The following is a 108,333-nucleotide window of genomic DNA, read 5'->3' as shown; positions in this document are numbered from 1 at the left end:
ACAACCTGAACCCAAGAGAGCATTCTGTTATCTCAACGGAGTACAAAGCATAATTGAAAAATTTGATTCCTTTGCAAAAATCTCTAGGAATCTGCCAACAGTTCTAGATTTCCTAACTGTATTAACATTAATTGAAGATATTTACGTTGCAATAAACATCCGACACGTAGCAAGTTCCGGAGACCTATTTCAAAATTGCTTTAAGTTTATGTCTCAAGCACGAAGTAAATTTAATCAAATAGGACCCAAAAAGGAAATAAAAAATTGACTGAGTTATGGCTAATATTAAAACGAACAACTTTTAAGAACACACTCTTTTATAAAAAACTTTCTGATCACGCGAAAAATTAGTTTGCAATATTTTAAAATATGTAGAGAGACCTTTCAACAAATAGATTTTACTATCTGGAGGTTTTAAGGAACTGATTCCTTGCTGTGACCTATGTAGAGGACAAAAAACATCTAGGAGACCGCAGGATAACTTACACAAAATGATTAACAGAAAAAAGAGAATGCTAAGGGCTTAAAAACTTAAACCTCTCAAAGTAACAGAACCTCCCATTTAAGAGTAGGTTCACAATAATTGATTTTTACATATTTAAAATTCAATTGGTGAACCAGAAGACATTTTCAAAGAGTCAAGCTGAAAAATTATCTAGCAATTTCTCAAAAACGAATGCTGATGAGCATATAATACCGCCTGCATCTTAATTCATCAGCTGTAGAAAGAAAAGTTCAAAAGCTCTTAAGAAAACTTGAATATCCCGCATGATTTGGAAAGTTAATTGAATTCCAAATAAAGTCAACGTCACTGTCATAAAAACGTATCTCAGGATCCCGAGATTTCTTGAACAAAACTGCAAAATTCATCAACTCAATTTCAAGAAAAACTAATTGTTTTAACAGCTTTATCATATCACTTTAGTTTAAAAAAAACTATGATAACTTTAGTTATCAATAAGATTTACTCAATTGTCAGAGACAATATCAGCCTTGATGTCTATCATTAACAAGCCATCTTCCCAATATGGAACCAAACGAATAAGCAATATTTCACACACGCGCGATAATATTGTCATTTTGCAAAGAATTAAGTGCTTAGTGAAAACCGAAAAGATCAATGTATCGAAGACGATAAAATCAACAGAAAGGCTCTATGCGAAAACGACTTCTATTCGCCAAAAAAGTCACCAAAGTTTTTCAAAACTAATAAGAAAAACCGGAAAAGTGCAGTTATAAATTCTCAGAAGTTTATATCTGAAAAGCTAAAAAAATAGGTTGATAGATTTTTTAAAGCAATAACTTGAATAGCTGATATTCAAATATATTTCAATATTTCGTTGCCTTCTCTCGAAAAACAGCTTTAAAAATTAAAGATGTTCTTAAGCGCAGGACCTCTCGTTTCGAGTTCACTTCAAAATATAGCGGGTAGCTTGCCAGAAAATAGCTTCGATAGCTTCATAGGTATGTTGTCTTACAAGATTATGAAAACAGACCAGACAATTTGCTGCGATGTTAAATTTTTATTACTTATTGCTGTTTCTATTAGCTGCCCTCAAATGACCTTAAGTTAGTACGAAGCGAAACCTTCGTATTGAAAAATGCTTTGGAACGACAAGCCGTTGCTTGATTTAATTCAGCACGGGTGGGTGGGTATTAATATGGATACTTTCACTACGGAGCCTGAAAATAAAACCAAGTGTAACGCACTTCTCGCTAATTTTAGATAGTAACAATGTGCGTTCACACAAAGTTCCGACCCTGCTCATCTATATTTTTCACTTAATTGTCAATCAAATGAGGAAGAGATTAAAAAATTAACATATCAACATATCGTTCAACAAACCACTAAATGAATAAAACAATCTACCTTAGAGGGCCTATGAGACCTGTGACTACCATAATATGACTACCAGAAAAGACGGCCATAAAAATCAAATAATTAAAATATCGCTAATTACGACCAAAACTCGTTGTCAAGTTTTGATACCCATTATTAACCAAATCAAAAGGGCATCAGATCAAACTTATGCTAAAAAAGATTAACCTGTACTTTATTAGAAAATATGGGACTTTTCCTCAATGCCATTTGGTAACAAGTCACAAGAAATGAGCAAAAGGGGCAAAGTTTAATAAAACCTTGCTTTTTTAAAAATGATTTCGAACTGATTAGAAACATTATGCATAAAAAATCATGGAGAGATTCTTTTATAACTCCAAAGAGAGCGATTGAGACCGTCCACTATCAAGGATATGTCATACTACAAAAAGAACGACAAATACAGGCAAGGAAAAATTTGCAGGAAAATATTTGCACGATGTCACAGCCAAATAATAAAGCTGTTTACTAAAACATTGAAAATCATTGATTGCTTTTCTTCAAATCACCAGAGGACCGCTCATTATGGTGATACTGTGAAAAGAAAAAAAACCTACAAAAATGTGCGAATATGCAAAAATCACGAATACTTTACGAAAACTGATTGTACCAAGAACAAAGACCATTTGAGAAAAATAAAACCGTTACAAAGAGCGAATTCTAGTTCAATATATTAGGGAAGCAACTTGTCTATAGAGATGCTAAGCTACAAGTTACAGAAATAAGATTTGAAAATCTCAAAAATCCATTGTTTTTTAAAACAAATATTTTCAAATTTGTAGCCAACAAAAGCGTTCGACTGAAAGAGTAGACAGTTTATCTTGCAACTTCATGGAAAACTAACTGCCACTGCTATTAGTGAGATTAAGTCATAAGACTATAAAATAAAAATTAACATAAACTTCAAACAATTTTACGAATCCAGAGTGTTGAAGCCATTAAATTTATAATATAGTAACCGCGAGAACATAAAATCTGCCTTTGCGTCTCATTTGATCATCATAAAGTCTTTTCGTAAATTGACTAATACAAAATGACAGCAAAAAGAACCACAAAAATTATCAAAAATGTATCTAAATTCTGAAACAAATTGTCTAAGCCCTGAAGACATCAATCAAAACGTTTAAACAACAAGATGTTTATTGTTTGGTTCGACAAAACAATAAAGAGACCTCTGAATAATGACGGTATATTACGAAAATGGGTTTAACATGGTAAAATACGAAAAAAAAACGCAAACCAGAACGAAAAGGGATTAGTTGACTACTTTTTCTCTTTTAGAAATTTAATTTGAAAGTCAATAAAGCTGTTAGCTACATACCGATATAAGTTATTAAGTTCATTTATGTATCTATAGCTGGCCATTCAGATCTTTAAATACCCAATATTTGGCATAAGAAAAATTAACAACAAATGAGGGCAAGAATAAAAACCTCTACCAAATTCTTCGAGAGCGGAGTCGTAGCCCTTAAAACCATATGTTATGAAAATAAAAACTATGTTGAGTTAAAAATGTTTTGAAATTTTTTCAGTTAGATTGTTGCATAATATGACAATTTACCAAAGAAACAAAAACAACAGCAAAAATGATCAATTATGCACAAAAATAAAAACAAAAATTGTTGGAAAACTCGGTACCAAAAGCAAGAAAATGTTCTGTTAAAACATTTCGCCACAAAATTAGTTTGTGTTTTATAAGGAAGGAAATTTGACCTGTATTTAACGAAAATATGAAAAAGTGGACTGAAATAATTTTAAAAATAATTTCAAAAACTCACTGAAATTTCCTTAGAAATACATTCAATGACCTAAGAGACATTAGGTAACGACTGAATGCATGACAAAGGTAAAATTACACCTCTTGACATCACACCTCAATTACACCTCAAGCCATCTGGATTTTAAGTGGTTAGAATTAGTAATCAGACTGCAAAAAGAATAACAATTGAAGGCAAAAGACAAGAATTCAGTTAAAGTTTGCTAAAATTCTGCCTCAAAGCCATAAAAACCCTTAGGTTCTCTGAAAACAATCTATATCTACATTCTGCATCATTTTTATGACAATCGGTGCGGTCATTACTGGAGCCGTAAATCAAAAAAAAAATTCGTCAGTTACTATCATTGAATAAACCAAAGCGCAAAATTTTGAAAAAAGGCAGCACCAAAATAAATTAGAAAATTTCTGACTGTAAGAATACATAATAATATCAAACATAACCCTCATCACCATGCCGCGCACCAAACAAACCACCCACGTTTTCCAAGTGTTTGCGAATTAAACCAATTCGTGAGTGAATTTTTTTCAAATAATAAAAAAAAAACAATGCATTTTCGAGTTCAATCTGCAAAAAACGGCAAAATTTCAATTCCAGAAGACTTCCATAGGGCGACTAATTTAAACTAGCGCTCTTTTGGAGATTATGAAGTCTGTGTCAAGGTTTCTAGGTCACTACGTCAGGCAAAGTTTAACAAAGTAGACCAAAAAAGCACATTTTGTGCCATTTTTGATGAAAAAAAGTTTTGATGAAAAATTTTGAAAATTTTAACAAAAATTTTGCCAAAAAACTTCAATCAAACAATTCAGCAACGCTCTTTCATCTCTAAGGGTAACAATAACACTCTACCGTTAAATATTGTAACTTTCGAATATTCACAAAACTTTAAACCTCGATAACTCCCTGTAAAAAAAAAACAAAATTCGCAAAAATCTTTTTAATTCCATATTCTACGATGTTTGGTCTTTTTAATGATAACATTCACAACTCTCGGCCAAAATTGTCTGAACAAAAAAAACAGCTGAGTACATAGTTTCTCCCTCCCCACTAAAGTGGGGGTCGGAACAAAAATTCAGAAATAGAAATTCATATCACGCGGAAATCAAGAAATCTATTGTAAGTTAATCGAAAAATCAAATCAGTAAACAACTTTTATGCATTAAAGACACACCTACAATACTACAATGATTGCTCCAAACAACATTCGACAGATGTTAAAATATTTCCCTTGAAAACCAGGATATATTAATAACTCCACTGTAGTTGGCATCACAGCTAAAGAGAGCCTCAATAGACTGTAAAAACAAAACATCGTTTTCTGACCCTTTCTAAAAAACCGAGATAAAACTATTCAAAATCTTAGCTGTTAACAGCACAAATGAAATCAGTAGATTGAAACAGTAATAACTAATAGTAGTATATTTTTAAGAACTAGAAAATCACTATCATAGATTCCCATATTCCTCGAGCCGTTTTTGTCAAACTTACAATTTTTATAGTGGATAAAGCTCGTAACTGACTAATACAACTTAGCAATACCGTCCTTTTTCCTTGTTAACGTGAACTGTCTCTGAGCCCTTTTGTTCCGACCCCACTTGTGGAGGGGAGGTGGAACTATACACTCAATGCTTTTTTTGGTCAGGCAGTTTTGGCCGATCGATATATTCATAGTAGAGAAATGTGAGTGGTATCATTAAAAAGCTCGTTCAGAGTAGAATTCGAAATTAAAGATTTTTTTGAATTTCAGTTTTTTCCAGGAGTTATCGAGGTTTAAAGTTCTGTATGAATTTCTTTAGGGGAATTTTTGTTCAAATTCAAACTTTCTGTAAAAATATTAATTAAAAATTACATTTTGCGCAACAAAATCAAACAATTTTGTGTTTCTTGAAGACGAAAGGCAATAAAAAGGCTAGTTATGGTAATTACTAAAAAAGGAATTTTACTTAAAAAAATTTGAATTATATTTGAGAGCTATCTTTTGAAAACCTTTGTATTTGTTCTTTTTTTTCAAGTCACTTAGAGACTAGTGAATTTTCATATCAATGTTCCGTTAAAAACAAGCCTCATTTAAACTCAAATGATGCCCAATGAACAAATAAATCATTTTGAAGGAATCGCTCATGTTTTTATATGGCTCCAACTCGTAAATTCGTAATTTTTATTGCAAATTTGGTTTTTTTTTTGAGATTTACAGTTTATTTAGTCTTATGGCAGTCTTGATGAATGAAATTGCAATAGGCTCCCTTATGAGAATCAACTGAACCTATCTAAGGCTTTGAGTGGACAGCTAATGCTGTTAAGACTTCAAAAACGACTTTCTAATCATTAATCGATCTTAAACTTATTTCAGTGTACTCAGTAAGTCTCAATAAGGAGGGGATCACTTTCTTTTCTACTGCAACCAAAAATAATTGGGCATCGGTTTTAGCTTCTAACTATTGGTTTTATGACTATGATGCCACGAGTTCTTGTTTTTGGATAGTTTTATATTTTTGGTTCCCTCTGAAATCTTATAATAATATCCTAATTTTGTCGGTTCCCTTTGGCTTAGAGAAGAAATTCAATTGATCAAAGATGAAAATTTCAAAGAAAAACTTATGTATTTAATGGCTTCGACACTTTCTTCTCGAATTTTTCTAATGACTTTTTTGTTTTTGCCTGCATTTGTTGTCGTTTTCCTAGTCATAAGACTTACTATTGTGATGACTTATTGATAACCTATGAACAACAGATATCATTTCCTTCCCATCGAAGAAGAACTTAGCGTATCTATCGAATTCCGGGGTTTTCCCAAACATTTGTTGGTATTAACATATTTGTCACATTTATTGTTTTTTAAATTATTTTTTAATAAAAAACAATCCTATTGCTGTTACAATCACATTATTTGAAAATAAAAAAGTTACCGAACAGTTCATTTTTAATGCCTTCGCCACTTCTTTCTATTTTTTTTCAAATTTGCTGTTTTTGCCTGTTTTCATTTTTCATGTAGTCGTAATTTTTTCTTAATTGAGTCTAAATTCTGAGCGTACTCAATCTTTCAAAGCAAAACTTATTCAATGCAGTCACTGTATTGCAAAAGGTCTTAAAGATTCTCATAATTGTCTTCAATTCTTTATAAACTTTTCAGTTTTTGTTGTTCTTTTTCTCAACTTGCAATAAACTTTTAACGCATGTTTATTGATATTTTGTCGTAACTGTTGTTTTGTTTGTTGGACAACAAGCGTTTTTATAAATATTTTGTGAGTGGTCAACATTTGTGTTTCTATTTGTCTTCTTTTTGAAAATCGCGTAATAACACATTCCGATGATTTTCAAATAAGGCCCAGGTGAACATATTTAACTTTTCAGTATAAATTTAACTGAACTAGTATAAATAACAATTGAAATAAAAAACAATATTCAGATAATAGCTAATGATTTTAATTACCTAAACAATTTGAGTTATTCTGCTCCTTTATTCCGTTTTTATGGCTTAGTCTAACCAAATTTAGGTGAATTTATCAAGAATTTTTTCGTTTAAAGCTTCTGGTTTTTAAGACATTTGATATTAGTTGGTTTAAAAAATGTTGATTTATTTTTGTGTTTCGCCACATTATGTCTTTTTTTGTCGACTTGTTAGCTATTCTCCTTTGGTTGACAATTAAGTCAAAAATGTCAATGAGCTCCGGTCGGAATAACGTGTGCGAACGCACAATAACGAGCCTCCTTGTTTTATTTTAAATCCGATCTAATAAAATCAGCTGTGGAATCCTATGCTGGGCTTTTCTGTTCTGCTAATTTCGATCACCCAAATATGACGGTAACAGCTCAGAGTTGGATGAATAACCAAAATCTCTGACCCAAAACAGATTTTACTCAACCAACCAGATTAAAACTACAAGCAAAGCGTTTATTCTTGAGTTTTTTCACTAAATAAAAAAACTATTCAATTTGAATTTTAAAATTCGCTATCACGTTATAAAATATCCGGATCGATTACTTTCGAGAACATCTCTAACTATGCAGTTAGATCGCTACGGAAGTAACAAGTCCGCCATGCACGACGGACATTAAACGGCAGGCGCTAGCTAATATAGAAATGTAGCTATCATAAATTGAAAATTTTCTTTTTGAACTGATGTTCCAAATTTTCCCACGCTCCAAACGTTTAAAAAATTGATACTCCTAAAATTTGCTACTTGTATATTTTAGGAAACAGAAAATACGCATCCCTTATTCAAAGAACAGCATTCGTTTTCATCACAATTACAATTGTTAGAACCTCTGTTTTCACTGGAAACTATAGTTAGACGATAATCGCTGGAATCACACTTTGATGGAAGTTTACATGATGTTCCCACATGAACGAAGTGATCCCAAATACGTTCCCAAATTTCTTGCTTTGAGCTGCCATCACATTTACCTTGCTTATTACCCGATCATATCGTATGATTAAAACCTTCTGTAGAACTCGGGAGTCAGTATATGGTTTACACATTTACGAAGCAGTCACTCTCAGATATAAAGAATAGTCTGTAAACACATAACATTCAAAAATAACCGACTAGCCTCGGGCGAATTCTTCTCAAAAGACTGTTGGCTTCAGTAGTAGCTAGCTTTTTCTTAGTGAGGGTAGCTGAAGCTTGAGAGAGAGAAAAGGGATGCATTAGTTTTGGGGTAGGGTGGAAGGAGGTGTTGAATTGGAGGGTGAGAGTGGGGGGAGGGGGGTTGGTTTCTGAATCGGGAAAAGACTGTCCTTCGCAACAATAATTTATGTCCACTAGGCAGCTTTGCTAGGCGTTAGAACTTGCATTATCTTTTCATCCCCGTTTTGTATACAGATATTACTAGATGAATACCGTCAACTGATGCTTCAGAAAATTGATCCAATTAATAGTGGCTCAAGCTTCTCATTCTTTCTAGTGATAGTACCAAAAAAGCAAACGTAGTGGAAATGCACTCGTAGTCCATTATAAGCGCCAGAGTTTCAACTGGTAGGCCCTTAAGACTAAAACGGCAAAAACAACATAAATTGGAGAGCACCGTTACAGTTTTAAAATAGTTCATTTATTGAGTTTAGATTTTTACATTAACTTTATTCAACAAAAATTGCTCAATTATCATACTGAATCCACATTAGAGCATCCTTGGTAAACTTCTAGCAGGGAACATTCTTCAATTGCCGATCGAATTCTTTGTACGTGTATCGTGACCCCAACGATCAATTGCTGGAGAAATGGAGCGAGGAATCTGTACTAGAGACCGACAACGAACTATCATCCGAACTGCTATCATCATTGGAGGTGTAGCTATTCAGTTCATACTCAACATCAACGTTGATTCGCGTCTCGTAATTCGAATCTGAGACTTCGTTGTCCTCATCGACAGTATCCGCAGTACTTTGGCCCCTTGCTGCGTAATTGTGTTGGTCACCGGCTGCACGACTTTCGCGACTGAACTAGTATAAATAACAATTGAAATAAAAAACAATATTCAGATAATAGCTAATGATTTTAATTACCTAAACAATTTGAGTTATTCTGCTCCTTTATTCCGTTTTTATGGCTTAGTCTAACCAAATTTAGGTGAATTTATCAAGAATTTTTTCGTTTAAAGCTTCTGGTTTTTAAGACATTTGATATTAGTTGGTTTAAAAAATGTTGATTTATTTTTGTGTTTCGCCACATTATGTCTTTTTTTGTCGACTTGTTAGCTATTCTCCTTTGGTTGACAATTAAGTCAAAAATGTCAATGAGCTCCGGTCGGAATAACGTGTGCGAACGCACAATAACGAGCCTCCTTGTTTTATTTTAAATCCGATCTAATAAAATCAGCTGTGGAATCCTATGCTGGGCTTTTCTGTTCTGCTAATTTCGATCACCCAAATATGACGGTAACAGCTCAGAGTTGGATGAATAACCAAAATCTCTGACCCAAAACAGATTTTACTCAACCAACCACATTAAAACTACAAGCAAAGCGTTTATTCTTGAGTTTTTTCACTAAATAAAAAAACTATTCAATTTGAATTTTAAAATTCGCTATCACGTTATAAAATATCCGGATCGATTACTTTCGAGAACATCTTTAACTATGCAGTTAGATCGCTACGGAAGTAACAAGTCCGCCATGCACGACGGACATTAAACGGCAGGCGCTAGCTAATATAGAAATGTAGCTATCATAAATTGAAAATTTTCTTTTTGAATTGATGTTCCAAATTTTCCCACGCTCCGAACATTTAAAAAATTGATACTCCTAAAATTTGCTACTTGTATATTTTAGGAAACAGAAAATACGCATCCCTTATTCAAAGAACAGCATTCGTTTTCATCACAATTACAATTGTTAGAACCTCTGTTTTCACTGGAAACTATAGTTAGACGATAATCGCTGGAATCACACTTTGATGGAAGTTTACATGATGTTCCCACATGAACGAAGTGATCCCAAATACGTTCCCAAATTTCTTGCTTTGAGCTGCCATCACATTTACCTTGCTTATTACCCCGATCATATCGTATGATTAAAACCTTCTGTAGAACTCGGGAGTCAGTATAAGGTTTACACATTTACGAAGCAGTCACTCTCAGATATAAAGAATAGTCTGTAAACACATAACATTCAAAAATAACCGACTAGCCTCGGGCGAATTCTTCTCAAAAGACTGTTGGCTTCAGTAGTAGCTAGCTTTTTCTTAGTGAGGGTAGCTGAAGCTTGAGAGAGAGAAAAGGGATGCATTAGTTTTGGGGTAGGGTGGAAGGAGGTGTTGAATTGGAGGGTGAGAGTGGGGGGAGGGGGGTTGGTTTCTGAATCGGGAAAAGACTGTCCTTCGCAACAATAATTTATGTCCACTAGGCAGCTTTGCTAGGCGTTAGAACTTGCATTATCTTTTCATCCCCGTTTTGTATACAGATATTACTAGATGAATACCGTCAACTGATGCTTCAGAAAATTGATCCAATTAATAGTGGCTCAAGCTTCTCATTCTTTCTAGTGATAGTACCAAAAAAGCAAAATCGCGATACTATTACAAGGAACAACAACTGCATTTTATCGAAGGGGAAGCATGTAAGTTTCTTGGATGACTTGTAGTGCACGCTACACATTGAACGCTACCGAATTTGCGAGGATTTCTAAATGTGTTCTTTAGTTTAAAATAAGAAAATTTTAAAATGTCAGACACCGAATATTACGGAATTCTTGTAAACCCGATAAGAAACACTCGAGGATTTGCCAAAAACTATCAAACAAAATTTTCCATGACTTTTAAGCAAACATATAATCCACATTATTTTTCTGTCGACGCTGGTCAATAGGTACTAAGCTTAATACATGCGCATAACAACAGCTTCTACATTTATCATTTTCCTTTCGGAACGCAGATTGGAAATGCACTCGTAGTCCATTATAAGCGCCAGAGTTTCAACTGGTAGGCCCTTAAGACTAAAACGGCAAAAACAACATAAATTGGAGAGCACCGTTACAGTTTTAAAATAGTTCATTTATTGAGTTTAGATTTTTACATTAACTTTATTCAACAAAAATTGCTCAATTATCATACTGAATCCACATTAGAGCATCCTTGGTAAACTTCTAGCAGGGAACATTCTTCAATTGCCGATCGAATTCTTTGTACGTGTATCGTGACCCCAACGATCAATTGCTGGAGAAATGGAGCGACGAATCTGTACTAGAGACCGACAACGAACTATCATTCGAATTGCTATCATCATTGGAGGTGTAGCTATTCAGTTCATACTCAACATCAACGTTGATTCGCGTCTCGTAATTCGAATCTGAGACTTCGTTGTCCTCATCGACAGTATCCGCAGTACTTTGGCCCCTTGCTGCGTAATTGTGTTGGTCACCGGCTGCACGACTTTCGCGACTGAACTAGTATAAATAACAATTGAAATAAAAAACAATATTCAGATAATAGCTAATGATTTTAATTACCTAAACAATTTGAGTTATTCTGCTCCTTTATTCCGTTTTTATAGCTTAGTCTAACCAAATTTAGGTGAATTTATCAAGAATTTTTTCGTTTAAAGCTTCTGGTTTTTAAGACATTTGATATTAGTTGGTTTAAAAAATGTTGATTTATTTTTGTGTTTCGCCACATTATGTCTTTTTTTGTCGACTTGTTAGCTAGTCTCCTTTGGTTGACAATTAAGTCAAAAATGTCAATGAGCTCCGGTCGGAACAACGTGTGCGAACGCACAATAACGAGCCTCCTTGTTTTATTTTAAATCCGATCTAATAAAATCAGCTCTGGAATCCTATGCTGGGCTTTTCTGTTCTGCTAATTTCGATCACCCAAATATGACGGTAACAGCTCAGAGTTGGATGAATAACCAAAATCTCTGACCCAAAACAGATTTTACTCAACCAACCAGATTAAAACTACAAGCAAAGCGTTTATTCTTGAGTTTTTTCACTAAATAAAAAAACTATTCAATTTGAATTTTAAAATTCGCTATCACGTTATAAAATATCCGGATCGATTACTTTCGAGAACATCTTTAACTATGCAGTTAGATCGCTACGGCAGTAACAAGTCCGCCATGCACGACGGACATTAAACGGCAGGCGCTAGCTAATATAGAAATGTAGCTATCATAAATTGAAAATTTTCTTTTTGAATTGATGTTCCAAATTTTCCCACGCTCCGAACATTTAAAAAATTGATACTCCTAAAATTTGCTACTTGTATATTTTAGGAAACAGAAAATACGCATCCCTTATTCAAAGAACAGCATTCGTTTTCATCACAATTACAATTGTTAGAACCTCTGTTTTCACTGGAAACTATAGTTAGACGATAATCGCTGGAATCACACTTTGATGGAAGTTTACATGATGTTCCCACATGAACGAAGTGATCCCAAATACGTTCCCAAATTTCTTGCTTTGAGCTGCCATCACATTTACCTTGCTTATTACCCCGATCATATCGTATGATTAAAACCTTCTGTAGAACTCGGGAGTCAGTATATGGTTTACACATTTACGAAGCAGTCACTCTCAGATATAAAGAATAGTCTGTAAACACATAACATTCAAAAATAACCGACTAGCCTCGGGCGAATTCTTCTCAAAAGACTGTTGGCTTCAGTAGTAGCTAGCTTTTTCTTAGTGAGGGTAGCTGAAGCTTGAGAGAGAGAAAAGGGATGCATTAGTTTTGGGGTAGGGTGGAAGGAGGTGTTGAATTGGAGGGTGAGAGTGGGGGGAGGGGGTTGGTTTCTGAATCGGGAAAAGACTGTCCTTCGCAACAATAATTTATGTCCACTAGGCAGCTTTGCTAGGCGTTAGAACTTGCATTATCTTTTCATCCCCGTTTTGTATACAGATATTACTAGATGAATACCGTCAACTGATGCTTCAGAAAATTGATCCAATTAATAGTGGCTCAAGCTTCTCATTCTTTCTAGTGATAGTACCAAAAAAGCAAAATCGCGATACTATTACAAGGAACAACAACTGCATTTTATCGAAGGGGAAGCATGTAAGTTTCTTGGATGACTTGTAGTGCACGCTACACATTGAACGCTACCGAATTTGCGAGGATTTGTAAATGTGTTCTTTAGTTTAAAATAAGAAAATTTTAAAATGTCAGACACCGAATATTACGGAATTCTTGTAAACCCGATAAGAAACACTCGAGGATTTGCCAAAATCTACCAAACAAAATTTTCCATGACTTGTAAGCAACCATATAATCCACATTATTTTTCTGTCGACGCTGGTCAATAGGTACTAAGTTTAATACATGCGCATAGCAACAGCTTCTGCATTTATCATTTTCCTTTGGGAACGCAGATTGGAAATGCACTCGTAGCCCATTATAAGCGCCAGAGTTTCAACTGGTAGGCCCTTAAGACTAAAACGGCAAAAACAACATAAATTGGAGAGCACCGTTACAGTTTTAAAATAGTTCATTTATTGAGTTTAGATTTTTACATTAACTTTATTCAACAAAAATTGCTCAATTATCATACTGAATCCACATTAGAGCATCCTTGGTAAACTTCTAGCAGGGAACATTCTTCAATTGCCGATCGAATTCTTTGTACGTGTATCGTGACCCCAACGATCAATTGCTGGAGAAATGGAGCGACGAATCTGTACTAGAGACCGACAACGAACTATCATCCGAATTGCTATCATCATTGGAGGTGTAGCTATTCAGTTCATACTCAACATCAACGTTGATTCGCGTCTCGTAATTCGAATCTGAGACTTCGTTGTCCTCATCGACAGTATCCGCAGTACTTTGGCCCCTTGCTGCGTAATTGTGTTGGTCACCGGCTGCACGACTTTCCCGAGAGCTAGTCGCTTCTGGTACTCGACTCCGTCTGCCTTGCCGAAGTGTTCCACGATGTCGGTTAGAGCTCACACGTACTCGAGCCCTTCGACGTGTCTGCCTAGCAAAAGGTGGATGTTCTACGCTCCGAGGTGTTGTCGGCTCAATACGAGTAACTACTCGCGGACTGGGCCGCCTGGTTACATCTTCAGAAGCGGTCGCCGTCGAAGACACAGTCGATGTTGCAGTTCCTTGAAGAGCTGTTTCATCGGCACTTTCGGAATCCGAGGAGGAATTGTTATTATTTTCGCTCCCATCAAGAAACGAAGACACAATCTCTGCTGAAGCTTCAGATAGCGTCAACCTCTCATCTGGCTCACCTGCATACACCATTCTGGGACCACTGCTTGGAATGTCAATCATCGATCGACGATACATACGCATCGGCAGAGTTTCCAGAGGTATCTCTATTGGAGCGTCACCGGAATTCACAAAAGTGCCTTGCATGCGTGCACTTTGACTAGTTGTCGGGCGTGGGTAGGTATCATTTCGTTGCGGACGTCGATCAAGAGTAGAGCGCCTCTCCACTGTCAACGGTCGAGGCGGCCAGTATGTCTCACTGGGAGCTGTCTGATTGAGACCACCACCTCCTCCTCCTTCAGTACTGTCTGTTTCATCTTGTACTCCATAGATCCGACCAGGATTAGTGTCGATTCCTAGCTCCCTCAAGTCATTCACAGACATCCACTCCCTGTCCGCGTCCGATGGCCCAAGAGGAGCTCTATCATCTGAGATGTCACTTAAGTCAAGATTATCACTAAAACAAAATTCCAGTTTGCTAGAGCTGGTAGGTCCTAATAAACACAAATAAACCAAGATTACAGGACATAATTGCTACTAACTTCGTTTGAGAGCAATTAATCAAATCTTCAATTGAATACTTTGATCGGAACTCTGTAAAAAAGAAAAACAAGAATTTGTTTAATATGTATTTTTGGTCAAGTTTCACCGATTTACTGTTGTCAACTCGTTTCATAATTTTGTAGAACAGAAAACATCCCTTTTTCTAATTAGTTGAAGTCTATCTAATTAGTTAGCATTATCCATTTGAAAATTTTTAATTAACTTAAGTTAACTTTACCCATTAACCGTTCTTCAAGCTCTGAATAACTTAACAGCACCTTAACCTTAAAAACCAATAGAAAAATTTAGTACTGTTCCTTTATTTAAAATTGCAAATACACATATTGCAAAAAACTTTTTAAAGAAATTCTAAATTGAACGTGACATTAATGATCTGTTACCGCCGTCAAGTGTAGGCCAATTTGTCAAAATCTCAAAACGGAAAGTCAAATCCGCGCAACCTTGAGCAGTAAAAATTCAAAGACTCACTTTTTTATCTTAAGTGAATGCCCTCCCAGCAACTTCAGCACAATCAACGCCCATTGGACACTAAAGCTGTCTTAGGGACTTGTAATAATTAGAGAAACAATTAATTCAGGCACTACACGTTGTTGTCATTGGCCTCTCTAATTGCGTTGGGAAATGAAAACAGTTTCTTCTGAGTTCTGCAATTTTCTACATTGAGTTTTACCAAATTTGATCTTAGATCATTCACAAAAATAAATGGAACAAAAATGATACGTATGGGCAAAGCCGAACAAAAACCATCTCACAATTTCACAAACATCTATTTATTAAGCAAAATCCAGTAAACATTCTGTTCGTTACCCGTTCTGTTTTCCTGTGTAGGTATACAACAACTTCAAAACTAATAATTGATGCGTAGCTTATTGAGAAGCAGTTTACTTATGGCACTAAATGAAAAGCGCAGTTGGACACAAGATCAGCTACAATCAATAAAATGGTAGATATCTTCCGAGTTCGCAAGCCTAGATGGGGTGGTGTGTGGGGGTGGGAAGTCAACTGTTGACTGACTGAACTATCTACTAACACATTAGTACTTTCTCCTCTAAGGCGACGTCTTCTGTTGCCTCTTGGGTCATACAGGAGAACTACATTGGAGCAGTACAGCCTGTCTTTAGTCTGCAACTCGTCTAACTCCGACTGCAGTCTTTTTTCTGCTGGGAAAGTTGCCAAGTAAGATTTGACTAATTGATCGGCATGAATGTTCTTTGACACTGAAAATATAACTTCTCTGCAAGTTGGGCAAGTTTTCTTATTAGCACATCTTTCGAACCAAGTACTCAAACATCCTCCACAGAATGTGTGAAAACATGGACACGTGCTTACACACTGATGACAAAATTCTTGACAAATTGTGCATTTCAGCGATGATTTCAAATCCTCAGTCCACTCTATTGCTGATTCATTCACAAAGTTAACAGGCAATGTCATTGATGTGTTAATGCCAGTAGTGGTTGTGGCCTTCTGAACAGTTATTTCATCACCGCGGAGATTCGGAACAGATTCTCGATCAACGAGATCTGCTCCGGGCAAATTGTTAATCAGGAAAGCTTTGAACTCCTGGAAAAGTTGCTCATTCTCAGACATTATAGATTTCATTCCCTGGGTAGCTGTCCTAGCTTGAACAAATAATTCGACTGCACGTCCAACCGGGTTTTCACTGCTTACCGTACTATCAGCATGCTGCGACGTTTTAATTAATTCTACAGTACGGCGCGAAGTGTTGTTGTTGGGAAAATTTGGACTCACGGTAGATGTAGGCAAATTGCACTCACTTCGAGATAATGTTAGCGGATCTACTTGCATGTTTGATGATGTCGGTCGCGATTGTCTCGCATCTCGAGCAGAATTGACTCCCATTTCTGCACTAGTGTTCCTTCTGTCATTGTAATTGTGCATATCTGAAGCGTTGCGAGGTCTTTTACGTCGATCGTTGTCGCTGCTATAATCCCGACGACTACGCGAGTTCTGATTAGGCGATTCAGTTTGGTTCGCTGCCACTGTTCGCACCCTTCGACCTGGGGAATCAGTGCTATTTCCACTGGCTCCGTTGGCCGTTGTAACGTTGGAACTGCGGAGTCGACTGGAATAGCTACGTGCAGAGGTGCTGTGAACAATGTCCTCGGAGATCGTTACATGAGACGATCGGGTCACTGAGGGATCGTTACGTGCACGTTTTACCATAATTTTGATCTAGAAAATAGGCAGGTATTTATTCCTTTTACATTGATCTACGCAACCATACGAAGTGTAATTTAGTTTAAGTAGTTAACAATAGAAGGCTCAAGTGGGGTTTGCTCATTTCGTCAATTAATCAATTATAAACTGCTCAACGAAATTCATTGTTGGTGCCGTAAACAGTTCAGATCCGATCAGTCATATCAAGTTTAATTCAGTTCAAACACTGTCTTCAAAATTTTTGCACGGCAGACACACAAAATTATTTCTCAACCAATTGTGTATCTCACATGTGATTAACCGGACCCATATTGAATCTACACCAATCAGCTTTTCATTCTGTCTTTCAAATTGATATCAAACCTAGAAATTTCTCTACATCAATGCTTTATGAGCAAATACGATCTTCCCAAATAGAGCTGAGTCAAGATCTTGGACAAATTTGAAGATCAATAGCGAACCGATCGTCTGCCTTCCACTAAACTACATGAACTCATAACTCGTTGAGGATGGAACCAATAATCTGTTTTGTGTGTTTGAAAATGTGTAATAATGAAAATCTGTAATAATGTGTTTGAAAATTGGATACCTTCGTATATGGTTTTATTTTATCAAAAACTGTATCACCCATCCACAATGTTATTCAACCGAACCCAAATGTGTTAAATACATATCATTGTGTTAAAATAGCTCATGCACCCACTAACAAAGAAAAGATTCCAATAAAACAAAAGGAGCTAATTTTGACCCGTTATTTTTAAGTCACAAGTACGAAAAACTTAGCTATTTAATAAGAAACTTTCTCTCCAAAATTTTAGAAACCGCCGCCAAAGCGTTAAACTCTCTCTCTCTCTCTCTCTCGCTCTCTCTTGCAATTTCAAAGAAACCGACCAATGTCGTACGAATTATAAACTGCTCAACGAAATTCATGGTTGGTGCCGTAGACAGTTAAGATCCGATCAGTCATATCAAGTTTAATTCAGTTCAAATACTGTCTTCAAAATTTTTGCACGGCAGAAAAAATTCAAAATCAATTCTCAACCAATTGTGTATTTCACATGTGATTAAATGGACCGATATTGAATCTACACCGATTAGCTTTTCATTCTGTCCTTCAAATTGATATCAAACATAGAAATTTCTCTACATCAATGCTTTATGAGCAAATACGAGCTTCCCAAATAGAGCTGAGTCAAGATCTTGGAAAAATCTGAAGACCAATAGAGAACTGATCGTCTCCCTTCCATCGAACTACATGAACTCATAACTCGTTGAGGATGGAACCAATAATCTCCAACAGTGTTTGAAAATTGGATCCCCTCGTATATGGTTTTATTTTATCAAAAAATTGTATCACCCATCCACATGGTTATTCAAGCAATAAAATTGGACCCAAATGTGTTACATACATATCATTGTGTTATAATAGCTCATGCACCAACTAACATAAGAAAAGATCCAATAAAACAAAAGGAGCTAATTTTGACCCGTTATTTTTAAGTCACAAGAACGAAAAACTTAGCTATTTATTATGAAATTTTCTCTCCAACATTTTAGAAACCGCCACCAAAGCGTTAAACTCTCTCTCCGTCTCTCTTGAAACTTTGACGAAACCGACTAACGTCGGACGAATTAAAAACTGCTCAACGAAAATCATTGTTGGTGCCGTAGACATTTAAGATTGATCAGTCATATCAAGTTTAATTCAGTTAAAATGCTGCCTTCAGTATTTTAGCACGGCGGAAAAAATTCAAAATTATTTCTCAATCAATTGTGTATTTGACATGTGATTAATTGGACCGATACTGGATCTACACCGATCAGCTTTTCATTCTGTCCTTTAAATTGATATCAAACCAAAAAATTTCTCTACATCAATGCTTTATGAGCAAATACGATCTTCCCAAATAGAGCTGAGTCAAGATCTTGGACAAATCTGAAGATCAATAGCGAACCGATCGTCTGCCTTCCACTAAACTACATGAACTCATAACTCGTTGAGGATGGAACCAATAATCTCCAACAGTGTTTGAAAATTGGATCCCTTCGTATATGGTTTTATTTTATCAAAAACTGTATCACCCATCCACAATGTTATTCAACCGAACCCAAATGTGTTAAATACATATCATTGTGTTAAAATAGCTCATGCACCCACTAACATAAGAAAAGATTTCAATAAAACAAAAGGAGCTAATTTTGACCCGTTATTTTTAAGTCACAAGTACGAAAAACTTAGCTATTTATTAAGAAACTTTCTCTCCAAAATTTTAGAAACCGCCGCCAAAGCGTTAAACTCTCTCTCTCTCTCTCTCGCTCTCTCTTGCAATTTCAAAGAAACCGACTAATGTCGTACGAATTATAAACTGCTCAACGAAATTCATGGTTGTTGCCGTAGACAGTTAAGATCCGATCGTCATATCAAGTTTAATTCAGTTCAAATACTGTCTTCAAAATTTTTGCACGGCAGAAAAAATTCAAAATCAATTCTCAACCAATTGTGTATTTCACATGTGATTAAATGGACCGATATTGAATCTACACCGATTAGCTTTTCATTCTGTCCTTCAAATTGATATCAAACCTAGAAATTTCTCTACAATGCTTTATGAGCAAATACGAGCTTCCCAAATAGAGCTGAGTCAAGATCTTGGAAAAATCTGAAGACCAATAGAGAACTGATCGTCTCCCTTCCACCGAACTACATGAACTCATAACTCGTTGAGGATGGAACCAATAATCTCCAACAGTGTTTGAAAATTGGATCTCCTCGTATATGGTTTTATTTTATCAAAAAATTGTATCACCCATCCACATGGTTATTCAAGCAATTAAATTGGACCCAAATGTGTTACATACATATCATTGTGTTATAATAGCTCATGCACCAACTAACATAAGAAAAGATCCAATAAAACAAAATGAGCTAATTTTGACCCGTTATTTTTAAGTCACAAGAACGAAAAACTTAGCTATTTATTATGAAATTTTCTCTCCAACATTTTAGAAACCGCCACCAAAGCGTTAAACTCTCTCTCCGTCTCTCTTGAAACTTTGACGAAACCGACTAACGTCGGACGAATTAAAAACTGCTCAACGAAAATCATTGTTGGTGCCGTAGACATTTAAGATTGATCAGTCATATCAAGTTTAATTCAGTTAAAATGCTGCCTTCAGTATTTTAGCACGGCGGAAAAAATTCAAAATTATTTCTCAATCAATTGTGTATTTGACATGTGATTAATTGGACCGATACTGGATCTACACCGATCAGCTTTTCATTCTGTCCTTTAAATTGATATCAAACCAAAAAATTTCTCTACATCAATGCTTTATGAGCAAATACGATCTTCCCAAATAGAGCTGAGTCAAAATCTTGGACAAATCTGAAGATCAATAGCGAACCGATCGTCTGCCTTCCACTAAACTACATGAACTCATAACTCGTTGAGGATGGAACCAATAATCTCCAACAGTGTTTGAAAATTGGATCCCTTCGTATATGGTTTTATTTTATCAAAAACTGTATCACCCATCAACAATGTTATTCAACCGAACCCAAATGTGTTAAATACATATCATTGTGTTAAAATAGCTCATGCACCCACTAACATAAGAAAAGATTTCAATAAAACAAAAGGAGCTAATTTTGACCCGTTATTTTTAAGTCACAAGTACGAAAAACTTAGCTATTTATTAAGAAACTTTCTCTCCAAAATTTTAGAAACCGCCGCCAAAGCGTTAAACTCTCTCTCTCTCTCTCTCTCTCTCTCTCTCGCTCTCTCTTGCAATTTCAAAGAAACCGACTAATGTCTTACGAATTATAAACTGCTCAACGAAATTCATGGTTGTTGCCGTAGACAGTTAAGATCCGATCAGTCATATCAAGTTTAATTCAGTTCAAATACTGTCTTCAAAATTTTTGCACGGCAGAAAAAATTCAAAATCAATTCTCAACCAATTGTATTTCACATGTGATTAAATGGACCGATATTGAATCTACACCGATTAGCTTTTCATTCTGTCCTTCAAATTGATATCAAACCTAGAAATTTCTCTACAATGCTTTATGAGCAAATACGAGCTTCCCAAATAGAGCTGAGTCAAGATCTTGGAAAAATCTGAAGACCAATAGAGAACTGATCGTCTCCCTTCCACCGAACTACATCAACTCATAACTCGTTGAGGATGGAACCAATAATCTCCAACAGTGTTTGAAAATTGGATCTCCTCGTATATGGTTTTATTTTATCAAAAAATTGTATCACCCATCCACATGGTTATTCAAGCAATTAAATTGGACCCAAATGTGTTACATACATATCATTGTGTTATAATAGCTCATGCACCAACTAACATAAGAAAAGATCCAATAAAACAAAATGAGCTAATTTTGACCCGTTATTTTTAAGTCACAAGAACGAAAAACTTAGCTATTTATTATGAAATTTTCTCTCCAACATTTTAGAAACCGCCACCAAAGCGTTAAACTCTCTCTCCGTCTCTCTTGAAACTTTGACGAAACCGACTAACGTCGGACGAATTAAAAACTGCTCAACGAAAATCATTGTTGGTGCCGTAGACATTTAAGATTGATCAGTCATATCAAGTTTAATTCAGTTAAAATGCTGCCTTCAGTATTTTAGCACGGCGGAAAAAATTCAAAATTATTTCTCAATCAATTGTGTATTTGACATGTGATTAATTGGACCGATACTGGATCTACACCGATCAGCTTTTCATTCTGTCCTTTAAATTGATATCAAACCAAAAAATTTCTCTACATCAATGCTTTATGAGCAAATACGATCTTCCCAAATAGAGCTGAGTCAAAATCTTGGACAAATCTGAAGATCAATAGCGAACCGATCGTCTGCCTTCCACTAAACTACATGAACTCATAACTCGTTGAGGATGGAACCAATAATCTCCAACAGTGTTTGAAAATTGGATCCCTTCGTATATGGTTTTATTTTATCAAAAACTGTATCACCCATCAACAATGTTATTCAACCGAACCCAAATGTGTTAAATACATATCATTGTGTTAAAATAGCTCATGCACCTACTAACATAAGAAAAGATTTCAATAAAACAAAAGGAGCTAATTTTGACCCGTTATTTTTAAGTCACAAGTACGAAAAACTTAGCTATTTATTAAGAAACTTTCTCTCCAAAATTTTAGAAACCGCCGCCAAAGCGTTAAACTCTCTCTCTCTCTCTCTCTCTCTCTCTCTCTCGCTCTCTCTTGCAATTTCAAAGAAACCGACTAATGTCTTACGAATTATAAACTGCTCAACGAAATTCATGGTTGTTGCCGTAGACAGTTAAGATCCGATCAGTCATATCAAGTTTAATTCAGTTCAAATACTGTCTTCAAAATTTTTGCACGGCAGAAAAAATTCAAAATCAATTCTCAACCAATTGTATTTCACATGTGATTAAATGGACCGATATTGAATCTACACCGATTAGCTTTTCATTCTGTCCTTCAAATTGATATCAAACCTAGAAATTTCTCTACATCAATGCTTTATGAGCAAATACGAGCTTCCCAAATAGAGCTGAGTCAAGATCTTGGAAAAATCTGAAGACCAATAGAGAACTGATCGTCTCCCTTCCACCGAACTACATGAACTCATAACTCGTTGAGGATGGAACCAATAATCTCCAACAGTGTTTGAAAATTGGATCTCCTCGTATATGGTTTTATTTTATCAAAAAATTGTATCACCCATCCACATGGTTATTCAAGCAATTAAATTGGACCCAAATGTGTTACATACATATCATTGTGTTATAATAGCTCATGCACCAACTAACATAAGAAAAGATCCAATAAAACAAAATGAGCTAATTTTGACCCGTTATTTTTAAGTCACAAGAACGAAAAACTTAGCTATTTATTATGAAATTTTCTCTCCAACATTTTAGAAACCGCCACCAAAGCGTTAAACTCTCTCTCCGTCTCTCTTGAAACTTTGACAAAACCGACTAACGTCGGACGAATTAAAAACTGCTCAACGAAAATCATTGTTGGTGCCGTAGACATTTAAGATTGATCAGTCATATCAAGTTTAATTCAGTTAAAATGCTGCCTTCAGTATTTTAGCACGGCGGAAAAAATTCAAAATTATTTCTCAATCAATTGTGTATTTGACATGTGATTAATTGGACCGATACTGGATCTACACCGATCAGCTTTTCATTCTGTCCTTTAAATTGATATCAAACCAAAAAACTTCTCTACATCAATGTTTTATGAAAAAATACGAGCTTCCCAAATAGAGCTGAGTCAAGATCTTGGAAAAATCTGAAGATCAATAGAGAACCGAACATCTCCCTACCATTAAACTACATGAGCTCATAACTCGTTGAGGATGGAACCAATAATCTCCAACAGTGTTTGAAAATTGGATCCCTTCGTATATGGTTTTATTTTATCAAAAACTGTATCACCCATCCACAATGTTATTCAACCGAACCCAAATGTGTTAAAAACATATCATTGTGTTAAAATAGCTCATGCACCCACTAACATAAGAAAAGATCCAATAAAACAAAAGGAGCTAATTTTGACCCGTTATTTTTAAGTCACAAGAACGAAAAACTTAGCTATTTATTATGAAATTTTCTCTCCAACATTTTAGAAACCGCCACCAAAGCGTTAAACTCTCTCTCCGTCTCTCTTGAAACTTTGACGAAACCGACTAACGTCGGACGAATTAAAAACTGCTCAACGAAAATCATTGTTGGTGCCGTAGACATTTAAGATTGATCAGTCATATCAAGTTTAATTCAGTTAAAATGCTGCCTTCAGTATTTTAGCACGGCGGAAAAAATTCAAAATTATTTCTCAATCAATTGTGTATTTGACATGTGATTAATTGGACCGATACTGGATCTACACCGATCAGCTTTTCATTCTGTCCTTTAAATTGATATCAAACCAAAAAATTTCTCTACATCAATGTTTTATGAAAAAATACGAGCTTCCGAAATAGAGCTGAGTCAAGATCTTGGAAAAATCTGAAGATCAATAGAGAACCGAACATCTCCCTTCCATTAAACTACATGAGCTCATAACTCGTTGAGGATGGAACCAATAATCTCCAACAGTGTTTGAAAATTGGATCCCCTCGTATATGGTTTTATTTTATCAAAAAATTGTATCACCCATCCACATGGTTATTGAACCAAATAAATTGACCCCAAATGTGTTACATACATATCATTGTGTTAAAATAGCTCATGCACCCACTAACATAAAAAAGATCCGATAAAACAAAAGGAGCTAATTTTGAACCGTTATTTTTGATTCACAAGAAACGAAAAACTTAGCTATTTATGGAATTTTCTCTCCAACATTTTAGAAGCCGCCGCCAAAGCATTACACACACACTCTCTTTCTCCCTCCACGTAAAATTAAAACACTCTAAATGCATAAAGTCCGCAGCACTCCTTTGCGATGCAAGAAGTTTCTATGTAGTATCAGCAGTTTAAAGTGTAAAAGCCGAAATACCAAGAACCAATGACCATTCATTTTTGAACTGAAAGATATAATATGGAAAATAGATTTCGCTCAGTATAACTTGTAGTGATTGAGCCTAATGTATGCAGGGCCTCTTGAAATTTTAAAGAAACCGATTAACGTCTGACGAATTTCCCTCGAACGACAGGCTGGGCTATTTAATTCGGAGTAGCTCAGAAGTTGTTAATGGTTGCAAAAATCCTGACCTCAGAGGAGTCCGAATACACAACCTGGAGAATAAACATAGCCGGCAGATTGCCGGAAAATAGCCGCGATAGACGCTTGGTGCTTTCCATGAATTGAAACAACTAAAGAGATTAGATAGACAGATCGACCACCAGTCCTTTAATAGACCACCAGACTTTTAGGGTTAGCTGTGGACTGTCAATTTTATGAGACACATACGCTCTATAAGGAGAAAGCCCTAATAGGGATTTTCAAAATTAGGATCTCCTCCGTTTGTGCCCCCTCAGCTTAGTGGGCGCATATTATTTGCACCCCTCAGATGCACGTGCAATATTTTTTACATAATGACTTACTATGTAATGGCACGTGCTCTGTAACTGGGGGCGCATAACGTACTGGGGGCAGGACTGTCAATTTTATGAGACACATTAGCTCTATAAGGAGAAAGCCCTAATAGGGATTTTCAAAATTAGGATCTCCTCCGTTTGTGCCCCCTCAGCTTAGTGGGCGCATATTATTTGCACCCCTCAGATGCACGTGCAATATTTTTTACATAATGACTTACTATGTAATGGCACGTGCTCTGTAACTGGGGGCGCATAACGTACTGGGGGCACAAACAGAGAATATCCCAAAATTAATATTCAAAATCAAAAACTCAAGACTCTAATAATCAAGAATTAGGGCATATATGTTTGGCACTATTTAGATGCACACTATTGACTTTTAACTAAATGACTTTTGACTTTTAGGTAAACGTTCATAAAATTTAAATTTCCATAAGTGAGTTCAGAAGTCAATTTTTTGAGTGAGGTAAGTCATCGAAAAAGTCAATTCCAAGAAGTCAGGGTAAGACGAAACAAAAATCTGTTAGACGAAGTAGTATAACATAGCTAGAACGGATCATGAATGGATTGGGAAAAATTCTATCCAAAAAATTGAAAAAACAGTAAAAATCAAAGTGAAATTGCCGCATGTGAACAAAAAACCACTAGCGAGAAAGCGAATTTTTGTTCAAACACCGTTTTCTCAATCCAATTTAACTTTAGAACGAAAAAAATTCCCGTCGCAAAACCACTCGCTTTTTAGCTCCACTTCCTGCTTCGGCGCGACCAAAATCACTACTACAATTTGACTTCAAAAATCATGAAAATGTGTGAACAGATCTTAAAAAAAAAGACAGCGCCCCAATACAATTCAAATTCTTTGAATTGTAAAAAAAATTCAGGAGCGCTATAATAGCCGCCTTGAATTGAGGACGCGGCTATTAACAAAGTGATATATTAACCACTAAACTCTAGAGGTTTTGATTCTCCTCAGCTCACAATCGCTTTTATATTATCAAGAAACTTAAATTTTAGAATAGGAGACGCTCAGATCACTAAAAAAGAAGAACTCACGCGCGAAAAGTCACTCAAGAAGTCGAAGAACGCTCTAGAACAAAATCACAAAAACGGCCAAGCAAAAATTTTGCATTAAAATAAGACACACACACACACACACGGGGGGGGGGGTTACAAAAAGTGCCTCAAATTCGTTCGAGAGCAAATAAAAACATAACCGACTAAACGTCGGAAGAATTGCTCTTGAACGACTAGTGGGAGCTCTAATCAATTGAAGCCTGCTTCAGTCGGGGGGGGGGAGGGGTAGCCTAAATGGGACTAATAAGTTCTATAGTGGGCTTCAAATAACCATATTAGAGGTTAACATATACCACTATTAAGATTTAAAGTAAAAAAATGACACCAGTTTCGGCGCACTTTTTATTTGACTTTTAGTATTAAATTGCCGCCAATTGAGTTCAGCTGCTTGAAATTGTGATTGAGAGAGAATTTTAGATCACGCGAAATGCAAAAAGTCAAGGGCGTAAAAGTCACTCGAAAAGTCAAAACCGTCAAGCGAAAATTTTGCATAAAAAAAAGACACACGTTTACAATAATTGCTATGAACTGCGTTCAAGAGCAATTAAACAATTATTCTGGCGCGCTCCGCTTACAAAAAAATCAACTTCGTTCGTTAACTCTTCGTCGAGTACGAAATGTCAAATACGGCCTATAACAAATACCACGCATCTTAAAATCAAGATAAATGGGCGTGGTGCGGTTTGCGGATAGATAATGGGCGAGCGAAAGAATTTCTGAAACAAGCCATGCGGATCAAAGAAAAAATTTTGCATTAAGACACGACAACAACGATTGTTCATTCGAGAGCAATTAATCTTACATTCCCGTAGTACTCCCGAAATAATCCTAATATTCGTCTTACCACAAAAACGAACTGACTGCCTTAAAAAACTCAGCTAACTCGAGAGTACGCGAGGGGTAGGCTTGGAGTTAGATTGTTGGTTAAGTGGAGGTGAGGGGAGGGGGCAACTGAATGCAATTAGAAAAAAGGGGCCAATTGTCAACCTCATCTTTTGACCTTGAATAGTTCTGACCTGTCAATTAAACTTGTTATTGTGTGTAAAATCAGTTATCGGAGTGAGGTAAGTCATAAGTTGGTTGGGGCGGGGGTTGATGATGGCTGGTTGGGAGGCAAGTCAGTGGTGGCATGGGAAGCTGGGGCGTAGATAGGTGGGGAATAGATGATTGTTCTGGCCCCAGATCATTTTCAATATGATGCTCATATTCGTATAAATTGACAAAGCAGTTTTGACTAAAAAACGGAGTTGCGTACAGGAATGGTCAGCATATACCTCTGAATGACAGAGCCAGCATATATACCCCTGGAATGGTCCAAATCTGAACCCAACTGAAAACTGTGTTTGCAATTCGGAACTTTTTTCGAACCCCCCCCCCCTCACACAAGAGTTTTTATGACTCAACTTACACGTCTTTGCCCCCCACGAAACTTTAAAACTATAGCCCCCTATTATGGTATGTTTACAGTGATTGGGGAGGGGATATACGTCACGACCACTAAGCGGGGGAGGGGAGCTATAATGGGCAAAGATCCACCAATAGTTTGTTGTTATTTAGCACTTTCCTATTTAAAAAGATAGCACGTCTGCCTTGGGGCGTTAAATTTTTATGCCCACTAAGATAGGAGAGGGGGTGTTGAATTTGATTGTCCTCTAGGCTGGGAGGGGGTAAAACAGAAGAATAGTTTACTAGATGTTAGGAAGCCAAAAACATCTTTCCCCGGAAATAGATAGCGACTTAGAAGCTTGACGTTATTTACAAAACCTTAACATGTATACCAATCGTTATGGCACCATGGTGAAATTAAAAATATGCAAGTTAAAAAATCAATAAAGCAAACAAGAAAAGAAGCAACAAAAAACAATTATTTCATGGGGTCTATAATGGGAGTGACAAAAACAAAACTGACTAACGTCGGATGAATTTCTCTCCAAATACCAGCAAGGGGATCGATTTGGTATTCACTAGCTTCTGCTCAGAGAGCTTATCTTCACTGGTGAGGTAGGGTGGGCCAATTTGGAGTGGGTGCAAAAACAGGTGGCAAAAATGGGCCAGAGTTTCTCTCCCAGCTATCAGTTTACACTTGCTCACTCTGGCCTGGAAGGCGTGCTGGGTGGAGGGATGTGGGTGGAGAAAGTCTATTGTGGCGGGATCAAAATTTCAGAAATTAAAATCAAAAGTGTATTGTCCACAACGAAGTTTTGGGCAAAACAAAAGAATAATCTAGTGATCTTGAAGATCTTTTCCGTTTGTACCCCCTCCGCCAGTACGTTAATCCCTCCCCTCCCCCAGTTACAGAGCGCGTGTCATCACATGGTAAATCATTATGTAAAAATATGGCAGATGCGTCTGGGGGTGCAAATAATATGCACCCACTAATCTGGGGGGCGGGGCACAAACGGAAAAGATCCAAAATACGCAACTTGAAAAATCAACGTGAGTACAATGAATGCAACTAATAACTGGTCTTTCCCATTATAGATCCCCCCCCCCCGTTTAGTGCTCAGATAATCAGTTGAGATCAAATTTCAAGAACTGCTCTCTTCATTGTGAATTTATGTCTCCTCAACAGTTTCCCAGCAACGATTACTTGGAGACTGTTAAGGCTCTAGAACTCTACGGTGACACAAAGCCCTCGCACTGCCCTCGCACTCCATTTTATGCAATTCGTTTTAGAGCAATTAATACAAACTTCGTGTAAGTAATACAAATTTTGTTAAATAGCAATTAATACAAACTTTGTTCGAGAGCAAATAATCATGAGAAGTGGCAAAATAGATCTTTTCCCTTTGTGCCCACAACTTAGTCGGTGCACATTGGTTTCACCCTAGCTTAGTGGGATTATAACTTTGACGCCCCAAGCTCACGCGTTATTTTTAAAATAGTATCCAGATGTATAAAACAAATTGTAGTTAGGGGCACAAAAACACTGGGGGAGGGGGCGAAACAGAATGAATCATTATACACAATGATTCTTCATGTAATGGCACGCGCTCTGTAACTGTGGGGCGCATAACGTACTTGGGGCACAAACAAATTAATAAGTTTCATGAGGTGAACCAAATTTGCCCACCCTACCTCACTAGTGCCGATAAGCTCTGAGCATAAGCTAGTGAATACCAACAGTTTCACAGCAAAGATTACTTGGAGACTGTTAAGGCTCTAGAACTCCACGGTGACAGAAAGCCCTCGCACTGCGCCATTTTATGCAATTCGTTTTAGAGCAATTAATACAAACTTCGTGTAAGTATTACAAATTTTGTTAAATAGCAATTAATACAAACTTTGTTCGAGAGCAACTAATCATGAGAAGTGGCAAAATAGATCTTTTCCCTTTGTGCCCACAGCTTAGACGGTGCACATTGGTTTCACCCTAGCTTAGTGGGATTATAACTTTGACGCCCCAAACTCACGCGTTATTTTTTAAATAGTATCCAGATGTATAACACAAATTGTAGTTAGGGGCACAAAAACACTGGGGGAGGGGGCGAAACAGAATCAATCATTATACACAATGATTTTTCATGTAATGGCACGCGCTCTGTAACTGTGGGGTGCATAACGTACTTGGGGCACAAACAAATTAAAAAGTTTCATGAGGTGAACCAAATTTGCTCACCCTACCTCACCAGTGCAGATAAGCTCTGAGCATAGGCTAGTGAATACCAAAGCCACCCCTTTGCTGGTATTTGGAGAGAAATTCTGATCTATTCTGTTTCGCCCTCCTCCCCCCCCCCGCTTAGTGAGCACGAAATTTTTATGACCCCCAGGCGCACGTGATAATTTCTTACATAGTAACGTGCTACATAACAGCATAAAATTTGTAACTGGGGGTCATAAAAAACAATGGGGGGGGGGGGGGGACAGAATAGATCCAGAAATTCATTCGACGTTAGTCAGTTTTGTTTTTGTCACTGCCATTATAGACCCCATGAAATAATTGTTTTTATTGCTGCTTTCCTTGTTCTTGCATTGATTTTTTAACTTGCATAGTTTTAATTACACCATAGTGCCACAACGCTTGGTACATGTAAAGGTTTTGTAAATAATGTCAATCTTTTAAGTCGATATCAAATTCCGGGGCAAGATGCTTTTGGCTTCCTAACATCTAGTAAACTATTCTTCTGTTTTACCCCCTCCCAGCCTAGAGGACAATAAACTTTTACGCCCCCTCTCCTATCCAAGTGGGCATAATGGTTCACCTCATGAGCAATTATGCCCAAAATGTAGTAAGGGGCACAAAAAACACTGGGGGAGGGGGCGAAACAGATTTTTCATGTAATGGCACGTGCTCTGTAACTTTGGTGTGCATAACGTACTTGGGGGCGGGCACAAACAGAGGAGATCCGATAAAAAAAGTTTCATGAGGTGAACCATGAGCAGTCAGAGCTTTGTTTTTGATGAGCCAGTATGCTTAAATTTCGGGTATTTCCTATAATAGCCCCCCCCCCCACCATCCGTTATCATATTTTTATGGCGTGGTGGGGGGGAGCACATATACATTACCAACTGTGGATCTATTCTAACCCCCCCCCACTTTGTGTACATGACTATATAGTAACGTGCGTTAAGATCACATTTTGCATGTGGAGGTTATAAAAAAACACGCAACACCGATCTTTACCGTTTGGGCCCCCAAGTACGTTGTACGCTCCTTATTTACAGAGCACGTACCACTTTATAGTAAATCATTTTTATTAAAAAATGGCACATGCGCCCAGCAGGGGGTGCCAATTAATATGCACCCACTAAGCTGGAGGGGCGGGGTGGGGGCACAAACGGAAAAATTAATTACTAACCGTGACCCATTGTTGTTCAGCGATTGTCCAATAGGAATGTACTAAATAGCTTTCTTGGAAATGCTCAGCCTACTCAAAACATGCTTCTATCATTTTCACACGTGTTACTCTAACCAACTCTCCACAGATTTTCAAATCTTAAAGGTCTATCTTAAACAATGACCAGATTTACCTTACTTCGTGAGAGCAACATGAGTATTTGGAAATGTTTGAGAACTGACACGTTTGAAAAACTGGTGGATTAAAAGTTCAGAAAACTTTTGTCTTTCCCATTATAGCGCATTATGGGATAACTGCAGTAGTAAGCGTGGGATGCCACACATTATATGACCACTAAGCTTGGGGGGTTATAATGGGAAAGACCCAAACTAAAATTTTTTAATGAATATTAGAGCATTCAAAACAAAGAATACTGAGGAGGCTCCGCTATATTATGATGAGACTGGCTTGCGTTTCAATTTCAAAACTCTTGGCAGTTTTCATCATTGGGAAATATGTCACCGAATGACTTGTTTCAGTGCACTCATTGTTCCGTCAACGAAAATTTTTTTTACCATTTCTAACGAAACAACCTCTTTTTGAGGATGCGCTGTTTAATTAAAGGCTCTTCTAACAAGACTTTCAACCAGTTCTCGGGGGAAAAGTCTCAACTTTCAACCAGCTGACGCAAAACAGTTGTCGACATGAGTGAGTTGGAATTCAAAAACTTAGATAAAAGACACCTAGTTTGTGACAGTAGCAAAATCTGTTTTACTTGCAAAAATTCTCGTGCGCTTCGTATTCAAAAATGCATTATTGACTGATGCTTCATCATTCAGCAAAGCAAGAGGTAACGGCGTACTATTTTCTACAGTTTTTTTTTTCAATTTGCTCTATCGGTTAATGCTCAGCATACTGAGTAAACAACAATGGAAACACTCAATCCAGAGTCAGATGAGCCAAGCTGGCAAAAGAAGACAAAGCGTCGATCAAAATAATTATAGAGAGGGACAAAATAGCCGTTCGAAAAACCGAAACAGCTATCATAAGCAGAACCTCTCAGCGTCAAATTTTAGTTCATAAAATGAAATAATTCATAGAAGTGCCTGAAAATACCATAGAATACCTAGAATCTTCTCTATACTAATCAGCTGCTTTAATATTCGGAAAACTATTCAAATTTAAGAAGCGGCGGCAGCCAAAAATGAAGCATCTCAGATGGAAAGTTTTCATATGAACGAAAAACGTAAAATAAGTAAGTTGATTATTCCAACTTCTTGACACTTTTTGGGTAGATGATAACTTGTGTTCAGTCATAAGGACGGGCAGGCCATTTAGATTACAGAAGTATTAATTTTGAGGAAAATATGTAAACTTAGTTTTCAACAAAACGGCTCTTTGCATCATTTTGAGTTGAAGCTTAAAAATTACGCATGCAGTCATGCCAGAATTTGCTCAATATCAGATTTATGAAGAACACCTCAAAAACTCAACCCGTAAAAGCCGGTCTCTGTCATCAAAATTGGACTTCTGTATGATTGCCTTTGTATGTCAGGCATCTAATCATTGATAGCGGGTACTAAATATTAAAAATACTTGAAAACTGGGATCTATTCTGTTCCCCCCCCCCCCGAGTGTTTTTTACGCCCCCAGTTACAAATTATATGTTGTTATATAGCACGTTACTATGTAAAAAAAAACGCACGTGCGCCTGGGGGCGTACAAAAGATGAGCCCACTAAGCTGGGGGGGGGGGGCAAACAGAATAGATCCAAAACTCATTTCAAGCAGAAATAAAAACCGACTAAACTCGGATGATTTGCTCTCGAACGACAGGAGGGCGCAATATAATTTAGAGGGAGCGTAGCTTAGATTATTTTTAAGGGTGCAAAAAACGCCGAAAGCATAAGGGTTCGAACCCCAGACCTCCAGGACGCCAGTCCAACATCAACCACTAAGCTACAATGGACAATTCGGATTTTTTCCGTTTGTGCCCTGAGCTTAGTGGGTGAATATTATTTGCACCTCCCCGACGCACGTGCCATGTTTTTACATAGTTTTTTACTATGTAACGGCACGTGCTCTGTGACGTGCCCACTATCATCCGCTAATTAAAAAGGACTTTGCTATCACAATTTATTCGTTTCGCGTATCAAAATAATTTATTTCAATTGTTATACTTCGCTATATCCAAAATTATTAAATATCCTGAACAATTAAGCGCAATTGCGTACATCACAGCTGCCTTTTATAGAATCCAGCTCTATTCGGCATTTCAAATTTAATTACCAGATATCCCAAAATGTAAATATTCCAATGTAAGAAAAACTCTTGAAAGAGGCTTTCAACCTACATTGGTGCTAGGACAGTGGAGATGGGATGGTACATCCAAAAATGACCACTCATAAAAATAGCTAGATTGGTTGTTTTAATTTTTCCAACCCCAATTTTGGGGGTAACTTTATATCTGTAGTCCCATCCACGGGGCAGCGCATGGTCAATTGAGCTCATGCGATACTTCAGAATTATATGGCTCAAACTAGCACTCAATTCCAGCTGATTACAGTTGTGTATTATTTTCGAATGCTGTCTCAATTTTAAATGCTTTTCATCTAACGTCCAATGACCATTACTATCAATTTGGTAATTAACTATATAGGACAGCTATCTACTGTTTCCTCTCCCTTTATATCGACTATCAGTGATAGCCCCACCTTTTGTCAGGTAATGCAAACCATTATCAAAGTAAAAACGAGCCTTAGTTTGCTCACACGCGGCAATGAAAACAAATATTTTGTTCACTGGGAAAAGGAAACAGTTCAAATCTTTTACAGACGCTTTGTCAGACCCTGTCAAATTGAGCTTAATCAAGAGAGGAGCAAAGAGCACATGAAAGGAATCGAAGAGCGTTTCGATGAGGGGGATTGGTAAGGTCTTTGAACTGCATTGATATGGGCAACTAAGCAGCAAACTGAAACAACAAACAGGTCAACAAAATTAAGGTCGGATTGATGACAACAAATAGACTCTCGTAAACATCTATAAACACAAAACTTGTAAGCAACACTGCAATTGCAGCTTGGTGGATAATCTGGTATTGAAACTAAATTTGCACTCAAAATATTCAACTTCAGAGCTCAGAGAATGAATTTAACAAGATAGAAATAGTTTTTCATCCAAATGGTTGCTTTCGGTAGCTCTGGTTACCAGCAGTAACTCAAAAGAGCAGTTACCAGGTAATTACAAATAAAAACCGACGTTAAAATATTCGTAAGTTTGGGCTGAGAAATGTTAATTAAAGTGACAGGTGGCTATTTCTTTACACAAACTCAAGAAATTGTGGTCAAAGAAAATTTGGATCTGCCCATCCCCCCACTCACCCCATAACAGAGTGTACATATAATTATTATACGTGCACATATCAAATAGACCCGCGCGCCATATTCTGAACACATAATAGCGTTTACTGAATACATAATTTTGATGGGGGGGATCGAAGAGATGCCACAAAATGACAGAACAGATCCAAAAATGGAAGTCAAGTTATCAAAATGAGACATTTAGGTAAGCTAATTCATCCATTTAATTATTCATTCATTCAGCAAAGAGCACAAAAGGGAGAATTGATTAAGTGGAGTGAAGCTTCAGAGGTTGTCACCATTCGGGGGGTGGTCTGATTAGAATAAGCAGTCAATCAATTATTATCATTCAGATAATGATTTAGCTGATGAGTTCAAAATGAGGTGGCATGATCTAGCCATTAAAAAATGAATCAGTCCCATCATAGCCTATCCCTTCTAAAATATCAAAGCAAGTCGTCCTAATTCCTGTGTAGTTACCACAGCAAACGACACAGTTAATGTAAGCTGTTAACTGACTAAACCTACAAAATAAGGGTGGGATTATATTGAGCCAAGCACTTAATGACGAACTCTTACATCGCAGATATTTAAGCCCAGTTCCTCATGAAGCATTAAACATACCGCATTTTGTACTGCTAGCAAAGAGGCACAATGGAAAGTACCGTTTGCAAAAAATTCAATAGTATTAGTCTTCAATTTTATTTCCAGAGAAAAATTCAGGAGATCATGTTATTTGATAACTGTTCCCCCTTAATACACGAAGCGCATCTTTCTTGAGAAGCGTCAGCTGAAGAATTCAAGGAACTTGCATTTGAAACAGCGACTTATAGAAGGCATAATATACAATATCGAAAGTTTTCATACAAACATAGAAGGCAGATTGGCAGAACATTTGGAGCACTGAGATTGAAAAAAGGACAGCAAAAATCGAAAGAAAAAACCGACAGCCCTTTTCCAACGCATTAAGAAGTGTGCGAAGTTTTGGTGCGCTGGCCCAATTATACAGAATACCAAACATTTCAAAATTGACGAGTATTAAACTAAATATTAATATCATTTAGCAATAGCAGTTTATTACACAAGGCTCACAAGCATTGCGCCAATGTATAAAAGGAAATAAAAAACTGTTAGAAAGAGAAAAATTATAAAATTTCTCAATTTTTGTTAAATTTGATGAAAACTTCTTTGTGCCGAAAAAACTAGTCAACTTGCAATAGAAAACAATTCAGTTACTCATAATAAACGCAATAAAAACACAGACAAAAATAGCTAAAAAAATAGCCCTAAAATACGCAAATAAGAAAACCTTCAAATTAGCGTTAAAACTAACTAACGAAAAGCTTCGCAACGCTATCAAAGTAAGCAGAATATTATTAGTTTAGACAATAAGAACCTACTATAACATAAAAATTTTCAAACCAAAAAAATACCGCACGTGAAAAAAATTGTCACGCCTACTTTTCTCGTTTTGTTTCAAAAAGGTATGAAGAAAATAACCTCTCTTCTCTGCTCTCCGAATTTGCTCACCAAATCTTTCTCAAACTTAATTCACCCCTGAACTTTCGGTTTTCTGCTCGCTCACTTATCACAAACATAGCCGGAAGAATTCTCGAAACGACTCTCACAAACGACATCAAAAATTTTGCCAGAAAAAACTAACATGAAAAATTAGGAAAAATCAATTTATTTTTCATATGGTACAAGTACACATACAAACGAAAAACGTTGTTTCAATCAACAAAAACTAGTAATCTAACCACAAAACATCAGCCAAGCTTTAATGAGCTCACAAACATCTATTTTCGAAAAGGAGCAAAAATGAAAACATAGCTGGCAGATTGTCAGAAATTAGCCGCAATAGCTTCATAGATCTGCAGTCTCAAAAAGAGAGTAAAGAATCAGACAAAAGAAACTTTTTTAAAATGCTAAGCTGTTGTATTTTAAGAATAATAACTTATTGCTGATTCCATTAGCTTCATTTGAATAACCTTCAGCTAGAGTGAAACACACTCAATTGACCTCATCTCCATGAATTACATATCGCTTTGCGCTATTAAAAATTGTGTAAATTTTCTTTGTCAAATTTCAGAGAAAGAACTTTGTAGCAAATGAAAATTAAATCCTTTGTAGCAAATAGAGCCTCGCACCAGACTTTAGCTCAATTACCAAAATTTTCAATAAACCAATACAATGAGCGAAAAATTGCAAAAAGACTAAAAATCAGCAAAATAGTAGAAAAACAAGCGTTAAATTCCCGTTAGTTACAAAAAACGTCTAAAAGGTATCAAAACAAGCTGAATATTATTACTTTTGTCACCAGTAACCTGTTAGACGACAAAAAAACCTAAAACCAAAAAAAAACAGCTTCAAAAATATTTACTCGATTAGCGAAAATTTTTTCTACGTCTATATTTCCCGCTTTCTTTCCAAAAGAAGGTATGAACAAATTGACCACTCTCTCTTTTCTCCACTCTTTTTCGAATTTGATCACTTAAGTAACGTTTTCAAACTTCATTAACTCCCAGAACTTCCGGTTTCTTTCCTCGCTCACTTTCCTCGCTCACTTAAAAAAGACAGAAAACCATAACGCCTCTTCGAGTCGTAAAAACAGAACACCATAACGCCTCTTCGAGTCGTAAAAACAGAACACCATAACGCCTCTTCGAGTCGTAAAAAGAATCATTATTCTTTTTCGAGTCGTAGAAATAGGCCATCTATAATAGCCGGCTGAGAAGATGAGGGCGGCTATCAAAATATCAATACATTGAGTTTAAACACACATGTGTCTAATTTATTTCTTATGTGTCTAATTGTGTCTGATTTTGATTTATTTCCTCTACGGTCGAAGTTTGAATTGCGCAACGGGTTAATAAACAGTGGCTTGTAAATTAGGCTCAAGCGCATAAACTGAAAGATAAACACGACTAATTTGAAGCAAATAGTTTGTGTGATCAAGCTTTTTTTTCAAAGCTGGCTACGATGAGATAGGCATTAAGCAATAGTGCTGTTTTCAACCAAAAAGGGGTTACAATTCTTAAAAATTCTTGATAAACAACTATGCAAATTCCATTTACATGGCGAAAAATACCATTGGCATGAAAATTGGAGTGGTTGAAACAAAGACTAGACCATCTAAACAATCCGGCATCAAAAATTACACAAACAAAATTCAACAATTTATCCATTTGAATTTATGCCCATGAAACTGCACACTTTCCAGGACTCGCAATTGAGCATGGGCAGCTGCCTGACTCTCGAGGAGAGTAAGAGACGAGAGGCGATCAAGAGGAGGGCAGGTCTTTATCAATTCCATTCTTCGTAATCCACGAGATGAAGTCTTCGAGAGGGATCACCTGGTCTGACGTCACGAAGGCATGGTTCTAAACAACCGATCAATCAAGTCTATTAAAAAATAAACAGTTACATCGTCGGGCGACTTGATCTCAAACGACTGGCGAGCGGTATGCTTCATAGTAGCTAGCTGTTGCTTCAGGAGGCCATCTAAAGGTTAACTGAGAGAGAGGCAGACAGCGACGAAAAAGGAGGTGCAGTAATGGGGGAGGAGGGGCAACAGTAAATTTTTTTGTTCAGTCAACTTTTGCCGATGGATAAATTTGTCGTAGAGAACTGTGAAGGGCATCAACAGAAAATCAGCTAAGTGTAGAGTTTATCATTAAATCGCTTTCAAAATTTCGTCTTTTTCGAGTAGTTACCGAGGTTTAAAGCCTTTTTGAGACTTTGTTCACATTTTTCAACATTATTTAAAAAAATTGTTATTTTTGCCCAATTATGCTATCATTTGCGACATCTATGCGTTAGTAACCCTGAAGCGATATCAAGTTTTTCTTTGTCTCGTGGTTTTTTAGAATAAAACAGATTTGCATTTGGATTGAGATTTTTCGGTTTTTAGAGCCATTTTCTTTTTTTTGCAGCAATTTGATGACTTTTTTGGTTTTTTTAGTGACTCTCTGGCGAAGTATGCTAATAGCGATGCCTTTGTTTTAATGTTGAATATATGCTTCTGTCTGAATTGGCCTGTGGGCAACTAATGCTTTTGTTTACATTGAAACAAAATTTTCACTGGGAACTGTAAATTTTGTCCATTTAATGTTATTTATGTTGTATTGCTACTGGGTCCCAACAATATCACGTCACATTGAACTTTCATCGAGTCCTAAATGATCCTAAATATTTTTCCCAGTTTATAGCTCATGTCATTAATTACGTTGAAACCATTTGTTTGTAAAGTTTTGAGCTTTGATAAATGTTTTTTCCGTAGTCTTCTCAAAGTCCGCGAGTACTTAAAGCCTCATTGATTTCAGTAGCGCAATAAAGGAAGCCTATCAATGGCTTCATTTTATTGCAAATGGATTTTGACTGAACACTAAATGTTTTTTTTTTTTTTTTAAAAAAAACAAAATTGACCGCCTTTGTTATTTGTTCTCTTGCTCTTCAATCTGATTTATTAAAAACTTCACTAGTAACAGATATAAACAGTCACCATTTCATTTCGTAAAAAATTAGAGTCTTTTTAGTTTTGTTTATTTGGTTTTCACTCAATTGGATTTTTCGGTTAAATCTGAATGTTTACAATTGGACTTATCAATCAATCTGGTTGGTAACAAGTTCCAGTGACTTTCTGGAAGGCATACTTGAAACTTCGGAATGAGTCCATTTGACAACTAACGGCTTTTAAAATTGGCTTCAAAAATAACAGATAATGGAAAATTTGACAATAAATATTGTTGTCTTCTTGTTAAATATTCTCATTGACAAGAAGTTCTAGTTGCTCCACACTCAAACGTCTCTGTAATTTGTCGTGTTTTTAGTAATTACACTATCAGAAATTCTCAGGGGGGTTATTTTCTTTTTCAAATTTTAGCACCACGTTTAAAAAGGAGTTTTTTAAGATTTTAATCCGTTTTTTAATCCATTTCGAATAAGCGAGTTCTTATCATTTGTCAACTAAGAAGAAGCATTGGCTAAATTCCAAAGCCAATCATCATGACATACCTGACTCATAGAGTTCAAATTTTGTTTTACCTCCACGCGCTCTAAAAAATCTGAGTTGGGTTATTAGAATCCAATAGAAACTAATTAAAGGTCAAGGCTGGAAAATAATGAAGTTAATACCCCAGAGTCTTCAAAGTTCGAAATTCAGTTTGAAAAGGGGATAAATGTAGACTTATGGACCTCATTTTTTGTTATTTGAAAAAAAATTGTAGTTGACTTGATAAACTTTTCGGTTTGTATTATGACAAATTGCCTTACGGTTGATTTAATGTCTGTCGTTCCATATGTTCTACTATTGATTCCGTCGATATTCATCCTCTTTTGTATATGTATGTCCCTTTCTAAGAATATATGAAAGATTAAATAACAAAATATAAATTACTTCATTAAAGGCAATCTATCTCGGCTTTCAATTGGTAGACAAATAGAAACAGAGCTGGCAGATTGCCAGAAAATAGCCGCAATAGCTTTGTAGATCTGCAGTCTCAAAAAGATAGTAAGGGGAACAGACTTTTTTATATTAAAAGCTGAGATGCTGGACGAATTAGTGCTGCTTTTGTATAAATCTATAAATTATTGCAGATTTTATTGAAGGCTCTCAAATAATCTTCAATTAGAGTGACACAAATTCTTTTGACATTATCTCTTTGAATTGAAGTTATGAAAAGCCATATTCAAAGCGAGGAAGTCATTTTTGAGAGTGAGGTAAGTCATGCTTGAACCAAAACATCATCATAAGAATGAAAAAGAACTCGCTCCACCAAGAGTGAAAAATGACGTTACGCACGCAATTCAGTTGACAATGCATGAACGAATGAACAAAAAGCAGATTTGAAGTGGATGTGACGTCATATGGTCTTAACAAAAATCTTGACGAAACAAAAAAAAACCATTACTCCAATTTGATTTCAAAAATCATCAAAATGTGTGAACAGATCTTTAAAAAACATACCAGGACAATTCCTGATGTAAAATTCGAAGAATTTTTATTCTCTAAACAAAAACCTAGAACTATAAAAGACTATATTTGAAGTGGGAAAACCATTTCTAAAAGGAATCAGATTGAAAAAACAGAAAATCGATGTCAAAATGCCGCATTTGAAAAAATCAGTAGCAAGAAATGGAAATTTGTTTTAAAAAAATTAGGCCAACAATGAACAATGAACGGATTGGGAAAACCACTAAAAAATGCGATCCAAAAAATTGAAAAAGAGTAAAAATCGAAGTCAAATTTGCGCATGTGAACAAAAAAAACTACTAGCGAGAAAGCGAATTTTTGTACAAACACCATTCTCTCTCTATTTAAAAATTAGGGTGAAAAAATTTCACGCTGCAAAATCACTCTCCTCTACTTCCTGTTTCGGCGTGACCAAAATCGCTACTCCAATTTGATTTAATATCATGAAAATGTGTGAACAGATCTTAAAAATAGACAGCGCCCCAATACAATTCAAATTGTTTGAATTGTAAAAAAATACAGCGCCCAAATACATTTCAAATTTGTTGACCTTTAAAAAACCAAGAGAAGGTCAATAATAGAAACAGCTATCCAATGACAGGCGGGGCAATTCAATTCAGTTGCAGGGCCTAGATAAATTTTTGTTTATGGGCGCAAAACTACAGACTGAGGTCGAGTTCGAACACCGACCTCCTGAGTTCGATTCTGTCACCTCGAAAGAGGCATTAAGCAGGGGCTGTCAGAGCCTTGTCGTCGTCACTCTATAAATCGGTTTTGCTCGAACATCAAACTCTATTTCGGAGTGAGAACAATTGAAACCACTGCGTAAAAAAGTCAAGCAAAAAAAATTTGCATAGAAAAAGACACACACGTTTACAATAATTGCCTCTCAGTCGAGTGCATTTAACAAGATTGTGAATCAGCGGGCTCAGAACATTGTGCCATCGCACATTAGGGAGCCTCATTGTCTGTCTATCCTGACAAATATCTTTCTCGTAAATCAAGCCAAAATGAAATATTGATTAATTATAATCGGGTGCACCCGGCGGAAAAAGTTTCAAGCTCCTAATTAATCTACAACAACTATGCCTAACTTTTTCAGAAAGTAAAATGCATCGTATCAAAGATCAATGACTTTAGATGACCATTTATTCTTGAAAAAAATCACATAACTCAGAAATTCCTCTGAGGAAGTTGGCTGTTGAAAACGACGTACCATTAAATAGGTTAAAGTAGCTCTCTCTTTCGGGTTTTTGACTAGACACTTGTTGACGAATTCGATGAAGTTGTGTGAGAAGTACTTGGGAGGTAGAGAGGGAGGAGGCTCGTTCACTATGTAGTCCAGCAGCTCAAAAATGGCCAGGTTTTTAGGACTGTTGTCGTCCACGCTATCGCCCCTGCAAACCAACACATCGAAACAATTCAACGCTTGATTACAAGGCAAATTACCAATTTTTAGAGTTAAGAATTGAGGTGTGACAACGCCAACAATTTTTTTTAAAATAGTGATCTGACAGACCTTAAGTTTTCATAGAAAAAATATACCAAATTACAACGATGCAGGCAATCGCATAGATTATCTTAAAACCCTAATATCAACATAAACTTGGGCTTTAATTACGGGTTTTTCCCGTTTCTGTTTTTGGTTCCCTGTTATGATACTGACTCTTCATTTTAGATTGCTTTACTGAGCAACTGCTGTTTAAAAGCACTTAGAGCAGAATGAGCGAACAGAGAAACTAGCCTAGAAAAGTCTGATATGTTGGAAAAGCGGCAAAATGAGGTAAAGCGAAACAAATTTTATTCGACAAAAAACATAACCGGAAGACTCCGGAACACACTCGAAGTAGATATCAACTTAGATCGAAGCCAACTACTCACTAAGTTCTGCTTATTTATCACCATTATTTAGGAACACTAACAGTAAAATAAACATGAGAGATATGTTACAATATGATACAAAAGATTCAGAAAATACAGTCACACTTGCGACTCCGAAACAATGAATGGCAAAAAACTTGCAATAAAACTTTTTGTAAATCACAAAAGACCACCAATTGACAAAAAAAAACGGTGCAAACGGAGAAGACTGAGAAAAACAGAAAACAAAATAGTTTACAAAACCCCTACAAAATGATAAACGCTGCTGCCCAACAACTATTTTGAGACCATTTTTTTCCTGCTCAGTTGGTGACCCAACAATTCCTGTCAGAGGCCCGCTAACCAACAAAAAGGCCAACAAAAACATAAAATTATAAAAACGTATCTACTATTCTGTATTAAAACTACACTTTGTAACCTTGACCTGTCATCTCCTGGTAACAGCAATTACTAAACATAACCGACTAAACGTCGGAAGAATTGCTCTTGAACGACTAGTGGGAGCTCTAATCAATTGCAGCCTGCTTCAGTCGGGGGGGGGGGGGGAGGGGTAGCCTGAATGGGACTAAGAAGTTCTATAGTGGGCTTCAAATAACCACATTAGAGGTTAACATATACCACTATTAAGATTTAAAGTAAAAAAATGACACCAGTTTCGTAGCACTTTTTATTTGACTTTTAGTATTAAATTGCCGCCAATTGAGTTCAGCTGCTTGAAATTGTGATGAGAGAATTTTAGATCACGCGAAATGCAAAAAGTCAAGGGCGTAAAAGTCACTCGAAAAGTCAAAACCGTCAAGCGAAAATTTTGCATAAAAAAGACACACACGTTTACAATAATTGCTATGAACTGCGTTCAAGAGCAATTAAACAGCTCTAAATCCACTAGCAAACAAAAAAACTAATGAAAGAATCTCAAAACTAGAAAAGCAAAATTTCTCAAAACGGATGATAAGTCGTAAAAAGGAGCGCAAAAGTAGCCTGATGAGAGGATGAGGGCGGCTCTTAAAAAAGACACATTTTCTGTAAAGATCAGTTCTCTTAATATCTGTAAAGATCAAGCATTGCAAATACACGTAGGCAGTGTAAAAAACTATATTATTAAAAAAAACAAGCGTACTACTCAATGTATTAATTATATTAACCAACAGAGAAGTTACTGATAATGTGATGAACTGAACTCAGTATTTTACATTGAAAACAAAAAATGAACGTCAATTGAAACTATAATCTTTCCAAGTGATTGCTCCGCATTGAGTTTTGTTTGGGCCTTGTATGCAATATGAAAAAAACTGCTTCTTTGCACCATTATACATTACATAATTTCCCGGCATAGTAATACGCTTGAGAATGCCTCTCTGAAAAATATTTTTTTCATGCATACTGAATTTTGAAAATATTTGGGTAAAAAGTTTTTGTTCCCTCGTGTATGTAAGAAAATACTCGCTGTTGGAAAGCTCAAATCTGAGCTTGCGAAATCACGCTCAATTATGTTCAGCGTATGATAGTAAAATGCAGCCCTGCATAAAAAAGTAGCGAACGTGGTAGTATTCCCATAGCGAAAGTTTATGAGATTCCGTTTAAAAATTACAAGTAGAACGAGAATATTCAGCATGACTAATCAGAGCGACCAAATGATTATTACGTTGGAATTACGTTTCTAAGGGCAGATGTGCATATAATGCCTGGGCCTGTTGTCACATTTGATATCTATATTGATTTCTGATATATATCAAAACAAACCACCGAGATCTTTTATTACTACCTTTGAAATCATTAATTAGTCTTCAAATTTTAATGTCTCTTCTTAATAATGTCGGATTAAACTAACAAAAAATAACTTTCGTTTCCTCCAAATGATTTTCAGTTGATGTAACTTAAAAAAACTAAATGCATCTTTCTGTGGCTTTCTCTAGCTTGTCTCGGCACTTGGAAATTTTGTAGGAACTGAGTAATACTGCATCAAGTAAGTTGAATTGTTTCCCATAAAGAAAAATCGCTGAGATCATTAACATTAGCAAAGAGAACCAAACAACGAAAATTGTTCCCTGCGGAACTCCTGAGCCATTTCTTTCCCCATTGAATTTACATATGATCATCACTATTTGTTTCCTACTTGAAAGAAAACTTAGAACGTATTTGAGCACATGAATATCCAAGAACAGTTTTTTGCTCAGGGCGTTTATAATTATAAAAGTGAAGTTACCGGAGATATTTTCAGAAACAAGAAAAACGCCTTTCAATGTTTCAACTTGCTCACCATTACTTGCAAAATATCAGAGTCTCAAAAAAGCCAGAATATGTTCATGTACAAAAAAATTTAGTAAAAAAACCTATACTACAAAAATTTGCAAATTACTGCAAACTTTAAAAGAGAAGTTTCCAGATTTCACAGTGAAAACGTTCAAAACCAATTTTTGTCTCTGGAGTTCTCTCAAGTAACCCATCAGCAAGACGTAAAAAGTTTCGTCGCCAGTAACGATCGTTAAACTCAGAAAAGGACTAAATATTAACAAATATTAACAAAATCTTGCTAAAATTCATGATATTAAAATCTTCAAAACCATTTCATTGTCTCAAGAGAATATCCATTTTACATATGATCATCACTCTTTCTTTCCTATTTGAAAGAAAGCTTAGAACGTTTTTGAGCACATATTGAATATCCAAGAACAGTTTTTGCTCCGGGCGTTTATAATTAGAGAAGTGAAGTTACCCGAGTAATTTTCAGAATAAAAAAAGCCTTTCAAAAATTTAATTGGCCCACCATTACCTGCAAAATATCAGAGTCTCAAAAATAGCCAGAATATGTTCATGTACAACCAAATAAACAAGTTATTTGTAACATAGATAAATCCAACTGACACTCAAGCTTGCTTCTTTCTGTTGGACTTTAAGTAAGAATAATTGTACAATCAACTGACGTAGGAAAAGCGGGAGTCAGTTGAAAAAAAAATTATTTCTAAAGTTATCAAGCATAACTTCTTATAAATATAGGTAAACTTATCGAACAGTTGACACCACAACCAATCAATGCAACAGAAAATCACAAATGCTTCTACAAACAATAAACTGATCATTGCTAATATCCTAGGTAACGACAGATTATTCAAACTAAAGTCTGCACTGGCACTTGTATTAGGCCAGTGCTGCTCTTCAATTTCAACGTTTTATAGCTCGGGCTGCTGAACTTATTGTTATCACAAATAAGTATATTTTGGGTGAAAACATTCGAAGATGATTTCTGAAGAAAACAACGCCATGATTGAAGTTCAAAACATAACTTACTAAAGTCGGGCGAATTGCTCTCAAACAAACGGCGAGCGGTTGCCGAACGTTGGGAGGAGAGTTTTTGGCTGCACGGGATCGTACAGCCTGAACGATGTGCAGGGATGGGGATTGGGGGGGGGGTGAAGTTGAGAGGGGGCTGATGTGGGGGAGGGGGCGGGGGGGGGGGGGGTGATTGTTATGGGGGGTGGTGGTCAACTTTTGAGAACTGCCTTTCAAACTATAAGAAAAAATTTACAAAATAGTTTCTGTGAATCTATTAAAATCTTCAAAACCATTTCATTTTCTCAAGAGACTATCCATTTTACATATGATCATCACTCTTTGTTTCCTATTTGAAAGAAAGCTTAGAACGTTTTTGAGCAAATATTGAATATCCAAGAACAGTTTTTGCTCCGGGCATTTATAATTAGAGAAATGAAGTTACCCCAGTAATTTTCAGAATCAAGAAAAAGGCCTTCAAAAATTTAACTGGCCCACCATTACTTGCAAAATATCAGAGTCTCAAAAATAGCCAGAATAAGTTCATGTACAAATAAATAAATAAGTTAATTGTAACATAGATAAATCCAACTGACACTCAAGCATGCTTCTTTCTGTTGGCCTTTAAATAGTAATAACTATACAATCAACTGACGTAGGAAAAGCGGGAGTCAGTTGAAAAAAATCATTTACTAAAGTTATTAAGCATATCTTCTTAGAAACATAGGTCAACTTATCAAACAGTTGAGAACACATTCAATCAATGCAACAGAAAATCACAAATGCTTCTACAACTAAAAAACTGACTATTGCTAATATCCTAGGTAACGACAGATTATTCAAGCTAAAGTCTTACACTTGTATTAGGCCAGTGCTGCTCTTGAATTTTAACGTTTTATAGCTCGGGTTGGTGAACTTATTGTTATCACAAATAACAGTATATTTTGGGTAAAAACATTCGAAGATGATTTCTGAGGAAAACAACGCCATGATTGAAGTTCAAAACATAACTTACTAACGTCGGGCTAATTGCTCTATAACAAACGGCGAGCGGTTGGCGAACCTTGTGAGGAGAGCTTTTGGCTGCACGGGACCGTACAGCCTGAACAATGTTCAGGGATGCGGATTGGGGGGGGGGGTGATTGTTATGGGGGGTGGTGGTCAACTTTTGAGAACTGCCTTTCAAACTATAAGAATAAATTTACAAAATAGTTTCTGTGAATCTATTAAAATCTTCAAAACCATTTCATTTTCTCAAGAGACTATCCATTTTACATATGATCATCACTCTTTGTTTCCTATTTGAAAGAAAGCTTAGAACGTTTTTGAGCAAATATTGAATATCCAAGAACAGTTTTTGCTCCGGGCATTTATAATTAGAGAAATGAAGTTACCCCAGTAATTTTCAGAACCAAGAAAAAGGCCTTCAAAAATTTAACTGGCCCACCATTACTTGCAAAATATCAGAGTCTCAAAAATAGCCAGAATAAGTTCATGTACAAATAAATAAATAAGTTAAATGTAACATAGATAAATCCAACTGACACTCAAGCATGCTTCTTTCTGTTGGCCTTTAAATAGTAATAACTATACAATCAACTGACGTAGGAAAAGCGGGAGTCAGTTGAAAAAAATCATTTACTAAAGTTATTAAGCATATCTTCTTAGAAACATAGGTCAACTTATCAAACAGTTGAGAACACATTCAATCAATGCAACAGAAAATCACAAATGCTTCTACAACTAAAAAACTGACTATTGCTAATATCCTAGGTAACGACAGATTATTCAAGCTAAAGTCTTACACTTGTATTAGGCCAGTGCTGCTCTTGAATTTTAACGTTTTATAGCTCGGGTTGGTGAACTTATTGTTATCACAAATAACAGTATATTTTGGGTAAAAACATTCGAAGATGATTTCTGAGGAAAACAACGCCATGATTGAAGTTCAAAACATAACTTACTAACGTCGGGCTAATTGCTCTATAACAAACGGCGAGCGGTTGGCGAACCTTGTGAGGAGAGCTTTTGGCTGCACGGGACCGTACAGCCTGAACAATGTTCAGGGATGCGGATTGGGGGGGGGAGTTGAGAGGAGCCTGATGTGGGGGGGGGGGGGGTGGGTGTCAAATTTTGAACTTGGAGACTAGTGACCGAAGGGCTCTAAAAGCACTTGATAACCACAACCACAGGGCGCTCTTTATCTCTTTTTTCAAAACGAAAAGTCAAATGGGTCAGACGAATAATCAATCAAGCGAAAACATGCATAAAAAAGACCGACATGACTAAAATATTCGCTACAAACTTCGTTTGCAATTAAAAAGCATTATGATAGAGGCACAATTAATGGTTGCTTTGTCGATTATACCAAGGAAGTAACTAATTAATTCCTTCATCTTGAGCAGCAAAAAACTTTCACGGAGAGATTTCAATCTCTATTTAAGTGCAACATTACTCCACTCGACTGATTTGATCTATTGTCAATTTCTTTAAACGGTATTATGTTCATGACCACAATCACATCAGAATTGAACTTCCCTTTACAGGTATTAATAAGGCTTAACATACCCTAATAGCAAATCTTTGCTTGTAATCGCGAAACAGTATTTGTTCCCTCTTGCAAAATTGAAGCTCAACGTTTTATTGATTTAGTAACTTCTTTCTCTTTGTGGGTCGAACCACGGCTGGCGTGAATAGCTGCGTCCAGTTTCTAGCTTAACAATGATGCTGCTAATGAGATTTAAAATTGATTACCGTCTGAGGGGATCAAATCAGTATCTCTGACCCCATTAGAAAATCTTTTTTTCAAGATTTGATTGAATGTTATTGTGCACCCAAATTCGGTGGATAACTTTTCCAATGTTTTTTCCTGTAGTTGTCGCTGATCGGTAAAAAGGATACTTTCGTTTTGTAGTCTTTGATGTAAAACAAGATACAATCTGTAGGTTCCTTTTTAGTTGAACCCATTTCGTCTGAGTATAGCAACGATGAATCGTGTTGTTCATTTATGTTGATAATCTCTTGGCTTTCTAGTTGAATAGGAAACATAAGCGACAAACGTCGAGCGAATGGCTCTGAAACGACTGGCTGGCGAGCGGTTGGCTTCTTCAGTAGATAGCCACGATTCAGTGAGGCTAGGTTTGGCTTGATTCAACTGTGCAACTTTAAGTTTTCTAGCCTTGTTAGTAGATAAATCAATTAGAGAAAAAACGATAATTTACAAATACAAAATATTGCAAACTTTGAAAGAGAAGTTTCCACATTTCGCAATGAAAAAGTTCAAAAACAATTTTTCTCTCTGGTGTTCTCTCAAGTAACCCATCTGAGAGACTTAAAAAGTTTCGTTGGCCAGTAATGATCGTTAAACTCAGAAAAGGACAAAAATATTCAAAAATTTTGAAAACAACCGCAAATTTTAAAAAAAATCTTGCTCATATTCATGATATCAAAAGCTTCAAAACCATTTCAGTGTCTCAAGAGACTATCCAATATCTCTATTAAGGCTTTAAATAGTTTCAATGGCTCATAAAGATCTATAAACTTAGAATATGATAATAATTTTCCGAAAATTTGAAAAAAAAACTCAATTTTATCAAAAAAAAATGCTGAAGCTGGAGTCATTACAATAATGATAAGCATTCCATTAGCTCTAGAAATTATGCAGCAGCTTATTATCAAACCTTGGAGAAGGTCCCTAGGACCCTGGTGTCGGAAGAAATGAAAAAAAAAATCAAAAGATTCAAAAAACTTAAAACGGCAGATATTTTCTAAAAAATTGCTCAAATTCGTGATATTCGCATCTTGAGAATACTCCATTTCATCAAGAAAAAATGCAGTATCCTATTGTTAAAACCCTACATGAGATTTTGTGGCTGTTGAGGCTTGAGAAATGACCTAAAAAAATGACGAAAAACTTCAAAATAATTTTGCAAGTTTAAAAAAAATTTGTAGTAATAAACAGTTAAAAACCAATCGGTGGCCAACACAAATTTCCAGTAGCTTAATATCGATTCCCAGAGTAGGTTTTCTGAACCCTGAGGCTGGAAAAAAACCTGAATAATGACAATAAGAGTCAAAAATACCAGAATATGTCCATGTACAACCAAATAAATAAGTTAATTTAACATAGATAAATCCAGCTGACACTCAAGCTTGCTTCTTTCTGTTGGACATTAAATAGTAACAACTATACGTTCAACTGACGTGGGAAAAGCAGGAGTCAGTTGAAAAAAAAACATTATTTCTAAAGTTGTTAAGCATATCTTCTTAGAAACAGGTCAACTTATCAAACAGTTGAGAACACATTCAATCAATGCAACAGAAAATCACAAATGCTTCTACAACTAAAAAACTGACTTTTGCTAATATCCTAGGTAACGACAGATTATTCAAGCTAAAGTCTGCACTGGCACTTGTATTAGGCCAGTGCTGCTCTTGAATTTTAACGTTTTATAGCTCGGGTTGGTGAACTTATTTTTAAACTTACTTAAGTTTAAAAAAATGCTAAAATTTGTGATAATAAACAGTTACAAACCAATTGATGGTCAAACAAAAATTTCCAGTAGCTTATTATCGACTCCCAAAGTAGGTTTTCTGAACCCTGAGGCTGGAAAAAATCCTATATAATGACAATAAATGACAAAATGAAAAAATTGCTAGTTTGTTTTTTTTAAAAAGAAGCTAAAATTCGTGATGTTAAAATCTTAAAAAAACATTCCACTACTTCTAGAAAGTATACAAAAACCCATTTGCAAACACTAGAGGCGGTTTCTTGGCTCTATAGGCTGGAAAAACCTAAAAAAGCGACAAAAATTGTCAAATGCAAGTTTTATCAAAAAATTGCTAAAATTTGTGATAATAAAAAGTTGAAAATTATTCCATGGCAAATGAAAATTTTTCAGTAGTTTTTATAAAACCCTTAAGGAGGTTTTCTGGCCCCTGCGTCTGTAAAGACTTGAATAATGAAAAATAAATGTCAAAAAAATGAAAAATTACATTTTTTGTCAAAAAAGGCTATAACTCGTGATGTTAAAACGTTGAAACCATTGCACTATTACTAGATACTATGCAGTCTAACCTAATATCAAACCCTAGAGGAGGTTCCTTGACACCTAAGGCTGAAAAAAACGACAAGAATTTTCAATGAGATTGAAAAAAATTTTTTTGAAAATTAGTATAAATTTGCTTGTTTTTAGCGAGCGGTTGTTCGTTATTAGCTAGCCAGGGGGGGGGGGGGGGGGTGCTCCGGGGGATGATGGGGCAACAGTGGGGTCAAATGAGTCAGACAAAAAATCGGTCAAGCGAAAAATCGCTAAAAGAAGACCGACAGGAGTAATATAATTGCTACAAAACTTCGTTTGAGAGCAATTAATAAAATTTGTGCTAGACATAGAAATTTCTGTATATTGAATGACAACGTTCAAAGTTAGTTTTGTTTGCAAAAGTGCAAACATCGACCATATTTTGAAAAGGACTCTGTAAAAAAGGTCAAATGTACTCTGTAAAAAAGTCAAACATAAATACCTGAGGAACAAAGCATGAACATATTTCTCAAACTTGCTTACGGAGTAAAACTTAAATTAGAAACCTTTATTTGAGATGGGAAAAAACAATCTCATTGTTCTGGCAACAACAGAAATTGAGTGGTTCCATTTAGCAAAAGTCAAGTAAACGTTAGTAAAGGATCTTTAAGGAGCCTGGATCTTCAAAAGGAACATGCTATTTGGATAAAACAGCAGTAGTAATAGAATACAATTGCCGTGCGTGATTTATCTTAAAGCTGTCATCATAATAAATAATTTATATAATAATAATTTTTCTTACAAAAGTACTTATGAATAGTAACTTCTAAAAGTTCGAGAGAACTGTATCGAGTACAGCAGTATTAGTACTGAATGTTTTAAAAAGAAGCAATCTTAATCAGATATTTTGGAAATTGCAGGTACCTGCTATTGGTGGATGGTCTGGTTGATGGGTGGGTGAGTGGACCGGCAGACTGCATGAGTTCCTCTATCTCTTCCTCTGAAGGGGGTGGAATGGGGTACTTTCCCAGAGCCATCTCAATCAGCGACAACCCATAGCTCCAAATGTCACTCAAAATTGTATATTTAGTGCCCTAAAACCCAAAATGAAATAAAATAGCAGAACCGGAAACGTAGCAAGTCCTGAAAAACAATTCCAAGAAATGAATGAAAAAATGGATCCTTTCCGTTTGTGCCCCATCTTAGTGGGTCAATATTATTTGCACCCCCAGACGGACATGCCATATTTTTACATAGTGATTTACTATGTAATGGCACGTGCTCTATAACTCGGGGGAGCACAGCGTACTGGGGGGTGGGGACTATCACACCTCTTAATTATATACTCTTACAATCTCTTTGGTTTTAGCAACAGACTTAATTTCTTAATAAGAGCAATTTAGGTCCAGCAAAAATCAATCGTGTGTCAAAAAGTCATGCGTGTCAAAAAGTTAAGCGTGTCAAAAAGTCATGCAAAAAGTGAAATTGAAAGAAACGGCCAAATAAAAATTTTGCAAGAGAGACACACCTTTACTGACTCAAAGTTCGTTCGAGGCCATTAAAATACACAATTAATTGCCTCAAACTTTGTTCGAGAGCAACTAAAATAATGGTATAGAAAGTTGCAACAGGTAATGTCAAAGTTAAAAAAGCCAAACGATATATTATTCATTAAATGAGAGTCACTTATGCCTCATTAGAATACCGATGAGACCTGTCATTAATGATAAAAGTGACGAAACAACAAAAAGAACAACATACTGTCAAAACTAAAAAAAATAGATTTTTTGGAAGCAGGTAGTTATTATTACTATTAATACTAAATCCAAATAATGAACCGAATATATCTGAAATTCAGTTATGACTCGCTAATAGTGCTATCATTGAAAACATATAGATGCATGATTGAAAAACAAATTAATCCCTACTGACCTATAAAATGAGGAAAAAGGTGTGCAAACCAAAAACAAAATAAATTTGACAGCACAAGACAAGGTTTTAAAAAAGCAAAAATTCATACAAAACTACTTTTTCAGTGAATACTAACCATTCAAACTTTCACATGTCCTCTATAGTCCCCAATCCCAAAAAACAGTTCTAAATAAGCTGAACACCGATACCTGAAGAAAAGAAAGTATTACAAAAAGCATAAAAACGAAAGAAACAAAGAAAAATTTCAAAAACAGACCAAAATTTGTCAAAATTTAATCAATTTTCTTTCTCAAAAGAACTCAGAACTAATAGCAACCACATGAAAAATCACAAAAAAACAAAACAACCTAAATTCGACCAAAACAATGCTGAAGGACACAAAAACTGAAAAAAGCTCCTAAAACGGCAAAATTACAAAAATAGAATCTGTAAGGTGTAAAATTTAATTCCGATGGAAAAAACGGTTTCAGACGTACAATTATGAATTAGAATACTGAACAAAACCACATTGGCTGGAAAAGTTAGAAAGAAAACAGTCAAAAAGCTTTGAAAAAGCCGCAAGTTATCAAAAAAAATCGTTCACTTCAAGCAAAATTTTTCATACCCACTTTTCTCGCAAATCTTTTGCAAACTGATATGAACAAAACCACCAATGTCTTTTATCCGCTCTTCAATTCTGTTCAACAAGCAAAAATCTTTTTATCCTCTTTCAGAGCAACTCGACCGATTAAAAAAACATTACCGGCAGATTGCCGAAAAATAGCCTTCGTTGATTCCCATAATGACGATTGGGACTGAAAGGCAAAAAAAGATTTTTGTAGCAAAACAATTGTAAAGTGTGAACTTTGTGATGTCATTTTGTAGTTGAACATACTACTGTTTCATAGTGAGACAATACATGAGCTAGAATCAATACCAAAAAGCATTAGAGATGGTAACTAAGACAAAAGGTGGTAACTAAGACATAAGCTTGTTTCATAGTGAGAGAATACATGAGCTAGTATCAATACGAATAAGCATTAGAGATGGTAGCTAAGATATAGGAACAAAGTTCGAGTAACGGGTACCTAAAAGTGGGCTTTATGGGTTTATCCCGTTTCTATTTCTCATTTCGTTTTTTTGATACTGACTCTGTTCATTTTGAATTGCTTTCCTGCGCAACTGCTGTTTAAAAGCAATTTCAGCCTAGAGAAGTCAAAAAGATTTCACGCAAAATATTGAACAAGCAGTGAACTAAGATAAAGCAAAAAAATTTTGTTCGACGAATTAAAACAAAACATAGCCGGAACCATTCTGGAAGCGACTCGAATCGTCAAAGCTTCACAAAAAACCGTAATTCCAGCTGATGCCATAACTTAAAATTTAAGCATCAACTCTTTACCTCACCTGGTTCGATTTAAGTGCTAAATTTATACAAGTCCAATATTCTCAGGATGGTCAAAATACTGATTTGCTCAAAAAAAACTGAAAGCGCTCTAAATTTTCTTGAAATTACCCAGGATTCGGGTCTTGAAAATATAGAACTCCGCAATCAACTGTAATACCCAAGAACATTGCGAACGCAGAAGAACATCTTAGAGACTAAATTCAATCGTTAAAAAAAGTAAAGATAAACCCTCAAAACAGCACATTTAGTTTTCAAATCACTGCAGTTAAGACAAAAATCAGTTATACCTCTTCCTTGTTGGAGATATGATAAACATAACGAATTCAAATTAATTCAAAATTAAATTGATTAAAGAAAAGCAAAAATTTTAGCTAAAAATTGTTTAAAAACAATACTGAGGCCATCAAAAAAGCAGCAGAGATAACTAATCAGTCAAAATTTTTTGAAAAAAGATTTCCAGCAATTCTTAGTGCTGGATTCTGTTATATGAAATCAATTGCAAAGCAAAGAAATGACAAAAATCTAAGAAAAAGCTAAAATCCTTAAACTTTTAAACGACTGAAAAAATCGAGCCAAAAACATATGGGAGCTAGGGGGACGCTCGAAGGATAGATGCTAGAATGTACAGAATACAGACACAATAAAGGAAACACAGAAACAAGAAACTCCTGAAAGTTTAAATTCAAAATTAAAAAAAAAAGAAAACATTTCATTAATTAGCGTTCTAGATTTAGAAAAACCAAGAGCCATCCTCCTGTACAGATAAAACATGGCCGGCAATTAAAATCTGCCGTTGACGCGCTACACGCACAACAGGATTGAAACAGAAAAAAGAATAGATTGAAATTGACAAAAAAATTTTCATAAAATTCAAAGATGGTTCTAATTCAGTGTGCAGTTTTAGTTAGATTCTAGACCCATAATTACCTCAGCTCCTAAACTTAAGGATATTAAGCGCAATACTAATATCAGTAAGCAATCGCTCCCAGCTTCGATAACCTAATGCACTATGACCTAATGACCGGGCTTTATCGATTGCCCCGTTTCTTTTGACTTTGCTCTTTTGACATTGACCCTATTCACTATTTTGAGTAATTCAATGCGTGAAAGAATTTGAAATCCAATCAGTATAAACAGTGAATGAAATAAGTCAGAAGTCAAGCGTGAAAATCGTGTAAAACGAAACACGTGATCAAAAGGTAAAGCGAATTTGTTAAAAAAACGAGAGCGCCTAAATAATAGCCGTTTGAGAGGCTGACGGCGGCTTATAATAAGTAAAAACAATTTAAAGATTGGAAACATTAAAAAATTTTGCAACAAAGTTCAAACTGCATTTTTCCTTAATCTTTCAAAAACTTAACGCCTAGACAAATTTTGCAAATTAGTTATAACTTGCAATTTTTTTGCTTTATTTCAAAAACTTAACGCCAAGAAAACAATTGATTAATGAAACGAAATTCAAATCCCTGCGGTTGCAAAAAAACTTAATCTAGGAATTTAAACAAAGAAAAAAATTAGAAAAAAATTGGAAAAAAACTAGCAAAATCGAATTAGCATGTGAGCAATTTTATAAAAATGAAATTACCTCACGTTATTAAGAGGCATTCAGTATATGGTAAGTATTTTAAGTATACATTATCTATGGCCCAAGACTTTTTGAGTTAGATTCTCGTTTCTTCCTGAACGAACTTTTTCAAAATTGATATTCGATATCAAAAACTCAAGATAAATACTCAGGAATTAGGCATATAAGTTTGGCACTACTTAGATGCACACTATTGACCTTTAACTAGTAAATGTTCAAAAAATTTGAAGTTCCATAGTCATTTTTTGAGTGAAGTAACTCGTGCAATTGACCTAAAAACACAAATGACTTCATGAACACAAACTTTATCTGCGAAACAGTACACGTCACTGAAGTTGTCGAAAAATACAATTCCAAGAAGTCAGATAGTAAGAATCATCGATGGAGACGAATTAAAAAACATAGCAGGACAAGTCCTGAAATACATTTCAAAAAATGGTGTAAACTTATGACATGACAATCTTTTAGTCCGCTTTAGAAGGTAAATGAGAGATGTTAATAATGAGACTAAGCAATAGAACACCAAAACAGCAAAAACAAGACTAAAAATTCAACATTTATTTTTGGAAAAGAGAGGATCAATATCGAAAAAAAACTGCTATGAGCTCAAACTGCCAACACTACTCCTCTATTTCTCAATAGCAACCTGTCATTAAAGGTTGACGGGTCCTCTCATTAATAATATTAAATTATAAGACAAAACAAACCGCAATGAAACCTGCCGAAATTTTTTGAAAACACTTAGTATAAAAGTCACAGAACGCAAGAGCTACTGAAGGATACAACTCCATCAATTATTTGAATTCTCAGTGACCACTGTTGAGAACTGTTATCAATGAGATTAAGCGATAACACAGCTATAAGTTCAACAAACACAAGCAAAACCAAAAAAAATGCTAATATTAAAAAAAAACGAACAAGCGTATAAATCACAAAAATCAATACCTATGATTTGAAAACTTGACTTACTTTAATTGAAGCCCTTTTAGATACCAATGAGACCCGTCAAGGTGAGACTGATAGTTAAGACGACAAAGTTGGAAAGAAAAACTCCCAAACCTCAAAAAAAAATCGATAATTATTATTGAAAACAATTGCTGTCAAAGTCATAGAAAGCATTAGCTTTGAACAAAAATGAAAAATTAAAAATGAAAAAAATTAAATTGACAATTAAATCCAAAAAAAAATTCACCCCTATTAGCAGCATCAGAGACCTGTCCTCAATGACACTATTAAAACGTACAATAAATACTTGCAGAACTCAAAAATTCTCTCAAAATATTTGAGAAAAATTTATGTCAAAATAATGAAAACAACTAGCTATTAACTCAAGCCATCAATAAGGTTCTTTTATGCCTTATTAGCAACCAATCAGATCTGTAATTCATGAAACTAAGTGATAAGGCAGCAAATAATTATAAGAAAAGTGGGCCAAATCTAAAATTCATTAATATTTTTGACAAAAATTAGTGACAAACGAAAGTCATAACGAGTTCCAGCTGCCCCTTAGTGAAATCAAGCAAATGTAAATAAAAACAATTTGAACACATATGTACCGTCTTAAAAGAAAATGAAGGAGAGGATACTCTGTGGAAACAGAAGTAAAATTGCTGCACAAAAATCCATCTCAAAAACAGCAAAATTGTTAAAACACTAATTTCAATCCACTTTAAAGGTATCTTGAAAAACGTCAAGCCTCAAACCTATTCGATTTTCCACACCTTTTACTATTTCAGTGTCACCAGAATCACCACTCTAATTTGCCTTCTCATTGACGTGAAAAAGCCGAAAAAAGCGTGAACAGATAAAAAAAGGAAGCGCACCAATACAATTCAAATTCTTTGATAAGTAAAAAAAAATACAGCGCCCCAATGCAATTCAAACTCCTCAATTTGTAAACAACGAAGAGAAGGTTAATAATAGAAATAGCTATCCAATGACAGGCGGGCAATTTAATTCAGGTGCAGGGCCTAGCTAAATTTTTCTTTCTGGGCGCAAAACAACAGACTGAGGTCGAGTTCGAACACCGACCACCTGAGTCCGATTCCGTCCCCTCGGAAGAGGCATTAAACAGGGGCTATCAGAGTCTTGTCATCGTCAGTCTAAAAACCGACTTTGCTCGAACAACAAGCTTTATTTTGGAGTGAGAGCAATTGAAACCACTGCGTAAAAAAAAGTCACTTGAGAAGTCAAAGAAAAGCGCAAACACGGTCAAGCAAAAAAAAATGCATAGAAAAAGACACACACGTTTACAAAAATTGCCTCTCAGTCGAGTGCATTTAACAAGATAGTGCATCAACGGGGTCAACATTGTGCCATCGCACATTAGGGAGCCTATTTGTCTGTCTTTCCTGACAAACATCTTTCTCGTTAAATCAAGCCAAGACGGAAATATTGATAAACTATAATCGGGCATGATAAAAAATCCATCTCAAAAACAGCCAAATTGTTCAAACCAATTTCTCACTACACTTTAAAGGTATCTTCTAAAAGTCACGCCTCAAACCTATTCGATTTTCCGCTCCTTTTACTATTTCAGTGTAACCAAAATCACCACTCTAATTTGCCTTCTCATTGACGTGAAAAAGCATAAAAAAATGTGAAGATCTCAAAAAAAGGCAGAGCACCAATACAATTCAAATTCTTTGATATGTAAAAAAAATACAGCGCCCCAAAAAAATTCAAATTCCTCAACTTCTAAACAATCAAGAGAAGGTCAATAATAGAAACAGCTATCTAATGACAGGCGGGGCAATTCAATTCAGGTGCAGGGCCTAAATAAATTTTTGTTTATGGGCGCAAAACTACAGACTGAGGTCGAGTTCGAACACCGACCACCTGAGTCCGATTCTGTCACCTCGAAAGAGGCATTATACAGGGGCTATCAGAGTCTTGTCATCGTCACTCTAAAAATCGGTTTTGCTCGAACAACAAGCTTTATTTCAGAGTGACAGCAATTGAAACAACTGCGTAAAAAAGTCAAGCAAAAAAAATTGCACAGAAAAAGACACACACGTTTACAATAATTGCCTCAGTCGAGTCCATTTAACAAGATTGTGGATCAACGGGGTCAGAACATTGTGCCATCGCACATTAGGGAGCCTCTTTGTCTGTCTATCCTGACAAACTTCTTTCTCGTTAAATGAACCCAAAATGGAAATATTGATTAACTATAATCGGGTATGATAAAAAAATCCATCTCAAAAACAGCCAAATTGTTCAAACACCAATTTCTCACTCCACTTTAAAGGTATCTTGTAAAAGTCACGCCTCAAACCTACTCGATTTTCCGCTCCTTTTACTATTTCAGTGTGACCAAAATCACCACTCCAATTTGCCTTCTCATTGACGTGAAAAAGCCTAAAAAAAGCGTGAACAGATCTCAAAAAAGACAGCGCGCCAATACAATTCAAATTCTTTGAAAAGTAAAACATACCCGGCAGATTGCCGGATAATAGCCGCCGTTGATTCCAATAAGCATGATTGGGATTGAAAGAATAGAAGATATCGAAAAAATAGATTTTTGTACAAAAACATTTTTTAAGTCCGATTTATTTTGATGGCATTTCGTAGTTGAAAATACTTCTGTTTCTTAGAGAGAGGTTACAGGGGCTACTATCAATACCAATAAGCATAAGAGATGGTAACTAAGACTTATAGGAACGACGTTCAAATAGCGGGCATCTAAAATTGGGCTTTATGGGTTTATCCCGTTTCTATTTCTGACTTCAATTTTTTATACTGACTCTGTTCATTTTGAATTGCTTTGCTGAGCAACTGATGTTCAAATTCACTTTTAGCAGAATGAGAGAAGAAAGAAACTAGAATAGAGAAGTCCAAAAGATTTCACGCAAAATTCTGAAACATACCCGGCAGATTGCCGGAAAATATCCGCCGTTGATTCCAATAAGCATGATTGGGATTGAAAGAATAGAAGATATCTAAAAAATAGATTTTTGTACAAAAACATTTTATAAGTCCGATTTATTTTGATGGCATTTCGTAGTTGAACATACTTCTGTTTCTTAGAGAGAGGCTACAGGGGCTACTATCAATACCAATAAGCATTAGAGAGATGTAACTAATACTCATAGGAACGACGTTCAAAAAGCGGGCATCTAAAATTGGGGTTTATGGGTTTATCCCGTTTCTATTTCTGACTTCAATTTTTTATAATGACTCTGTTCATTTTGAATTGCTTTGCTGAGCAACTGATGTTCAAATTCACTTTTAGCAGAATGAGAGAAGAAAGAAACTAGAATAGAGAAGTCCAAAAGATTTCACGCAAAATTCTGAAACATACCCGGCAGATTGCCGGAAAATATCCGCCGTTGATTCCAATAAGCATGATTGGGATTGAAAGAATAGAAGATATTGAAAAAAAAGATTTTTGAACAAAAGATTTTTTAAGTCCGATCTATTTTGATGGCATTTCGTACTTGAACATAATGTACTTCTGTTTCTTAGAGAGAGGCTACAGGGGCTACTATCAATACTAATAAGCATTAGAGATGGTAACTAAGACTTATAGGAACGACGTTCAAATAGCGGGCATCTAAAATTGGGCTTTATGGGTTTATCCCGTTTCTACTTGTCTTCAATTTTTTATACTGATTCTGTTCATTTTGAATTGCTTTGCTGAGCAACTGATGTTCAAAATCACTTTTAGCAGAATGAGAGAAGAGAGAAACTAGCCTAGAGAAGTCAAAAAGATTTCACGCAAAATGTTGAAAAAGCGGCAAAATGGTAAAGCGAAAAAAGTTTGACGAAGTAAAAAAAAATACGAGCGCAATAATAGCCGGCTGGCGGCTACTAATAAATAAATCTTTTGGAAAAAAGTGCGATTTTTTTGATGTCAATTCGTAATTGAACATACTCATGTCTCTCAGTGAGAGGCTACAGGGGCTACTATCAATACCAATAAGCATAAGAGATGGTAACTAAGACTTATAGGAACGACGACCAAATAGCGGGCATCTAAAATTGGGATTTATGGGTTTATCCCGTTTCTACTTCGAAACAATGAAGGTGCTGCGAAACAAGATATGGAGCTGAGCTGACTCGACTCTGACTAACCTGTAGTCTTTCTGGACTCATATATGATCGAGTGCCTACAAAGGAGTTAGCCATTGAGTTGATGAGGTGGCCTGACACTCCAAAGTCACACAGCTTAATGTCGCCCTTCGTGTTCACGAGAATGTTACTCGGTTTCACGTCTACACAAACGCAAAGACACTTTGACGGCAACTACCGACAAGAAATACGTCGACAATTTGCACTGAGTGAAAAAGGGAGCATTTTTGTGCAATTGATTACTTAATGCTAGAGATGTTCCATATTTTGGCAACTATAGAAATAATGGACTACCCAGATGATGTTCCAAGATTCTAGCTCAATGTATTTTTGCTGAGGAAAGAAAAGTATGAAAAAATTTATAACAAGTTGAAGAATATTGGAGGACAAAAGGCTGGGCAGACACAGAGAAATGTAGCAGAATGTTGATTTTTCATGGGTCAACTACAAAACATAGCCGGCAAATTGCCGGAAAACGAGAAGCCGTTGAACCCCTGGATGCCCAATGGGATTGAAACAAAAAGAAAAAAATAAGATAGGAATTGACAGAACTTTTGTACGTGTCAAAGTGTTCTTATTTGGTGTGCAAATTCTGCATATTCGATTAGATTCTAAAAACATACCCGGCAGATTGCCGGAAAATAGCCGCCATTGATTCCCATATCTCTATTGGGATTGAAAGAAAAGAAAATATCAACAAAAATTGATTTTTGTATAAAAAAATTTTCAAGTGCGATTTATTTTGATGTCATTTCGTAATTGAAAATACTCCTGTCTCTCAGTGAGAGGCTACAGGTTCTAGTAACAATACCAATAAGCATTATAGATAGTAACTAAAACTAAGTTCAAACAAAGTTCAAGTACCAGGCATCTAAAAATAGGCTTTATGGGTTTATCCCGTTTCTATTTCTGACTTTGATTTTTTATACTGACTCTTTTCATTTTGAATTGCTTTGCTGAGCAGCTGCTGTTTAAAAGGACTTTGAGCAGAAGAGTGAAACTAGCCTAGAGAAGTCAAAAAGATTTTACGCAAAATGTCGAAAAAGCGGCAAAATGAGGTAAAGCTAAACAATTTTTTATTCGACGAAGTAAAAAAAACATAGCAGGACAAGTCCTGAAATACAATTCAAAAAATTGAATGAACAACTCAGACGTACTCTATCTGACCAGCAGATCAATTGAACAATGACAGCCAGAACACAAAAATCATCAAAAAATTGAGAAACAAAGAATCAAAACCAAACAAAAACATACTCATTGCTAAAACTCTTGAAGCTTTAAACCTAAGGCAAAACTTTCTCGCCTTAAAGATACCTATTTCAAAAATCTGTTCAAAAAAAAATTTGGTTTCTCAAACTGGTCCAGTATTATATCTGCAAGACCTCAAAAATATTCATTGGCCCTTGAAGATCGATTAACTCGAAATTGACCAAAAAATTTGAAAAATTCAACTGCAAATTATAAGGAAATGTTGCCAACAATCGTGATATAAATATCTTCAGAATCATTTCTGTGTCTCTAGAGGATATCCAGTAAGCCAATTCCAAGCTTTGAAAACTCATTGGCTCATAGATCGAAATATTTTTTTAGAAATTTCAAACTTCAAAAAAGAGTAATTGGATCTATTAAAATGTTGAAAACCATACAATAGCCCCTAGCAACTATTTAATAACATACTATCGAATACTGGATGAGGTTACCCAGCTACTGAGGCAAGAAAAAATAAATTAAATAAATGTTTTGAAAAAACATGAACAAATTGCAAATTCTATCAAAAAATTTCTAAGTCGAAAGGTTAAATTGTTGGAAACAAATCCATTGAAACTAAAAAGCATGCAGTAACTTTTTATCAGAACGTGGAATTGGTTGTCTGGCACTTGAGAATGGACTAATATCAAAAACTGACAAAAACTTTAGGAAACCTTAAAAAATTGCAGATTTTATCAAAAAAATTCTAGAATTCGAGACATTAAAAAGTTAAAAATCATTCCATTATTACTAGAAACTATGCAGTTTCCTATTAACAAACATAAAAGGAGATTACGTGGTCCCTGAAGCCGGAAAAACCGAAAAAATGAATAAAATTTTCAAAAACGAAAAAAATGCGAATTTTGTCAAAAAAATTGCTAAAATTTTTGATGTTCAAAAGTTGAAACCTTTTCCATGGCAACTAAAAATTTTTCAGTAACTTATCATCCAACCGCTAATGAGGTTTGCTGGCCCCTTAGACTCAAACAACTTGAATAAAGACAATAAATTTCAAAAAAATATGAAAAAATTGCAAGCTTTGTCAAAAAATGCTAAAATTCATGATGACAAAAAGTTGAAAACCATTCCATTACCACTAGAAAGTATGCAGTAATCTATCATCAAACCCTTTATCAAACTCTAGAGGAGGTTTCTTGGCACCTAGGGCTAAAAAAAACTCAAAAAATGACAAAAATTTTCAAAAAAACCTGAAAAAAATTGCTAAAATTAATATCAATTTGTGTGTTTGTGTTTGTAGTACTAAAACATATAGCTCATAAAATGGTCATAACAAGCTATTTTGATTCACAAAAGGCCTTCATCATTTTTAAAAACGTCAACCTAAGACTCATCAAACAAGAAAACTCAAAAAAAATCACAAGACATGAAAAATTGCACCATTTTGAGCCCAAAAACTCATAAAATTGACCTTTTAACCTTTAATTAAGATCATCCCAGCAGCTGCACCACTCTAAGCATTTGAGGGACTACTAAAGCCCACTTTGGGCCTCTAATGAAACTTAATGCCCGCTGGGCTTTACCTGTTTATCTCGTTTTGAAAGATCAAAGTCACTGAAAAATGTGTGAACACATCTTAAAAAAAACACAGCGCACCAATACAATTCAAATTCTTTGAATTGTAAAAAATAGGAGCGCTATAATAGCCGGCCGAGAAGATGAGAGCGGCTATTAAAAAGCGGCAAAATGGTAAAGCAAAAAAATAAGTTCGACCGACGAAGTAAAAAAAATAGGAGCGCTATAATAGCCGGCTGAGAAGATGAGGGCGGCTATTAAAAACCACGATGCCCCCAATAATAGCCACTATCGCTTCGTGGCTATTAATAAAAAAATACCGCTATAATAGCCGGCTGAGAAGGTGAAGGTGGTTATTAAAAAATGAACACAATTTCATTGTTATATAAGTGACTAAGCTAAACTTATCTTACCATGGGCTCAACTGGCTTTGGAACGGCCGCAAAACGAATTAAAGCCCTTATTGGCATGATGGCATTTTTTGGTAATCAAAATTCTTCCCGAAGCTATTAGGAAATTTTTGTGGCCATGCCTGCCACAGAGTATGTATAAGAAATAAAATAGCAGCTGTCAGAGTTCCCCAAATTTCCTGCCATTTGCAATTTCCTACCAAATCGCTTACGAACGAATCTGTTCACCGCCATTATTCATTCCATGACAAATGGATCTCAATCAACCAAGACTATGCTCGGTATGTATGTTAATAGCTAAAGACACGATCCTTGTTTCACCGATCCCCATGCTCACTCAATTATATTGACTTTCTGCAATTACGTATGGTAGAAAGTTTTTTTCAATGAAGGTGCTGCGAAACAAGATATGGAGCTGAGCTGACTCGATTCTGACTAACCTGTAGTCTTTCTGGACTCATATATGATCGAGTGCCTACAAAGGAGTTAGCCATTGAGTTGATGAGGTGGCCTGACACTCCAAAGTCACACAGCTTAATGTCGCCCTTCGTGTTCACGAGAATGTTACTCGGTTTCACGTCTACACAAACGCAAAGACACTTTGACGGCAACTACCGACAAGAAATACGTCGACAATTTACACTGAGTGAAAAAGGGAGCATTTTTGTGCAATTGATTACTTAATGCTAGAGATATTCCATATTTTGGCAACTATAGAAATAATGGACTACCCAGATGATGTTCCAAGATTCTAGCTCAATGTATTTTTGCTGAGGAAAGAAAAGTATGAAAAAATTTATAACAAGTTGAAGAATATTGGAGGACAAAAGGCTCGGCAGACACAGAGAAATGTAGCAGAATGTTGATTTTTCATGGGTCAACTACAAAACATAGCCGGCAAATTGCCGGAAAACGAGAAGCCGTTGAACCCCTGGATGCCCAATGGGATTGAAACAAAAAGAAAAAAATAAGATAGGAATTGACAGAACTTTTGTACGTGTCAAAGTGTTCTTATTTGGTGTGCAAATTCTGAATATTCGATTAGATTCTAAAAACATACCCGGCAGATTGCCGGAAAATAGCCGCCGTTGATTCCCATATCTCTATTGGGATTGAAAGAAAAGAAAATATCAACAAAAATTGATTTTTGTATAAAAAAATTTTCAAGTGCGATTTATTTTGATGTCATTTCGTAATTGAACATACTCCTGTCTCTCAGTGAGAGGCTACAGGTTCTAGTAACAATACCAATAAGCATTATAGATAGTAACTAAAACTAAGTTCAAACAAAGTTCAAGTACCAGGCATCTAAAACTAGGCTTTATGGGTTTATCCCGTTTCTATTTCTGACTTTGATTTTTTATACTGACTCTCTTCATTTTGAATTGCTTTGCTGAGCAGCTGCTGTTTAAAAGGACTTTGAGCAGAAGAGTGAAACTAGCCTAGAGAAGTCAAAAAGATTTCACGCAAAATGTCGAAAAAGCGGCAAAATGGGTAAAGCGAAAAAAAAGTTCGACAAGTAAAAAAAAATAGCCGGAAGAATTCCAGAAACGACTCGAAGTGGAAATCCACTTAAATTCCATCCATTTACTCATCAGAAAAAACTTGCCTCCACTAATTTAGGATTATCTTGAAACAAAACCATAAGGCAAAAAGTAAAAAAAAATCAAATCTATTAAAATATGATTTAAAAAATCTGATCAAATTTTGTCATAACTTGAGATCACGAAATAACTATCTCTGCCAAAATTACTTCATCGACACAACTAGTACCTACTAAAACCACTTATGAGAAATTTTAAAAATACTTGACGCCAAATCATGAAAAAATTAGCTCTTACAAACAACTTTGACTAAAAAATTGGAAAACGTTAATATATTTTTTTATATTACAAAAGCACATAAATTCAAAAAAAATCTTTTCAGCCAATAGGTTATCCAAATGAAACAATAGGCAAGCCATAATAGGCTAAGAAACCTGTCTAGAGACCAGAAGAAAACGAAAAACTGCAAAAAATTAAGAAAAATAGTTCCAATTTTCGCCATTTTAAGTCATATTTCTCAACAAAAAGAGCTTCATATCCACAAAACTGTAGCCACGTGTAAACTAAAAATTGCTCAAGTAATAGGGGTCTTTTCAATGCCCATTTGAGGCAGTAAAACAAAACAAAAGTCAAAAAAGCACAAAAATTAGCCCAAAAATCAGCAAAATACATGAAAAACCACCGAATTAGCATCAAACTCATATAAATTTCCAGAAACCTTCAAACCACTACCAAAACCCGCCTAAAATTTAAAAAAATCATAACCAAACCTCTTAACCAAAAAACTGCTTAAAATAAAAATGCCGCACGTGAACAAAAAAATTCGCTCGCTTACAGAATTATTTTTCACACCTCAATATCTCGCTCTCTAGAAAACAGCGATATGAACAAAAAACCACTCCTTTCGCTCCACTCTTCATTTTGTTCAGCAACAAAATCACTCCAATTTTTTTCACGTGTTTCATTTCCCGCTTCAAAAATTACACCAATAAAATTGATTTAAAAAAGGACTTCTCCAATACTCCTCTTCGAGTCGTAAAAATAGGAGCGCTATAATAGCCGGCTGAGAAGATGAGGGCGGCTATTAATTACATTTAATTCAGCTTCTAAACTGAAAGCTTTCAAGTATATTACTAATGCCAGCTAGCAATCGCTTTAATGAACTTTGATAAACGGGCTTTATATGTTTATCCCGTTTCTTTTGATTTTGCTCTGCTCACTTTGACCGTATTCGCTACATTACGTAATTCAATGAGTAAAACATTTTAAAATCATTCAGTTGAAAAACTGAATGGGTTAAGTCAAAAGTTAAAACGCAAAATCGTGACTCAAGATTCCGGAAGCTTCTCAAACGAGAGAATTGACCAACCCAACCGACAATGATCATCCTGCTTAGTAACACTTAATCACTGAAACAAGTACATGAAAATGGTCAAAACAAAAGTATCTGACGAAAAAACATGATAAAGCATCGAACAAAAATTTCTTTAAGTTGCAACTCCAAAACAACTATTGGAAAAAAGACCATGCGACACGTTTAGTTCCCAATAGTTAAACGACTACAAGTTCAGAGAAAAATCCATCGAAGAAACTTCAAGCAGAGAAAATGGAGGTCAGGGAAAGGAAATGATTATCTGCAAAATTTCAACTAAATTTAGCTACAAATAATGGTTAAATTGTCAATATGCTACTTCGAAGTTATCATTTCAAACAAATTTCACTGCTAATTTTGGTAACGCATACACCAATCAAACACCTTGCCGATTTATACAAAAAAATCAAGAACGAAAAACAACAAAAAAAGTTTGTCGAATAGTGCCCTGTCTAGCTTTCATTGACTTCCGGCAAAAACTTCTAAAAATTCGAACAAAAAGTGCCCGCTAAATAGCAGCGAAAGGCACAAAATCAGGGGAAATTAGCGAAAATAAGGAAAAAAACAGACGAAAATGCGCCAAAATCTACAGACAAATTACTCAAATATCTTTACCGAAACAACTCAAAATTAATATCATAGCAATCAAAAGCCGGCAGAAGCAACTGAATTGAACCAGGCATCCTCCAAATGCTATAAAAACTTGAAGAGAACAAAAATCATTTCAAAACAACTGAATTTTAAAAAATCTAGAAGAGTTTTGATGTATTTTCTGATACTACGAGAGCACAGAGCCAAATAAGTTCCATTAAATACCAACAAGGAGTAAATATTATATTAAAACGCTCGCAAAACAACAGGCAAGTCAAAATAGTACTAATAAAACTGTTCTCACCTGGTATCTAAAAACTCATTAAGAAATAAGCTATTCAAATCCCACACAAACCAGTAAAACAAAAATAAAAAAAAATCGTTTAAATTCACCAAAAATTAAGCCATACAGCTGAAAAACCTGCAATCTAATAAAAAAAATGCATATGATTACTAGAAACCTTCAAACCACAAAGAACTCAAAACTAATACAATGTCAATTAAACTTCTAAACCAAAAGGAATTAAAGAAAAGTTTTAAAAACTCGCACGTGAACAAAAAAAAATTTGCTCGCTTACAAAATTTTCTTTACACCTCAATTTCTCGTTCTTTCAAAAACAGCGGTACGAGCAAAAAATCATTCTCTTCTCACTCCACTCTTCAATTTTGTTCAGCGCCCAAACCACTCCGAAATTTTTCTCGCTTTTCATTTCCTGCTTCAAAATTCACTCCAATAAAAGTGATTAAAAAAGGACTTCTCCGATTCTCCTTTTCGAGTCGTAAAAAAGGAGACCGCCTAAATAATGACGGTCGAGAGTCTGACGGCAGCTATTAATCATAATCATTTCAAATTATTTTAAATGGACCAATACAACCATCAAAATTTTGTCGCCTGTTTGAAGCAGGTTGTTGGCTAAAATATCATTTTGAAGGACATTTTGAAGTCGGTCGGTCAGTTTGGCCAAATTGGACCCAATAATAGTTTGTGCTACTACGTTCATTATAGAATTAGTGATTACGCTTATCATATTTAAAACAAACGAAAAGTCGCCACAAAAATTAAGATAAAAAACAGACACGATAAAAAATGTAGGACGCTAGTTAAACTAAACCTACAGAGTAGTATATATAAAATTCTTCGCCACTTCAAAAAATCTGTCCATTTATTTACTAGGCAGCCTTTTAACGAAGACAACGGATCTTTCGTTTCTTAAAAAAATCTGCTGTTTAGAAATCAAATTTTAACATATTTCTACTCTTAAACTACTGAAAACTATACTGCACAACATTCTTAGAGAACTGTCATATGTGTGGTAGTGCAATTATTTCGCATCTTTTAAAAACATGCAATCTCAAGTTTGAGATTTAGTTTCTGTCTTTTGGGCTATTTGACCACCAGAAAATTGCTCACCTCTATGAATAATTGCCTTTTCCTCTCGAAGATAGTCCAAACCCTTCAGCACCTGGCGAAGAACAACATATGTTAATCGATTTGATTATATGGGCAAATAACTGGGTTGAGACACTTACCCCTATTGAAATTCGAGCCAAAACATTTTCATGTATTCTGCCACTCTTGCGCATGATCAAATCAAGGGAGCCACCATTCTAAACGAACTTCAATTCATACAAACATCTGTCTGTTTTTAAAATGAAGCAGTACTTTAAATAACTTTGTTTTTAAAGTTACAGCGATTAAAACCTCTGCCAAGTAGGCCGCCCAAAAAGGTGAAAACCATAACCTCCACCAGTCAAAAACACAGATACCATACAACTGAAAGTAGGTCTAACACCGTCCGAATAAGTACCAACCATGTACTCCATGCAAATGTTGATTTCATTTTCAGCTTGAAAGGCGCCCCAGAAGCCCACAATATAAGGCGAGTTGCAAGAATGTAGAATTTTTAGTTCACGCAAGATCTGTAGGATGACAGCTGGCTTCACCTCCAAGTGTATCATCTATAAAACAAGACTCGCATTATTTTTTGGGTGGCACAGGAAGTTCCCAAAAATATTTTGACAGCATACAATGCATCCTGTCAGCAGACAATTGCAGAAAAATCTCTCTTGTCCAACTTTTTCGTTTAGCATATTATAGAAAAATCAATCCTATTTGGCATATATTAACTTAGGAAAAAGGAAATCTACGAAAAATGAACAAAGCTGCTACTGTTAAACAACGTTCAAGTTTGTTTGAATCTGATATTTACGCCTACCTCTTCACCAACTTTTTATTGCGAGGATAAAAAGAGGGTTATTACACAAAAACAAAAAAAGTCGAAGCTTCCAAAACACTGACTAATGGAAAACTAATTTATCCTATCATCAATTTATCCTATCTGTTTCACCTTTTCACACACTTTCGAAAATTGACCAGAGACAGATTAATTTGTTATTATGCAAGCAAAACCTGATCGATTAAAATTAACGAATGCTCTCGAATGACAGGCGGCGCAATATAATTCACCGGCTTTAGTCTAGATAAATTTTTCTTTATGGGTGAAAACATCAGCCCACGGGTAGAAACATCAGTCCACGGGTGTGAACATCAGACTTCCAGAGTCCAATTCCTTCACATCCACGGAGGAATTAACCACTGGGTTATAAGGGCCTTATCAACGAGTCGATTGAAATCACTCAAAAGTCAAGAAGTGCGTGAAAGTCACTTGAGAAGTCACTCTAGAGGAAAAGCGCAAAACGTTCAAGCGAAAAATTTGTATAAAAAAGATACATACATTTACAAAAATTCCTTCTCATTCGAGAGCACTTAATAACCAAGAAGCAGAGCTTAATTAGCGCGTGACAACGCAAAAAAAACTATGACCACTCACACACCCGCGCGCAAACACTCACGCCACACACACATACATACACACACGCACACGCAAACACACACACAAACAACCACAAACACACACCAACAAACACAAACACACATACACAAACACACATTCACAAACACACATCCAAATACACACATTTCCTCTTCTAGAACCCGTAATTTTTGGACTTCTCGAGTCAATTAAAATTACCGAATTCAACCGAAATGTGATTTTTCAGATGTTACGAGAAAACTGATTTTAATTATCTTAATGCTTTCGGCTTTGTTCTGATCACTCGTCAGACCGCTAAAATGTCAATATATACCCATATTAAATGACTTTGACAAGTTTTTACAGTACAAAGAAAAAAGTTTGCAAGCTGCAGAAGATTTCCTCATGTGAAAGAAGTGCATATATTACCCTGCTGATTACAAGTTAAAAATTATAAAAATGGCTGCCAGATTTCCAGAAACTAGCTCCAATAGCTTTGTAGACCTGTAATCTCAGAAACGACCGAAGAAAATCAGGATCTGTATACTAAATATTGACATGTTATATTTTGACAAATAATTTTGTACTACGTAATGCTTTTTCGATCATCTGCCCGCAAATGAACTTCAATTAGATTGACTCAGTTGACCTTATTTCCTAAAAAAAAATCAAAAGGCACTGAGAGAAAAAGTCTATTTTGAGAGAGAAGTAAGTCATAAGTGACCCAGAAATTATTCACTCGACTGAGCAAAAAACATTGCTTCAAAAAGATATTAGATATGACGTCGCACACACACACAATTTTGTCAAAATTGCAAAAACGCTGAGTACAAAGGCTGAGTTGAAGTAATCATGACCTCATATGGTCGTAAAAATTAGATTTAAAAAAATGCGAAAATCGTAAACCCTTCTAAGGAGAAAAATCTCAGAAAACATATACGACGCAAGCCAAACCAAAAACAATTACGACGTCTTTCAGAAATCATAAAAAGCACTCAGATTTAACTCAGCAGACAAAATTTTAACAGAAAAACACTGCAAACTATTGAAAGCACAAGAACTTGTATATTAGGAACATGTCTGGTAACGATGACAAATTTTTGGTAACGATATCCAAAATAGTCAATTTTTCAAGACGGACAAAAACTGATTACTTTAAAACTGACTGGGCTAATAGTTATCACAAAAAGCGGTCTCAACAAAATCAAACTCTTTGGAAAAGCATAAGACCAATATCACTCTTGGAGACTGCATTGAATTATTGAAAAAGGAAATAAAAATTCAGATCTCAAGCCAAACTTTTTGTTTTGGGGCACAGCACTGCTCTTTTCTTGGAGATATCTTTGATAAATAAATTCAAACTAATGCAAAATTTGAATTTATCGGAAAAAGACAAAGGAAACAGAATAAATCGTACAGGCAAAAACACTAATTACCAAAACTAGCCAGCAAATTTCAGTCAAAAATATTGGAATAGTATAACTGACAAACTGTCAGGGCTAGGTTAGGTATAATGAACGCAACTACAAACAGAGGAATCATTAAAAAACAAAAAAGCTGTCATAGCAAAAACAGATCATTGCGAGAAACTAAGATGCACCAAAAGCTTGAATGTGGAGGTCAAAAACCCATTATAAAACAAATTGTAGAAGAAGTATTTTTGACACTTCGATAGTTGGAAAGAAAGTACATCACATTTAGCATTGGATGTTCAGTAGAACAGGATAGCCATCCTTCTGTTAATCTAAAACAATGCCAAGAATTTAAGGAATCAGAACATTTAACACTCTGCCCAATAAAGGTAGTGTTTTTGAAATCGCATTCGTGGACCTAATTTTCATTGAATTATCAATCAAAGAAATTAAAATCCCGGACAGCAAAAAGAAAGCCTCATTCTAGTAAGTCAAGCAAAATACAAAAATCGAACAAATTAAAAGAAAAAACCTCCAGGGTCGAAATAATAAGCGTACAATTTTATTAAAAAGCAAAACAGCTTCGCAAAAAATCTCGACACCAATGCATGAAATGTCAGAGATACGCCGCCATGTACACTAATTAAAAAATCCACTTGTTTTGGGGCACAGCACTGCACTTTTCATGGAGATATCTTTGATAAATAAATTCAAACTAATGCAAAATTTGAATTTATCGGAAAAAGACAAAAGAAACAGAATAAATCGTACGGACAAAAACACTAATTACCAAAACTAGCCAGCAAATTTCAGTCAAAAATATTGGAATAGTATAACTGACAAACTGTCAGGGCTAGGTTAGGTATAATGAACACAACTACAAATAGAGGAATCATTAAAAAACAAAAAAGCTGTCATAGCAACAACAGATCACTGCGAGAAACTAAGATGCACCAAAAGCTTGAATGTGGAGGTCACAAACCCATTATAAAACAAGATGTAGAAGAAGTATTTTTTGACACTTCGATAGTTGGAAAGAAAGTACATCACATTTAGCATTGGATGTTCAGTAGAACAGGATAGCCATCCTTCTGTTAATCTAAAACAATGCCAAGAATTTAAGGAATCAGAACATTTTTTAACACTCTGCCCAATAAAGGCAGTGTTTTTGAAATCGCATTCGTGGACCTAATTTTCATTGAATTATCAATCAAAGAAATTAAAATCCCGGACAGCAAAAAGAAAGCCTCATTCTAGTAAGTCAAGCAAATTACAAAAATAGAACAAATTAAAAGAAAAAACCTCCAGGGTCGAAATAATAAGTCGTACAATTTTATTAAAAAGCAAAACAGCTTCGCAAAAAATCTCGACACCAATGCATGAATTGTCAGAGATACGCCGCCATGTACACTAATTAAAAAATCCACTCGGAGTTCGAAGTTACAGCTATTATTGAAATTTTTTTTCACATAAAACGCAAAGGCTCGTATTAAGAATGGTTTACATTTGTCTCAAAAAGTCGAAAGTAATTCATTCAACAAAGCACAAACAGAAACTTCTCTCAGAAAAAAAAGTTCACATAACAATTCTACTTACTCTCAATTTAAGGTCAAAAGGCCACCCAAGTAGAGTTTCTGGAAAAAAACCATAACCAACAGTCTCCGGAGAAAACTCGAAGTACCCATTCACAGTACCTATCATAAACTGAATGAAACCTCCTTCTAACTAAACAAATAATTAAACCAAATAACAAACAAAAACAGAAATTCCATCCAAAATTTTTATGACAACTTGCAACTTTAAAGCAACTATTTACAGCAAACCGTGCAATACAATTACCTACTGCGTAATAAAATACCAGTAATTAATTTTAAAAACGTTACATACAATGGAAACCGAGAGAAGGGAAAAATTGAGAATTAATCAATCAAAAATACTTTGCTTGCCAACCAACAATTGTTCTGGAAAAAAAACTTTAACGTTGCATCTGCTCGATAAATGAGCCACCAAAAATCCGGCAGCAGCACACTGAACAACTATAGCGATAAGCTGTTTTCACCAATCAGTTGTTTCAAATTCGAGCTACACAGCAGTAGTGGATAAAACAAGGAAATCAACCACCAGCAAAATTTGGCCTGTTCTCCAAACGCTAATCGCGCATGTCGAAAAAGGCCAAATTTTACTACTTGTTGCTTTCCTTGTTTTATCCACTACTATATATTAGCTCTATATTCACTTCTTTTATATTTTAAATCTATCATTTCTTGTCTCACTTAGTGCAAACCACTAGTGTCGAGTTAAGCTGGTAATTAACCGTTATCAGACGGATATTTCGGGTTCTATCCCCACTGACTCCAGTGGACGTCCCCAGATGATAGTATAAAACTAGTGAGACCGTGTAACAAGCACGTAAAACCAACTTGCGAAAATAAACTTGAACAAAAAAACCAGCTTAGCTCTTTTATCAAATTTAACTTTTTGCTAATTTTTATATAATATTAAGATCCTTGTTTTTATTTACTACTACATATTCACTTTAAGTCTAACATTAAATTAAGAAATGGCTTAATTCTAGAAAATAATAATAAAAAATAAAGCAATATCAATTAAGAAAAAAGGTCTAAATCTAAAATATCAGGGAACGGACTCCGTCCGTGGCATACCAACCTGCTTGGTTTACCACGAGCAGAGCTCGTTCGCAGATATTTCAATAAAAACCAAAACTACATCACAGATAAATTAAAAGAAGAAGAATTAGCTTCTTGAATATTATACTTATAAACATGCTCTCTGAATTGATTTCTAGTATGACCATATCTATATCTATGAAGATAAATACATAGTCCACATTTCCTAGTTCTAAATCTATATAATGATATGTAATGATATATGTTTATAAACATTACACATACTACATGCTAGATAATGATCAGGATCAGAATAATGATATCCCAAATGTTCTATATAATCTTGCACTTTAACCATATTTTTACATACATAACAAGAATATTCTAATTCTTTACAATTTTTTTTTAAATTATTTTTTGATTATTTCCCTAAAGAAATACATCATGTCTCAATCAACTAATACTAGTGTCATAAACTTCTGCGATGTCTGTAATTTATCCTTTGAAGCTCTAAAATTAGATCGGCGAAGCCGTTTCACGGATATGAATGTAAAGAATGTCCTGAAGAATTTAGGAATAAAATAGCTCTAACTACTCACTCATATAGTCATAATCGTAAGTATCTAGAAAACACATGAGACTTTGATATAAACTCCAGTCAGAACATGAGAGACTTTTATATTACTGATAAAGGTGGGAATTACATTGAAGACATAGACGAAGCAACTAATTACTCTTTAGAAGAAATTAAAAACTGTTACCAGTTCAGAAAAATTAAGACTTTTAAATATAAGATCACAGCCGAGTGTGAGTATAAAAAGAGAACCAAAGAAGAAGTTAAAACTACTAAAATATTTTTCAATACTGACTATATTACTAATAACGCAATATATGAAAATGGAGACTTCACACAATCGGCGAAGCCGTTTCACGGATGGTTAAACTTTGAAAAGGAAATATATGAAGGTTATGGTTATGATTTCGAGTTTCTTGGAATAAGAAGTATTCAGTTAAATATTGAACCAACTAAAGCATCTATTGGTACCCATATAGATTTACCAGCTGATCTCAAAAACTCTAAATCGATATTAATTATATGAAGTTATAAATACAACTGCTTGCAACTAACTATCACCGCATGGTTACAACGCGTCATAGGTAATGCAACTCGAGAACGTAAAAATGTAGATAAACTAATTGAACCAAGACAACAACATGAAGATGACTTCGGCTATATATTAAGAATACAGAAATTATACAATATTAATATTTGGTTATACACCCCCTGTGGTGGAGGTAAAGTAGAATTGGTTAAACAAGTGGATGATTTTAAAAAAGATAGAAAAGATGTAAGAATACTAGTTTGGAGTAATGGTCAAATAGAACACTGTGCCCTAATAAAAAATATAGAAACCCTGTTAGATCGCCCAAATAAAAATAACATTAAATATTATTATTGCGATAGGTGTACCTATTGGTTTAACTCATAAATTAAATATGATAAACACGAATTCAACAACTCACTCAAACCAGAGATTGTTTCTCCTAAGAAAAAACATTACTTATATAAATGAACACAAACGTCAGAATATAAAAAATATTATAACTGCCGATATAGAATGTTGCATTGTTGAAGTCTCAACTAATGATTGTAAATATGTAATAGCTGAACATATTCCAATAGCTGTGGGTTACACCTGGCAAGGTAACTTCAAGCACTATTTCGGTCTAGGCTGCATCATCAAAAGATTTGCTAGAGATCTATTAGAAATAGAAACAGAGAATAATTTCAAACAATGAAAAGATGATATTCACAGAAGAAGATAAATTAAATCATAAAACTAGTAACATTTGTCATATCTGCAGCAAAACATGTATTAAAAAGTAAGAGATCATTGTCATGAAACTGGTAAATATAGAGGACCAGCATGTAAAATATGTAATCTAAGATACAAACAACAAAACTTCATTCAAGTAATATTCCATAATGGCTCTGGCTATGGCTTCAACCTACTATACAGTAAACTCTTCAAACAGAATAATGATAAAAGAAAAGTGGATAACATACCACTAGCTTCTGGTAAGTCTAAGATGTTTAGCATTGGTTGTCTCAAATTCTTAGATAGTTATAACTTCTTAGCTATGCCTCTAGATCAAATGGCAAAGATATACGGATGTAAAACTAAAACATTATATCCATATGAATACTTTGGTTTGTATAAGTATAATAAAGCTATAGGTAATCTAGAAATAGAAGACTTCAAATCCTCTCTACATAATAAATTACCAACACAAGAAGAAGTAGATAACTTTAATAATGAAAACAGTCATAAAACTGGTAAAGATCTAACTATAGAGTATTTACAGAAAGATGTCGAATTATTAGACTATTGCATGAATGAACATGTAAAATTAAGTATGAAAGAATTCAAGCTCAATCCACTACATTACGTTAGTCTGCCGGGTTATAGTTTTGATTGTTGGTTAATGTCAAGCGGTGTTACATTAGATACATTGCAAGATAAACAAATGCTAGATGATTTTGTTGGAGCAAAACGAAAAGGTATATGTGGAATAATGGGTGATAGACATGTTAACCGGCAAAGCCGCTTCACGGATAACAGTGATGGTAAGTCCATCAGGGAACCTGCTTCGCAGATATGGTACATAGACGCAAACAACCTATATGGTTAAGCAATGATGCAAAAATTACCTTATAAGGACTTCCAATTTACTACTACTACTCTAGATGCAATATTGAATACTCCAGATGATAGTGATCATGGTTACTATATATTTTGTGATATTGATTATACTAATGAATGTAAAGAGAGAACAGAACAGTTAGCACTAATGCCTAATAAGAGAAAGATAAATGATAATGAATTAGGTTACAGAGAAAGAGATGGAGGCAAGGCAAGATCAGAGAAATTAATCTTAGACCAAAACAACAAAACAGAATATATGGTTCATTATAGGATGTTAAAGTTCTATGTTAAGATGGGAGTAAAAGTAACAAAAAAGATGGGAGTAAAAGAAACAAATTTTCTGCAACATCTAAACCTGAAGCAGAAAAGGATGTAAGGAAATTAATGAATAACTCCCTATATGGAAGAATGTGCATGAATCCTCTACGCTTCTTTCAAAGCAAGTTCTTGCATGATGAAGAAAAGATAATGAAAAGTGTAAGTAAACCAACATTTAAGAATATAACTAGAGAGATTATAGCCAAATAGAATTTATAAAGAAAAAATATAGCTCACCTGTATATGTAGGAGTAACAATACTCGCACTTAGCAAATTACATATGCTTGATGTATTCTATAATATTCTACAACCATCCCTCAAAGATCTAACACTTCACTATATGGATACGGACAGTTTCGTATTAAGTTATAGTGAAGGTAAAGTTAGTGATGAGCATATGGAATTAAGTAATCTAGACATACCTATAAAAACTAATAATAAAGTCCCCGGCAAGTTTAAGCACGAGCTGGGGAGTAGGATTATTGAGGAATGTATAGCATTGTCTCCCAAAACATATAGCTTCAAAAATTATCCTAAAAACACTAAAGAAAAAGGAATAAAGAAGCATAATAATGCTAGGCACATAGATTATTATAATGCATTAATGAAAAATACACAGAGAACAGTAGAAGAAAGCAGAATACAAAAAGTTGGGGATAGCATGACAACAACAAAAACAAGTAAGACTAGTTTATATATATTTGATGATAAAAGGTTTTATGTAAACAATATAAAAAGTTATCCACATGATAAGCAACTATATTTATTTAAAGGGATTTGATAAATAGGATCCGAGAAGCGGCTTCAACGATTAAGAAACTATATAAGGATAAGGATGTAGATAAACTGATTTGCGAAGCAGGTTCCATGATTAATGATATTAAATAATTAACTACAGATAGCAATAGAAAATTAATAGACGCAGCTATTAAATTATATAATGAGTTATTATAATTAGTTATTTTAATTATAATTATAGATCTAATTCATACTTAGTATAATATTTTTGTATAAAAAATGACTCAGCTAGATGAACTTATAGAATTAAACTATCTAGAAAAACGAATAAGAAAGAATAGATTAGAAGATAAATTAAAACAACAAGAATATTATGGTGAAATAGAAGAGTTATTTGATCCTCTAACTAAAACTTTAAATACTAATAGTGAAATACTACAAGCCCACCAAACACAAACAATGGAAGCAATCGGTGAAACCGCTTCTCGGATTGGTGAAACTGCTGCGCAGATCCAGGAAGCTGGTTCCCAGATCGGCGAAACCGGTTTACGGATAGAAGACAACACAAATGCATTGAAAGCTTTAGAGTTCTCCCCCATTCAACAAAGCGGGTTCTCTGTCAGAGAGCCCATCACATTACCAGGTCGAGAGGGTAAGTTGTTTAAACTAAGTAACGAGATGCTTGATATTCTAGCATATATGAGAAAACAAACAAATATTCAATTACGATTAGTCCCATTCGATGCAAATGAAAATAAGTTTACAATTAATAATGTGCCCACTCATATAACACCGAATGGTATAAAACTAAGAAATAACAACTATGATTTCTCTTAAGGTTTCCTTATGTTTATCACTAATAAAAAAAGTGACAGAAAGACATAAAGGTGATGAAAACAAAATAAAACGATTTCTAAGGGATATCGGTTATAAACAAAGAGGAGATACTAAAAGTAATAGATCGAAAGTTATAAGAAGATTATCAATTAGTATCGAATCACCCAGAAGAGATTCCTTTAGTAGTGAATCCACTGTTTATGATACTAATGAAGAAGAAGAAGTTAAAGCTAGTGGTCTTTCTAAGACTGACCCAAATAACTTAATAGAAAGACTAGAATTATTAATACTAGAAACAAAAGCTGGTCATGATGGATTATATGATGAAATGCTAGATATATCTAAGCAACTATTATCTATGAATATTATTAACCAAGAGCAACTAGATAATTTTGTTTTTAACTATGGTAAATGAATAATGATGGAAAAACAACAACAACATTTATTAGCTAAAGAAGTATTCAGTCCTCAAATAACAAAGTTTAGAAGAGAAAGAATAATACCATTATATAAAGATGAAACTTAAAGAATATGAAACAAAACTATATTCTACATACAGTGATTTAAAGACTGTGTTTATAGAGAGATTTAATAGAACATTATAACATATAATTAATAAACCAATGTTCATCAATGGTGATGGTAATTGGGTAAATATACTAAATGATGCAGTCATAACATATAACAATAACATTCATTCAACAATAAATATGACACCAGTTGATGCTTCTAATAATCCTGATAAAGATAGATACTATGTTAAATCTGCCAAAGCAACACCAAAATTTAAAGTTGGTGATTATGTTAGAAATTCAGATAACCGTAATATCTTTTCTAAAGTTTACACTTCTAATTGGAATAGAGAACTATTTAACGGTAATGAAGTTTTAAAAACACAACCACCAATTTATAAGATAGAAGATAGGAATGGAGAGCTAATAGAAGGTAAGTATTATGAACAGGAATTATTAAAATCCGAGTTTGACTTTGAATCTAATAATAAGGTTTTGGAAACATTAGGTATAGAACTCCGGTCATAAGCCAGCAAGCTGGATCAATTCTTACTGTAAACAAATACGAAGATGACAAGAAATAGATTTAACCAAGCGAAACATCATATGGGGAATGGAAACAACTTAACACTAAGTAAGGCTCGTGGGTTATTCCTAGAAGATAATGATAAAATTGATATGAAGGATACCTATAAAATTACGAATGTACATCCTCCTACAGATGAAAAAGATGTTGTTAGTAAAGAGTATTGTGACAATAACTTATTATCGTCTTATAATAAAATAGACATTTAAAGTAAAAACATAACTGAGCTAAGAAAAGGTGAATTTGATAAAGTCACAACTAAAACATTACAACCAAACGAAACACAAGTTAATGATGAACTAATTAATGAGTTTATTGAATCAGCAAATGAAGTCTCAAATACTGTTAAGTTTTGTAATAAAGTTGCTGCTGATACTATCAGCAAACAAGAATTTGATAATAATAAGTTTAATCAGAATATCACTAACAAACAACTAGATGATATGTTTACTACGGGTCTAAAAGAATTTAAAGAAATTAATAAAAAGACTAATTCTGCCGTTGATGAAGCACTTATAAAGAATAAAAGGACAATAGTACAATATATAATTGCTATACTTTTACGAAGTACGTTAGTTGATAATAAAGAGCAAGCAAGATTTGAGATGCATTATGGATTTAAACAAGAAGATATAACGAAAGAAATAGAAAGTTTTTTTACTAATGAAAATAAGCAAAGCTATGACGGAGTCCATGATCAATCCAACAGCACCGAGTGAGAGATTACTATATCCAGATTTGTCATCAGTATCAGAAAGATTGATAAATGAAAAGATCTTAGCTAATAATAAATTTAATAATAATATTAACATTTTAAAAGATATTAGAAATTATTATGAAACTGAAACTAATAACTATAATAAGAAGTTAAGTAGATATAAAAATTATATTAACGTAGCTGAGATAACAGAAATAGTATTATCATCAATTGCAACAACATCAGTTGCATTAACAGGTATAGGATTACCTTATTCTATACCAACAGCTTTTGCTACGGAAACTGTTTGTAGATCATTATCAAAAACAATTAAAACTAAAATAAGAAATAAAATTATAAAGTATTCACAAACGTATAATTTAAGTAAACAGTTTAGCGACAAGTTTACTATAATATATACTAAATCAATGAAAGATAATAAAATAGATAATGATGAATATAATGAATTAGTCAAGGTATATGAAGAATATAAGAAGAACAAGAAAAACAAGCTGAGTATTTTTTAGATTAAAGATATTAGTGTTTAGTAATAATAGTATGTTTAGTAATAATAATATTAGTATTAATATTTATAGATAGATATATATGAACACAAAAATATAATCATGACTATAAACATAAATATGAACATAATCATAAATTTAATCATGACTATAATCAAATAATTACCTCTTCTTAGTACCTAAGTATAACCCTCTTCCTTTCTGTACTACCTTTAGACCTTCACCAGTAGAACATGTTAAATGAACATGTTAAATTAAGTATGAAAGAATTCAAGCTCAATCCACTACATTACGTTAGTCTGCCGGGTTATAGTTTTGATTGTTGGTTAATGTCAAGCGGTGTTACATTAGATACATTGCAAGATAAACAAATGCTAGATGATTTTGTTGGAGCAAAACGAAGTGGTATATGTGGAATAATGGGTGATAGATATGTTAACCGGCAAAGCCGCTTCACGGATAACAGTGATGGTAAGTCCATCAGGGAACCTGCTTCGCAGATATGGTACATAGACGCAAACAACCTATATGGTTAAGCAATGATGCAAAAATTACCTTATAAGGACTTCCAATTTACTACTACTACTACTACTCTAGATGCAATATTGAATACTCCAGATGATAGTGATCATGGTTACTATATATTTTGTGATATTGATTATACTAATGAATGCAAAGAGAGAAAAGAACAGTTAGCACTAATGCCTAATAAGAGAAAGATAAATGATAATGAATTAGGTTACAGAGAAAGAGATGGAGGCAAGGCAAGATCAGAGAAATTAATCTTAGACCAAAACAACAAAACAGAATATATGGTTCATTATAGGATGTTAAAGTTCTATGTTAAGATGGGAGTAAAAGTAACAAAAAAGATGGGAGTAAAAGAAACAAATTTTCTGCAACATCTAAACCTGAAGCAGAAAAGGATGTAAGCAAATTAATGAATAACTCCCTATATGGAAGAATGTGCATGAATCCTATACGCTTCTTTCAAAGCAAGTTCTTGCATGATGAAGAAAAGATAATGAAAAGTGTAAGTAAACCAACATTTAAGAATATAACTAGATAGAGATTATAGCCAAATAGAATTTATAAAGAAAAAATATAGCTCACCTGTATATGTAGGAGTAACAATACTCGCACTTAGCAAATTACATATGCTTGATGTATTCTATAATATTCTACAACCATCCCTCAAAGATCTAACACTTCACTATATGGATACGGACAGTTTCGTATTAAGTTATAGTGAAGGTAAAGTTAGTGATGAGCATATGGAATTAAGTAATCTAGACATACCTATAAAAACTAATAATAAAGTCCCCGGCAGGTTTAAGCACGAGCTGGGGAGTAGGATTATTGAGGAATGTATAGCATTGTCCCCCAAAACATATAGCTTCAAAAATTATCCTAAAAACACTAAAGAAAAAGGAATAAAGAAGCATAATAATGCTAGGCACATAGATTATTATAATGCATTAATGAAAAATACACAGAGAACAGTAGATGAAAGCAGAATACAAAAAGTTGGGGATAGCATGACAACAACAAAAACAAGTAAGACTAGTTTATATATATTTGATGATAAAAGGTTTTATGTAAACAATATAAAAAGTTATCCACATGATAAGCAACTATATTTATTTAAAGGGATTTGATAAATAGGATCCGAGAAGCGGCTTCACCGATTAAGAAACTATATAAGGATAAGGATGTAGATAAACTGATCTGCGAAGCAGGTTCCATGATTAATGATATTAAATAATTAACTACAGATAGCAATAGAAAATTAATAGACGCAGCTATTAAATTATATAATGAGTTATTATAATTAGTTATTTTAATTATAATTATAGATCTAATTCATACTTAGTATAATATTTTTGTATAAAAAATGACTCAGCTAGATGAACTTATAGAATTAAACTATCTAGAAAAACGAATAAGAAAGAATAGATTAGAAGATAAATTAAAACAACAAGAATATTATGGTGAAATAGAAGAGTTATTTGATCCTCTAACTAAAACTTTAAATACTAATAGTGAAATACTACAAGCCCACCAAACACAAACAATGGAAGCAATCGGTGAAACCGCTTCTCGGATTGGTGAAACTGCTGCGCAGATCCAGGAAGCTGGTTCCCAGATCGGCGAAACCGGTTTACGGATAGAAGACAACACAAATGCATTGAAAGCTTTAGAGTTCTCCCCCATTCAACAAAGCGGGTTCTCTGTCAGAGAGCCCATCACATTACCAGGTCGAGAGGGTAAGTTGTTTAAACTAAGTAACGAGATGCTTGATATTCTAGCATATATGAGAAAACAAACAAATATTCAATTACGATTAGTCCCATTCGATGCAAATGAAAATAAGTTTACAATTAATAATCTGCCCACTCATATAACACCGAATGGTATAAAACTAAGAAATAACAACTATGATTTCTCTTAAGGTTTCCTTATGTTTATCACTAATAAAAAAAGTGACAGAAAGACATAAAGGTGATGAAAACAAAATAAAACGATTTCTAAGGGATATCGGTTATAAACAAAGACGAGATACTAAAAGTAATAGATCGAAAGTTATAAGAAGATTATCAATTAGTATCGAATCACCCAGAAGAGATTCCTTTAGTAGTGAATCCACTGTTTATGATACTAATGAAGAAGAAGAAGTTAAAGCTAGTGGTCTTTCTAAGACTGACCAAAATAACTTAATAGGAAGACTAGAATTATTAATACTAGAAACAAAAGCTGGTCATGATGGATTATATGATGAAATGCTAGATATATCTAAGCAACTATTATCTATGAATATTATTAATCAAGAGCAACTAGATAATTTTGTTTTTAACTATGGTAAATGAATAATGATGGAAAAACAACAACAACATTTATTAGCTAAAGAAGTATTCAGTCCTCAAATAACAAAGTTTAGAAGAGAAAGAATAATACCATTATATAAAGATGAAACTTAAAGAATATGAAACAAAACTATATTCTACATACAGTGATTTAAAGACTGTGTTTATAGAGAGATTTAATAGAACATTATAACATATAATTAATAAACCAATGTTCATCAATGGTGATGGTAATTGGGTAAATATACTAAATGATGCAGTCATAACATATAACAATAACATTCATTCAACAATAAATATGACACCAGTTGATGCTTCTAATAATCCTGATAAAGATAGATACTATGTTAAATCTGCCAAAGCAGCACCAAAATTTAAAGTTGGTGATTATGTTAGAAATTCAGATAACCGTAATATCTTTTCTAAAGTTTACACTTCTAATTGGAATAGAGAACTATTTAACGGTAATGAAGTTTTAAAAACACAACCACCAACTTATAAGATAGAAGATATGAATGGAGAGCTAATAGAAGGTAAGTATTATGAACAGGAATTATTAAAATCCGAGTTTGACTTTGAATCTAATAATAAGGTTTTGGAAACATTAGGTATAGAACTCCGGTCATAAGCCAGCAAGCTGGATCAATTCTTACTGTAAACAAATACGAAGATGACAAGAAATAGATTTAACCAAGCGAAACATCATATGGGGAATGGAAACAACTTAACACTAAGTAAGGCTCGTGGGTTATTCCTAGAAGATAATGATAAAATTGATATGAAGGATACCTATAAAATTACGAATGTACATCCTCCTACAGGTGAAAAAGATGTTGTTAGTAAAGAGTATTGTGACAATAACTTATTATCGTCTTATAATAAAATAGACATTTTAAGTAAAAACATAACTGAGCTAAGAAAAGGTGAAATTGATAAAGTCACAACTAAAACATTACAACCAAACGAAACACAAGTTAATGATGAACTAATTAATGAGTTTATTGAATCAGCAAATGAAGTCTCAAATACTGGTAAGTTTTGTAATAAAGTTGCTGCTGATACTATCAGCAAACAAGAATTTGATAATAATAAGTTTAATCAGAATATCACTAACATACAACTAGATGATATGTTTACTACGGGTCTAAAAGAATTTAAAGAAATTAATAAAAAGACTAATTCTGCCGTTGATGAAGCACTTATAAAGAATAAAAGGACAATAGTACAATATATAATTGCTATACTTTTACGAAGTACGTTAGTTGATAATAAAGAGCAAGCAAGATTTGAGATGCATTATGGATTTAAACAAGAAGATATAACGAAAGAAATAGAAAGTTTTTTTACTAATGAAAATAAGCAAAGCTATGACGGAGTCCATGATCAATCTAACAGCACCGAGTGAGAGATTACTATATCCAGATTTGTCATCAGTATCAGAAAGATTGATAAATGAAAAGATCTTAGCTAATAATAAATTTAATAATAATATTAACATTTTAAAAGATATTAGAAATTATTATGAAACTGAAACTAATAACTATAATAAGAAGTTAAGTAGATATAAAAATTATATTAACGTAGCTGAGATAACAGAAATAGTATTATCATCAATTGCAACAACATCAGTTGCATTAACAGGTATAGGATTACCTTATTCTATACCAACAGCTTTTGCTACGGAAACTGTTTGTAGATCATTATCAAAAACAATTAAAACTAAAATAAGAAATAAAATTATAGAGTATTCACAAACGTATAATTTAAGTAAACAGTTTAGCGACAAGTTTACTATAATATATACTAAATCAATGAAAGATAATAAAATAGATAATGATGAATATAATGAATTAGTCAAGGTATATGAAGAATATAAGAAGAACAAGAAAAACAAGCTGAGTATTTTTTAGATTAAAGATATTAGTGTTTAGTAATAATAGTATGTTTAGTAATAATAATATTAGTATTAATATTTATAGATAGATATATATGAACACAAAAATATAATCATGACTATAAACATAAATATGAACATAATCATAAATTTAATCATGACTATAATCAAATAATTACCTCTTCTTAGTACCTAAGTATAACCCTCTTCCTTTCTGTACTACCTTTATACCTTCACCAGTAGTTGCAAATTTAATTAAATCAAGTGTGGCTGATAAAGCAGCTCTAGGGTTTCTAGATGCAGCTGCACTTCCTATTTTACTTGCTATTTCTAATGCTCTTACTGGATTATTAGCAACTTTCTTTCCAAAGTTAACTGTAGCTCTACCAATACTTTTAAAATCTTTCAATCCCTCTGCTTTTATTGTTGCATCAGATACTGTCATTGATTTATTCCTTCTACATTTAGTGCAGGATCCTCTTAACATTTTAGTACCTTTTGAAGTAATAGCTCCACTTATATTATTAGTACCACTATAATGTCTGCCACCAACACAATATGAATTAGTTTTGAACTTGTTTAAAATACTCATTTCTATATAAAAAAATAATGGAAGTTAAAAAGTATAATCCCCCTGTTGTTATCAAGCCTAAGCCTAAGCCCAGGGTTAAACATAAAGCCAAACCCAAACCCCAAACTAAACTTGAAGCTAGAGGTTTAGCTCTAGAGAACAAAAAGAAATTAGATATTATTTAAGCTAAGAATTTTGTAAAGACTAGTAGGAAAAAGTTTGATTATCATTGATTTAGTCATTGTTTAGTCATTGGTTAAGTCAATAAATATATCATCTATTATAACTATGACTTAATTATAGCTAAGACTATGTCTATGATATAATATCAACCATCTTATTACCATCACTATTCACACTAATAACCTTTCTAGTTAATACTAATGCATGACACATAACATCTGCAACTGCAGCACTAAAATTAAAATTAAGTTGTATTGGTTGTGGACCTAAATGATCATTTTGAAATCTAGTATCAAATACATATATTCTATAACTACTTTTGAATGTTCTATGATTTATATACGGTTTTATATTATGTGGTAACCCATTATAATCTTTATTAAAGCTAACAATCTCTTTAAAAGCCTCATTATAATTTTTGGTTCCATAATTAATATTCATTCTATCCTCAGGATAAAACTCGCTACCAATCTTACAATAACATTCAGTAACATTCATTATATCAAATGTACTTGCATCATGAGTTTGTTCATTAACATTATTATTTTCAAAACCAACTATTATATATTGTGGTCTTTGCATCCCACTTTCCACACCTAGATCAAAAAAGAAGTTAGTAGCATTGGTACATTCTTGTAAAATGTCTTTCATAATAGCTAAAGTCTACATTATTCTTTTTACTTAAACCCTTTTGCACAATAATTCTATTATCATTACTAGGATCAATACTAGGCACACACCATGATTTATCTCTAATTTCTATATTACCATCATTAGAAACTGCACCAGCATTAACTCTTAATAGAGCTCTATCATTATTATTTCTTTTTAATATTAGTTTAAAACATAAACCATATATAATCTTTTCTAAATCATTTACAAAACCAAATAGATAACTCATCTTAATCATCATATACATATGACCTCGTTCTGCAGCAATATGGTCACCTTTAAGTTGACTATCTCTAATACCCTGATTTCTAACAAAACCACTCTCATATTCATCATCAGTACTAGTTAATAACTTACACATCAATAGATTAGGATGACAATGATCTATATATTCAATAGTCCTACCACCACTAGTTTCAAGCTTAACTGAACTAAACAATGCCATCATACCATAATTAACCAATCTGATATTAGCATCATTAGCAAATACACCACCAGCATTATCTGATACAACAAACTATATCTAGATACGAATCATGCAAATTTAAATGATTCTCTTCTCTATTAAGTATGATATTAATATTAGTATTAACCGTATTCATTGTTGCTAGATTATTTGGTTTATATTTTATAATCTTACTTTTGTGTATATCATTATTATAACCATAAGTTGTATCCAAATTAAAATCAATTTTTATTAGATAAAAAATGACAGACAACTCAATCACCTGAGGTACAACTTCGTTAATGTTATGGGAACTACAAAAGATAACTAAAGAATTAACTAAAACTAAAGAAGAGCATACACTTAACTTTAGAATGATAAAGCCAACAGAAAAGTTTAACTTTAGTGAACCTATACTTAATACAAAAAAATTAGGTTTAATTAGATTATCTGTTTATAATTCGGTGTTTAATATAACTGAAAGAAATAACCAGTTTTTATTTACTAATCCTCAATCTTTCAATCAAATAGATGCATCCAAAATATTTATTATACCACCAGTGTCATATGGGTTAGCCGATAAAGCAGATATAATGAAACAAGAAACAAATAATGATGTTATAATACAAGTAGATAAAAATACAATGAAATGTAAAATGGAAGTGAAACAAGGTGTTATTAATTTGGATGTAGAAAACTCGGTATCATCATTACTAGGATTTGATAAACAAATATATTCAAGAGGTAAGTATAACACAAATAAAATTATTGATATAATGGGTTTCAATACTAATAACATTCATTGCAATATTATATCTGGAGCTAAAGATAATGGTAAAGATAGAGACATACTATATACTTTTAATCTAACTGAACCACCAGGTTATTTGATAAATATTATACCAACTAATATCTTATATCAAAATATAACTAAAGATAGAATAGAATATATAGAGTTTCATATCAAAGAGGAGTATGGAAGACCTATAGACTTTAAAGTTTTACTTTAGATTTGATATTGATATAAATATAAATATAAATAAAACTAAATATAACTATATAGATTGATCAATTTGAAATAATATTTCTCCCATAAAATATGTTTAGTACTAAATGTGATAATTGTAAAAATAAGCCATGTGGTCAATGTTGTGATTGTTGTTTGGGTAAACCATTCCATTGTTTTATATGTAATAAAAGTGTAACATATAGAGAAAAACAAGAACACATGCAATACCCTTATTATGATAAACCGGAGGTCATGCTCTGCCATCTGCGAATTTCCAAACGAGCGAAGCTCGTGGTTAACCACACAACTTCGTTGAGCAGTTTCACTGATCCTAATTATACATGTAAATCATGTACAGAATATAATAGAAACCCCTCCACTATAGTTATAATTAATTATAATTAGATATAATTAGTTATATATAACATTAGCATAAAATTCAATTGCAATCTAATTTTAAATAGTAGCTTAGTTATTCTCATTTAACTTATACTACAAAACTCTCCGATCCCAATTAATTCTTAGTTTACCATTATTATTTTTATTTTTAGTTATATCAATGACAATATGATTAAAAGGCTCTTTCCATACCTTATAACATATATTAGCAAAATCATTATGACTAAGTTCAAAATTATTAAAGAAATCTTGATATATCGATGCTAGGACTTTACCTCTCTGTTCAAATAAAATAACTAGATTACAGTTCTCTCTAACACTCTGCCTATAGTTTAAAAGATGAATTAGAAAGAGAAGATATAAATAATATTATAGCATATATGAAACCACTCATGATAAATGCAACAAATAGAAATACCATTAATCATGATAATTATCAGTTTCATTTTCAGAATGATGGTTTAACAAAAGAGATGGTTAAAGCAAAAGGTTTAAAACAACTATCAAATATTGGTGGAATTATAGGTTGGGGTGGAATATTAACAGAGATATCACTAGTAGGGTTACCCTTTTGATGTTTTTCGTCCAATAGATATATATAATTGCCTTCATCATTAACATTATCATTAACATTATCGTAATCATTATCATCTGCGAACGAGCTCTGCTCGTGGCTAGCCAAGCAGGTTCCCTGATTAATATTATCATTATCAATATTAGCAAAGCTACTTCGTAGATCATTAACATTATCATTATTAGCAAAGCTACTTTGTAGATCATTAGCATTATCTTTATCATTAACATTATCTTTCATTAACATTATCATTATCTTTAACACTATCATTATCATTAACATTAACATTATCATTATCATTAACATTATCAATATCATTATCATCTGCGAAGCAGGTTGGCATGCCACGGACGGAGTCCGTTTCCTGATTAACATTACAACCTAAACAAAAACACTCATTATATATTTCGGGACATTTAACTCGATTAACTAGAATATTTAAAGCACTTTTAATTCTAAATCCTCTATCAATAAGATAGATCATATATAAACAATAAGCCCCACAATAAGATTCATCATATTGTTGTATCCTTTCATTAGAGCCTAGGTCAACATTCTTCTAAGAATAATGGTGGAGTCTCAACACCAAAACTATCAAAGTAATACACAGGACCACCTTCTCTTCTTATAACTAAAACCCAATGTGTACTTTCAGTTGGATGCAGATTTACAATAATATTGGAGTTAGGATTGGTAATCTGCGAAGCAGGTTCCCCGATACTATCTGAAATTTGATCTCTCATTACTATCTCAATTGGTGTTAGACTTATATCTACCTATCTTTTATTCTGCTATCGCTCATAGCATTATTATCAATATTAAATTCCTCAAAAGTTAGGATAAGCATTTTTATATGATAAATGTAATAAGTCTAAGTCTAAATCACGTCTATATTTTATATATAAAAATGGAGACGGGTAGTGTAGTTTTTATTTTATTTTTAATAATTATACTTTGTTTTATAATATATGATTCAATACCGAGTAAATACACAAAACTAGAAGAAAGCTTTGGTGGATTTATGAATAGGAGTCTAGTTAGATTTGAATATGAAAAGTCACCATTACATACTATTGTTTATGGTGGAACTGGTACAGGGAAAACATATTTTATTAGACAATACTTAAAATTATACTCAGTCCAAAACCAAACCGGGACCAAAACCAAGACCAAGCTAAAAATATAGTTATAGTGTGTAAAGATGACAGAGACTGGATAGACCCTGAGTCTAATAAGTATTATACTTTGTTTAATAAATGTGATATAAAAATGATCACAAAAAATAATATGCATAAATTTCAAAATTGTGTAATACTTGATGATAAGGGTGATAGGTTAAATAAGGACATAGCTAATTATTTTACTGAAGGTAGACATTATAATATTCAAATGATTGTAATGTGTCAAAAACCAGCTCAAATAATTAATACAGCAAGAATGAGTTGTGATAATATTTATTTAACAACTTATAATGGACCTGATCTATTTAAAAACTTTGAGATATATAAATGTGAACATGACTTTAGTCAAATAATTAGTGAGTTAAATAGTAACCATTATAATCGTACAGATGGAATGTCACATGAACTTCGTTATGGTATAATTAAACATAATAAGAAGGAAAATACTTTTATTATTATTAATAGTAATAGAACAATGATATATGATTCAAGAGTTGGTTTCATTGATTTAAAAGCTCTTAGTTTAAAAGATGAATTAGAAAGAGAAGATATAAATAATATTATAGCATATATGAAACCACTCATGATAAATGCAACAGATAGAAATACCATTAATCATGATAATTATCAGTTTTATTTTAATAAACTTCTTACTTTAAATAATATTAAAATTCAGAATGATGGTTTAACAACAGAGATGGTTAAAGCAAAAGGTTTAAAACAATTAACAAATATTGGGGAATTATAGGTTGGGGTGGAATATTAACAGAGATATCACTAGTAGGGTTAACCTTTTGATGTTTTTCGTCCAATAGATATACATAATTGCCTTCATCATTAACATTATCATTAGCATTATCATAATCATTATCATCTGCGAACGAGCTTTGTTCGTGGCTAGCCAAGCAGGTTCCCTAATTAACATTATCATTATCAAAATTAGCAAAGCTACTTCGTAGATCATTAACATTATCATTATTAGCAGAGCTACTTTGTAGATCATTAGCATTATCTTTATCATTATCATCTCTCATTAACATTATCATTATCTTTAACATTATCATTAATTATTATCATTAACATTATCATTATCATTATCATCTGCGAAGCAGGTTGGCATGCCACGGACGGAGTCCGTTCCCTGATTAAATTTACAACCTAAACAAAAAGACTCATTATATATTTCGGGACATTTAACTTGATTAACTAGAATATTTAAAGCACTTTTAATTCTAAATCCTCTATCAATAAGATAGATCATATATAAACAATAAGCCCCACAATAAGATTCGTCATATTGTTGTATTCTTTCATTAGAGCCTAGATCAACATTCTTCTAAGAATAATGGTGGAGTCTCAACACCAAAACTATCAAAGTAATACACAGGAACACCTTCTCTTCTTATAACTAAAACCCAATGTGTACCTTCAGTTGGATGCAGGTTTACAATAATATTGGAGTTAGGATTGGTAATCTGCGAAGCAGGTTCCCCGATACTATCTGGAGTTTGATCTCTCATTACTATTTCAATTGGTGTTAGACTTATATCTTTACCTATATGTTTTATTCTGATATCGCTCATAGCACTATTATCAATATTAAACTCCTCAAAAGTTAGGATAAGCATTTTTATATGATAAATTTAAAAAGTCTAAGTCTCCGTCTAAATCAAGTCTGTATTTTATATAAAAATGGAGACGGGTAGTGTAGTTTTTATTTTATTTTTAATAATTATACTTTGTTTTATAATATATGATTCAATACCGAGTAAATACACAAAACTAGAAGAAAGCTTTGGTGGATTTATGAATAGGAGTCTAGTTAGATTTGAATATGAAAAGTCACCATTACATACTATTGTTTATGGTGGAACTGGTACAGGGAAAACATATTTTATTAGACAATACTTAAAATTATACTCAGTCCAAAACCAAACCGAGACCAAAACCAAGACCAAGCTAAAAATATAGTTATAGTGTGTAAAGATGACAGAGACTGGATAGACCCTGAGTCTAATAAGTTTTATACTTTGTTTAATAAATGTGATATAAAAATGATCACAAAAAATAATATGCATAAATTTCAAAATTGTGTAACACTTGATATGGGTGATAGGTTAAATAAGGACATAGCTTATTATTTTACTGAAGGTAGACATTATAATATTCAAATGATTGTAATGTGTCATAAACCAGCTCAAATAATTAATACAGCAAGAATGAGTTGTGATACTATTTATTTAACAACTTTTAATGGACCTGATCTATTTAAAAACTTTGAGATATAAAAATGTGAACATGACTTTAGTAAAATAAATAGTGAGTTAAATAGTAACCATTATAATCGTACAGATGGAATGTCAGATGAACTTCGTTATGGTATAATTAAATATAATAAGAAGGAAAATACTTTTATTATTAATATTAATAGTAATAGAACAATGATATATGATTCAAGAGTTGGTTTCATTGATTTAAAGCTCTTAGTTTAAAAGATGAATTAGAAAGAGAAGATATAAATAATATTATAGCATATATGAAACCACTCATGATAAATGCAACAGATAGAAATACCATTAATCATGATAATTATCAGTTTTATTTTAATAAACTTCTTACTTTAAATAATATTAAAATTCAGAATGATGGTTTAATAAAAGAGATGGTTAAAGCAAAAGGTTTAAAACAATTATCAAATATTGGGGAATTATAGGTTGGGGTGGAATATTAACAGAGATATCACTAGTAGGGTTACCCTTTTGATGTTTTTCGTCCAATAGATATACATAATAGCCTTCATCATTAACATTATCATTAACATTATCATAATCAATATCATCTGCGAACGAGCTCTGCTCGTGGCTAGCCAAGCAGGTTCCCTGATTAACATTATCATTATCAATATTAGCAAAGCTACTTTGTAGATCATTAGCATTATCTTTATCATTAACATCTTTCATTAACATTATCATTATCTTTAACATTATCATTATCATTAACATCATTATCATCTGCGAAGCAGGTTGGCATGCCACGGACGGAGTCCGTTCCCTGATTAACATTACAACCTGAACAAAAACACTCATTATATATTTCGGGACATTTAACTTGATTAACTAGAATATTTAAAGCACTTTTAATTCTAAATCCTCTATCAATAAGATAGATCATACATAAACAATAAGCCCCACAATAAGATTCATCATATTGTTGTTTTCTTTCATTAGAGCCTAGATCAACATTCTTCTAAGAATAATGGTGGAGTCTCAACACCAAAACTATCAAAGTAATACACAGGACCACCTTCTCTTCTTATAACTAAAACCCAATGTGTACCTTCAGTTGGATGCAGATTTAAAATAATATTGGAGTTAGGATTGGTAATCTGCGAAGCAGGTTCCCGATACTATCTGGAGTTTGATCTCTCATTACTATTTCAATTGGTGTTAGACTTATAACTTTACCTATATCTTTTATTCTGCTATCGCTCATAGCATTATCAATATTAAATTCCTCAAAAGTTAGGATAAGCATTTTTATATGATAAATTTAATAAGTCTAAGTCTAAATCACGTCTATATTTTATATATAAAAATGGAGACGGGTAGTGTAGTTTTTATTTTATTTTTAATAATTATACTTTGTTTTATAAAATATGATTCAATACCGAGTAAATACACAAAACTAGAAGAAAGCTTTGGTGGAATTATGAATAGGAGTCTAGTTAGATTTGAATATGAAAAGTCACCATTACATACTATTGTTTATGGTGGAACTGATACAGGGAAAACATATTTTATTAGACAATACTTAAAATTATACTCAGTCCAAAACCAAGACCAAAACCAAATCCGGGACCAAAAACCAAAACCAAAACCAAGACCAAGCTAAAAATATAGTTATAGTGTGTAAAGATGACAGAGACTGGATAGATCCTGAGTCTACTAAGTTTTATACTTTGTTTAATAAATGTGATATAAATATGATCACAAAAAATAATATGCATAAATTTCAAAATTGTGTAATACTTGATGATATGGGTGATAGGTTAAATAAGGATATAGCTTATTATTTTACTGAAGGTAGACATTGTAATATTCAAATGATTGTAATGTGTCATAAACCAGCTAAAATATTTAATACAGCAAGAATGAGTTGTGATAATATTTATTTAACAACTTATAATGGACCTGATCTATTTAAAAACTTTGAGATATATAAATGTGAACATGACTTTAGTAAAATAAATAGTGAGTTAAATAGTAACCATTATAATCGTACAGATGGAATGTCAGATGAACTTCGTTATGGTATAATTAAATATAATAAGAAGGAAAATACTATTATTATTATTAATAGTAATAGAACAATGATATATGATTCAAGAGTTGGTTTCATTGATTTAAAAGCTCTTAGTTTAAAAGATGAATTAGAAAGAGAAGATATAAATAATATTATAGCATATATGAAACCACTCATGATAAATGCAACAGATAGAAATACCATTAATCATGATAATTATCAGTTTTATTTTAATAAACTTCTTACTTTAAATAATATTAAAATTCAGAATGATGGTTTAACAAAAGAGATGATTAAAGCAAAAGGTTTGAAACAATTATCAAAAATTGGTGGAATTATAGGTTGGGGTTTAGTTATAACTAATTATATTTATCCTGAATCAATAATAAAAACTGTTGGAGCCGTGGCAATGAGTGCAAGCAATATGTTGAATAGAGCAAACACTTTGGTTAACGTTGGATATGGAGAAGATCTGCCAAGCAGGTTCCCTGATATGGGAAATGATTATACTGATATGCAAAATGATTATACTGATGGTGAAACATGGACAAAGTCCTATTTGCAAAGTGATTATACTGATACACCAAGTGATTATGCCGATCTAAAAAATAGTTTAGTTAATGGGGCACGTAAACTTGTTACACCCTTAGAAAAACTACAAGAAGAATATATAAAAATGAAGAGATGGGAATTTTGAATAGAAAAGGAGGAAAGTTTTTAACCAGACTATATGGAAATAATGAAGAATTTAGAGACGAGATTATAAATTTTGTTAGAGATAAAAAAGAATTAGACCTTGAATTGATTTTAGATAAGAGATGTAAAACTAATACACTCAATACGTTGGGAAATAAATATTTAGCAGAGTGTATCACATCTAAAAATAATACTAAAGATTTAATTGAAATCATGGCTAAATATTATCTGCGAAGCAGTTTGGTATACCACGAACAAAGTTCGTTGGAGAACCACGAGCAAAGCTCGTTCACTGATCTGCGAAATGATTAGGTAAATATTAAAGTTTACCCTATTATAAAAGCTTTCAAAATGTTTAGAGTGTAACTATAAATATGGATACATTGCTTGTTTAAAATATCATTATGAATCATGTCATAAATATAAAAATGAAAAATGTATGTGTGGTAATATAATACTAAGTGGTATTTGTGCTAATAATTTTTCTCCATGGGGTTGTTCTTTAAAAAATGAATCTAGTTCTAGCTCTAGTTCTGGTTCTGGTTCAAGTTCTATCTATGACTCTGACCCTAACCTTAACCTTAACCTTAGACCAGAAGTCTGAATTAGAAGTTGAAATAAATGTAATTATATAAAACCACTAACTGATTTTGATGAGAGTAAGTATACATGTAGAAGTTGTACTTCAGCTAAAGTTAATTGTCCATATTCTTCTGTTGTGAGATATGATGGGATACGGGCTCATGTAAAGAAACAACATCCAGATGTAGATATACCTAAAGGATTTAGTAGAAATTTGAGTGAGAAAACAATTAATCCTAGTTGGCAATGCAAGACGGTAAGTCCTTTAGTTATTAGCCAAACTGAGGAAAGTTGTTCGTGTAAATATTATAATTTTGTATCATTTCTTATTAACAATGGGTTAAATATAGAAAAAGTAAAAGAAAATATAAATTTATTGAAGAGTATAGATAATTTGAAATAAAAGTATAAAAAAATATCAAAAAAAGAGGGAATCACTCTTTAAGAGCGAAAAAGAGCGATCTTTCTACTGGGGGATCACCCCGAATAAGAGTGAATCACTCTTAAAGAGTGAAATGTAAATTTTGCTTTGATTTTTTGTTTTTATTTTTTGATTTTAATTGATTTCTGATTGATTTTTGATCCAATATAGAGCTAATATATAGTAGTGGATAAAACAAGGAAATCAACAAGTAGTAAAATTTGGCCCTATTCGACATGCGCGATTAGCGTTTGGAGAACAGTCCAAATTTTGCTGGTGGTTGATTTCCTTGTTTTATCCACTACTCACAGCAAAGCTGTATTAGACCAATCGACAGAAAAGTTGAGATATTTCAAATTTTGAAACAAACAGAAACAGATCGGAGACTTAGTCTGCATCAGTAAAGTTGAAATATCAACCGCTTAACGAAGTGGTTTGTACATAATGGTTATCACCGGGAGAAACAAGCAGCCCTCATATTTCTCCCGCGGAAGACTTCAAACTGTTGTCATCACTGAAGAAGCTAGTGCCCAAGGAACAAAAGCAAAATATCTTTTCCAAAAGATTCGAATCCCGAATTACTGAAGGTATAATTGACATTCATATTCGCGAAAGAAAAAGCAGATTTCAAGTGAGTGTGACGTTATAGGTCGGAAAAAAATTTGACAGGAACAATAATTTAAACGGAAGACCAACAATAGCTCCACTCAGCTAAAATAGCGGAGAAATTGCCGGAAAATAGCGGCCGTTGAGACACTTGACGCATATTGTGATTGAAACAGAAAAAGAAAAATTAAGAGATAGAAATTGACAAAATTGTTTCAAATGTCAGATTGATCTTCTTTGGCGTGTAAATTCTGCATATTCGGTCAAATTCTAAAATTACACTTTAGTCAGCTTCTAAACTGAAGGCTATTAAGCATAATACTAATGCCAGCTAGCAATAGCTTTAATGAACTTTGATAACCTAATGCATTATGACTTAATGACCGGGCTTTTTGTTTAACCCGTTTCTTTTGATTTTGATCTTTTGAATTTGACCGTATTCACTATATTACGCAATTCAATACGTGAGAGTTTAATATCCATTCAAATGAAACAGCGAGTGAAGTAAGTCAGAAGTCAGGCGTGAAAATCGTGACTTATGTAAAAACGAAAAACGTGATAAAAAGGTAAACCGAATTAAAAACATAGATGGACAAGTCCTGACGTACAATTGAAAGAATTTTCTTTAACTAAACAAAAGCTAGACCTAAAACGGACTATGAGTGAATTGGGAAAACCCTTTCCAAAAATCAGATTAAAAAAATGAAAAAAAGAATCAAAGTCAAAATGCCGCATGTGAATCAAAAACCACTAGTGAGAAATGAAAATTTGGTTCAAACAAAAAATTAGGTCTGGAATGAACTATGAATGGATCGGGAAAAACCAATTAGAAAAAAAATCCGATCCAAAAAATCGAAAAAAACCCTAAAAATCAAAGTGAAATTGCCACATGTGAACAAAAAAACCACTAGCGAGAAAGCGGATTTTTGTTCCAACACCGTTCTCTCACTCTACTTCAAAATTAGGCGAAAAGTTCCCGCCACAAAACCACTCGCTTCTTCGCTCCACTTCCTGTTTCGGCGTGACCAAAATCACCACTCCAATTTGGCTTTAAAAATCATCAAAATGTGTGAACAGATTTTTAAAAAACATAGCAGGACAAATCCTGGCCAACAAATCCAAGAAATTTCATTGGCTAAACAAAAAACACAAACTAGACCCAGAACAAACTATGAATGGATTGGGAACACCACTTAGAACAAAATCCTATCAAAAAATTGAAATATTAGAAATCAAAATTAAATTGCCGCATGTGAACAAAAAACGCAAGCGAAAAAGCGAATTTTGGTTCCAACAACCATTTTTCACTACCTTAAAATTGGGGTGAAAAAACTTCAAGCCGCAGAACTACTCGCTTTTTCGTTCCATTTCCTGTTTCGGCGTGACCAAAATTACCTTGTGCTATTTGACTTCAAAAATCCTGGAAATGTGTGAACAGATCTTAAAGACAGCGACCCAAGATAAGACTTACTTTTCGCGCCATGACAATGTTTGTTCGTGTATGTCTAACTTTTGTAACAACCCCGCTATTCCCTGATCCTAACACATCCACTTGTTCCAAGTCCGCACTGCTTAGAACAGGCAATTCTTTTTTGTGTTTCAAAAACTCTTCCAGCTGTTCACGCTCCGTCGGTGACATCTGTAGATCGGCAAGTTTTGCAGCAATTAATGAGCTACTGAAATAAAGAAAAGTATACAGTCAAATTTTGATCAACAGGGCTCCGAACCCGCGAAAAAGATCAATAAACGTTTCTCCGTTTTATTCCTACGGTTGTGAACATTTCGCCTTTCATTTTGTACTATCATTATAATAATAATAATAATAAAACAGAATTTAGGAAAAAGTCAAGGGTTTTACATTAACCCCAGTTTGTTTCGTTCAGTTTATTAGATAACAAAATTCAGTTTTTTCACGTTTATGCAGTTGTTGCACCCACACATAATTCGCCAAGAGCACGTGTATCATATATTTGCTATCATATAATTGTAATATGTAAATAGTTCCTCACTTACACGTATGGAATTAAGAAACAAGTATAACTTATAAGAAACAAGTATAACTTACTCTGTTTCATCAGCTGTCGTCGTCGATTGTTTATCGGGAATTGTGTCCAACTGATTAACTGCCTGAATTTTCAGGTTTAACTTATTTTTGTTTCCTCTAGTAGACATGGCTTAACCTGAAAAACATTAAGACTAAATGAAACTAATAATATCAGTTACTTCATGCTGGAGTTGCATTTGCAAAAATGCAAATTTTATAATTTGCATTTTTATAAATGATGGATCATGGCGCAGACATCTCCGAACAACAACTACTATAACCGACTAACGTCGGGTGAATTGCTCAGAACAACGACCGGCGAGCGGTTGGCTTAGTCAGTAGCTAGCCACGGGGGGGGGGGGGGGGGGGGTCTCAACCTATAAGAACCGCCCTTCACACCATAAGTATAAGTCTCCAAAACAGTTCGAGCTGAAAAGCTCTAAGAGCACTTAATGCCCGCTGGGCGCTACCTGTTTATCCCGTTTTTGAGGACGAAAAGTTAAAAGCGTCAGACGATAAATCGGTCAAGCGAAAAATTGCATAAAAAAGACCGACAGGACTAATATAATTGCTACAAACTTCGTTTGAGAGCAATTAAGCAATTAAACACATACCTTAATAGTAGTAGCTGCAGTTAAGACTTTCGGATAACCTCTTGGGCTATAAGACCCACAAAGCAAGTCCACACTTAGTTCAAGTTCAGTTTTACCAGTTATTGCAGTGCCCTTAAAATTACCGGATTTTTTAAAGCTATGGCTGTAATATCTCCCTTTCTTTATTCAAAGCCTTGCATTTCCCTATTTCCATTACTATTTTTCGGAGCATAGGGTTGAGAAATTTCGTTTAGCCATGTCCAAAGTTAAAAATTCAAACTTATAGCCAAACTTCTATATTAGAACAAAAACATGAGCGTCAAATCCCTAGATATTCGTAGAGTGGGTTTATTTTCGGTTTCAGCTTGCTGATGATAAGCTTCAAAGATTGTCACTTTCAGCTCCATTACAAGAGCCCATTAAGTCTCATCATAACATACATGAGGACGCAGATAACCTTAGCTCTATTTCGAAGCTCATCAAATGCATCGGCCGATCTCGCACGCTCAGGCGACGCGCGACCGTCGAAGCATCGATTAGAACCATTGTTCAGAGGGGTAGAATGCTACTCTAGGAGCGCAGTGCTTCTGTGTCAAGGGCAAAAATTCGGTTACCCTATGGGATGTAACCCTGCAAAATATTTCCCAACATTGTTTTCAATAAATGTTGAAAACGAATAACCCACTCTAGCAATGAGATGGATCTGCGGGAGTATTGACTACAAGGACGCTATTTTAAAATCGAATCTACTACCACCACTTTATTTTAAAGTATTGAAAGATCTGTTGATGTTGAGTAGCCTTCTGAGCGGCAAGTATGATGTGGAATTCTCAGAAATCCGAGTTGTTGGAGAGGACAGAAGGAAAAGAGTGGCACTCCCAGAGGTCAAATATGAGGTTCAGAGACTGAACTTCTGGTACAGAACGGGGTTTCGAGTGAACGTCATCCAGAAAGTGATGGACTTCTTCTGTGAGCAGCAACTGAAGAGGAAACTCATTGAATACATGTGGAGCTATTTGGAAAGAAACTGGAATGAGCAGAATCCTTGCACATGGACATTCATTTGTATCTGTGAAAACTGTCGTGCACATCCTAGAACCTAACAGCGGAAATAACATTCCAGTGGCATATCCACGAAGTCATAATAATAATAATAATAATAATAATAATAATAATAATAATAATAATAATACGTTCACATGTTCAATAATAAGTGCCGACGGCAAATGGGAAGCACATTTCAATGAAAAGCTCCAAAAATCAAACAAGTTGTTTTCGCTAAAGCAGTCAATTACGTGGAGTACCCCAGCTAATAATAAATACACAAAACTCGGTATTTTCGGAGCACCGTTATAGGAAAAATGTGATTCAAGGGACTGTGCATAAGATTTTTAATGCAACCAGTGACTGGAAATCCTTTGATGTAGCTCTTAAGAAAATCAGATCTGGACTCAAAATCAGTATCCAACTGAGTGGTAATCCAGTATTTTAAATGAGACGTTGGATATAATAGTCACGATGGAAAAGTCTACAACCCCCCACCCCCCCCCCCCCCAAAAAAAAAGAACATCTCAAAACAATCAAAAATCTCAACAAAAATGAGCTTACACCTGTTTTTTTTGTTGAATACATAGAAAACAAAACACTCAAAATCTGGCAAGTAGACTGAAAAAAATTGTGTGATAATCGAATCATTTTCACAAGAAAACTAAGAACATGCTTGCCCACGAAATCATCTTTTTATAAGAATCTGAATTCCCATGTGGAAAATAAAGTTACATGTAAGGGATGCAGTTCCATATATGTTGGCCAAACCAACCGACATGTTACCACTAGAATATTGGAGCATCAAAAGAAGGATTCCCAAGTGGGACGACACCTCGTTGAATGTTGGGGTACAAAGCAAAAGATTGAATGGGAAATCCTAGATTCATGTCGCGGGATTGAAAAACCGATGAAAATAGAAGCGATCAATATCAAAAAGCTGAAACCAAATTAATAAGCGCGACGAATACCGGGGACGGGAATTGACATTAAAATATTAGTTCAAATAGAAAAAAAAGATTTTTGAGATTCAAAAATTATTCTGTTACATGTTAATTGCAAAATTTTGTCAACCACTGCGAGTTAAAAAAAAATCAACAGGTACAAATTAAAGTAAAATTTCCTTTTCAGGAATGGAAAACAATATCCCTAGTTTTTTCAAAACTCCGGAGTAAAGACTGAAGTAATTTTATTGTAAAAAGTGTAAATTAATTGTTGTAAATATATTTTTAACTGTAAATAATTAGAAAAATTAGTTGTTATTTTAACTCATTTCTTAGAATTCGAGTCAAAGACAAGTTTATATACTTTGTAAATGATTTATTTGATTTTAAACCTGACGATGAACGCAATGTTCGAAAAAGTTCATTTTTTTTAAAAATCAATTTAAGTTTTAATTGACAATTTCGTCTTCTCTATATCATAAATACATTTTGTTTACTAGTGCTGTTCTATCGTTTAACCAGTATGCTTCACTTGTTCCGATTGCCGTTCTTTCTTGTTTTAAAAAATTGAGCAGTTTCAAAACGCTGTTTGTTGTTGTTGTTGTTGTTGTTTCGCGACTTCCGTCGCCGGGTTCTTAGTCCCAGTCATCAAGTTTTGAATTTTTGTCCACTCAAATCTAGAGAGATGGCAATCACAGAACAGTTGCCTTGTGCAGACGTTCCTTTAAGAGAAACTATCGTTGACGAAACGCCACATTATTGCTAGTATTCTATTTCTCTGTCCGGTTTCATTCTCAAATTGAACGAATTTGTCCGCTCTATTCATGAGTCGACAATCTCTGAAAACAAACTCTGTTACCGCCTTTTCAGTACGTTACGTTTTTTTTATCGAGCATCAAGATGTCGTTCTTCCTTCCTTTTACTGGCACAGTTTCTGGCAGCTCGATGTAGTTCGAATCTTCGATCAACATTTTGTGACAGAACCAACAGATTGTTCAGTTGCAGAAACATACGCAGTGGGGGCAGTGGAAAGATATTCAGCAGTCTGTGTTGATTTTCATAACTGACATCTCTGAGTCCAGTGATCCACTTGACAGATATTGTCTGGAAAAAGTCAAGCTGCTTTAGTTCAGTTCTTTTTGCGGTAATGCAAACAAAACCATACAACTGCACAAGAAGAATCAAGGATTGTAGTGTCGAGGTATGATCCTCGTTAGAGCTCACCCAATGCAATATTCTCGCGAAGTAAAAAGTGCTCTTTGTTTGCCTTCAACAACTTTTCTTCGAGAAAGGTGAACATTTGGCAATGCAAGCTCTTATAAGTCTTGCCTCGAGAAGTTTTTTTTCATAGCCATGCGACCTTACTGAAGACGTACAACCTGTCTTTTTGTGGATCTGTTGACCCAATTATTTGTTTTGGATGTCTTTTTATATATATTCCGGGATGCTCTTACTATAAATATCAGGAAACCCTTCTGAAACCTAGTCCACACTATCGACATATCTGAAACTCTTTTCTGAGTCTCTATTTGTCTATAAAACTTGAACATTCAACGATTTTTACATAACATTATTAAGGATGACTTACCTGGACAAAAACGAATAAATATGTTCTACATTTTCTACATGCTGTTCTATATAATTTGCATTTGCTGCTATTTTGATGTTTTTGCACTTCTTTGTCAAAAAACATGTTGGTTTGGGTTCGCAATTATATAATGACAACAATTCGTTGAACTTGTTTGAGATATCTTGTTTGACCCCCTATTTAATAATTGTAACGCGAGGGCAAATTTTTGACAGCTGTGGAAAGATTGCTTTGCTTGCACTAGGATTAGATAGAACGTGCAAACATTTCTGTATGTGTTCCGCCAGGTTTTTCATTAGTTCAATACTGATGGTGTCTTGGTGTCGGGAAATTGATTTGTTGATATCGAGGTTAAATTTTGCCGTTTTTATTTCAGTTAAGAAGAGGTTGCAACCAAGTGGATTTGCGGATTTGTTCATCATTTTAAAGCATAAGGTTAATTTTTAGTTGAGTTTGTTTTTATTTCAGAATCGAAACTTCTCGGTTTTTTGTTTCCTCTTGTTTTTTGAGAGTAATCAGTCTCTTCTCTAAGATTTGAACCATGATGGCAAACTCAAGACATCGTAGAAATGCAATGTCTTGATTTCTTGGCAGGAATCTCTCCAACACCTTGTAGAGCAACGTGTACCAGAGGTCCAATGCAGAGTGCACATTGCTTTTTAAGTAGGTATCAAAAAAACACTTAATTATTGGCAGATTTGGCGTATATTCTGTTGGCGCTGTTTACTGATCCAGAAACTGCACATATAGCGTGTATTTTGAATTCATTTGTAGAAAGTTTGAAGAGCACGCATTGGAACGCTGCTTAATGCTCATCTGCGGTACTTAAAGTAAGCAAATTTCAAAAACCGATCTGTAGATAGTCTGATAAATTCTATCTAAGAAAGTTTTCATTGTCTGACGGGGCAGATAACAAAGGCAACAGAAAAAACACCAGTGTACTTTGTGTCAAGCTTGACAATAGTTCAACAAAAATCAGCTGGGCTTGTTAGCAAGAAAGTGCATGTCAAATTCAACAGCTGAAGCTGAATTGAACGCGGTAGTAGAGACCATTAAAGAAGTAGTAAACTTTGCAAATTCTTGGTAAGAAATGAACATAGATGCTGAGCAGCCTTTTGAACACAACCATAGCAACATTCCCGCGAAGTAACTAGAGCACTTTGTTTGGTTTCATTCACATTTCTTCCAAAAACGTGAATATTGGACAATGCAGGCGCTTATGAGTCTTGCCTCGAGGAGTATACTTTTTTTATAGCTATGCCAATTTTTTTAAGTCGTACAACCTGTCTTTTTCTGGGTCTGTGGAACCAAAATTTTTTTTTCGATTTATCATCTTATATATCTTGGGATTCTCTTACTAGAAATATCAGTAAACCGTTCCGAAACAAAATTTCTACAGTATCGACATATCTGAAATGCTTTCCTGAGTCCCTCATTGTCCCTACAAATGGAACATACAACAATCTTTACATAATCTGATTCAAGATGATTTAGCGGGAAAAGAAAGGAATAACGATTTTCCCTCCTATTAAAGATTTTCGTCTAAACTGTTGGTCCTCGTTATACATATGCTTCGCTTGTAATGTTTTTGTTAGGTTATCAAATCTCCTCTCTCTTGCTTCCCCCTCACCAGCGGTGCCTACTTTATTCAATAAACACCTTATTTTATTCAATCAATACACAATATCTCTCCTGTATTGATCAATTTTCTACGTGCTGTTCTATATGACTTGCATTTAATGCTTTTTTGATTTATTTGATCTTCTTTATCAAAATCATGTTAGTTTGCGTTGAGTTTGCATTTATATAATGGCTTAAATTTCTCAGAATTGCTTGAGATATCTAGTTTGACCTACTCTTTGAATATTGTAACGAGAATGCAAAATTTCCACAGCTGAGGAAAATTGCTTTAATTACAATGGGATTAGATAGAACGCGCAAAAATTTCGGTAAGGGGTCCCCGAGGTCTTTCATTATATCATTGCTGATCGTGTCTGGCCTTTTGATTTGATGATATTGAGGACTAGTTTTGCTGTTTTCATTTCAGCTAGGAAGAAGTGGATGAAACCAAGTGCATTTGTGGATTCATTGATTATTTTTAAGTTTTGGATTATTTCGTATAAGTTTTTTAAATTTTAGAATCCAAACTTTTTGGTTTTGTACCTGCTTCTTCCCTTAAAGTGATCGGCCTGTTCTCTACGGCTTAGGGCATCTTGGCCAAACCAATAGAAAACAAATTATATTGTCTTGTTTTTTTGCAGAAATCTTTCCAACACTTCGTAGAACAACCTGTACCCGAAGTCCAATGCAAGGTGCACATTGCTCTAAAAGTAGGGATCAAAATTTACATGTCAAAATGTAGATTTTGTGTATATTTATTAGGCGTTGTTTACTTAACCAGAAATTGCACATGCAGCTAATATGTCTCTCAAGCACATAATATGATAAGAGTTGTATCAATGTATAATATTAATCGCTTGAATACGAAAAATTGTACTAATTCCAATTCATACACGTGCTGATCTACATCTTAGTTATTGCGAAAACAAGATTCGTTTCACGTGTTTTCTCATGTTTTTGACAACTTTAGCGTTTCAGTACATAAATTGAGGACATCTGATTATTACTTTTGATTGATCGCTTTTGATGATAAGATGCTATTAAACTTCAAAATTCAACGAAAGTTAGAGAAATTCAGAGTAAAAGGAGGTTTTATAGAATGTAAACAGGCAGTAATAATTCGATATACGATTAGATCTAGATTTCTATCTATTGCCTAAGTTGTTACTCTACAATTCTAACAAAATTTATTTGATTACAACAGTTTTTGTCTGCGTTTCCAATAACCGATAGGATGAACAATATCCTATAATTGATACCACATAAATCATATTGCTTGCCTTGATATTAGAAAGAACGCGCAGGGATTTCACTATAGGGCCCTTTGGGTTTTTCCGTAGTGCACTGCTGGTGGTGTATGGCCCTTTTCCTTTGTTGATATTAGGCTTGAGTTTTACCGTTTATTTAGCTATGTTGAGAAAGATGCAGCCAACAAGATATGGGAGTTTGTTGATAATTTTTAAGTAGTAGAAGAAATTTTGCTTGAGTTTTTAAAATTTTAGTCATTAAACAGTTTTTGAATTTGTTCTTGCTTGTTTCTGCATTATAATCATTTTTTTATCAGATTTTAAGCATCTTGGTGATCTCCAATTAGGATCAAATGAATTACTTGTTATTTAATTGCTGACTTTTGTCCAATTTGCATATTGTTACGAGAAGGCAGAGAAGTCTGAATTTAAATTGCAGAGGTTTTGTTTGACTTTATGTGTTGGTGTAGTCAGTGCAGTAGATTGCGGGTTTGTCTGAAGAAAAAACCCTCTAAATTTTGTTGTCTACTGCCGATGGAAGATGGGTCTTTGCTAAGGTAGAAATCAAGTTTTTTACTGTTTATTTTCTGCACAAGTTCTTGAGTGTTAATATCAGTAGTATACATAGCTATGAAGTAACTACTACGGGGGAAGATATTTCGACTCTTTGGTCAAAATTCCTTTTGCGAAATCTGAAAAGTGATTTTTCTGCCGAAGAGTTGAAATATCCCCCGGTAGTAGTTACTACACAGCTATATAGATGTAGACAATTGATTTAGCTGTGCAAAAATTACTACGGGGGCATTACATGCTTCAAGATAGGCAATACCATATAAAGAAGGATAGAGGGGAAGGGGGAATCTCCCTACAACAACTTCAAACTTGTCCAGTTGTACCATTCGAGATGAGGGATGAGCTTGAATGGATGAGTCATCAATAAAAATTTAGACCAATCAGGTTTTAGAATAAGGAGACTCCATTATATAGCACTAATTTAATTAAGCCATTCTTTTCTATATTAGAAGTTGTCCGGAGCAGCAACCCTCTCAATGAATACGGAGTTGTGATAGATGAAATTAATGGTGGGGTGACCATTTCAGTTTTTGACGAAGGTAAAAAAAGAGCCCACCATAGCATTGCTTTTCTAATACTGTAGATTTTCGATCAATTCTTATCTTTTTTTGTCCAAGTTGGCTCTATTGTGCTTATGATAATCCTGTGCTTTGCTATGCTCTTTTTGATATCAGAAAATTGTCAAGAAAAATCAATTTGGACTGCACTGCTTCCAGATCCAGTTGATTACAGCCTGCCAAATCCTTAATTACGAATAAAGTTGTTCACACGCATGACAGGGTCTATGGCCACTGTGGGACCCAGTGGATGCGGAAAACCTAACCTCATGTTCAACATGTTACAATGGTTAACATTCTATCCCCGTTTTACGAAAGTAAACTATTTTATAAAGAAAACCAAGAACTATTCACGGATGTAAAACATCAGCTTCCGCATGTCGAGTTCATAAAAGTTTCCGGATTTGTATTAAAGGAAGAATTAGCAAACTGTTTTTTGATTTTGGATAATTTTTAGGAAAAAATATCTAACGATAAGGAGTTTCTCAAAATTGCGACATCTGACCGACATCGAAAACTGCATGTCATTTACGTTAAACACAAAATGTTTCACCTGAGCAAGTGGCCTCGCACAACTGATCTAAACACAAATTACATTGGCTTCATCAAGTTGCTATTTGACATTCAGCAGATATAATATCTCGGAAAACAGTTGAATTGTCTCCAACTGCTTACAAAAGCTCATGAATTCGCCGCAGCTGAGTCGTACGGGCCTTTGGTGAATGATCTGGATCCCCAGAACAACTAAAAGCCTATGCTTTTTGTCGAAACTCATTAGAAACGATCTATCGATCCTCTACATTCCTTTG

At 34.2% G+C, this 108,333-nt stretch overlaps 2 protein-coding genes across 2 annotated transcripts; both read right to left on the bottom strand.

Annotated features, from left to right (window-relative positions):
- Positions 1–13,527: 13,527 nt before the first annotated feature.
- On the bottom strand, positions 13,528–31,114 carry LOC142349027 (uncharacterized). The gene is made up of 3 exons (XM_075400431.1): positions 30,985–31,114; positions 15,897–17,062; positions 13,528–14,759 (listed from the first exon to the last, which is right to left on the bottom strand). Exons 2-3 carry the CDS (start codon positions 17,051–17,053, stop codon positions 13,733–13,735), a joined length of 2,184 nt encoding a protein of 727 aa, XP_075256546.1. The 5' UTR covers positions 17,054–17,062; positions 30,985–31,114; the 3' UTR covers positions 13,528–13,732.
- Positions 31,115–37,309: 6,195 nt separating this feature from the next.
- LOC142349758 (dual specificity mitogen-activated protein kinase kinase 1-like) lies at positions 37,310–99,496 on the bottom strand. Its single transcript, XM_075401516.1, has 9 exons — positions 99,380–99,496; positions 98,786–98,990; positions 68,955–69,101; positions 68,673–68,750; positions 68,554–68,605; positions 64,076–64,215; positions 51,392–51,561; positions 41,512–41,692; positions 37,310–37,704 (listed from the first exon to the last, which is right to left on the bottom strand). Exons 1-9 carry the CDS (start codon positions 99,484–99,486, stop codon positions 37,606–37,608), a joined length of 1,179 nt encoding a protein of 392 aa, XP_075257631.1. The 5' UTR covers positions 99,487–99,496; the 3' UTR covers positions 37,310–37,605.
- Positions 99,497–108,333: the final 8,837 nt, after the last annotated feature.

This window comes from Convolutriloba macropyga, chromosome 11 (genome assembly GCF_964194025.1).
Source record: "Convolutriloba macropyga chromosome 11, txConMacr16.3, whole genome shotgun sequence".
Taxonomy (NCBI): Eukaryota; Metazoa; Xenacoelomorpha; order Acoela; family Convolutidae; genus Convolutriloba; species Convolutriloba macropyga.
The sequence above is the reverse complement of the archived record's forward strand: the minus strand, read 5'-3'. Positions and strand labels throughout refer to the sequence as shown.

Excerpts from the sequence above, each read along its gene's own strand:
- LOC142349027 (XM_075400431.1), bottom strand. The coding sequence starts at position 17,053 with ATGGTAAAACGTGCACGTAACGATCCCTCAGTGACCCGATCGTCTCAT. Across the intron at positions 14,760-15,896 it reads AGAGGAGAAAGTACTAATGT|TGATAATCTTGACTTAAGTG; the intron begins GTTAGTAGATAG and ends ATTTTGTTTTAG.
- LOC142349758 (XM_075401516.1), bottom strand. The coding sequence starts at position 99,486 with ATGTCTACTAGAGGAAACAAAAATAAGTTAAACCTGAAAATTCAGGCA. Across the intron at positions 41,693-51,391 it reads AGACCATCCACCAATAGCAG|GGGCGATAGCGTGGACGACA; the intron begins GTACCTGCAATT and ends GTTGGTTTGCAG. Across the intron at positions 37,705-41,511 it reads CTACTTTAACCTATTTAATG|AACCATGCCTTCGTGACGTC; the intron begins GTACGTCGTTTT and ends TCGGTTGTTTAG.